The sequence below is a fragment of the Azolla caroliniana genome, unplaced genomic scaffold (genome assembly GCF_043228905.1).
Source record: "Azolla caroliniana isolate FFs.n. ecotype wild unplaced genomic scaffold, voAzoCaro1.0.p SCAF_18, whole genome shotgun sequence".
NCBI lineage: Eukaryota > Viridiplantae > Streptophyta > Polypodiopsida > Salviniales > Salviniaceae > Azolla > Azolla caroliniana.
In genome coordinates, this window is record NW_028230453.1 from 15,384,564 (window position 1) to 15,527,872 (window position 143,309).

At 42.4% G+C, this 143,309-nt stretch overlaps 7 protein-coding genes and 22 non-coding genes across 32 annotated transcripts; 2 read left to right on the top strand and 27 right to left on the bottom strand.

Moving 5' to 3' along the window:
• Positions 1-781: 781 nt before the first annotated feature.
• LOC147852482 (uncharacterized) lies at positions 782-2,883 on the bottom strand. The gene is made up of 2 exons (XM_087334091.1): positions 1,108-2,883; positions 782-987 (listed from the first exon to the last, which is right to left on the bottom strand). The coding sequence occupies exon 1, from the start codon at positions 2,733-2,735 to the stop codon at positions 1,257-1,259; it is 1,479 nt and encodes a 492-aa protein (XP_087190217.1). The 5' UTR covers positions 2,736-2,883; the 3' UTR covers positions 782-987; positions 1,108-1,256.
• A 2,433-nt stretch (positions 2,884-5,316) lies between these two features.
• Positions 5,317-7,773, bottom strand: LOC147852483 (phosphoinositide binding protein). Its single transcript, XM_087334411.1, has 2 exons — positions 7,460-7,773; positions 5,317-6,138 (listed from the first exon to the last, which is right to left on the bottom strand). The coding sequence occupies exons 1-2, from the start codon at positions 7,696-7,698 to the stop codon at positions 5,466-5,468; spliced, it is 912 nt and encodes a 303-aa protein (XP_087190537.1). The 5' UTR covers positions 7,699-7,773; the 3' UTR covers positions 5,317-5,465.
• A 23,435-nt stretch (positions 7,774-31,208) lies between these two features.
• On the bottom strand, positions 31,209-31,282 carry TRNAV-AAC (transfer RNA valine (anticodon AAC)). Its single transcript has one exon. It is a non-coding gene; the product is annotated as a tRNA-Val (tRNA).
• A 1,320-nt stretch (positions 31,283-32,602) lies between these two features.
• On the bottom strand, positions 32,603-32,676 carry TRNAV-UAC (transfer RNA valine (anticodon UAC)). The gene has a single exon. It is a non-coding gene; the product is annotated as a tRNA-Val (tRNA).
• A 282-nt stretch (positions 32,677-32,958) lies between these two features.
• TRNAV-AAC (transfer RNA valine (anticodon AAC)) lies at positions 32,959-33,032 on the bottom strand. The gene has a single exon. It is a non-coding gene; the product is annotated as a tRNA-Val (tRNA).
• A 6,010-nt stretch (positions 33,033-39,042) lies between these two features.
• TRNAV-AAC (transfer RNA valine (anticodon AAC)) lies at positions 39,043-39,116 on the bottom strand. The gene has a single exon. It is a non-coding gene; the product is annotated as a tRNA-Val (tRNA).
• Positions 39,117-39,360: 244 nt separating this feature from the next.
• TRNAV-UAC (transfer RNA valine (anticodon UAC)) lies at positions 39,361-39,434 on the bottom strand. The gene has a single exon. It is a non-coding gene; the product is annotated as a tRNA-Val (tRNA).
• Positions 39,435-39,716: 282 nt separating this feature from the next.
• TRNAV-AAC (transfer RNA valine (anticodon AAC)) lies at positions 39,717-39,790 on the bottom strand. The gene has a single exon. It is a non-coding gene; the product is annotated as a tRNA-Val (tRNA).
• Positions 39,791-40,390: 600 nt separating this feature from the next.
• Positions 40,391-40,464, bottom strand: TRNAV-AAC (transfer RNA valine (anticodon AAC)). Its single transcript has one exon. It is a non-coding gene; the product is annotated as a tRNA-Val (tRNA).
• Positions 40,465-40,708: 244 nt separating this feature from the next.
• Positions 40,709-40,782, bottom strand: TRNAV-UAC (transfer RNA valine (anticodon UAC)). The gene has a single exon. It is a non-coding gene; the product is annotated as a tRNA-Val (tRNA).
• A 282-nt stretch (positions 40,783-41,064) lies between these two features.
• On the bottom strand, positions 41,065-41,138 carry TRNAV-AAC (transfer RNA valine (anticodon AAC)). The gene has a single exon. It is a non-coding gene; the product is annotated as a tRNA-Val (tRNA).
• Positions 41,139-41,737: 599 nt separating this feature from the next.
• Positions 41,738-41,811, bottom strand: TRNAV-AAC (transfer RNA valine (anticodon AAC)). Its single transcript has one exon. It is a non-coding gene; the product is annotated as a tRNA-Val (tRNA).
• A 600-nt stretch (positions 41,812-42,411) lies between these two features.
• On the bottom strand, positions 42,412-42,485 carry TRNAV-AAC (transfer RNA valine (anticodon AAC)). The gene has a single exon. It is a non-coding gene; the product is annotated as a tRNA-Val (tRNA).
• Positions 42,486-42,728: 243 nt separating this feature from the next.
• Positions 42,729-42,802, bottom strand: TRNAV-UAC (transfer RNA valine (anticodon UAC)). Its single transcript has one exon. It is a non-coding gene; the product is annotated as a tRNA-Val (tRNA).
• Positions 42,803-43,735: 933 nt separating this feature from the next.
• Positions 43,736-43,809, bottom strand: TRNAV-AAC (transfer RNA valine (anticodon AAC)). Its single transcript has one exon. It is a non-coding gene; the product is annotated as a tRNA-Val (tRNA).
• A 600-nt stretch (positions 43,810-44,409) lies between these two features.
• TRNAV-AAC (transfer RNA valine (anticodon AAC)) lies at positions 44,410-44,483 on the bottom strand. The gene has a single exon. It is a non-coding gene; the product is annotated as a tRNA-Val (tRNA).
• Positions 44,484-45,146: 663 nt separating this feature from the next.
• On the bottom strand, positions 45,147-45,220 carry TRNAV-AAC (transfer RNA valine (anticodon AAC)). The gene has a single exon. It is a non-coding gene; the product is annotated as a tRNA-Val (tRNA).
• A 600-nt stretch (positions 45,221-45,820) lies between these two features.
• On the bottom strand, positions 45,821-45,894 carry TRNAV-AAC (transfer RNA valine (anticodon AAC)). The gene has a single exon. It is a non-coding gene; the product is annotated as a tRNA-Val (tRNA).
• Positions 45,895-46,493: 599 nt separating this feature from the next.
• Positions 46,494-46,567, bottom strand: TRNAV-AAC (transfer RNA valine (anticodon AAC)). The gene has a single exon. It is a non-coding gene; the product is annotated as a tRNA-Val (tRNA).
• A 244-nt stretch (positions 46,568-46,811) lies between these two features.
• On the bottom strand, positions 46,812-46,885 carry TRNAV-UAC (transfer RNA valine (anticodon UAC)). Its single transcript has one exon. It is a non-coding gene; the product is annotated as a tRNA-Val (tRNA).
• Positions 46,886-47,485: 600 nt separating this feature from the next.
• TRNAV-UAC (transfer RNA valine (anticodon UAC)) lies at positions 47,486-47,559 on the bottom strand. The gene has a single exon. It is a non-coding gene; the product is annotated as a tRNA-Val (tRNA).
• A 282-nt stretch (positions 47,560-47,841) lies between these two features.
• On the bottom strand, positions 47,842-47,915 carry TRNAV-AAC (transfer RNA valine (anticodon AAC)). Its single transcript has one exon. It is a non-coding gene; the product is annotated as a tRNA-Val (tRNA).
• A 4,084-nt stretch (positions 47,916-51,999) lies between these two features.
• Positions 52,000-52,073, bottom strand: TRNAV-UAC (transfer RNA valine (anticodon UAC)). Its single transcript has one exon. It is a non-coding gene; the product is annotated as a tRNA-Val (tRNA).
• A 282-nt stretch (positions 52,074-52,355) lies between these two features.
• On the bottom strand, positions 52,356-52,429 carry TRNAV-AAC (transfer RNA valine (anticodon AAC)). Its single transcript has one exon. It is a non-coding gene; the product is annotated as a tRNA-Val (tRNA).
• A 6,460-nt stretch (positions 52,430-58,889) lies between these two features.
• LOC147852506 (protein MOS2-like) lies at positions 58,890-61,192 on the bottom strand. The gene has a single exon (XM_087334029.1). The coding sequence runs from the start codon at positions 61,127-61,129 to the stop codon at positions 59,270-59,272; it is 1,860 nt and encodes a 619-aa protein (XP_087190155.1). The 5' UTR covers positions 61,130-61,192; the 3' UTR covers positions 58,890-59,269.
• A 2,668-nt stretch (positions 61,193-63,860) lies between these two features.
• LOC147852507 (pentatricopeptide repeat-containing protein DOT4, chloroplastic-like) lies at positions 63,861-67,926 on the bottom strand. 3 transcript variants are annotated; one of them, XM_087334080.1, is made up of 3 exons: positions 67,729-67,925; positions 67,126-67,256; positions 63,861-67,030 (listed from the first exon to the last, which is right to left on the bottom strand). In XM_087334080.1, the coding sequence occupies exon 3, from the start codon at positions 66,905-66,907 to the stop codon at positions 64,787-64,789; it is 2,121 nt and encodes a 706-aa protein (XP_087190206.1). In that variant the 5' UTR covers positions 66,908-67,030; positions 67,126-67,256; positions 67,729-67,925; the 3' UTR covers positions 63,861-64,786. The 3 variants fall into 3 exon arrangements, with proteins under 3 accessions (XP_087190206.1, XP_087190204.1, XP_087190205.1); XM_087334078.1 differs by having other exon boundaries at positions 63,861-67,256; positions 67,729-67,926; XM_087334079.1 differs by having other exon boundaries at positions 63,861-67,240.
• Positions 67,927-98,641: 30,715 nt separating this feature from the next.
• EXT-LIKE (hydroxyproline-rich glycoprotein family protein) lies at positions 98,642-102,556 on the top strand. Of its 2 annotated transcripts, none has more exons than XM_087334248.1 (6): positions 98,642-98,818; positions 99,775-99,875; positions 100,119-100,228; positions 100,314-100,389; positions 100,549-100,686; positions 101,340-102,556. In XM_087334248.1, exons 1-6 carry the CDS (start codon positions 98,731-98,733, stop codon positions 102,369-102,371), a joined length of 1,545 nt encoding a protein of 514 aa, XP_087190374.1. In that variant the 5' UTR covers positions 98,642-98,730; the 3' UTR covers positions 102,372-102,556. The 2 variants fall into 2 exon arrangements, with proteins under 2 accessions (XP_087190374.1, XP_087190376.1); XM_087334250.1 differs by having other exon boundaries at positions 101,343-102,556.
• A 3,149-nt stretch (positions 102,557-105,705) lies between these two features.
• LOC147852509 (Prefoldin chaperone subunit family protein) lies at positions 105,706-115,204 on the top strand. The gene is made up of 5 exons (XM_087334539.1): positions 105,706-105,878; positions 106,713-106,771; positions 107,421-107,474; positions 114,820-114,889; positions 114,983-115,204. The coding sequence occupies exons 2-5, from the start codon at positions 106,721-106,723 to the stop codon at positions 115,021-115,023; spliced, it is 216 nt and encodes a 71-aa protein (XP_087190665.1). The 5' UTR covers positions 105,706-105,878; positions 106,713-106,720; the 3' UTR covers positions 115,024-115,204.
• Positions 115,205-130,789: 15,585 nt separating this feature from the next.
• Positions 130,790-137,349, bottom strand: LOC147852510 (DEAD-box ATP-dependent RNA helicase 14-like). The gene is made up of 8 exons (XM_087334468.1): positions 137,213-137,349; positions 135,818-136,564; positions 133,533-133,757; positions 133,371-133,439; positions 132,828-133,097; positions 132,351-132,701; positions 131,997-132,274; positions 130,790-131,868 (listed from the first exon to the last, which is right to left on the bottom strand). Exons 2-8 carry the CDS (start codon positions 136,532-136,534, stop codon positions 130,971-130,973), a joined length of 2,808 nt encoding a protein of 935 aa, XP_087190594.1. The 5' UTR covers positions 136,535-136,564; positions 137,213-137,349; the 3' UTR covers positions 130,790-130,970.
• Between the last annotated feature and the right edge of the window lie 5,960 nt (positions 137,350-143,309).

Consider the following 143,309-nt stretch of genomic DNA (forward strand, 5'->3'; position numbering starts at 1 on the left):
GCCATTAACATGAAAGGCAATGATTCCTAGAGAAACAACAATTTACATTGATTGACATCAACAATGTTCATCAATTTCCACATTCAAGTTGTGGGGGGAGTAATTTGTAAACCCATATTTTTCAAACCAAATTGTTATTGTTCACAAAAGAATTGATGATCAACATAACATGAAATCCATAACCGAAGCACAAAGTTCTGTCATTTTAATACCTACGTTTATATGCCAAGTTTAAGAAATTGAAAAAGGTTTGCACATGAAGTTATAAGCGATTGTTCAAAATGTCTTGTTTCTTTCTCTTTACATTCTTTTTTTTTTTTCCAAAAATTCTCTTTACATTCTTCATGCATTCAAAGGAGCAAAACACTCGCACATGATAAGAAGGCAATCAATCATATCAAACTCATCCATGTCGTCTGTATGTCGGTCTTCTCTCTCTCTCTCTCTCTCTCTCTCTCTCTCTCTCTTTTAAAGCCATTATAAAACCTGAATATGCATTTGAGGAAATGATTCCCTCCTGCTCCAACATCCAAAATTCAACATGGGAATTCCTTTCAACTTCTTAACATAGGGTTCTTGAACATCAGAAAGTCAATTGCTCACTTTCACATGTATTTCCTGAAAATGTTATATTTTTGGTCTCATAAGTCATATTTGACCACCGAAGAAGATAATACAATCTATTTATCTATCTCTCGATTGCATGGATGTCAAGGAGCATCACTCGTGATAATTAAATCATAACCAAACCTCTATCATACACTCAAATGGTACAAATCATGGTCTAATTCCACAAATCAGCATCAAGATTCTTGTAGTTGTTCATGCCATATAATCCTAGCCATTCACATTATGGGCCAATGGATATCTTATATTAGGGTGCCTCCATATATTTCCATGCCATTGAAAACCACAATTAGTTTTTTGTGGTAAGAAAAATGGCAAGACTAAATTTCTTTCATTTCCAGAATTATAGACCCTACTAACCTGCACTCATAATAAATAAACTCAAGGCAAACAAACATATAATTACAAATGTATGTATTGTATTTGAATCTACCCTTGCTATATTTCCAAAGCTTTTTGAAATATGCTTGGTTCACATACATCAGCTAGCAATCTCAAGAACTAACCGATACTTTGATCGATTGAAGAAAGAGTTCCTACTTTCATGAGTCATGGTAATCTAGGTTTTTTCCCCAAGTGTTTCAGCATTATCTTACTCCAAATTCTGAAACCTGGATATCTATGAGGCCTCATCTTGCAACCTCAAGAAGCGGCCTAGGAGTGAAGGAGGAGATCACATTGAGCCTGAGTTGAGTAAAAGGAGACATTGGAGACCACCTCCATTCCATCGATCCGAGGTGATAAATCAACACTCTATTGGACCCGTGAACAAGGAGGAATAAGCAATCCCTAATCTTGGCACATGAAAACCGCTCGCCACCCAACGTCACAAATTCCCGATTCACTTCTTCTGGCAAAGATTGGGTCCACACCCACTTACATGAGCTCACATTCCACTTATATATCACGAAGCTAGTATCGAGGGAAAGGATCGTGCTCCAACAGGAGTCCGGATCTTTCCAGAAGAGCGAAATGATGGGGAAGATTGCATTCTCCGAGATTCCCACGAATGGCCTAATGGCAAGGTGATTGTTCTCTTTCTGATACCACACAAGCAAGTTGCTATTAAATAGTGGCGAAGGCTCGTGGCAGACTAATATGGCATCCGAAGGGGGTGGATCCGGGGGCGACAACTGATCCATGTCATTGTGCACCTCAAGCTCTTTCCACACTCTACTACCCGAAAAGTATACTTGGAGAGGTGAAAACAAGTGCATGTTCACCGCAAACACAACTCGGAAAGGCGAACAACCATGACCCACATGCTCTTTTTCTACTTCTCCTTCTTCTTCTAGGTTATCAAGATTATCCACAATGATAAAGGACCGGTAAGGTACAAACTCCTCTTCGAGAGATATGTTCTTGAGCTTCGGTAGCTTGAGGGACGATTTGTTGATTGGATTGTATACAAAGAATCGATACTCATGTGTGTTATGTTTAGTCATCGATTTGCAAGTTAGGACAAAGAGCCCTCCACCGGAGCAAAGGACCCGGCAAATTCCTAAGTGCTTCACAAAAAATGACTTCGGAAGATTGAACCAGCATGGTTCTCGAGGTAACAAAAAAGAACATGGCCATGGCCATTTTCTCTGTGCCAAAGAAGGAGGAGGCAATGGAGCCTTAGAAGAAGGAACAAATGATATAGACTTGTTCTTCTTCCAAAGACACACTTTCTTCTTTATGCTTTTGGTACTGAAACAACCAGTCCAAGTCGGATGGTGATGACGACGATGATGATCACCATCATTATCTGATGCACATGTATAGGTACTCAGGAGGAGGAGCTTAGGTATGGAATTAGGGTTAGGGTTTTTCTTATACCAAGCGAGCCAAAATGCACGCGAGACAAGATGTGTATTGAAACCTCGAGAGACGGCACGGAACCGAAGAACAGCGAAGAAAGGAAGATGACAGAAGATACCATCGATCAAAACATGAAGATCAAGATTTTTCCATATCTGAGGATCAAGCTCTAATGGCCATATCTCATCACCATCACCATCACCATCATCGCCATAATCATCTGAAGGGTGCCATAAGGCCACAAAACGTCTTTCTTCTTCCTCCTCTTCTTCTTCTTCTCTTTTTCTCTGCTTTTGAATCTCCATCTCCTTCTCTAACGATAGTAGGGCTTTCTATGAAGAGTAGGTTACTTCTACTTCATAATCATCTTCTTCTCCATCCAACCTGCAGGGGATCAGCACAAAAACAGGGAATCCATTACATAGCTTTGATGGGCGATTTTCACAAACTGTGTTCAATTGGGTCCTCATGGATTCATGGAATGAGAGACTCTTTCTTTAGTAGTAGTGAATGAGAGACTCTTTCTTTTAGTCTCTTCTGGCCTCCACACATAGAAAGTAAGAAATAACTCTACAAAGTCCCGAATCAAGAGCTTCCATATCTTGGTCCATATGGCTCACTTGACACGTTGATCTTTGTATCTATCTATCTATCTCACTTACTTGCCCCCATGTAGGTGTCTGCTAGGAATTGGCAACGGTTCGGCGGTTTCGACTTCGTTGGTTTGGCATTCTCCAAACAAAACTAGTTAATCCTTAACTGGTTTGTGGGTTTCCATGCTTCAACCGAACCGGTTCCTAAACTGGTTAAGGCTAACCGGTTAAGCCTAAACTAGTTTAGGATTTGGTTTAGCCAAGCCGATTAAGCCCAAACCAGTTTGGCCCAAATTGATTCAGATCGGTTTCAGCCATCCCAAACCGAGCTCAAATTGGTTGACGATCAACCCCAAACCGAACCAAACCTCCAAAACATTTAAAAGCTGTTTAACGATTCGGTTCAGGCTTGAGCTGAGCCATTGCCAAATCCTAGTGTTTGCTACCACTCTCGTCTCTCACTTACTTGTGGAAGTGCCTATGTAATACAATCCATGATTCTATCTTGCTTTCTACTTGTTCATCATCTAGACCTGGATTTGTGCAGCTCGATTACCCCTACCCATGTGTGTGTTACATAACGTGTTCGTCTCGTTCTTTGTCGCAACATCTACAATATTTGGTTCATGATTTTGTCTTATTTGCTTTGTCCACTATTAAGAATGTGAATGTTGCATGTCAAGAAGATTTGACATGGAGTATCATGTATGTAATGTGCCATAAAGTTTGTGGCAATGCACATGCTTCCTACGTCCAAGCAATTGATAGGAGATGTTTTAGACTCTTAGGCAATTGATAGCAAATGTTTTAGGGGCATGCAATAGGAGCCAAGCAAAGAAAGCTTTTGAGGGAGGAGAAGTTGGAAGCACCTTTAGTTTTCATCATATCCATAAGGGCAACGATATGTGATGAACTCATTTCCATAAGCCCTACCTATCTCACCTTATGAGCCATAATTATTGTGAAGCATGATCTTATTAAACATCATCCTTAGTGTTGTTAGTGTATAGAAGAGTTTCTATATATGGGGTGTAATACATATGCATATAGAAACTCTCTCTATATACATACCACTTACTACTACCTTACTTATGTTTGTTAACCGATGTTTACACTTAGTACTACCTTCATCGTGTTTGTTAACCCATTCTATTCCAAAATTACTTGCCTTGCCTCGTGCTTCTTTCTTTCTTGGGCCATCCATAAATATAGGCTCCATTGTTTTCTAAAGTTAGTGACATTTGGAAGTTAACATCTCTCTCTTCTTTCATAAGAGTGCTACCTTTACGTATTGCAAATAACGTTGGGCATTTCAATTATATCATGCGTGCATGTCATATGTAATGATGCAACCAACAAAGTAGCCATTGATTATTTTGGAATTTTCATTTTTACTATTGCAAATCACAGGTAGATCATGACAACTTTTTTGAATATTTTAGAAACTGAATCGTTAGAATCTAAGCACGTGTGATTGTCATATGATTGCCAAGCAATGCTTGCATATGGTACAATCTATATTACATTCTAGATTAGATATGTTTAATTGATGTATCATGTGGATTGCATTCTTCATGGATGTTGCCTTATTCTATTTTTATACTCCATTTGTCAATGGGTTGCAGTGCTCGAGTGTTTCAGGAGAGAAAATGAGATCCATTGATAATTTGATTTCATGCTTCTTCGTGAGAAAACTTGTGCAACATCTCCTCTCATCTACAAGAATTTGACATTTAGCTGAAAATAGATAATGTTGGGGAAGTCTCAATATCTCCTAGGAATGGTTCTTTGTTTTTCCTTCTCTTAATGCAATGCTCATTGTAAGTACAACAATTTGTTTGCAATATATAATGTCATCAATGCTCTAAAGGCAAGTCAAAAGGTTTAAGATACTCTTCTTACTAGTACTCAATCCTTTTCAGGCTAAAACATTTTCTAGTAGACAAATGGATTCATAATTCACTATGGTCCAGAACATAACCCAAATCATCAACTCATTACATTAAATTCATACTTGCAAATAATTTCTTCTTTAAAATGGTGAGGTTGTTTACATGAAAATAAAATTGGTATCTACACAAGGGGTATATTGATGACCACAATGTTTTCTCAAATTTCTAAAGCAGCATTACCATAAGTTTCCTCATAACACACTTCAAATTTATCCACGCATGACTGTATATACACTGTCATTGGAATAAAGTATTAATTTATTCATGTGGCACCAGTACCAAGAGCCTATCATTATTAAAAACACTCCTGATCACAATATAATAATTTTGACGTAACACCATTGAAAACCAAATAGGGGTTAGGATTGGGATTCAATTTTGAACATCTTAATGGGGTTGTGAGGCCAAAATACAGCACAAATACTCATAACACAAGACAACATTAAACCATCTGAGATTCACATCACTCGAAGAAACAAAAACTTATGTCTCATGCTTGAATTACAGGCCTAGTAAGACCCATTCCTGAACCACTACCCACATGCTTAAAAGCTGTAGCCTGCAAACCATCATCATGACCAGCAAATCCCGTTCCTCCCTTCTCAAGTTCTACCACATGCTTTCGTTTGCAAGCCTTACTACATACTGTACACACATTATCTTTCAATATAAAACTATCCACACACTTCTTACAGAACACATGCCCGCAGCTCTTGATAACTGCCAATGCAACTGTATTTGTAAGAGTGGTTGTACAACATGGGCAGATATACTTGGGCTGCAAATCACCTTCTTTCTGTCGGGGGAGATCTGTGAAATAGACAGGGAAAAGATCTTTCAATTTCAACTTCTCTTTGCCCTCCGGGCAAAGTGTGTCAACCGACGGTGCTTCTACTCTCTTTGGAGCTTCAGGTGTCGCCGATGGTAACCAAAAAGCCTTCATTGTTCGAAGAGCTTCTTCTTCGTATGAAGTCACTCTTACACTATTAGCTCCGTGGAAACTGTTGCTCTTGTCCAGAGTGCCCTTACCAGTGAAACGCGAAGGAGCTACTCCATTATTCTGATTTTCAAACGCCTCTAGCTCTTGTTCTCTTTGTGACACTTGCTTCTCTAGTTCCTCTTCCTTATCCTGCTGTTCTTGTGCCGCAAAACTGGCAAGTTTTCTGTAATACATAGCATAGCACATTAGTAATTTAAATTTAAATCTTCCTAAACCTGTACAACAGTGTTTTCAGAATCTATGTGCTTCATAAGAAAAACATAGATTATGAGTATTGATATTTGTCTACCTGCTTGGCATTCAGAATAAACAGTCAGCCAAAAACACAATAAGATTCACATGCGTCATATCATATACCAATTAAAAACTGTGTTTAAAAACCATACTAAAAAGAAAAAAATGAAAGTATATATGCATATATTGAATATTAATAACGAGGTTCTGTATTGAACTAAGTTCTGAAAAACGGAAATCAAAATAGATATCTGTATAAAAATTGAAGTTCTGAACCACAAGAACTGTAATTGTATTACATACATTCATAAAAAGGATAAGCTAAGAAGTTTGAAGGATGGATCTACCTCTTAATATTCAAGAGAAACAGAAGGTCTATGTTTAGACGAAAGCCACCCAGATTGTTAAAACTAAATGGAGAATTTAAAACAAGAATGTTCAGGAACAAAGCATCCCACTTCTTCCCCTCGATGATGTATACATATCTCAGGGATTTTTTTTGGAAAATATCCTCTTCAGTCTAAATATTATCACATTATACAATGGAGAACCTAATAAATCCTATGAATTTCCAAATCTCTTTACTCAGGGTAACTTAATCTCAGAGACAGATCCAAAGGATTCTGCAGCTCCACGATATATGCACTTAAGCCAGAAAAAAGCATCCAACCATAATCACCATAGTCATCATACTAACCAACACTTGATCATACTTTAACATCGAATGGCCACTCTGGTAGTGTGCATCGCTGTAATTTGGACAAATCACCCCATTTATACATAGCCACTATAGTTATAGTGATACAAATGGCAGTCAATTGTCTGAACACTCTGGCCATGCCCAATCGCCCATTCACAGCCATCCCAAACCATATTTCTAGACAAAATTCAACCCCAACACCATGTGATCCGAATTTATTTACAATCGACATAACACAAGTTAGCCTCTCCACTACTTGAACCCTATGAGTTTATACAGATTCTATCTCTATGTTTTCCACAGAAAGCAGATGTTTCTTGGCACCTAAGCTGTTTGCATCATATTTTCTCCAGGATTCAGATTATCCACATGACATTTGGAAAGTCTAGGAGCCAGTAGATCTAATAGGAAGAACAAGGCTACGGTTTCATTTCATTGTACTAAGAACATTACACACAAACACTTTCATTTTCTCGCAACGAACAGATCAAGGTAATCGAACAGTTTCCGCTTTCGAACCCTCAAGACACATGAAAGAAATCCAACATACCTTTTGATGTCCTTCTTCTGAGAGAGGAGACACTCGAAGATGCATTCCTTGCAGAAGAGGTGACCTTTCTGGCAAGAGAGGGGCTCGATGAAGGGTTGGAGGCAGATGCAACAGGCGTCGAAGGGCTTGATGGAGTCTTTCCCGAGCCTTTCTTTCTGAGTTCCATAGCCGAGCTTCCTCTTCTCATCGTAGGTGAAGAAGGCGAGATCATTGTTGTTCTTCGAGTGACGCTGAGGCATCTCTTTCTTTCCTTCTTTCTCTGCCTCTCTCTGTCTCTGTCTCTGTTTCTGTCTGTCTCTGTCTCTGTCTCTTCTCCTTCGTCTCTGTTTTAATTTTATATTAGACCTACTTTTTTGTGGTTTCACAAAACTGCAGGAATACCCCCTTCTCTCAGGTTTTCTAAAAATTCTGCTTCATCTACCCCTCTGGTCTCAAGGAAACCATCTCCAAGGAAAAAAAGATCATGGGTTCAACCCCTGCCTTTTGCTTAATGTTTGTTACCCTTGTCGCGGTATTCCACGTGTGTATGTGTCGGAAACGGGGTGGGACCACTGGGGTCTCGGACCAAGGAGCCGGTAAAGAGCAGAGGGATTACTCGGATTGGTTTCCGAATAACTTCGCCAAAGCGCGGTCCGGGCACGTATCTGATCCGGACTAGTCTCCGGATGCCGGATGATGAGTGCACGGCTCGGGCACGTGTTCTCGGTTCTAGAGCCACGCCGGATAGCAAATAGTGAGCTCACGTGCTCACACACTCGGGTACGCACACACAAGCAAGAGGGAACGGAGATAAGAACACGGGTAGAGACAAGGAAGACATAGAATCCGGAAACAACAAGGTAGTATATTAACCTATATTAAGAGAATTACAACTAGACTCTGACGGAAACAGAGCTTCGAGCTCCCCACACTCACACACCTAGACACCAGTGAGCCTTCGATCGGGAGCATGCGGGCTACCAACGCGAAACGGAGGCCTCACAACACGATAGAAAACAGAGAATAGGGAAACGGAAATTTGTGGAGCTCGGTCCGGCAGCAATTTGTTCTCCAAAATCATGGATACCCCCCTCAGTCTTCTTCCATCCTTTTATAGCTCAAGGAGAGAGAGAGGAGTCGTTACATCAGGCCGTTAAGACAACCGCTTTCATTCCCTGATTCTCTCCTCGATCTCCTCCAGTCAATCACCTTTATTCCTCTATCTGTGTGGCCATCAAGTACCTATTAAGTCACTCCTACCTAGTATTCATACTACAATATTTACACATGTTTGTACATAAGATAGTTTCGTGTGAATCCGTGCACACCCCCGTTCACGCGCATCCGGCTCCTTTTCCTTCCTATGGCCGGTATCATTCACGACATCCACCCCCACCAAACCGCACATCCTCCAGCATGTGCCAAGTAGTGAAGCGGTGGGAATTCTGGGTCAGTCTTCACTCGTCCTCCCCTGAACCGTTGCCGATCCGGTCCTCATCTGACTCCTCGCCCTTGTTGACGCTTTTGACCTTTACCTCCGGGTCCGGGTCCGCTTCATGTCGCTTCTTGAAGGCCTTGATCCATTTCCCCACTACCGGCACTACTAACCTTGTCCCGTCAAGCTCGGCTAGATGGTAGGTCGCGCTGTCGTTGGCACTCGTTACCATGTAAGGCCCGAACCACCGCCTCGCGATCTTTTGGGTTGACCGGTGCTGATTGTTGAGGTTGTTGTCGTAAACCAACACCCAGTTGCCTTCTTCGATCTTCTTCGGCCGGAGTCGGTGCTTCTGGTCAAATCGGCCCTTGTTCTTCTTCCTCACCTCTTCCACCCTTGTCATTGCTCGTTCCACGTACGCCAGCCTTCACTCTAGTTGTCATGCCGCCAACAGCTCCTCCTGGCTCATCTCATCCGTCCAGTCAATTACCATCCACGACACTCTCGTTTTCTCCACTGGCATAATCGGCTTTTGTCCGAACATGAGTTCGGATGGCATGTACCCACTGAACTGTGCATAGTCCGGTCAGCCCACAACGCGTATGGGAGAAGCCTTGGAAAATTTCCGACTTGTTTGTCGCATGCTCGTACTATCGCCTTGATGATCAGACCATGCCCTCTTTCGACCTTCCCATTGGCTTCTGGATTGTACACCGTTGTGACGGAAAGCTTGACCCTTAGTCGGTCGACCAACTCCTTGGCTTCTTGCGCGTCTAGCTCCCCTCAGTGACTATTACCTTCCCGACACATCTATACCGGCAAATAACATCCTCGATCTGGAACCAGCATACCACTGTAGTCATCTTGTTTGTAAATGCCCGACCCTCCACCTGATTTGTCAGGTCCTCTCTTACAAGCACCATGTACCGCATCTGCCCCACCCCCATCGACATCGTCACTAAATCGACCATCCACTTGAAGTGAATGTTCGGCGGATAAGTCGGGTGCAACTCGTTGTGGTACCGGATTGTCGAATGCATCTGGCAACTCTAACACATCAACATGAAGTGATGCACATCTCTGTACATTCCCGGCCACCGATACTTCTCCTTTACCTTCTCGAATGTGGCCCATGTCTCCGGGTGTTCGGACCAGGGATTCTCGTGGAACTCTGATATAAGCAAGGACTGGTTTTCCGCTCGCGTTACTACCCAGAGTGGTGTGCCTTTTCACTTCTTCGGATGCTGCCATATTTTACCGTTCCTCAGGAAAAACCAGTACGCCTCTTCCAGATCCAACTTGCTTCCTCCTTCATCCATGACACGTCTAGTGACATTGTGCTTAGGAACCTTTTGATCATAAGCCAGTCCACGTCGTCGTGGAAATCCGCGCCTGCGGGTCGATCGAACGGGACCACCAGGGTCTTTGACCAAGGAGGGTGGATCGGGTGACTTGTGCTTGTAAGGGATTGACCGTTGTTTAGGTTTACAATTGGGTCGTTCTTGTTGTTGAAGATGCCTGTGTGGGTTGACTGAGAGAGAGAGAGAGAGAGAGAGAGAGAGAGAGAGAGAGAGAGAGAAAATATTTACCGCACCACAAAGATGTCGTGAAGCACGTGACACATGTGCCAAACGTTGCGATGTGCGCGTTACACATGCGCAGACAAACACCGACCTCTATCCGCAAGTGGTGATAGAGGATCGAAAGGATCGTTCAAGACAATGGAATGACGGAAGGACTAGTGCATGCGAGAAGTATTAAAGATAGATTGATAGATAGATATGAACAGGACGAATTTCCAGTTTGAACTTTTGACTTCAAAGTTGAGATACAAGACACATTGCTAATGAGATAACTAAGATTTATTAATTACTATTGATTGCATACATTACTTGATTTCCTTTCCCTTCCTCTCCTTCTTATATAGATGCCCCCATGCATATGTGCATGTGAGGGTGTAGTACATGCATACAACATGAAATGCATGCAATGCATGATTGCCATTTGGCGCTCATGCATCACATGCAATGCATGATGACCATGTACCTCATCCAAGCTCTTATGTACTAGCATTTCGTGTGAAGAGTATAATGAAGAAAACAAGTTTTAAAGGAAATAAGCTAGTCTAATGGTATGTCAATTGCCTCCTATCTTAGAGGTGTAAGGTTCAAACCCTTACTTGCACCTCATTGTATGCGTTTAGGCTTATTTTATATATTTGTGTAATGAACACCTAAACACACATTACACGTGCACATTCATGTGTTAACATACATGTCTAACCATCACTCCTTTCATACGTGTGCATATTGCATCTTCTCGATTTTCCTTGTTCCATGCGATTTTCACACTGTTGCCGAAAATCTTCACAACATTCACCTCCACCAAACCGCACGTCCTCTGGTACGTGCGAAGAAGTGAGTGTGAGATTTCGGCTATGGTGATCGATCAATTTCTTCCATGTCCTCATCAACCTCGCTCACATTTGTGGGTCCCATCATAATATCTTCATTGTTGAGGTTATCTAGGTTAGGATCCTCATCTTGTCTTTTCTTGAATATCTTTACTCTTTTCCCCGCAATGGGTATGGCTAGCCTTGATCCGTCTAGCTCCGCGAGGTGGTCTCATACCGGTTCAAAGGTCCGGCTCCTGCAGCCTTCCTGGCCTGCTTGTCTTCAACTAAAACCTCGTAGTTCTGGCACGCGGCCTCTAAGAAGCCGATTTTCTCCTCAACCGGATCGTTCCATCCGGTGAACTCATGGATCCACATCTCCACACGGTCTGCCTCTTCCTTCTTCAGCTTCTTCCCGGAGAAGCCTTCAAGTACAACCGGCCAAAATCCGGTGTCGGTTCCAAAACTGACGCCCCTTCCTCAGCCTACCCGAATGCCGGCCGAAGCCGAGTAGTGGATGGCCTCAACATGTTGCACCGCAACTTCCTCCATTATCCACTTCATCCTTGTTGGGGACAAGGCCGTCAATGCGGAAGTGCAAGCAACATTTGTGATGAAGAAGAACCTGTGTATGCGCAAGCAAAGATCGACACAAAGGGAGAGAGGGAGAGAGAGAGAGGCACAAAATAAAAGTATATTCCAATAGCAATAGTTACAAATGACAACCAACCTTTTCTAAAGGTTACAAAGTCACTTTATATAGTGACTATCCTAGGGCAACTACCCTTTATGTTATTTACAGAAATAGCCCGAACTTGGGTTGTCCAAAGGGACAGTGTGAATACGGCCATTATACACTCATATTCGACACTCCCCCGTAATGGGCGTATACATGGGTTATCTAAAGAATTACAGGTATATGTACAAGGTTTATCGGACAGATCGGTTTTGTCAGAGGCGGCAAGTTCTGAAGACAGAGGACCGAACCGGTCGGGTCGGAAGAGCTAAAGCCGATCCTCAGAGAACCGATGTCGGTGGTCCGAAACCATTTTGTGTTGTGTGTCTGACTTTAATCAGACCGATTTTTCGTTACGCCCATCTGGTGCCGAAGGGACTAGAAACGATCCGCCGAAAGACACTTGGTCATTCCATCTGCGACATTATCAGTTGTATCTTCTCGAGACCGATTTTCCCTAGGATGACGCAGTCCCGAACGAAGTGATATCGAACGTCGATATGCTTAGAGGTGTTGTGGTGAACCGGATTTTTTGACAAGGCAACAACACTCTGACTGTCGTTGTAGACAACTGGAGTTGAGTCGGAGTTGACCTGTCGAAACGTGTGCGTCAACCGACCAAGCCATAAAGCTTCTTTTGCCGTGTCAGATGCAGCTACATATTCCGCTTCGGTCGTACTCCTGAAGTTTTGATTTCCACGAGATTGCTCCATTGCCGAATTTGAAACAGTATCCGGTTGTTGATTTTTGATTGTCCACACAGCCGGCGAAGTCCGAGTCGGTGTAACCGACTACGCCTGAGGTCGAGTTTGGGACGAAAAGAATGTCGTGGTCTTTTGTGCCAGCTAGATATCCGAACACATGCTTGACTGCGTTCTAGTGTGATCGACCGGGGTTGTGCATGAATCTGCTGACGACTCCAACGGCGTGAGAAATATCAGGCCGTGTCGCGACCATCGCGTACATGAGGGAGCCGAATGCCGGTGCATATGGTACCGACTTCATATCTTCCCCCTCCGGACCGGATGTCGGGCAGTCTCGCTGAGATAGCCAAAGGTTGATGGGGAGTGGGGTTGAAGCAGACTTGGCCGAGTGCATGTTGAAGCGTGGCAGGACACGTCCGATGTAGTCGGTTTGAGACAAGAAAAGTTGTCGTGTATCGTGATGCCGACTAATCTTCATACCGAGTATGTGTCTTACCGGACTGAGGTCCTTCATGGCAAACTTCAACCGCAGTTGCTGAACGAGTTCGGTGAGCTCTCCGGCATGCCGACCGGAGAGTAGCATGTCGTCCACGTAGATGATGAGTAAGAAGGGAGACCTGTCTTGAGCTGTTTTAGTGAAGAGACAATGGTCCTCATCGCTCTTGGAGAAGCCGACTGACTAGATGAAGTCGTCGAACTTCTTGTACCACTGTCGGGGTGCCTGTTTCAGGCCGTATAAACTCTTCCTGAGTCGGCAGACTAGATGTTCTTGGCCGGATGCCACAAAGCCTTTCGACTACTCCATATAGATTTCCTCCTGTAGGTCACCGTGGAGGAATGCCGTTTTTACATCTAGCTGAATCAGCTCCAAGTTGTCGGCGGCCACGACGCCGAGCATGAAACGAAGGGTCGTCATTTTCACCACTCATGAAAAGATTTTGTCGAAGTTGACGCCAAATTCTTGTCGAAATCCCTTCGCAACTAATCTGGCCTTGTACTTTGGGGTGGACGAGTCAGACGTCTCTTTTAGTCGATAGACCCACTTACACGGAAGAGCACGTCGATTCTTCGGTAATTCGACCAAGTCCTAGGTCTTGTTTGCCCGAATGGAGTGCATTTCCGACTCCATCGCTAGATGCCATGTGGCTGAATCGGCAAATGCCGATGCTTCTTCGTAAGACGTCGGTTCGCCGACGTCGGTAATGAAAAATCCGGGAGAGTACCTCTCTGGAGGTTGCGACAGTCTCTCGGATCTACGAGGTATGACTGGACTAGTCGCGCCGGGTGTGAATGTCGGATGGTCGGGAGCTGAGCCATTCGGTTGTGCTGAATCGGTGGATTTGGTGCAAGAGTTGTTGGTTACCCGTGAAACCGATCTCGTGTTGTGGGTTGGGCCGTCATGAAGGGTTGGCACTTCGCAAAATATTACCCTTCGGACTTCAATAGGCCTTTCGGCCATTTTATGCATAGCCTACTCGTTGAACACGACGTCCGAACTTCGGACGATTTGTCTGTGCTCGGGGTCCCAGAGTCGGTATCTGATCTCACTGTCGGGTCCATATCCAAGAAAAACACATTTCCTTGACCTTGGTTCGAGTTTCCGACGGTTGTCTTTCGGTATGAGAGCATACGCCTCGCAACCGAAGATCCTCAGCTTGTCATAATTTGGCTTATCCATATTTCCTGAGGTATTTGAAGTCCTAGAGGTCTACTTGGCGACATATTGATTATGTGTACTGCCGTAAGTAGAGCCTCCGTCTAGAAGCCATCCGACAGTCCGGAGTGTTGGTGCATGAATACTACGCTTTCTTGAATCATCCGATTCATGCGTTCAACAATTCCGTTCTGCTCCGGACTATAGGGTGCCGTATATTCACGTTGAATGTCACGTTCCCAGCAGAATTTGACAAATTCTTCAGACTTGAATTCTCCTCCATTGTCGGTTCAGAGACATTTCAGTTTCCGACCGGTCTCATTTTCGACCATTGCAAGCCATTCGGAGAAGATCGAGAACACCCGATCTTTGGTTCTGATAGGGTAAGCCCACACCTTCCGAGTCGAGTCGTCAATAAAATTGACGAAGTACGAAGCACCGCCGAGAGACTAATGTGGCATCGGGCCACAGACGTTCGAGTGGACCAAATCGAGTGGGCTCGATTCTCTTGGTGCTGATGTCGGGTGTGAGGCGGAAACCTATTTGCCGTACTGGCAATGCTCGCAGAATTGGTGATCCGAGAAGGAGAGCTTGGGGATGTAACCGGCTCTAGATAGGTGCGTTATGTCGGCCTTGTTGAGGTGTCCAACTCGTTCGTGCCATAACGATGACACGGGGATATCAACCAAAAATAAGTCACCCTCTTTGAGTGTGACATATAAAGGATACAAGGAATGTACCTTTGGTCCTCGAGCAAGCAAGAGGTTCCCTTTGTGGAGTGTCCACCCTCCTGATGAGAATCCGACACAGATGCCGGCTTCGTCAAGTTGTCTGACTGTGATCAAGGGTCTTGAGAGCTGAGGAACATGTCGGACGTTGTGTAGTACGAGTGTAGAGCCTCCCGGAAGATTGAGCTCTACGGTGCCAATTCCGATTATAGCAGTGTTGCGAGTTTCCGACTCGAACTGAGTCGAAGTGCCGGTCCGAGTATTGCCGAAACTGAATCGGTGAGGTGTCACATAATACGATGCGCCCGAGTCCAGGAGCCATGTGCTCGATTCCTCAGTCGTAAGCAAAACTTCGGATTCGACTGGGTTCTTTATGGACAGTATGTTCGGGTCGGTCGTCAAAATTTCGGCTGAAGAGCCGACGTAATTGACCTCCTCATGCCGGGTACTCTTATGATCCACTCTCTAAGCTTTGTCGGTTTTTGCTTTGAGTGCCCGGCAATCGGCTTTGATGTGTCCCAGTTTCTTGCAGTAGTTGTAGATTCGGTTGTCCCGGGACTTGCTCCAGCTTCGTTGATTGTTCAGCTATCGGGAAGAACTTCTTCCCCAGTTGTTCGATCGGTCGGTCGAACCTTGTACTATGTAAGCTTCATCTGCCGAGTCTTTGGCAAAAGACTTTCTCTGAGCTGCTTCAGTCAGGATTGCGCTCGTGACTTCGGAGTACTTAACGGCAGTTGTTGAAGCATTGCACACGGTTGTAATGAAAGTTTCCCATGAAGAGGGGAGACTACTCATGAGTATCATTGCTCTGAGTTCATCCTCAATTGCCGTCCCTTGAGACGAGATTTGGGAGCTTATGCTTTCGTACTCGTTGAGGTGTACCTGAACCGAATAAGATTCTTTCATCCGCACGTTGTAGAGGCGCCAGATCAGATACATCTTCGTTGCGGCAACCTTCTTTTCATAAGTTTCCGATAGTGTTTTCCAAAGTTCAGATGTTGTCGTGCATGATTGCACTGTGAAGTACACTGACTCCGAAAGTGCATCTGGATAGTGTCGCGGACGATTCTGTCCAGCTTTAGCCACTCGTTTGCCTTGTATGCTTCTGGCGGATTTTCATTCTCAATCAGGTCTATCTTACCCTTGACTATGAGATAGTCCTGCATTGGTTCCTTCCAGAAGTTGAAGTTCAAACCGTCGAACCTCCTTAGACTCATCTTCGATGAGCTGGATGTTGATGCCATCTGCTTCGGTTTCGGTTGGTAAGACTCGGTTCGGAGTTGACTACGAACCTTGGTGGGGTGCAGCCGGTCGGCTCACCCAATATTGTTCTAGTCGGTTTTGAACCCGAGTCGGTTTGGTTTCGGATACTTGTTGCTGAACTTGCTTGGAGTGACTCCGGTAACGTGAGGGACAGAACCGGCTGGTCTTCTCGAATGTTGCCGAGTCGGAGTGAGCCCGGTTAGCTTCCGATTGTATGCCGAATACCGATTACGCGAAACCGATTGTTTGGGCCGATTTTGCTTCGGATGACTGCAGCGATGAGAGGGACGGATCCAACTGATCCTCCCGAATGTCGATCAGTCGAGTGAAGCACGAAGTGGTTGTTGCCGGGAGACCAATCTATAGCGGGTGGTTACAACAAGCGGGTGAATAGCGTCCGATGACCTATTCGAATGTTGTTTAACCGAATGAAGCACGATTGGGTCGGTTGTTGCTCAAGGAGCTCCCCTCAAGCGGTTACAATCACAGGAACAGAGAACAACCGACTGGCTTACTCCAATTTGTGATTTAACACAGTGAGACGCGAGCTCTTGTCTTTTTCTTCTCCCTTCTCTGTTCTTCAATGAAAACGAAAACAGAGTGTTGTGTTGTGCGATGACGGTCGACAGTGGGTTGAAGAACCTCCAACGCTCTGATACCAAATGTTGGGGACAAGACTGTCAATGCGGAAGTGCAAGCAACATTCGTGATGAAGAAGAACCTGTGTATGCGCGAGCAAGATCGACACAGAGGGAGAGGGAGAGAGAGAGAGAGAGAGAGAGAGAGAGAGAGAGAGAGAGAGGCACAAAATAAAAGTATATTCCAATAGCAATAGTTACAAATGACAACCAACCTTTTCTAAAGGTTACAAAGTCACTTTATATAGTGATTATCCTAGGGCAACTGCCCTTTATGTTATTTACAGAAATAGCCCGAACTTGAGCTGTCCAAAGGGACAGTGTGAATACGACCATTATACACTCGTATTCGACAATCCCCCCTCGACCAATGTTCAACTTGAGGGGTTTCTGGGTCTCACAAGCGTGTACCCGGCCATTCCACAGGTACATGACATTGTTCTTGAGTGCGTCGATAAAGTCTGTGCACTCTCTCCGGACGTGGCCGACGGCGTCGCACCACATGCATCTCCGGTCGTTCAGTGGGCGCCGATCACATGATTGGTCGCCACCTCCACGCATGAGCAATCTGAAGGTCTCATACCATCTTTTAGCTCCTCTAGAGTTGCGCCCCGGATGGCCCCTTTATCACGTCAACCGGAATTGTGCGCGACAGGAGCCACCTTCATGTTTCTTCCGACCGAGTCAGAATCTCCTCCAGTTTCTTCCCGGTTGTCGGGCCTCCCATTGACAACCCCACATCGTTCCATTCCCGCCGCTTGTCGAAACAACTGCAAACTCTTTTGACCATGGCCTAGTCAGTTGTGAGCCCTTCATCTGTTTCCAAGAGGAGACCCACCTTCTCCCAATCAAGTGCGTTGACCGACTTGATTGTTTTTCGAACTCCTTGAGGAGCACCGAGGTATTCCTCCCTTTTACGAGGCTCTCGACCCATTCCATGAACTCCTGTTTCGACAACCGGAGTGAGTCATCAAAACCATACCTCTCGAGGAGTCGTCCCTCGAACTCCAACCAATTCCGGCAGTCGGCTTGGATCTCAAGCACCTCCGCATGAATGCTCTGTGTCCCTACTCGTGGGAATCTGGACAACCACCTATCCTTCGGGATGCATTAGCATTTCAGCCTTATAGGCCCCCAAGTAGCTCGTCGTGTCTTTTCTGTTAAATCGGCCTGTCGTGCCAACTATCGTTTCGATGGCCCTGTCGAGGCCACCCACGCTTTCCCGAGCATTCACCAAGCGATCGACAACTACCGCCATCGCTTCAGCAAGTTCGCTTCCTCTCATTTCGAGCTCCTTTGCTGCCCCTTTTCACATCGGGTTCACCAAATAATGCCACATTATTCCACGTGTATGTGTCGAAAATGGGGCGGGACCACCAGTGTGTCGAACCAAGGAGTCGGTAAAGAGAAGAGGGATTACCCAAATTGGTTTCTGGATAACTTTGTCGAAGCGCGATACGGGCACGTATCCAATCCGGAGTAGTCTCCAGATGCCGGATGATGAGCGCACCGCTCGGGTAAGCATTCTTGGTTCCGGAGCCACGCTGGATAGCGAACAATGAGCTCACGGGCTCACACACTCGGGTACGCACACACAAGCGAGAGGGAACGAAGATAAGAACACGGATAGAAACAGGGAAGACAGAGAATCTTGAAACAATACGATAGTCTATTAAACTATATTAAGAGAATTACAACCGGACTCAGCTACCCACACTAACACACCTAGACACCAGTGAGCCTCCGATCGGGAGCACGCGGGCTACCAACACGAAATGGAGGCCTCACAACGCACTGCCTGAATGTTACGAAACAGGTCCCTCCGGATGGGAAGTGAGAAGAACAATACTGATGAGCAAACTCGGCCGAGGCCGAAACCGGATGTGGAAGACCTGGTGAGAACCCGATGACGAAGACTCGGCGGCTATGGAAGACCCGGTGAGAACCCGATGACGAGTACCCGGCAAGAGCCGGATGGTGAAGGCCCGGTGAGAAGTGCTCACCGGATGATGCAGGCCCGGTGAGAAGTGCTTACCGGATGATGCAGGCCCGGTGAGGAGTGCTCACTAGATGAAGGGACATATTTGTAAATATGTTTCTGAGAGTCCATCGGGGCTATATTTGTAAATAGCCGAAAAGTCATATTAGTATAAATATGACTTAGGGAAAACTTAGTGTAGTTGTTGTTGTCATTCTTGTTGGCGCAAGATTATAGCGCAACAGTGTACAGAAAGAGAGAGAGAGAGAGAGAGAAAGAGACGAAGAGTTCGTATCCCTGTTGTAACTGCCACCTGTGGCGAAGACAGTGAACAAGAGGTCGTTGCCTCTGTGTTCATCTATTGTATATTGTTACATAGTGATAGTTAGCAGTCAGTGGACTGCCGTGGTTTTTCCCGTGGTTGGGTTTTCCACGTAAACATCCTGTGTACTCTTCTCTTCATTGTGTCGTGCATTCATTCCCCGTTTTTTTTGTGTTTTGATTCTAAGCTCGGTTGTGGCCAAGCGTTGTTCGTTGGGAGTGTGTAGTTCCTATCAAATTGGTATCAGAGCAAAACGACACAGAAAATGGACGAATCGTTGGGCGGCATGTTCAAGCTCACCGACTCCAACTATTCCGTGTGGAAGTCGAAGATGCGGGACATGCTCGTGGTTAAAGATCTTTGGTTGCCGGTTCAGTTCGGGGACAAGAGACCGGACAAAATCGATGCCACGATATGGGAGGTGATGCACATGAAGACAACGGCTTACATACGGTGCTTCATCGACATGAGCCTATACAACAACTTCAATGAAGAGAGCAAGGCTCATGAGCTCTGGGAGAAGATCGGCATTATGTTTCAAAACAAAAATGTTGTTAATCAGGTTTCGGTATTTCGGAAGCTAGTAAGACTCCGGTACTAAGATGGCTCCAGCATGGCGGAGCACATGAATGCCTTCCAGGGGCTGATCCACCATGCAACATCACTGGAAGTACCTCTCGCCGATGAGGTACTAGCACTACTCCTGCTCGGTTCCCTCCTAGATAGTTGGGAGACGTTGGTTGTCACTTTGGGCAACGCCGGTTCGGAAGGAAAACGGTTATCCCTAGCAAGAGTGAAGTCGAGCTTGCTAGATGAGGAGGCGCGTCAGAAAGATAAGGATACGAGCTCCGACTCCAAAGCGCTCATTACCGAATCGGAACGCGGAAGACAAAGGAACCGTAGTCCCCAGAACCGGGAGAAGTCGGGGACACGGTCAAAGTCAAGGGGAAGGCCTACCTGCTTCTATTGCGGCAAGCCGGGACACTTCCAGAAAAACTGTCGGCACTTCGGAAAAGACAAGGAAACTGACGGCACCGATTCGAAGCGGACACCGGACCGAAACAGTAAAGACCGGAGGGGGCCGGACTAGAAGGGAACGATGGCAATCGTGGCAAGTGAAGAAGAGTTGATGCTCATCACTGAGGAGAGTGAGCTAAACCTTGCTGGCGACGAGATGACCTGGGTGGTCAACTCCGGAGCGTCGTTCCACCTTACCCCGGACCGGAAATGCTTCTCATCCTACTCAACCGGTGATCACGACTGTGTCCGGATGGGGAATGAAGGTACATGCCGAATTGTCGGCATAGGAGACATGTGGTTGACAACACCAACCGGATGCAAGCTGCTGCTGAAGGATGTCCAACACGTTCCAGAGGTTCGTCTGAACCTGATATCGGCTGGTCAGCTAGATGATGAAGGCTACACGGGTAGCATCCGGAACGGTGTTATGAAGTTCAACAAAGGGAGCCTGATTATGGGTCGGGCCCGGAAGGTAAACACGTTGTACCTGATGAATGCCTGGTTATGCCCGGAAGAAGTGAACGTGGCATCCGACACTGCTGGTGAGCTGTGGCACAAGAGGTTGTGTCACATGAGCGAGAAGGGGATGAAGAGGCTTGCAGACGAAAACCTCATTCCAATGAAGAACATGCACTTGGAGAAGTGCATTGATTGTCTGGCCGGTAAACAAAACACGCAGGCCGATCACAGCGTGTTTGTGAAGAAGTTCGGAGGAGGCGACTTCCTGATACTCCTTCTATACGTGGACGACATGTTGATCGTCAGACGGAACCAAGCCAAAATTCGGATGCTGAAGAAGGCTCTCAACCGAACTTTCGCGATGAAAGACTTGGGTCCGGCAAGACAGATGTTGGGGATGCACATCATCCGGAACCGGCCAACGAAGCAACTGTGACTGTCACAGGAGAAGTACGTGACAAAGGTGCTTCAGCAGTTCAACATGTTAGAAGTGAAACCGGTTGGATCGACACTCCCGGCAAGCTGCAGATTATCTGGTAAGCAAAGTCCGAAGACGAAAGCTGAGAAGGCCGATATGATGAAGGTTCCATATGCCTCAGCCGTCGGGAGCTTAATGTACGCAATGGTGTGTACCCAACCGAATATAGGATACGTAGTCGGAGTGGTGAGTTAGTTTATGAGCAATCCCGACAAGGAGCACTGGAACGCGGTCAAATGGATACTCTGGTACTTGAAGGGCACTTCGAACATGTGTCTCCGATTCGGCTCCGGTAAACCTCAACTTGACAGTTTTACCGATTCGGACATATCGGTTGATGTGGATACCAGCCGGTCTACATCCAGGTATGTAATGACATATGCAGGGGGAGTTGTTTCGTGGCAGTCGAGGCTGCAGAAGACGGTTGCATTGTCAACCACAGAGGCGGAGTACATGGCGGCTGTGGAAGCCTGCAAGGAAATACTATGGATGAAGGACTTCATCGGAGAGCTCGGTATCCGGCAAGATGAATACTAGCTCTATTGCGACAGTCAAAGTTCCATCCACCTTGCTAAGAATGCGGCCTACCATTCCCGGATGAAGCATATCTAGCGAAGGTATCACAAAAAGAGTAGAGGACCAGGAGTTCGCGTTGACGAAGATCCACACGGCCGAGAACGGGTCAGATATGCTGACCAAAGTACTGATACCCGACAAGCTGGATGCATGTCGGAAGCGGATTGGACTAGCAAGACATCCCATGCCAGAGCGAAGGGGGAGTTTGTTAGGAAACAGGTCCCTCCGGATGGGAAGTGAGAAGAAACCGGATGTGGAAGACCCGGCTACGGAAGACCCAGTGAGAACCCGATGACGAAGACCCGGCTACGGAAGACCCGGTGAGAACCCGATGACGAGTACTCGGCAAGAGCCGGATGGTGAAGGCCCGGTGAGAAGTGCTCACTAGATGAAGGGACATATTTGTAAATATGTTTATGAGAGTCCATCGGGGCTATATTTGTAAATAGCCGAAAAGTCATATTAGTATAAATATGACTTAGGGCAAACTTAGTGTAGTTGTTGTTGTCATTCTTGTTGGCGCAAGATTAGAGCGCAACAGTGTACACACACACACACACACACACACACACACACACACACACACACAGAAAGAGACGAAGAGTTCGTATCCCTGTTGTAACTGCCACCTGTGGCGAAGATGGTGAACAAGAGGTCGTTGCCTCTGTGTTCATCTATTGTATATTGTTACATAGTGATAGTTAGCAGTCAGTGGACTGCCGTGGTTTTTCCCGTATTTGGGTTTTCCACTTAAACATCCTGTGTACTCTTCTCTTCATTGTGTCATGCATTCATTCCCCATTTTCTCTGTGTTTTGATTCTAAGCTCGGTTGTGGCCGAGCGTTGTTCGTTGGGAGCGTGTAGTTCCTATCACTGAAAACAGAGAATAGGGAAACAGAAATCTGCAGAGCTCGGTCCGGCAGCACTTCGTTCTCCAAAATCGTCTTCTCTCCCTCCTTTTATAGCTCAAGGAGAGAGAGAGAGAGAGAGAGGAGTTGCTACATCTGGCTGTTAAGACAACCGCATTCAATCCCTGATTCTCTCCTCGATCTCCTTCAGTCAATCACCTTTATTCCTCTATCCATGTGGCCATAAAGTACCTATTAAGTCACTTTTACCTAGTATTCATACTATGGTATTTACACATGTTTGTACATAAGATAGTTTCGTGTGAATCCGTGCATACCCTCGTTCACGCACATCCCGCTCCTTTTCCTTCCTATGGCCGGAATCCTTCAAACACCGTGTGTCGCATTTGAAGAAGCAACACGATGTCTATAGTTATAGTCTCATAGGCCACATTGGCGATCAAAAGGTGGTGTTGTCTTTATCACAAAGGACCACAAATAGAATATCAAAGACAATAGAAATGTTGCCCCAACCCGATGGAGAGAGTTTTTACTACACATACAATTATGACATGTTGATTTGGTCCCATGGGTCAAATTTAGCCTAATAGATGATAAAACATTTATTCTATTCTCCATCTCCCTCCCTTTTTGTAGTAGGGTTTAGGGCAAAGTGTAGTTGGATGTATCAAAGGTATTTGGTTGAGGCTAAGAATCATACTTTGATACATCCAAGTTTCCAACTACGCTTTCCACACATCTTCAACCAAACTCAATCCTTGCACAAATTTCTCTTACAAATAGCAATGGGTGCGGTTCAGTTTCGGTTCGGTTCAGTTTCTTGGCCTTGAAACCAAACCAAACCATTTATTTATATTAAAAACCAAACCAAACTATTTAAATTTTATGAAGCCATTTAAATCGAACCGTTTAGAGCCAAACCGTTTATGAAAAAATTAGAACCAAACCAAATCAATTTATCGTAAATTAAAACCAAACCAAATTTATAAACCGATAAACCTTCAAAACTTTTAAACCTTTAAACCACAGCACATAAGCCGAAACTACTAAACCGTTAAACCGTGAAATTCAAAACCAAAACAAACCGAAACCGATGAACCGATAAGCCGCTAAACCATGAAATTCAAAACCAAACCGAACCAAAACCAAACCGGATCATAATATTTGAAACCAAACCAAACAGTTTATTTATCTTTGAACCAGTAAACGTTTAAGCCATGGCTTAACGGTTCGGTTCGGTTTGAGCCGAAATCGTGCGCATTGCTACTTACAAACACGATGTGCACTCTCAAGAGGCACTACTCATGGCGACATTCATTAGTAATGTTCTTGGACATCGAGAGGCACTACTCATTTTCACTTGTAGCACACGAAAATGTTATATTTTTTGTCTCATAGGTAATATTTACCTTCTAATTCGATCATAACATCTCTCTCTCTCTCTCTCTCTCTCTCTCTCTCTCTCTCTCTCTTGGTTAAAACACACAATTATATTAATAAATGTGTGAAAAAAAACACTACTTACAATAGGTGTGACAATGGAGTATGGTCGCCCACTAACTACACTACATGGGTAGTGGAACATGTTGAATTGCCAATAGGCAAGACGAACACTCCACCAAGGAAAGAATTTTCACTTGCTCCAATAAAGAAAATTGCCACATTAGTACTCCCTTCAACTTTTGTAGATATGCTCTCACTCCATATCTACCATCGAATACAAAAGCGTTGCGCATATTCCAATTATGACGCAATCCCCAATATCTCAAAAATAGAAAAACAATCTCTATCTCTGACTTTGGGTCCACATGTGTAAATTGTACAAACACCCACTGTCTAGGTGTCAAATAACACCGTGATAAAACTTGCCAAATTTAAGAAATGTAACTCCAAATTTGAGAAGCAATCGGGCATTGTATAAATCGATGAGTACTATCTTCCATTTGAACAGTGCAAAAAAAGCAATTACCCGTTGCTGGTCCACGACGCTTTAGAGCTAATCCCAAAGGCAATCCTCCAATCAAAACTCTCCAAATGAAGACCTTTACTACAAGTGGCAATTTAGAATGCCAACTATGTTGTAGGGTCGAAGCATGCTACGGTGCACCAACTTTTGGCAAAAAATTTAGTACTAAATCGAGGAAGAAAATAAACATTAAAAATTGAAAATAAAACAATTATCATCTATTGAATGGTGTTCAATTTCAAATAACAAATTCATTACGTCACACTTGAATGTACAAAGATAATATACGTCACACTCGAAATGTCCCAAGGCCGTATTTAATACATTAATTGCAACTTCATTCTCTTAGGTAGAGTTGTACGAAAGCACACCTGGAGAAGGTTTGGAATGTGGTAGTTGGTCAGTCTCTCTCTCTCTCTCTCTCTCTCTTCTGTCTCGAAGTTGTCAGACAGACAGAGGCAGAAAGTTAGAAAGACGACACATATCTATTACCTATCTCTCTCTTTCTCTCTCTCAATCCACCTTTGAATCTCTGTTTCTTTCTTTCTTTCTGTTTCTCTCTCTCACTCCACCTTCGATTCTCTGTTTCCCCGTGTAGTTGTTGTTGTGTTCCCCTCTGTGCCAGGTTCGATCTCTGTCTCTGTATATGCAGAGATTTCTGTTTCCCCGGATTGATGTTCTTGTTGTTGATTTGCTTTCCTTGTGTATGCTCGTTTGTCTCCTCTGTTGATGCTCGTTTGTCTCCTCTGCAGCAGCCTCGTCAACAACCTCTTGCATATAGGTGATTTTGAAGGCTTGGTGTGCTCTGAAGGTGTGGTACCTCTACCTTCGACCTTGGCTCCATCTGCCTCCAACTGGTATGTTATCGTTTTCTCTTTGTTTCTTGTCCGTCTGTTTTTAATTTGTATGTGTATGGGCTTTTTTAGGTTTTGATTATTCATAGTCTATGTGTTGCATGCCCAACTGGTATGTTTTCATTTTCTCTGTGTTTCCTGTCTGTCTGTTTTTAATTTGTATGTGTTTGACATGGATGAGTTTTCTTCCGACTGTTTAGGGTGTTTGTGTGTTTGACATGGTTTGTACATGCAACTTAGATGGAGTTGGCTATGATGAGTTGCTATGTTTTCGTTTTGTTGGTATGTTTTCGTTTTGTCTGTGTTTCCTGTCTGTCTGTTTTTAATTTGTATGTGTTAGACATGGATGTGTTTTTCTTCCGACTATTTAGGTTTTTTGTGTGTTTGACATGGCTTGTAAATGCAATGTGATTACTTGCTATGTGTTGATGGTAATTTGATGAGTTTTATTCTAGTACATGCATATTCATTCAACGAGAATAGTGATGACTAGGACAATGACGAGAAGGACACTCATAAAGAAGACATTGATGAAAGAGAAAGTGAAGACACCAGTGAAGGAAGGAAAAAGGACACCTCTCAAAGAAAGCAAGAAGACACCCACAAGAGAAAGGGTGATGAAGTCATCAATACAGAGAAAGAAGATGTACCACTCCATCATTCGAGACACACCTCTCGGATGGAGTTATTTCCTTCGAGCATGACCTAAAGTTTATCCTGAGCTGAGAGAGTGGTTGATAAAAACCTGGGGGTCAGCACATCCCGATACAAGGCGAGGATTCCACATAAGTGGATTGAAGAGGGAATATGTCAACTTATTGAAGACGAGATATGAACATGTTTATGATACAAATCAAATCTGTAACAATGAGGTGGGTACTGTTTTTGCACGTGCATTTGCATGTGAAGTTCAGGGTGGCATCGACGTAGATTGGGAAGATTTTAATAGGCACCGGTCAGAACATTATAAAGGGTCCTCCAGTACCAACACTGGCTTGAAGTCATCGGGAACCTCTCATGTGGATATTTCGGCTACAACACCTGTCCACCAAGTTCAATCTGCAAAGGTACAGGCCACAATGACTGAAAAGAATGAACAGATGATGGCCAGTTGCATAGCATCTATGAGCTCAAGAATACAAGCACTACTTGTTGATTTGGAAGCAATTAAATCAGCTGAGATACAGGCAGAAAAGAAATTCTCTTCATTAAAGACTACATATGAATGGATTGCATCGACAATCCAAAATTCAGAAAGTGAGGTGTTGAAAGAGGAGTTGAAGAAAGAGCTAAACAATATGGGCACTCAATTAGGTTCACAAATGAGAGACCTTGATACTTGCAGGAATGCACATTCCAAAATAGATAATGCGTTGTCAGCTTTAAAGTTGCATTCCGAGAACCTTGCGTGCTTGATGCAGGATTTAAAACAAAAAGGTTTTGAAACTTTGTGTCCATCTGTAATTGAGCACCCAAGTGGTATGGAAAGTACCATTACTAGTATAGCTATATCACGGTATAGGCTTTAAAAGTTATTTATTTCTACTTCTGTGGTATAAATATCATATTAGCAAATATATTATAACTTGTGTTTGCAATCTGCCAGGTGTATATTTTGTGGCCTCGGATTCAAGCTGGAGGCTATGGATGTTGTGATTACACCGTGCTTGCACACATATCATGTGCTATGTGCTAAGTATCATTTTGAGAAAGAGAATACATGTATGGACTGTAAAACTACAATTGCGGCTGAGTGGTACTATGCTTGGGGTTTAAAAGTACACCCGCACGGTATGTGGCTCTACTATTCTATTGTTTGTATTATATGATGTCAATTTACATTTGGATTAGAACTAGTGTGCGCCACAATTCATACTTCAAATTTAGGAGAACAATGGATTAGTATTAGTGTATCTCTAACAACTAATATGTGGAACCCTAATTATGTGGATTAGTATTGGCAACACTCTTAATATATAATTGGTATGTGTAGTTAAAGGGATATTTTCCAAAATTAGTACTAAAAGGGAACCAGGTACAACATCGTCCAATCTATATTGCAACTTGCCTAGTACTAGTTTAGTAGACACTATACTTGTTGTACACTGTTGACTGTTAGTATTGTTTGTGTAACTTGGGAATTAGTACTAGTTATGTAATTTGGGAACAAGGTGTATAGTAAATTTTCTGAATATTAGTACAGTTTGTGTAATTTGGAAATGAGGTGTGTCAAACACATATCACATTTAGTACTAATACTGTTCAAGATTAATACTGTTGGTGTAATTAGTACAAGTTATGTAATTAGGTGTGTAGAACACATATATCACGTTTAGTATTACTTGTGTGCAAAATACCACGTTAGTACTAAAATCCAATCTACATTTGTTGGATTAGATGTTAGTCCAATCTATATTACAACGTGCATAGTACTAGTGTTAGTACACACTATACTTGTACATTGTTGACGATTAGTACTTAGCGAGTAGTACATTGTTCATGATTAGTACTAGTTTTGTAAATTGGGAACTAAGTGAGTAGTACATTGCTCGTGATTAGTACTAGTTTTGTAATTTGGGAACTAAGTGAGTAGTACATTGTTCGGGATTAGTACTCCTTGTGTAATTTGGGAACTAAGTGAGTAGTGCATTGTGCATGATTAGTGCTACTTGTGTAAATTGGGAACTAAGTGAGCAGTACATTGTTCATTATTAGTACTACTTCTGTTCCTTATTAGTACTAGTTCAGTAATTTAGGAACTAAGTGAATAGTATATTGTTTAGGATTAGTACATTGTTCATGATTAGTACTATTTGTGTAATTTGGCAACTAAGTGAGTGGTACATTGTTCATGATTAGTACTTGTGTAATTTGACTAAGTTAGTAGTACATTGTTCATGATTAGTACTACTTGTGTAAATTGGGAACTAAGTGAGTAGTACATTGTTCACGATTAGTACTAGTTGTGTAATATTTTATATCATGGTACTAACCTTGAAGGTTTTTTGGTTTCTTGCAATGAATGTTGTAGTGTCAAGCAACTCCACGCCAGGGAAGGTAATGGAACAACTGCCCCTTGTGCCTAAACCCTCGGTATCTGCTGAACATTCCAAGGTTCAAGGACCATCATTACCAATAACCTATGAGTTTTATGATGAAGATGAATGTATGAGAAGGGCCATTGGAGCAATGGAACATATGCTTCTACAAACAAATTCCCCAAGCTCCGGTCAACATCAAAACAATCCAGGTAACACAAAATTTGCCAACATATCTTAATTCTCATTTGAGAAAGTGTTGAATGCCTAATTTCTTTAGAAATAGAGCCAACTAAGAAGAGGAATGCTGCAAGAATGTTGTATGGAAAGGGCAAGAAAGGCAAAGTTGAATGCAATGGTGAGTCATATATGTTCTCACCTGTCCGGAGAGTTGTCAACCTAATGCATTGTCTAATACCATGTACTTGTGTTACTAGCTGATGACGAAATGATCTTTGGTGAGGGAGATACGAGTCCAAAACCTAATCGTGAAGACGAATTTATCACACTCCCAAGTACACGTCAAAAGCCGGTTTTTGAAAACAATGATTTAGATCATAACAACCCTATGATAGTGTTGCTTTTGGTGCATTCAATTGATCAACACAACCCTGTTGAGCACTTAGATGTTGTAGAGAAGATGACCGAGCCTACCACTTGCAATGGGGTATCTACGGTTGTACAGTATGACGATGTAACAATAGGTAAAAAAGTGGCTCTTAACCCTACGTTCATTGTTGTTGGTATGTTTGCAAACTTTTGAGTATGTGAGTTGATACTAATATTCTTTGGAATCCTATTATTTAGGTTTACAAGAGCAGTCTGATTCCCAATTGCAATCAAGTGAATCGGGAACTATATGGAGCACAAGTGCAGAGTCAAATTCTGGGATTAACCTTTGCACGGAGGCAGACTCTGGAAGCACATCTTCCACACATGAGGACTGTGAGAAAAATGAAGCATTCATATTTGAAGAGCATCTGGCATGTACAAACAATAATTTGTCTAAAGAAGCCCATGAGGAGTGTGGAAAGAATATGGCAAGTACTGAAGAGAAGACTGATTGTACTGAGAATGTATCTGTAGTGTCTAAAGAATCCCATGAGGATTGTGGAAAGAACATCGCTAGTACTAAAGAGGAGCCTAATTGTACTGAGAATGTGCTAGTAGTGCCTAAAGGATCCCATGAGGATTGTGGAAAGAACATTGTTACTAATGAAGGGGAGCCTACTAGCATCACCCATGAGGACCAGGCAATAAAGACCACCCAAGAAGGGGAGCAGGGTTCTCTTAAGAATGAGGTGATAGCCACCGTACAAGAGGAGTTGACCCAAGAAGGAGAGCACAGTGGTCTTAAGAATGAGGTGACTATGACCAGCCAAGAGTTCGCCAAGAGTATTACTGTAGCCCACATACATGAGCCTAATTGTATTGAGACTGAGCATACTAGCAACAACATGAGTACTAAAACAACCCACATTCAAGAGATGAGTGATAATTTTTCTATCGACAGTACCATTGTGGATGTGTGTACAAGCATTGCAGTTGCAGAAAACACAGTTGCTCTCTCAAGCTTGCCACTAGTACAAGGTGCCCGTGCATCCACGCTTGTCTCTGATGCCTCTGATGATGAAGTGCCACTTAGTCAGTTGATACCTAAAGGCTTTAAGATAAAGAAGAATGTAAAATTAGAAAAAACTGGCACCAACAACAAGCACATTACAAGATCAGCCAAATTGCCCTCTAGTGCCTGATTGTCTTTCGATTGTACTTGAATTTTAGTTGAACTGTTAGTGATGTGAGAAATTGAACTATTTGGTATACCAAAATACTGTCTCATTTATCTGAAATAGTTATACTAGTGTCTTTCGATTGTCTTTCGATTGTACTTGAACTTTAGCTGAACAGTTAGTGATGTCTGAAATTGAACTATTTCGTATACCAAAATCTAGTAGTTATACTAGTGTGAAATTCTATATTGCCAATTGTAGAGAATGAAAATGTATTCTATTGTTAACTCTTGTAGTGTAATCTGAATTTCTATATTGCTAATTCTGAAATGATCTTTGGTGAGGGAGGTACGAATTTATCACACTCCCAGGTACACTCCCAAGAGATCAGATTTGCCACCACCCATGATCAGATTTGTGTAATCTCCATTCTTCTTCAGCCTTAGATGATAACCATCCAAGACACTCAACAAAGCAATCATACAAAAGATTAGTAGTCACTTGTAACAATAATGTTTGACCCTTTAAACACCAATCAATCCACAATTGTTTTCTTGTTTGTAGAGGTAAGGGACCCTGCATCAATGGAATATTTCGTAGTTGTTGCCAAATAAACCCATAATTAGGCGGAATGCGTAATAATTGTCATGCTTCAACAAACTCCAAAATTCTTTGAGATAGACCCTCAACTATATCTCCCACCTCTTTGACCCCCAAACGAAACAAACAATTAAATTGAGAGTGTAATCTCTCCTTTCTTGGCCAACATAGTAACCGAGAAGACACAAGTAACTCTTTTTGCAAAGAATTACAATGCTCTCTACTAGATGATGGTTTCCATACACATAACAAGAGTGCTTCTTGCCATGTGGTAGCCAACTGTTGAACACATAAACAAATCAAAAACTAACTCTTTCCTTTACCATTCCATGGCCTCACCCGGGTTCGAACCGGAGACCTTCAGTGTGTTAGACTGATGTGATAACCATCTACACCATGAGACCCAGTAAAACTAACGACACTTTGAATCCTTAAGCAAACACGAAATATTTAAAATATGAGTAGAACACAATAGTTCGTGGTAGCGAAAACTTAAATATGTATAACTAGTATTGTAATCAAAAGCCACACTATCAAAGAATTGAATAACAATATTGAATAACCCTATTTATGCTTTTTCCAAATATATTGAAACAAGAACACTTAAATATGTATAACTAGTAATGTAATAAAAGGCCACACTATCAAAGAATTGAATAACCCTATTTATGCTTTTTCCAAATATATTGAAATAACACCGTCAATATGTAAGCCAATCCTATAGTGATCGTTAATTGCAGGGACCCAGAAAGACTTCCATAGCCCCACCAAGGCTTGAACCAAAGACCTTCAGTGCGTAAGATTGATGTGATGACCATCTACACCACGAGACCATGTGGGTATATGTTTTCTTGATCATCTTCATTTCACCATTAGTGGTCATGCTAAGTTGAATCCAAAACGTTGGCGCGCTACATTATCATAATATATATAACAATTAACACGATAGAAAAGGATTGAATAACCCTATTTATGCTTTTTCCAAATGTATTGAAATAAGACCGTCAATGTGCAAGCCAATCCTATAGTGACCGATAATTGCCGGGACCAAGATAGACTCCCATGGCCCCACCCGGGCTTGAACCGGAGACCTTCAGTGTGTAAAACTGATGTCATGACCATCTACACCACGAGACAATGTGGGTATATGTTTTCCTGATCATCTTCGTTTGACCATTAGTGGCCATGCTTAAGTTAAATCAAAACCTTTTGCGCACTAAACAATCAAATATATAAAACAATTAACACGATAGCAATTTACAAGATGAGGCCTTGGTTGCCGAAAATACATGAACCCTATCTAATCTCTCTCACCAATTATGAACTGAACGAAGACGTGTCCGGGAAAGGACCGTAAGAAATCTTATTGACAAGGTCACATAAACAAATAAAAAATTAACTTTTTCCTTCACCATTCCATGGCCTCACCCGGGGTCGAACCGGAGACCTTCAGTGTGTTAGACCGATATGATAACCATCTACATCATGAAACCTAGTAAAGCTAACAAAACTATGAAACCTTTAGCAAAGGTGGAATATTGAAAATATAAGTAGAACGGAATAGTTCATGGTAGCGAACACTAAAATATGTATAACTAGTAATGTAATCAAAGGATTGAGTAACCCTATTTATGCTTTTTCCAAATGTATTGAAATAAGACATCGTGAATGTGGAAGCCAATCCTATAGTGATCGTTAATTGCAGGGACCAAGATAGACTTCCATGGCCCCACCCGGGCTTGAACCGGAGACCTTCAGTGTGTAAGACTGATGTGATGACCATCTACACCACGAGACCATGTGGGTATATGTTTTCCTGATCATCTTCATTTGACCATTAGTGGTCATGCTTAAGTTGAATCAAAACCTTTTGCGCGCTAAACAATCAAATATATATAACAATTAACACGATAGCAATTTACAAGATGAGGCCTTGGTTGCCAAGAATACATGAACCCTATCTAATCTCTCTCACCAATTATGAACTAAACGAAGACGTTCCTAGGAAAGGACCGTCAGAAATCTTATTGACAAGGTCACATAAACAAATCAAAAATTAACTTTTTCCCTCACCATTCCATGGCCTCACCCGGGGTCGAACCGGAGACCTTCAGTGTGTTAAACTGATGTGATAACCATCTACACCATGAGACCTAGTAAGGTTAACAAAACTTTGAGTCCTTTAGCAAATGCGGAATATTTAAATTATGAGTAGAACAAAATTGTTCATGGTAGCGAAAACTTGAATATTCAAAACAAGTAATGTAATCAAAAGCCACATTATCTAAGAATTGAATAACCCTATTTATGCTTTTCCAAAGGTATTGAAACAAGACCACTTAAATATACATAACTACTAATGTAATCAAAAGCCACACTATCTAAGAATTGAATAACCCTATTTATGCTTTTTCCAAATGTATTGAAACAAGACCGTAAATGTGGAAGCCCATACTATAGTGACCGATAATTGCAAGGACCAAGATAGACTCCCATGGCCCCGCTCGGGCTTGAACCGGAGACCTTCAATGTGTAAGACTAATGTGTTGACCATCTACACCACGAGACCATGTGGGTATATGTTTTCCTGATCATCTTCTTTTGACCATTAGTGGTCATGATTAAGTTGAATCCAAACCTTTCGCGCGCTAAACAATCAAATATATATAACAATTAAAACGATAGCAAAGGATTGAATAACCCTATTTATGCTTTTTCCAAATGTATTGAAATACAACAGTCAATGTGGTAGCACATCCTATAGTGACAGATAATTACCAGGACCAACATACACTCCCATGGCCCCGCCCGGGCTTAAACCGGAGACCTTAAGTGTGTAAGACTGATGTGATGACCATCTACACCATGAGACCATGTCGGTATATGTTTTCCTGATCATCTTCATTTGACCATTTGTGTTCATGCTTAAGTTGAATCAAAACCTTTTACGCGCTAAACAATCAAATATATATAACAATTAAAACGATAACAATTTACAAGATGAGGCCTTGGCTACTAAGAATACATGAATCCTATCTAATCTCTCTCACCAATTATGAAATAAACGAAGACATGTCGGGGAAAGGACCATCATAAATATTATTCACCAGGTCACATAAACAAATCGAAAATTAACTTTTTCCCTCAGCAATCCATGGCCTCACCCGGGGTCGAACCGTTGACCTTTAGTGTGTTAGACTGATCTGATAACCATCTACACCATGAGACCTAGTGAGGTTACCAAAACTTTGAGTCCTTTAGCAAACGCGGAATCTTTAAAATATGAGTAGAACAAAATAATTCATGGTAGCGAAAACTTGACTATTCATAACGAGTAATGTAATCAAAAGCCACACTATCTAAGAATTGAATAACCCTATTTATGCTTTTTCCTAATATATTGAAACAAGACCGTCAATGTGTAAGCCAATCCTATAGTGACCGATAATTGCCAGGACCAAGATAGACTCCCATGGCCACGCCAGGGCTTGAACCGGAAACCTTCAGTGTGTAAAACTGATGTGATGACCATCTACACCACGAGACCATGTGGGTATATGTTTTGTTGATCATCTTCGTTTGACCATTACTGCTCATGCTTAAGTTGAATCAAAACCTTTTGCGCGCTAGACAATCAAATATATATAACAATTAACACGATAGCAATTTACAAGATGAGGCCTTGGTTGCCAAGAATACATGAACCCTATCTAATCTCTCTCACCAATTATGAACTAAACAAAACGTTGTCCGGGAAAGGACCGTCAGAAATATTATTGACAAGGTCACATAAACAAATCAAAAATTAACTTTTTCCCTCACCATTCCATGGCCTCACCCGGGGTAGAACCGAAGACCTTTAATGTGTTAGACTTATGTGATAACGATCTACACCATGAGACCTAGTGAGGTTAACAAACTTTGAGTCCTTTAGCAAACGCGGAATATTTCAAATATGAGTAGAACAAAATCTTTCATGGTAACGAAAACTTGAATGTTCATAACGAGTAATGTAATCAAAAGCCACACTATCTAAGAATTGAATAACCCTATTTATGCTTTTTCCAAATATATTGAAAAAAGACCGTCAATGTGTAAGCCAATTGTTCATGGTAACGAAAACTTGAATATTCATAACGAGTAATGTAATCAAAAGCCACACTATCTAAGAATTGAATAACCTTATTTATGCTTTTTCCAAATATATTGAAACAAGACCGTCAATGTGTAAGCCAATCCTATAGTGACCGATAATTGCCAGGACCAAGTTAGACTCCCATGGCCCCGCCCTGGCTTGAACCAGAGACCTTCAGTGTGTAAGACTGATGTGATGACCATCTACACCATGAGACCATGTGGGTATAGGTTTTGCTGATCATCTTCGTTTGACCATAAGTGGTCATGCTTTAGTTGAATCAAAACCTTTTGCGCGCTAAACAATCAAATATGTATAACAATTAACACGATAGCAATTTACAAGATCAGGCTTTGGTTGCCAAGAATACATGAACCCTATCTAATCTCTCTCACCAATTATGAACTAAACGAAGAAGTGTCCGGGAAAGGACAGTCAGAAATATTATTGACAAGGTCATATAAAAAAATTAAAAATTAAGTTTTTCCCTCACTATTCCATGGCCTCAACCGGGTCGAACCGGAGACCTTCAATGGGTTAGACTGATGTGATAACCATCTACACCATGAGACCTAGTGAGGTTAACAAAACTTTGAGTCCTTTAGCAAACGCGGAATATTTAAAATATGAGTAGAACAAAATTGTTCATGGTAGCGAAAACTTGAATATTCATAACGAGTAATGTAATCAAAAGTTACACTATCTAAGATTTGAATAACCCTATTTATGCTTTTTCCTAATATATTGAAACAAGACAGTCAATGTGGAAGCCAATCCTATAGTGACAGATCATTGCCAGGACCAAGATAGACTCCCATGGCCCCGCCCAGGCTTGAACCGGAGACCTTCAGTGTGTAAAAGTGATGTGATGACCATCTACAGCACGACACCATATGAGTATATGTTTTCCAGATCATCTTTCTTTGACCATTAGTGGTCATGCTTAATTTGAATCAAAACCTTTTGCGCGCTAAACAATCAAATATATATAACAATTAACACGATAGCAATTTACAAGATGAGGCCTTTGGTGCCAAAACTACATGAACCCTATCTAATCTCTCTCACCAATTATGAACTAAACGAAGGACGTGTCCGGAAAAGGACCGTTAGAAATCTTATTGACAAGGTCACATAAACAAATCAAAAATTAGCTTTTTCCCTCACCATTCCATGGCCTCACCCTGGGTCGAAACGGAGACCTTTAGTGTGTTAGACTGATGTGATAACCATCTTCATCATGAAACCTAATGAAGCTAACAAAACTTTGAAACCTTTACCAAAGCTGGAATATTGAAAATATAAGTAGAACGGAATAGTTCATGGTAGCGAACACTTAAATATGTATAACTAGTAATGTAATCAAAGGATTGAATAACTCTGTTTATGCTTTTTCCAAATGTATTGAAATAAGACATCATCAATGTGCAAGCCAATCCTATAGTGATTGTTAATTGCAGGGACCAAGATAGACTTCCATGTGTTGGGATTACGGTCCCTTTCGGATGGGATGGTCGGATATCGGAGATGAATGCCGACAAGCCCGGTTTCGGTTTCGGAACCGGATGATGAAGACCCCGGCTTCGGAGCCGGATGACGAATGTACCCGGAGCGAGATCCGGATGCGGGGACATATCTGTGAATATGTTTGCAAAGGGCCCTTGAGGCTATAGTTGTAAATAGCCCCAAAGTCATATGTGTATAAATATGACTTAGGGCAAACAGTTTTGATGTTGCTACTCATTTTTCTGTTTTTCCACTCAAGAGGAGTGAAGAGAGAGCAGCCGTGAGAGAGATAGAGCGTGAGAGAGGAGGAGGTCGACGCCTCTGTGTATTTCCGCCGCCTATGGCGAGGACAACGAGCTCAAGGTCGTCGCCTTGCAGCTCGCCATTGTATATTTCTCTGTGCATAGTTTTGGTTGGAGTCTTGTACTCCCGTGGTTTTTTCCCGTCTAGGGTTTTCCACGTTAATCCCTGTGTATTCGTGTTCTTTCTCTGTGGTTCCTATTTTCTGCTGCATTGATTCGTGCTTACTCGGTTGTGGCCGAGTGGTGAAGGTTAATCGGAGCGTCGATTCCTCTACACCATGGCCCCGCCTGAGCTTGAACCGAACACCTTTAGTTTGTAAGACTGATGTGATGACCATCTACACGACGAGACCTTGTGCATATATGTTTTCCTAATCATCTTGCTTTGACCATTAGTGGTCACGCTTAAATTGAATCAAAACCATTCGCAAGCTAAACAATCAATTATATATAAGAATTAACACGATAGCAAGTTACAAGATGACGCCTTGGTTGCCAACAATGCATGAACCCTATCTAATCTCTGTCACCAATTATGAACTGAACGAAGACGTGTTCGAGAAAAGGGCCGTCAAAAATCTTATTGACAAGGTCAAACAAACAAATCAAAAATTAACTCTTTCCGTTACCATTCCATGGCTTCATCCAAGGTCCAACCGGAGAGTGTGTTAGACTGATGTGATAACCATCTACACCATCAGACCTAGTGAGGTTAACAAAGCTTTGAATCCTTTAGCAAAGGCGAAATATTTAAAATATTAGTAGAATAGAATTGTTCATGGTTGCGAAAACTTAAATATTCATAACAAGGAATGTAATCAAAAGCCACACTCTCAAAGAATTGAATAAACATATTTATGCTTTTTCCAAATGTATTGAAACAAGACCACTTGAATATGCATAACTACTAATGTAATCAAAAGCCACACTATCTAAGAATTGAATAACCCTATTTATGCTTTTTCCAAATGTATTGAAACAAGACCGTCAATGTGGAAGCCAATCCTAAAGTGACCAATAACTGCCAGCACCAAGGTAAAATCCCATGGCCCCGCCCGGGCTTGAACCGAAGATCTTCAGTGTGTAAGACTGATGTGATAACTACCTACACCACGAGACCATGTGGATATATGTTTTGCTGATCAATCATCGTTTGACCATTAGTGACCATGCTTAAGTTGAATCAAAACCCTTTCCGCGGTAAACAATCAAATATATAAAACAATTAACACGATAGCAATTTACAAGATGAGGCCTTGGTTGCCGAGAATACATGAAACCTATCTAATCTCTCTCACCAATTATGAAATGAACGAAGACATGTCCGGGAAAGGACCGTCAAAAATCTTATTGACAAGGTCACATAAACAAATCAAAAATTAACTTTTTCCCTCACCATTCCATGGCCTCACCCGGTGTCGAACCGGAGAGCTTCAGTCTGTTAGACTGATGTGATAACCATCTACATCATGAAACCTAGTGAAGCTAACAAAACTTTGAAACCTTTAGCGAAGGTGGAATATTGAAAATATAAGTAGAACGGAATATGTATAACTAATAATGTAATCAAAGGATTGAATAACCCTATTTATGCTTTTTCCAAATGTATTGAAATAAGACATCGTGAATGTGGTAGCCAATCATATAGTGATCGTTAATTGCAGAGACCAACATAGACTCCCATGGCCCCGCCCGAAAGGTAGCAAAACTTGATTATTCAAAACGAGTAATGTAACCAAAAGCCACACTATCTAAGAATTGAATAACCTTATTTATGCTTTTTCCAAATATATTGAAACAAGACCGTCAATGTGTAAGCCAATCCTATAGTGACCGATAATTGCCAGGACCAAGATAGACTCCCATGGCCCCGCCCGGGCTTCAACCGGAGACCTTCAGTGTGTAAGACTGATGTGATGACCATCTACACCACGAGACCATGTGGGTATATGTTTTCCTGATCATCTTCTTTTAACCATTAGTGGTCATGCTTAAGTTGAATCAAAACCTTTTGCGCGCTAAACAATCATATATATATAACAATTAACACGATAGCAATTTACAAGATGAGGCCTTGGTTGCCAAGAATACATGAACCCTATCTAATCTCTCTCACCAATTATGAACTAAACGAAGAAGTGTACAGGAAAGGACAGTCAGAAATATTATTGACAAGGTCACATAAAAAAATCAAAAATTAAATTTTTCCCTCACCATTCCATGGCCTCACCCGGGGTCGAACCGGAGACCTTCAGTGTGTTAGACTGATGTGATAACCATCTACACCATGAGACCTAGTGAGGTTAACAAAACTTTGAGTCATTTAGCAAACGCGGAATATTTAAAAGATTAGTAGAACAAAATTGTTAATGGTAGCGAAAACTTTAATATTCAAAACAAGTAATGTAACCAAAAGCCACACTATCTAAGAATTGAATAACCTTATTTATGCTTTTCCCGATTATATTGAAACAAGACTGTCAATGTGTAAGCCAATCCTATAGTGACCGATAATTGCCAGGACCAAGATAGACTCCCATGGCCCCACCCGGGCTTGAACCGGAGACCTTCAGTGTGTAAGACTGATGTGATGACCATCTACACCACGAGACCATGTGGGTATATGTTTTGCTGATCATCTTCTTTTAACCATTAGTGGTCATGCTTAAGTTGAATCAAAACCTTTTGCGCGCTAAACAATCATATATATATAACAATTAACACAATAGCAATTTACAAGATGAGGCCTTGGTTGCCAAAAATACATGAACCCTATCTAATCTCTCTCACCAATTATGAACTAAACGAAGAAGTGTGCGGGAAAGGACAGTAAGAAATATTATTGACAAGATCACATAAACAAATCAGAAATTAAATTTTTCCCTCACCATTCCATGGCCTCACCCGGGGTCGAACCGGAGACCTTCAGTGTGTTAGACTGATGTGATAACCATCTACACCATGAGACCTAGTGAGGTTAACAAAACTTTGAGTCCTTTAGCAAACGCGGAATATTTAAAAGATTAGTAGAACAAAATTGTTAATGGTAGCGAAAACTTTAATATTCAAAACGAGTAATGTAACCAAAAGCCACACTATCTAAGAATTGAATAACCTTATTTATGCTTTTTCCAAATATATTGAAACAAGACCGTCAATGTGTAAGCCAATCCTATAGTGACCGATAATTGCCAAGACCAAGATAGACTCCCATGGCCCCGCCCGGGCTTGAACCGGATGCCTTCAGTGTGTGAGACTCATGTGATGACCATCTACACCACGAGACCATGTGGGTATATGTTTTCCTGATCATCTTCTTTTAACCATTAGTGGTCATGCTTAAGTTGAATCAAAACCTTTTGCGCGCTAAACAATCATATATATATAACAATTAACACGATAGCAATTTACAAGATGAGGCCTTGGTTGCCGAGAATACATGAACCCTATCTAATATCTCTCACCAATTATGAACTAAACGAAGAAGTGTGCAGGAAAGGACAGTAAGAAATATTATTGACAAGATCACATAAACAAATCAAAAATTAAATTTTTCCCTCACCATTCCGTGGCCTCACCCGGGGTCGAACCGGAGACCTTCAGTGTGTTAGACTGATGTGATAACCATCTACACCATGAGACCTAGTGAGGTTAACAAAACTTTGAGTCCTTTAGCAAACGTGGAATATTTAAAAGATTAGTAGAACAAAATTGTTAATGGTAGCGAAAACTTTAATATTCAAAACGAGTAATGTAACCAAAATCCACACTATCTAAGAATTGAATAACCTTATTTATGCTTTTTCCAAATATATTGAAACAAGACCGTCAATGTGTAAGCCAATCGTATAGTGTCCGATAATTGCCAGGACCAAGATAGACTCCCATGGCCCCGCCCGGGCTTGAACCGGAGACCTTCAGTGTGTAAGACTGATGTGATGACCATCTACACCACGAGACCATGTGGGTATATGTTTTCCTGATCATCTTCATTTGACCATTAGTGGTCATGCTTAAGTTGAATCAAAACCTTTTGCGCGCTAAACAATCAAATATATATAACAATTAACACGATAGCAATTTACAAGATGAGGCCTTCGTTGCGAAGAATACATGAACCCTATCTAATCTCTCTCACCAATTATGAACTAAACAAAACGTTGTCCGGGAAAAGACCGTCAGAAATATTATTGACAAGGTCACATAAACAAATCGAAAATTAACTTTTTCCCTCACCAGTCCATGGCCTCACTCGGGGTCGAACCGGAGACCTTCAGTATGTTAAACTGATGTGATAACCATCTACACCATGAGACCTAGTGAGGTTAACAAAACTTTGAGTCCTTTAGCAAACGCGGAATATTTAAAATTTGAGTAGAAGAAATTTGTTCAGGGTAGCGAAAACTTGAATATTCATAACGAGTAATGTAATCAAAAGCCACACTATCTAAGAATTGAATAACCCTATTTATGCTTTTCCCTAATATATTGAAACAAGACCGTCAATGTGTAAGCCAATCCTATAGTGACCGATGATTGCCAGGACCAAGATAGACATCCTTGGCCACGCCCGGCCTTGAACCGGAGACCTTCAGTGTGTAAGACTGATGTGATGACCATCTACACCACGAGACCATGTGGGTATATGTTTTCCTGATCATCTTCGTTTGACCATTACTAGTCATGCTTAAGTTGAATCAAACCTTTTGCGCGCTAAACAATCAAATATATATAACAATTAACACGATAGCAATTTACAAGATGAGGCCTTGGTTGTCAAGAATACATGAACCCTATCTAATCTCTCTCACCAATTATGAACTAAACGAAGAAGTGTGCAGGAAAGGACAGTCAGAAATATTATTGACAAGGTCACATAAACAAATCAAAAATTAAATTTTTCCCTCACCATTCCATGGCCTCACCCGGGGTCGAACCGGAGACCTTCAGTGTGTTAGACTGATGTGATAACCATCTACACCATGAGACCTAGTGAGGTTAACAAAACTTTGAGTCCTTTAGCAAACGCGGAATATTTAAAAGATTAGTAGAACAAAATTGTTAATGGTAGCGAAAACTTTAATATTCAAAACGAGTAATGTAACCAAAAGCCACACTATCTTAGAATTGAATAACCTTATTTATGCTTTTTCCAAATATATTGAAACAAGACCGTCAATGTGTAAGCCAATCCTATAGTGACCGATAATTGCCAGGACCAAGATAGACTCCCATGGCCACGCCCTGGCTTGAACCGGAGACCTTCAGTGTGTAAGACTGATGTGATGACCATCTACACCACGAGACCATGTGGGTATATGTTTTCCTGATCATCTTCTTTTAACCATTAGTGGTCATGCTTAAGTTGAATCAAAACGTTTTGCGCGCTAAACAATCATATATATATAACAATTAACACAATAGCAATTTACAAGATGAAGCCTTGGTTGCCAAGAATACATGAACCCTATCTAATCTCTCTCACCAATTATGAACTAAACGAAGAAGTGTGCAGCAAAGGACAGTAAGAAATATTATTGACAAGGTCACATAAACAAATCAAAAATTAAATTTTTCCCTCACCATTCCATGGCCTCACCCGGGGTCGAACCGGAGACCTTCAGTGTGTTAGACTGATGTGATAACCATCTACACCATGAGACCTAGTGAGGTTAACAAAACTTTGAGTCCGTTAGTAAACGCGGAATATTTAAAAGATTAGTAGAACAAAATTGTTAATGGTAGCGAAAACTTTAATATTCAAAACGAGTAATGTAACCAAAAGCCACACTATCTAAGAATTGAATAACCTTATTTATGCTTTTCCAAATATATTGAAACAAGACCGTCAATGTGTAAGCCAATCGTATAGTGTCCGATAATTGCCAGGACCAAGATAGACTCCCATGACCCCGCCCGGGCTTGAACCGGAGACCTTCAGTGTGTAAGACTGATGTGATGACCATCTACACCACCAGACCATGTGGGTATATGTTTTCCTGATCATCTTCGTTTGACCATTAGTGGTCATGCTTAAGTTGAATCAAAACCTTTTGCGCGCTAAACAATCAAATATATATAACAATTAACACGATAGCAATTTACAAGATGAGGCCTTCGTTGCCAAGAATACATGAACCCTATCTAATCTCTCTCACCAATTATGAACTAAACGAAGAAGTGTCCCGGAAAGGACCGTCAGAAATATTATTGACAAGGTCATATAAACAAATTAAAAATTAACTTTCTCCCGGGGTCGAACCGGAGACCTTCAGTGTGTTAGACTGATGTGATAACCATCTACACCATGAGACCTAGTGAGGTTAACAAAACTTTGAGTCCTTTAGCAAACGCGGAATATTTAAAATTTGAGTAGAAGAAATTTGTTCAGGGTAGCGAAAACTTGAATATTCATAACGAGTAATGTAATCAAAAGCCACACTATCTAAGAATTGAATAACCCTATTTATGCTTTTCCCTAATATATTGAAACAAGACCGTCAATGTGTAAGCCAATCCTATAGTGACCGATGATTGCCAAGACCAAGATAGACTTCCTTGGCCCGGCCCGGGCTTGAACCGGAGACCTTCAGTGTGTAAGACTGATGTGATGACCATCTACACCACGAGACCATGTGGGTATATGTTTTCCTGATCATCTTCGTTTGACCATTACTAGTCATGCTTAAGTTGAATCAAACCTTTTGCGCGCTAAACAATCAAATATATATAACAATTAACACGATAGCAATTTACAAGATGAGGCCTTGGTTGTCAAGAATACATGAACCCTATCTAATCTCTCTCACCAATTATGAACTAAACGAAGAAGTGTGCAGGAAAGGACAGTCAGAAATATTATTGACAAGGTCACATAAACAAATCAAAAATTAAATTTTTCCCTCACCATTCCATGGCCTCACCCGGGGTCGAACCGGAGACCTTCAGTGTGTTAGACTGATGTGATAACCATCTACACCATGAGACCTAGTGAGGTTAACAAAACTTTGAGTCCTTTAGCAAACGCGGAATATTTAAAAGATTAGTAGAACAAAATTGTTAATGGTAGCGAAAACTTTAATATTCAAAACGAGTAATGTAACCAAAAGCCACACTATCTTAGAATTGAATAACCTTATTTATGCTTTTTCCAAATATATTGAAACAAGACCGTCAATGTGTAAGCCAATCCTATAGTGACCGATAATTGCCAGGACCAAGATAGACTCCCATGGCCACGCCCTGGCTTGAACCGGAGACCTTCAGTGTGTAAGACTGATGTGATGACCATCTACACCACGAGACCATGTGGGTATATGTTTTCCTGATCATCTTCTTTTAACCATTAGTGGTCATGCTTAAGTTGAATCAAAACGTTTTGCGCGCTAAACAATCATATATATATAACAATTAACACAATAGCAATTTACAAGATGAGGCCTTGGTTGCCAAGAATACATGAACCCTATCTAATCTCTCTCACCAATTATGAACTAAACGAAGAAGTGTGCAGCAAAGGACAGTAAGAAATATTATTGACAAGGTCACATAAACAAATCAAAAATTAAATTTTTCCCTCACCATTCCATGGCCTCACCCGAGGTCGAACCGGAGACCTTCAGTGTGTTAGACTGATGTGATAACCATCTACACCATGAGACCTAGTGAGGTTAACAAAACTTTGAGTCCGTTAGTAAACACGGAATATTTAAAAGATTAGTAGAACAAAATTGTTAATGGTAGCGAAAACTTTAATATTCAAAACGAGTAATGTAACCAAAAGCCACACTATCTAAGAATTGAATAACCTTATTTATGCTTTTCCAAATATATTGAAACAAGACCGTCAATGTGTAAGCCAATCGTATAGTGTCCGATAATTGCCAGGACCAAGATAGACTCCCATGGCCCCGTCCGGGCTTGAACCGGAAACCTTCAGTGTGTAAGACTCATGTGATGACCATCTACACCACGAGACCATGTGGGTATATGTTTTCCTGATCATCTTCATTTGACCATTAGTGGTCATGCTTAAGTTGAATCAAAACCTTTTGCGCGCTAAACAATCAAATATATATAACAATTAACACGATAGCAATTTACAAGATGAGGCCTTCGTTGCGAAGAATACATGAACCCTATCTAATCTCTCTCACCAATTATGAACTAAACAAAACGTTGTCCGGGAAGAATACATGAACCCTATCTAATCTCTCTCACCAATTATGAACTAAACAAAACGTTGTCCGGGAAAAGACCGTCAGAAATATTATTGACAAAGTCACATAAACAAATCGAAAATTAACTTTTTCCCTCACCAGTCCATGGCCTCACTCGGGGTCGAACCGGAGACCTTCAGTATGTTAAACTGATGTGATAACCATCTACACCATGAGACCTAGTGAGGTTAACAAAACTTTGAGTCCTTTAGCAAATGCGGAATATTTAAAAGATTAGTAGAACAAAATTGTTAATGGTAGCGAAAACTTTAATATTCAAAACGAGTAATGTAACCAAAAGCCACACTATCTTAGAATTGAATAACCTTATTTATGCTTTTTCCAAATATATTGAAACAAGACCGTCAATGCGTAAGCCAATCCTATAGTGACCGATAATTGCCAGGACCAAGATAGACTCCCATGGCCACGCGCTGGCTTGAACCGGAGACCTTCAGTGTGTAAGACTGATGTGATGACCATCTACACCACGAGACCATGTGGGTATATGTTTTCCTGATCATCTTCTTTTAACCATTAGTGGTCATGCTTAAGTTGAATCAAAACGTTTTGCGCGCTAAACAATCATATATATATAACAATTAACACGATAGCAATTTACAAGATGAGGCGTTGGTTGCCAAGAATACATGAACCGTATCTAATCTCTCTCACCAATTATGAACTAAACGAAGAAGTGTGCAGCAAAAGACAGTAAGAAATATTATTGACAAGGTCACATAAACAAATCAAAAATTAAATTTTTCCCTCACCATTCCATGGCCTCACCCGGGGTCGAACCGGAGACCTTCAGTGTGTTAGACTGATGTGATAACCATCTACACCATGAGACCTAGTGAGGTTAACAAAACTTTGAGTCCGTTAGTAAACGCGGAATATTTAAAAGATTAGTAGAACAAAATTGTTAATGGTAGCGAAAACTTTAATATTCAAAACGAGTAATGTAACCAAAAGCCACACTATCTAAGAATTGAATAACCTTATTTATGCTTTTCCAAATATATTGAAACAAGACCGTCAATGTGTAAGCCAATCCTATAGTGACCGATAATTGCCAGGACCAAGATAGACTCCCATGGCCCCGCCCTGGCTTGAACCGGAGACCTTTAGTGTGTAAGACTGATGTGATGACCATCTACACCACGAGACCATGTGGGTATATGTTTTCCTGATCATCTTCTTTTAACCATTAGTGGTTATGCTTAAGTTGAATCAAAACGTTTTGCGCGCTAAACAATCATATATATATAACAATTAACACAATAGCAATTTACAAGATGAGGCCTTGGTTACCCAGAATACATGAACCCTATCTAATCTCTCTCACCAATTATGAACTAAACGAAGAAGTGTGCAGGAAAGGACAGTAAGAAATATTATTGACAAGATCACATAAACAAATCAAAAATTAAATTTTTCCCTCACCATTCCATGGCCTCACCCGGGGTCGAACCGGAGACCTTCAGTGTGTTAGACTGATGTGATAACCATCTACACCATGAGACCTAGTGAGGTTAACAAAACTTTGAGTCCTTTAGCAAACGCGGAATATTTAAAAGATTAGTAGAACAAAATTGTTAATGGTAGCGAAAACTTTAATATTCAAAACGAGTAATGTAACCAAAAGCCACACTATCTAAGAATTGAATAACCTTATTTATGCTTTTTCCAAATATATTGAAACAAGACCGTCAATGTGTAAGCCAATCGTATAGTGTCCGATAATTGCCAGGACCAAGATAGACTCCCATGGCCCCGCCCGGGCTTGAACCGGAGACCTTCAGTGTGTAAGACTGATGTGATGACCATCTACACCACCAGACCATGTGGGTATATGTTTTCCTGATCATCTTCATTTGACCATTAGTGGTCATGCTTAAGTTGAATCAAAACCTTTTGCGCGCTAAACAATCAAATATATATAACAATTAACACGATAGCAATTTACAAGATGAGGCCTTCGTTGCGAAGAATACATGAACCCTATCTAATCTCTCTCACCAATTATGAACTAAACAAAACGTTGTCCGGGAAAGGACCGTCAGAAATATTATTGACAAGGTCACATAAACAAATCGAAAATTAACTTTTTCCCTCACCAGTCCATGGCCTCACTCGGGGTCGAACCGGAGACCTTGAGTATGTTAAACTGATGTGATATCCATCTACACCATGAGACCTAGTGAGGTTAACAAAACTTTGAGTCCTTTAGCAAACGCGGAATATTTAAAATTTGAGTAGAAGAAATTTGTTCAGGGTAGCGAAAACTTGAATATTCATAACGAGTAATGTAATCAAAAGCCACACTATCTAAGAATTGAATAACCCTATTTATGCTTTTCCCTAATATATTGAAACAAGACCGTCAATGTGTAAGCCAATCCTATAGTGACCGATGATTGCCAGGACCAAGATAGACTTCCATGGCCCCGCCCGGGCTTGAACCGGAGACCTTCAGTGTGTAAGACTGATGTGATGACCATCTACACCACGAGACCATGTGGGTATATGTTTTCCTGATCATCGTCGTTTGACCATTACTAGTCATGCTTAAGTTGAATCCAAACCTTTTGCGCGCTAAACAATCAAATATATATAACAATTAACACGATAGCAATTTACAAGATGAGGCCTTGGTTGTCAAGAATACATGAACCCTATCTAATATCTCTCACCAATTATGAACTAAACGAAGAAGTGTGCAGGAAAGGACAGTCAGAAATATTATTGACAAGGTCACATAAACAAATCAAAAATGAAATTTTTCCCTCACCATTCCATGGCCTCACCCGGGGTCGAACCGGAGACCTTCAGTGTGTTAGACTGATGTGATAACCATCTACACCATGAGACCTAGTGAGGTTAACAAAACTTTGAGTCCTTTAGCAAACGCTGTCGTGCCTTTCGGCTCCGGATCGTTTGCGTGAGTCGGGTGGGAACCACCGGGGTTTTGGACTAGGAGAAAGAAGAATATGAGATGAGGCTAGTAATGAATAGATTATTAGAAAGAGATATAGAAATTTCGTGAATCCCACAAGTGTATTTTATTCGATTAATCAATATTTAGATAAGAATATGTATTTAGATTGAAAGAGATAGATTATCTTAAACTTCGTGAATCCCACGAGTATATTTTATTGATTGTTGGTGTTTTAGGAAATATATCCAATTTCCCAAATATTTTTCACACGCCTATTACATTGTGCTCCCCATCCTTATGTAGTGATGGGAGAGACTAAGCATAGCTACATGCTTTTTTTTTTCTAATATGTTCATGCACACTAAATGTGCATGTGATGCTTTTCTAATCCTTGCTTTTATTTGCTAAATATAGTGCTCATGCACGCTAGATGTGCATGAGTCACTTTTTAGTCGCTTGCGTTTTTCTATAAAATATTCACGCACTCTAAAAATGCACGATTTACCTTTTTAATAAAGGTAGGCGCAAATAAAGCAGTTATAGTTATTAAATCTATTTATAGAACACTAAAGATAAGGTAGCATAATGGTAAAGTTGAGGTTTGGCTACGTGGAGGTACAAGGTTCAAATCTTGCCCTATGCACGTGATAAATATTTTGATATATTATTTTATTTATTTATATGTAATTAAATCGGTTATATTATTTTTTACTTTTTCACGTAGTGTACGAAATACACTACGACACTCGCCCCCTCCGAACCCGCACATCCTCCGGTATGTGCCGAAGTTGCCGATGCTCGTTGTCTCCCCTTCATCCTCCGTTTGTCCCGCTATGTCAACTTTGTCTCTCCATTTTGAGTAGACCCATTCTTTCCACCCGAACCATTGTCGCCATCCGATCCACCATATTCTTTGTTCATTCTTTGCATTGCCATGAGTGGTTGTCATGGTCCCTTGTGGTACTCTTGAGCATCTCGGTGTGTTGTCTCTCTCCACTCCGCGCTTGTCTTCCGTAGGTTCTACCCACGCGTCGATGTCGACCTCCGAATACGCGCTCGCTGTTAGGTCCTTGTGCGGCTTTAATGCATGCTTTATTTCTCGATGTTGCGCATGCGTCGTATTAGGCCGTAGCGCATGCTTCGTATTCCATCGTAGTGCATGCGCCGTATTACCCCGTAGTGCATGCTTATTTTTGCACCGTAGCGTGTGCTTCTTTTTGCGCCGTAGCGTGTGCTTCTCTTTACGCCGTAGCACGTGCTTCTTTTGGTGCCGTAGTGCGTGCTCCGTATTACATGGTTCTCCCATCGTAGACCCGACCTTCGCGTTGTCATGCTTTTGTTTACATCGGAATTTCAGACGGATCATCTTCCATCCGAACCGGCTTCCGACTTTACCTTCCTTGTTGCCACCTCCCGTCTCTCCGGTCTCACGTTGGTTCTCGGACACAACCGCCGAAGTCTCTAGAATTAGTGGGTAGGAATCCTCGGTATTATCATCTTCCGTTGTTTCACCCATAGCCATGTTCTCCTTGGCTATCTCTCCTTCGTATGCATCGGCTTCGACCTTCGTTTCGTTGCCGCCACTTTCCTTATCTTCGGTGTTATGTCGACACCCGGGCTCGAGTACCGAAGTCTCCGAAACAATGGTGAAGGAATCCCTTCGTTCGTGCTCATTTACTTTGTCTTCCTCGTTGCCCTTCCGGTCCTCCACTTTTCCACCGACACATTCCGTCTCTCCGGTCTCACGTTGGTGCACGGGCACAACCGCCGAAGTCTCTGGAACCGGTGTGGGGATACCCTTTCGTCCTCGATCTTCCTCCTCCTCGTCCTTTGTTGGCCTCGACTTTGGTTCGGTTTTAAGCTCCCCTTCAATGTCGACTTGCGACTTTTCATGCATCTCCGAACCCTTCCGCATCAAGCTCTCCTTCGGTGGTAGTCGGTGGCCGCTTTTCACCCACTGTTGACCGTCGTTCGTGGACCATGTCCTCGTCCGCTTCGGTCTTAGATAGTCATATGTGTCTCGTATAGCTTCTTCAAAGGACTCCCACATCGGGCTTTGTTGTCGTATCTCGTGGATTCTCTCTTGAAGCTCATCCGTAGCCACCCGGTTGAAAGATAACACTTGCAATCTTTCTGAGATACCATATCGCAACATCTCCATTTTGTAGTCACGTAGATAGCGTGACACGTCCTTTCCATCGAATTGCCCGTTCTGTTGCACGAGCCGTTGTACTACTGTCGTGATCTCCGACATCTCGCGTTGTTCTTGTAGCATTCTCTCGAACATCATCATCATCATGTTCATCGCCTCTTGTTGATTCTCCATCTCCTTGCCACCCGCCTTCACGTCGGGTTCACCAACTGTGTCGTGCCTTTCGGCTCCGGATCGTTTGCGTGAGTCGGGTGGGAACCACCGGGGTTTTGGACTAGGAGAAAGAAGAATATGAGATGAGGCTAGTAATGAATAGATTATTAGAAAGAGAGATAGAAATTTCGTGAATCCCACAAGTGTATTTTATTCGATTAATCAATATTTAGATAAGAATATGTATTTAGATTGAAAGAGATAGATTATCTTAAACTTCGTGAATCCCACGAGTATATTTTATTGATTGTTGGTGTTTTAGGAAATATATCCAATTTCCCAAATATTTTTCACACGCCTATTACATTGTGCTCCCCATCCTTATGTAGTGATGGGAGAGACTAAGCATAGCTACATGCTTTTTTTTTTCTAATATGTTCATGCACACTAAATGTGCATGTGATGCTTTTCTAATCCTTGCTTTTATTTGCTAAATATAGTGCTCATGCACGCTAGATGTGCATGAGTCACTTTTTAGTCGCTTGCGTTTTTCTATAAAATATTCACGCACTCTAAAAATGCACGATTTACCTTTTTAATAAAGGTAGGCACAAATAAAGCAGTTATAGTTATTAAATCTATTTATAGAACACTAAAGATAAGGTAGCATAATGGTAAAGTTGAGGTTTGGCTACGTGGAGGTATAGGGTTCAAATCTTGCCCTATGCACGTGATAAATATCTTGATATATTATTTTATTTATTTATATGTAATTAAATCGGTTATATTATTTTTTACTTTTTCACGTAGTGTACGAAATACACTACGACAACGCGGAATATTTAAAAGATTAGTAGAACAAAATTGTTAATGGTAGCGAAAACTTTAATATTCAAAACGAGTAATGTAACCAAAAGCCACACTATCTAAGAATGGAATAACCTTATTTATGCTTTTCCAAATATATTGAAACAAGACCGTCAATGTGTAAGCTAATCGTATAGTGTCCGATAATTGCTAGGACCAAGATAGACTCCCATGGCCCCGCCCGGGCTTGAACCGGAGACCTTCAGTGTGTAAGACTCATGTGATGACCATCTACACCACGAGACCATGTGGGTATATGTTTTCCTGATCATCTTCATTTGACCATTAGTGGTCATGCTTAAGTTGAATCAAAACCTTTTGCGCGCTAAACAATCAAATATATATAACAATTAACACGATAGCAATTTACAAGATGAGGCCTTCGTTGCGAAGAATACATGAACCCTATCTAATCTCTCTCACCAATTATGAACTAAACAAAACGTTGTCCGGGAAAGGACCGTGAGAAATATTATTGACAAGGTCACATAAACAAATCGAAAATTAACTTTTTCCCTCACCAGTCCATGGCCTCACTCGGGGTCGAACCGGAGACCTTCAGTCTGTTAGACTGATGTGATAACCATCTACACCATGAGACCTAGTGAGGTTAACAAAACTTTGAGTCCTTTAGCAAACGCGGAATATTTAAAATTTGAGTAGAAGAAATTCGTTCAGGGTAGCGAAAACTTGAATATTCATAACGAGTAATGTAATCAAAAGCCACACTATTTAAGAATTGAATAACCCTATTTATGCTTTTCCCTAATATATTGAAACAAGACCGTCAATGTGTAAGCCAATCCTATAGTGACCGATGATTGCCAGGACCAAGATAGACTTCCATGGCCCCGCCCGGGCTTGAACCGGAGACCTTCAGTGTGTAAGACTGATGTGATGACCATCTACACCACGAGACCATGTGGGTATATGTTTTCCTGATCATCTTCGGTTGACCATTACTAGTCATGCTTAAGTTGAATCAAAACCTTTTGCGCGCTAAACAATCAAATATATATAACAATTAACACGATAGCAATTTACAAGATGAGGCCTTGGTTGTCAAGAATACATGAACCCTATCTAATCTCTCTCACCAATTATGAACTAAACGAAGAAGTGTGCAGGGAAGGACAGTCAGAAATATTATTGACAAGGTCACATAAACAAATCAAAAATTAAAATTTTCCCTCACCATTCCATGGCCTCACCCGGGGTCGAACCGGAGACCTTCAGTGTGTTAGACTGATGTGATAACCATCTACACCATGAGACCTAGTGAGGTTAACAATCCTTTCAGTCCTTTAGCAAACGCGGAATATTTAAAAGATGAGTAGAACAAAATTGTTAATGGTAGCGAAAACTTTAATATTCAAAAGAGTAATGTAACCAAAAGCCACACTATCTTAGAATTGAATAACCTTATTTATGCTTTTTCCAAATATATTGAAACAAGACCGTCAATGTGTAAGCCAATCCTATAGTGACCGATAATTGCCAAGACCAAGATAGACTCCCATGGCCCCGCCCTGGCTTGAACCGAAGACCTTCAGTGTGTAAGACTGATGTGATGACCATCTACACCACGAGACTATGTGGGTATATGTTTTCCTGATCATCTTCGTTTGACCATTAGTGTTCATGCTTAAGTTGAATCAAAACCTTTTACACGCTAAACAATCAAATATATATAACAATTAACACGATAGCAATTTACAAGATGAGGCCTTGGTTGTCAAGAATACATGAACCCTATCTAATCTCTCTCACCAATTATGAACTAAACGAAGAAGTGTGCAGGAAAGGACAGTCAGAAATATTATTGACAAGGTCACATAAACAAATCAAAAATTAAATTTTTCCCTCACCATTCCATGGCCTCACCCGGGGTCGAACCGGAGACCTTCAGTGTGTTAGACTGATGTGATAACCATCTACATCATGAGACCTAGTGAGGTTAACAAAACTTTGAGTCCTTTAGCAAACGCGGAATATTTAAAAGATTAGTAGAACAAAATTGTTAATGGTAGCGAAAACTTTAATATTCAAAACGAGTAATGTAACCAAAAGCCACACTATCTTAGAATTGAATAACCTTATTTATGCTTTTTCCAAATATATTGAAACAAGACCGTCAATGTGTAAGCCAATCCTATAGTGACCGATAATTGCCAGGACCAAGATAGACTCCCATGGCCCCGCCCTGGCTTGAACCGGAGACCTTCAGTGTGTAAGACTGATGTGATGACCATCTACACCATGAGACCATGTGGGTATATGTTTTGTTGATCATCTTCGTTTGACCATTAGTGGTCATGCTTAAGTTGAATCAAAACCTTTTGCGCGCTAAACAATCAAATATATATAACAATTAACACGATAGCAATTTACAAGATGAGGCCTTCGTTGCCAAGAATACATGAACCCTATCTAATCTCTCTCACCAATTATGAACTAAACGAAGAAGTGTCCCGGAAAGGACCGTCAGAAATATTATTGACAAGGTCATATAAACAAATTAAAAATTAACTTTCTCCCGGGGTCGAACCGGAGACCTTCAGTGTGTTAGACTGATGTGATAACCATCTACACCATGAGACCTAGTGAGGTTAACAAAACTTTGAGTCCTTTAGCAAACGCGGAATATTTAAAAGATTAGTAGAACAAAATTGTTAATGGTAGCGAAAACTTTAATATTTAAAAGAGTAATGTAACCAAAAGCCACACTATCTTAGAATTGAATAACCTTATTTATGCTTTTTCCAAATATATTGAAACAAGACCGTCAATGTGTAAGCCAATCCTATAGTGACCGATAATTGCCAAGACCAAGATAGACTCCCATGGCCCCGCCCTGGCTTGAACCGGAGACCTTCAGTGTGTAAGACTCATGTGATGACCATCTACACCACGAGACCATGTGGGTATATGTTTTCCTGATCATCTTCGTTTGACCATTAGTGTTCATGGTTAAGTTGAATCAAAACCTTTTACACGCTGAACAATCAAATATATATAACAATTAACACGATAGCAATTTACAAGATGAGGCCTTGGTTGTCAAGAATACATGAACCCTATCTAATCTCTCTCACCAATTATGAACTAAACGAAGAAGTGTGCAGGAAAGGACAGTCAGAAATATTATTGACAAGGTCACATAAACAAATCAAAAATTAAATTTTTCCCTCACCATTCCATGGCCTCACCCGGGGTCGAACCGGAGACCTTCAGTGTGTTAGACTGATGTGATAACCATCTACATCATGAGACCTAGTGAGGTTAACAAAACTTTGAGTCCTTTAGCAAACGCGGAATATTTAAAAGATTAGTAGAACAAAATTGTTAATGGTAGCGAAAACTTTAATATTCAAAACGAGTAATGTAACGAAAAGCCACACTATCTTAGAATTGAATAACCTTATTTATGCTTTTTCCAAATATATTGAAACAAGACCGTCAATGTGTAAGCCAATCCTATAGTGACCGATAATTGCCAGGACCAAGATAGACTCCCATGGCCCCGCCCTGGCTTGAACCGGAGACCTTCAGTGTGTAAGACTGATGTGATGACCATCTACACCATGAGACCATGTGGGTATATGTTTTGCTGATCATCTTCGTTTGACCATTAGTGGTCATGCTTAAGTTGAATCAAAACCTTTTGCGCGCTAAACAATCAAATATATATAACAATTAACACGATAGCAATTTACAAGATGAGGCCTTCGTTGCCAAGAATACATGAACCCTATCTAATCTCTCTCACCAATTATGAACTAAACGAAGAAGTGTCCCGGAAAGGACCGTCAGAAATATTATTGACAAGGTCATATAAACAAATTAAAAATCAACTTTCTCCCGGGGTCGAACCGGAGACCTTCAGTGTGTTAGACTGATGTGATAACCATCTACACCATGAGACCTAGTGAGGTTAACAAAACTTTGAGTCCTTTAGCAAATGCGGAATATATAAAATATGAGTAGAAGAGAATTGTTCATGGTAGCAAAAACTTAAATATTCAAAACGAGTAATGTAATCAAAAGCAACACTATCAAAGAATTGAATAACCCTATTTATGCTTTTTCCAAATGTATTGAAACAAGACCACTTAAATATGCATAACTACTCATGTAATCAAAAGCTACACTATCTAAGAATTGAATAACCCTATTTATGTTTTTTCCAAATGTATTGAAACAAGACTGTCAATGTGGAAGCCAATTCTAGTGCGACCGTTAATTGCATGGACCAAGATAGATTTCTATGGTCTGGGCTTGAACTAGTGACGTTCAGTGTGTAAGACTTATGTGATGATCATCTACACCTCGAGACCTTGTGGGTATATGTTTTCCTGATCATCATCGTTTGACCATTAGTGACCATGCTTAAGTTGAATCAAAACCTTTGTCATTCTGAACAATCAAATATATATAACAATTAACACGATAAGAAGTTACAAGATGAGGCCTTGGTTGCGAAAAATGCAAGAACCCTATTTAAGAGCCCGGAATCCTAAGGGAAATACATCCATTTAGTAATTGCCACCATGAAGCCTTCATTATTGTCCTCCCATATGTTAAACCCTTGTTCTCAATGAAATATTGAACAATAGATATCCATGGTTGTGAGTTTGAACACGTCTTGTAATAATGAAAATCTACGAGCCATCATATGCTTAGATAAGTTCAATACTCTAGCTCCCCCCAAGCGCTTAGGAGTTGCTAGATGATTCCATGCAACCCAAGTGATTCCCATCTTCTCTCTCTCTCTCTCTCTCTCTCTCTCTCTCTCTCTCTCTCTCTCTCTCTCTCTCAGATCAAAGTTAATCCCTATTATCGGCTCAACCCCATGACCTGTTGTAATTTGTCCTACATGCATCAATTTTCTTTCTCTCATTCCGTAATTTGAATTTTGAAGAAGGGTATCTCTTTAGAACTCACTAAGGTCGTTGCTTCATTCTCTAAAAGAAGCTTTAAAACTAGATTAGGTACAAAAAACACTATATGAACACACACTTTAAAGCACAACCATATGAACCAACACCATGAAAAGTGAAGGCTTTCCCTGAGAATTAACACACTGATTCATGACATATAAATAAAGTCAAGGAGCATTAATTTGCAGTACAGTTTTGTTAATGTTGTTTTTACTAAGGACATCTCCTTACAAGTGGCCTTTACAAACATCATACATGGGTCAGGTTTATTGTACGAAGGCTGTATACATTATTGTCAAACTCTGGAGATTATTCTGGCACATCCCTTGAAGTGGCATCTAACCTGCCATATGAAAAACTATCCACATATGTGTGATACATTGGTGCGTTCAAGAGTCCGTGGTCGAAGCTGTGTTAAATACCAAAGACTGATCAAGAGAAAAATCCATATATTGAACCTGCACATTCAGGTTACTTTCATCAATGCAGGAGTTGAGATATCACAAAGCTCATGCATGTTTTCAGATATAAAACTGTATTGGGAGATGGATACCATAGTTCCTCAACAGATATTGATTTCAACTACGCTAACATTGCAAAAAGACCATTTATTGGAAGAACACCGGTTTGAATGCCTTTAGGGATCTCAGTTAAATGAAGAGGGGAAACCTACATCAAGGATTCATGAATGGGACAACCCTCATTACCTATCATGGTCAACCCCTCCCTATCACACAGCCCACTAACCATGCACCCTCACTGATCAAAGCATGATTTCAGAACACTCTAGATAAGGATATGTTCTCAAATATGAACAGATGGCATAAGTTTGTTAACCATTCGAATGACCAGAAACCAGGACCAAGACTAATGGTAGAAGTCACCCCACAAAGGCATTGAAATGAGAGCTCTTGTATATTACATAATAAGACAATAACGACAGCATAATGCTAAGCATTTCAAACTGAAATGCTTATACTAGTCAATACCATGTTATATCCTGAAAAGCAGCATGCTTCTAAAAAGGAAATCAACAGATGTAAAAATATCATCTCCAGAAGAGAAAACATGAACTGGGCAATTAAACACGTATCTGTTGGAACTGAAAAGATGACAATGATTCAAGCAAAGAGAGGAAAATACAAAGTGTATGAAGAAACGACACATGCATAAACAATCATATCAAATACCATTTGATGAGCTAGATTTAACTAGAGGAAAGATACTTCAATATTTGGGATTAAGAAAATGCCTTCTAAAGTAACCCAGCAAAGCATAGTTAGAAATACTACCTGCATCCAGATACACATTTAATGAAGCTCACTTGATACACATTGCATATATACAATGGTAAAGAGAATAGATAATAGAGGGAAAGTCAAGAATGCCATGAAACAGGGTATCCCTGGACAAGGGAAAAAGGAACCACGTCAAAATCTATAATGTAAAAGAAATCTAAATGACTTCAAAGCTTTCAAAAATTTTAACATCATTGACTATTGTTAGTAGAAATGGTGAAGGATAGAGGAAAATAAAATCCAGAAATTGCTAGTGGAGCAAGAAAATTTAAGTCAAATGCTAAAAATTATAATGAAAAAGAGGAAGGAGCGAGAAGGCCTGGAGTGTGTAGAAGGAATGGTAAAATAATTACTGTAAAACTGCAAAAGAAGTTTATCAGGAAAGAGGGGGAGATTGGACTGCATAGAAGAAAGGTAGTATAAAAATGGTTGAAAAAAACATTAAAATAGCAAGGAAAGGGGAAACAGAAGTACTCAGAAATTGGTAGAGCAAGTAAATTCAGGCCAAATGCTAAATGGAAGGAAAGAGACGCAGGAGTGAGAAGGAAGCTGCAGTACATAGAACAGAGAGCGGAATGACCACTGTAGAACTAAAAGAAGTTAACATAGTTTTGGAAAAAAAATGGTTACAGATGAACAGATATATGAGGAGGTTGCAACACGTAGAACAAAGGAATAAGCCACCATAAAAATCGGAAAACAAATCCATACCAGAAGGAGCAAACAAAATACACCTACCAACCATAGAGCTTTCTAGTATGCCCTAGCTTTACTAGACCCTAAAGGGTATATTTGAATGAATTTACTGTTTTCTAAATGATTACTGGAAACATTAGACATGGACCTTCCTGGCATGCCCTAGCTTTACTAGACCCTCAGGAGTATATTTGAATGATTTACTGTTTTCTAAATAAGTGACAATGCTGTTCTCTTCTACTTGTTCTCAATAAATTGTTCTCTGATTGTTTTGTAACAATCATATTGTTGCTTTCAGCAGAGATTCTTAAATGTCACTTGTTTAATATTATTATTGAATTACCAGTCATGTATACTCCAGTTCTCCATGTTTAAGAATGTGTTGTGTCTTGCTAGGAGAGTACGCTGCCTAGAGGTAGATCAGAGTGTAGGAGTTAAGAAGGTGATATGATGATATGTAAAACTATGTGCTTTAGAGGACAATAGTGGCCATATGTTGTTCCAAGTAATACAGATTAACACAAACAGACAGAGAATGAACAGAGTCTGTGATCTTTCTCAAAGACAGTAATAGAGGATTAACCTTCACCACCTATAGCATGAATAGAAGATAGCTCCGCTTACATGCAATTTATAAGCATAGGTACATGCCCTACAATCACATGTACACTTGATGCCCATACATCGATCGCTATACAATCATCTTAGCGGCCATTTGAACTAACCGGATAACAAAATGAAGACAAACAGAGACAAAGAGGTAAACCCATGTTTAAATCAACTCAATAATTATAGAAGAATCTGAGCCAATCAAACATATAATATGTTACTGTGAAAATAAAGAATAACATATGCTTCTTTGATATACAGACTTTAAGTAGGACAAAGTAATGGCATTCCTTCACAGCAAAATTATACCACCTTACACGAGATAAAGCCTGTAATAAAGCTAAGCAAGCATGTACTATATCTCATCTCTCATTTAGATGAAATAATTTATCTGTTCTAAGCTGAATGCTTACATAGCGTTTAAAAACAAAGAAGAGGCACGTTATATATCACATTTTATCTGATGTTAAAATTTCCAAAGAGCACTAAAATACACAACAGAATTGGTTCTTTAATTCAGTATCAAGCTGCAACCAAAATTCCATTGAAAATTGATGTACCATTTGGAAATCTTCAATGCTCTATTTCGTCTATTGTGCCAACAAATTCGGCTAGATGATCCAGATCAAGAGTAAACAGTTCATAAGTCTCATCTATTTGCACAATCCCAACACCTTTATCAGATATTCGTTCTTGCAACCTCCCTATCTGACCACGGTGTTTTCCTCCCACAACCAATACACGTCCTCCTCCTTTAGGTAATGCTGTCTCCAGATGCTCTTCCTTTACATCTTGAAGTATCTTCCCACCATCATCCATTTTAACATCACAAATGGAAGGGCTGATAACATCGACTATACAACCTTTTTGTAGGTACCACTTCCCTCCATATTCAGTTTTGTGGATGACTTTCACACGAATATCTCGAGTAAGCCATGATTGTGTAGATTTTGCTACAGATTTAGACTCTTGCAATATATCCTCGTCCATCCTCCTCTGACTGTTTTTCAATTCATCATACTTCCTTTTTTCATAGTTTCGTTTCTCTTCTTTGCCATCTCTTTTGCTCTTGTATCTATCACCAGAGTATATATCATCCTCTTGATTCCTGTATTCACCTTTCCTTCCATCTATATCATCATCACCATGCTTTTTCCGGCTACCCTTCGACTGTTCATTCTCTTTACTAGAACTCTTTGAAGTTAATTCTTCTCTCTTTTTCTCTTCGTTTCCATATTTATCTCTTGTTCCCTCCTTTGCACCGATTCCAACCCTCTCATTATGCAATTTCTGGATGGCTTTTTCTTCTTCCAAAGATCCTACTTCCGCTAGCTCTTCCCTTCTCACAACTATTCTCTTTCCACCATCTATAAGTACAATAGTATAAGAATCACCCTTCACTTCCGCGATCTGACCTCGAAAACCACTATATTTTCCAGAAATAAGACACATAACCCTACCAATAGAAAACTTAGTTTTCTTGTGTTCTCCTGGTTTTCGATACTTTTGCACTTTCTCTGGTTTAGGAGCCGGAATGGCTCCAAGACCTTCTCTTCCTACTCTCCTAGCACGTTCTATAGGAGTGGCAACAGTTGTACAATTTCTTCCTATAGGTTTTCCTTTTTCCCATCCCATTCCTCTAAGCAAAGCTTCCCCGAAATCTTCAACAGATACATTCTCGTAAGCTTCCATGGAAGTTTCTTCAGGAAGAGAAGCTACTTCTTCTCTGAACTTTCTCAGTTCACGTTCTTGAAAAGAGACAAGAGAATCTTCATTATTTTCCACTAAAACTTCGTATCCATTTCTATTCCCATTCACAGTTCCATCTTCCTCTTTAGAAACGAATTGGGGTCCTTTCCTATGTTCATCCTCATTTCCATCTTTAGCAACAAGATTTGATCCTTTTCCATCTTCATTTCCATCTTTAGCAACAAGATTTGATCCTTTTCCATCTTCATCTCCTCCTTTAGCAACAAGATCGGATCCTTTCCTCATCACTAATCCATACTGTACGGAAGGTTTAGGCCCAACAGAGAGACTATCTGTTTCAAAACGCGCTTCGGTAGATGCTAGGAGGTCTGATTCAACCATTATATTCTTCATACGCTTCTCAGGACGCCACGAATTCTCGAGCAAAGGTATAACTTTCACAGGTCCGTCGCTAGGTTTTCTTCCTTTCCCATCAAACTCCGTCACATATTCTACTTCGTTTTCTTGAAGCTGAACTGCCCTAGGAAACAGTGGTGGACGAGCTGCAGAAGACGAAGAAGAAGATTTCAAAGAGAATTTCATGAGTACCTTGGTGTCTGAAGGAGGAGGAGGAGGAGGAGGAGGCATGGACGTCTCCGGCGAGCTTGATTTGGCTTTGGTGTGGATATTCTTCTCTGATGACGCAGTTTCTTCGTCTGCTCGCTGCTGGAGGTTTTCCGCCATAGCTTTTCTCTCTCTCTCTCTCTCTCTCTCTCTCTCTCTGGCTCTCTTGTCTCTGTTTTTTTCTCCTTAATTTTTTCTTCTGAGAACAGAAGGGGGCTTTTTTTTCAATTGCAATTTTGGTAAATATCAAAACATACCCCTACCACTCTTCGATTGTAGTTTTGTTCCCGGACATGGGCATGGTTTCGGCTCAAACCGAATAAACCGCAGTTTCTTACTATTGAAACTAAACCGTTTTAAAAAACATGAACCTGAACCAAACCGTTAAGCCACGATTTCGCGGTTCGGTTCTGTTTGGCTTCAATTTTTTCCTAAATGGTTTGGTTTAAATGGCTTGAGAGTTCATAAACGGTTTGGTTTAGTTTTTGTTTTAGATCAATGGTTTGGTTCAGTCCAGTTCGGTTTCAAGATAAAGAAACTAAACCGAACCGAAATCAAACCATGCCCATCCAACACTTTACTCATCGAGTCAGACATGCAATCGTGATGGCCAGTGGTTGAAAGCATGTGTCCTATTGCAACTCGTCCTAGCAATCGGAACATTGTGCTCCTCCCGTTACATCTTCCCCCCCCCCGTATGTTGTTGCCTGGTCGAATCGAACAAAACCATTATTACTATTGTGTGACTTGATTATCCATGGGGCCCATTGTTTTGATTATCACGTAACGTTATTCTATCATTGACTTGTTTAGATCGACTACGAACGAGCCAAAGATTGGGTTCATTATGCATGGAGCCCCTTGTGATAATTACACGACATTATTTGATCATTGATCTATTTAGATCAACTACATACGAGCTAGACATCGTGTTCATTATGCATGGGGCCCTTTTGCTGTGATTATCACACAACGTTATTCGATCATTGACCTATTTAGATCAACAATGAATGAGCAAGAACCAAACTTGAGTTCGCATCCCAAAGTGGGAAAGCCGTACAAAAGCCCCCTTAGTTTATAATCGTACACCCTAATGAATGAGGCAACCTAATTAGATTTCCCTTAGTTTATTATCGTGCACCCTAATGAATGAGGCAACTTAATTAGATTTTCAAGCAACCTAATCATACCTACTTATCTTATTAAACATATTGCAACCTCAAGCACACACTTTCTTTAATCAATTTTTTGTTTCCCTTTTATCTTTCCTTGATTCTCAACATTAATTGAATGTGTCACTTTCATTTCCCCCTTTTTACTAAGGTTTGGGTTTAAGAAAAGTATCTCCTACTTTTTTCATGGTATGATCAAGGATATTTTTTATGCTGATGTAAAAACACTAAGGCTATATTCAGTCTTACCCGAAATGTGAAGGATAGTTATGATATCTTCTCATTTTTATTAAAACGGGGAAGAAATCAATCAACAAGATTAAATTTCATTACCGTAACATTTAAACGTATGCTCCTACAACCAACACCATTTGAGCCCTACTGCGCATATAACAAATGGAGTGTAAAATAGAGGCATGATGCCAAGATATATCTTTTATCTGATAAAAGGGGGCAAGTTTGTTTATACATGGCATAGGCTCTTTTGAATTCAAGGTAATCTTGGTCAAAGGATGAAATCACATGGATTGACATTCGATCATATGGAAGGATATTGATATTCTCTTTTCCATTGTTGACTGGCAAGATGATGTCATGTGCCAAGGACATTATGAGTTCTTGGTTGTTCAAGCAAGGTATGTGAGGCTAATCTAGCAAGAAATTATTGTTGCAATGAAAGTTGGATGGAGAATTTCTCCTTTGGTAGTTGTACATTGGATAAATTTACAAGTCATTCAGCATATAATGCACATGCATTACCATTTTCGTTTACCAAGATTGTTAAAATGCACCATGTTAAATTCAAGTCTAGTTGTGTCCAATGACAACATGTTCCATTTTCAAGAATCCATGTGGCCTTTGTTTGTTCAATGTAAACTACCCCTAAAGCAAAGATACGATGTGATAGTTTTCCACTTGTATAATGCCTTTGAAAAGATTTTGCCATATGTGAAAGTTTAGTATACGTTTAATAGCCAAATAATGTACACTTTTTTTCTTGTGGTTGTAAAAACTTTAAAGCGATTGTCTTTCGAACATTGGCAAGTATAAGATTTTTATAGGATATTATACCTTCTAAGCTCTTCCTAGCCAAGGAAAAGCTTTGGTAGATGGTAGGTGACATGACACACACCTAAAGTTGGCACAGAAAACATTCATTGGGTTTGATCCTTAGCAAACCCGGTCCATGGATCTTGATTTCATCCGCTTCACACATCTACAACATCTTCGGAAAAGATATTTAGCTATAATCCTCCCTGTAGAAGTGTTCATAGATTGCAAACACCCGAGAAATTGGACTAACAAGTTGAGAGTTATGCGCAATGAAATTCTTGAGAGCACATTGATTCATATCAATCCCACACCTATAATATAAACACATACGTGTAGATTAAAATAAGTTGACGACATTGTGTACTTCATTAATCATTCTCCTTTCATACATTCTTGTAGCCATATTTTGCACCAAGATTAGTGCAAACTGCCTCTTGCACCCAGTGCAATATGGGATGCATGTAAGCCCCTTGAAAGTTGGCCCAACTTTGGCTTGGGCCATTGTCTTTGGTAGATGTAAGCCTTGTTTATTCATTGCTCAATGAAACTTGTTTAATGTACCCTAGCACTTCTATGTCCTATATGCTTCTATTATAATCTTGCACATGTCCATCATGACCCCACAATGCCGTTGAATTCTCATTTTCTATTGAGTCCATTTGGCCAACTGTTGCATATTGTGTCAGTGACTATCAACATCAACATCTGTTGTCAAGAGCTTAGACTCCTAAGCTCACAATGTTCCAGGAAACCACATGAATTGAGGCTCGGTGCCACAAAGGGATTGGCATGCATCTCTTCACAACATAATGCAAAGCAAAAACCATTAAGCATGGCATTATCTTGCAAGTTTCTAAATGGAATGTGCCACCCTTAATTATTTAGAATAATCTAGATAGGACCCATCCAGTTGAACTGCCATGTTACCAAGAAGGATTCCAAACTGAGGTTGAAATAGTGCATCCAGTATCTAACCTTGAGATGCTTGTCACATGTTCTATGTTCATTGATGAACCATCAATGTGCCACTTCATGCATTGCTCATCTCAGAATTGACACTATTTATCAATTTATTATTGAAATTCCATTACCTCATATGCACTAGACTTTCCATAAAATTGTACAACTCATGCATTCAGCAGTGCCACTTCTTTATAAGGGAGTTACTCGATAGACACAAGAATGTGATGACCATATTTAATCTCATTTGTGCCCTTGCCTGCAAAAACTTTGAACATTGTGCCTTCATATCACGTCATTGTCATTGCTTTTGGCAAATCTTTATCCTGTGAAAAATGATCCGTTTCCAAATGGAAATCTTGACCATATGTAGGAAATAGAGAATTCACAGGAGGGATGGCATCATTACAATGCTCCCATATCTTATGAAAACATTATCGTTGGTTAGAAAGACTTTTCTTTTATAGAGAAGGGTAAATGCATGCGTGAGCACAATAGATGAAGTTTTCACCATGGGTGATCACGATTTAAAGAATGTTGTTTCCTTCCCCTTTGCAGGATGCATGTCAGAAACGTTTTGGGCGGCTTCATCTTACTCATCAAAAGAAAGATCTACAACCAAATCCAGTTGTGGCAAGTATGCAGAACCCTTAATTAGGCGGCTCAATCTTTGGAACTTACAGAACAGGAAATCATTCATTGCATCTCCCACAACGAATTCATGTACCTTGTTATCCACTTCAATCCAAGTTGTCCCACGTTTCTTTTGAGCACCGACACGTTTCCTAAGAGCCTCTAACTTCTCAGCTTCTTCCCACATCCCAGCGTCAGCATATATGTTCGAAAGGAGGATATATGCTGATGCATCATCAGGATCCAATTTTTGAATTTCATTAAAACATCTTTTTCCAAGATCCACATCACAATGTGTTCTACAACTATTAAGCAACGAGGTCCAAATGATCGAATCTGTTGAAACTGGCATGGTGGTAAGTAGTGAGGTGGCCTCCTTGAGATGTCCCACACGACCAAGAAGGTCAATAATGCAATTGTAGTGTTCAATCGTCGGAGTGATACCATGCTCATTGACCATCATCTTGAAGTACCGGTGGCCTTCATTTAGAACCCCAGCATGTGTACAAGCAACAAGAAGACTAGTAAATATCCCATCATGTGGCTTTATACCTTGCTTTTGCATATTCTGAAGGCAATTACTAACTACCTTGAGGTTGCCACATCGTGCATATCCTGACATTATTGCAGCCCATGATACAATATCTTTAGCATGCAATCGATCAAATGCTCGTGCTGCTTCCATCAAGGTTCCAAGTTTAGCGTACATATCAACTAGTGTGTTACCTATTTCTAGATCATTCTCAAAATCACTTGTCATGATCTGATAATGAACCTGCCTCCCTTGTTTTATCGCCCCAGTGCTACCGCATGCTTTTAAAACACACAAAAATATCACTTTATCTGGCTCTACACATTCCTGCCACATCTCCTCATATAGGTCTAATGCAGATAGCCCATGTCCATGTTCAGCGCAACCCAAAATTATCGCCCCCCAAGAGATTACATCTCGATATTGCATTGCTCGAAATACCTTCTCGGCCTCCTCAACCCTTCCACACTTTGCATACATATCCACAAGCTTATTGGCAATGGCCAAATCTGATTCAAAATCCTGCTTGATTATCTGATCATGTACCATCATACCACGGTCAAGAGATTCTAAGTTTGAACATGCATTCAAAACAGGTAAGAAAACTATCAAATTAGGTTTTACTCCATCATGTTGCATCCTGTCAAATAGCTCAAGGGAAACAGGACCCAGAGCAGATCCACCATAGCCACTAATCATTGCACCCCAAGAAACAACATCCCGATTGGTTAGCTTCTCAAAAACTGCATGAGCATTTTCTAGATCTCCACATCTTGCATACATATCAACCAATGTATTTTCTAAAACCTTGTCAGGTAAAAATCCACTCTCCACAATTTGTTTATGTATCAACATGGCCTGCTTAATAGCTTTTACAATACCACAAGCCTTCATAATGCTTAAGAATGCTACTCTGTCTACTTCAACACCACCTTGGTACATTTTCCCAAGCAACTCCATTGCATAATGGCCATCCCCATGCTGGGCATAACCAGCAATTAGTGTAACCCATGACACAGAATTTCGATTCTTCATCGTTTCAAATACATTGTGTGCATCTAACAAGCAACCAGACTTAGCATAAATGTCCACGAGAGAGCTAGAGATAAACAAATCATATTCATGCCCATGGCGAATCACCTGTTCATGAATCTTCCTTGCTTGTCTTGCTGTATTAGTACTACAACATGCTTTCAATGTCGAGATGAAGATCACTCTATCTGGTATGATGCCTTCACATTGCATGTTTTCAAATAGTTGAAGAGCATGTAAACCTTTTCCTTGAGCTGTATATCCAGTTATCAATGCACACCAGGATACTACATCTTTGCAAGGCATTGCATCAAACACACAATGTGCTTCTGCAAGATTACCACATTTGGCGTAAACATCGGCAAGAGAATTAGCAACAACATTGTCAGATTGATAGCCACTTTTGATCAGGCTATCATGAACAATTCTGGTATACAATGCACAACTCAAATTTCGGCAAGCTTTCAAGGTGGATAAGAATGTGATCTTATCAGGTTGTATACCCTTCTGTAACATATTATGGAATAACTCAAAAGCTCTTTCATCTTCTCCGAGCTTTGTATGTGCAGAAATAACTGCGCTCCATGTGTAAACAGTTGGTTGCTTGACATTACGAAAAGCTTCATCAGCTTCGAGTAACTTATTACATGAGGCGAACATTCGAATGAGATGATCACCCCAATATGCATCACAATCGAGTCCATATCTTTGGAGATGTGATTGAATTTGCTTACCTGATATCACATCCTTCTTCTTGATGCTTTCTTGAAGGAGGGCAAAGACATCACTATCCTTGGTAGACTTCCTTTGTCGTGATACTGGTTCAAAACCTTCATCAGCAACAAGGTTCTGCAAGCAAAACGCACTACCAAAATAGAACATAGTTGAAGAAGAAAAAAAAAAGATAATATGATGTAAAAGGCACCACTAAAAATAGAACACAGTTCAAGAAAGATAATATGATAAGATGAAGCAGAGATTCTGTTCAAATTCCGTCCCTTAACATAACATCCCACATTTAACCTATCATTCGACACTAATTTAACCCATCGCTTATCATAAAATCCCACATTTAACCTATCATTTGACAATAATTTTTCACCCATCATTCAAAGTAACATCCTACATTTAACCTATCATTCGAAAATAACTTAACCCATCATTCAACACATCATTTGTCAAATAATTTTAATCTCTTTCATGCAAAACACAAAAACAAAAATGTTTATACACAGAATAAAGCAGATCCTAAAAGCTTTCAAGCATCCATTGTTAACCTACCTAAGCCAAAACCCAAAACACACTCAGAGAGAAACAGTAATTTTTCTAAGAGATACCTTCTGGCGGTTGCGGTTGCGTGGATTGGATGCGATTTGCAGAGTGGCAAACCATCCCTTGAACCTCTCATGCTCCAGTAGGAACAATAGAAAGGAAGCATTTGTTCATGAAATCATCATGAGCAAGAAGACTTGTCGTTTATTATATTTACTAAAATACCCCTAGATAGATATATGGATGGACAGATAGACTTGCGATTATACGCGTAGATAGACTCACAATTATACATGTAGATCGACTCTTGATTATACGCATTGATAGACTCTCGATTATTCGCGTAGATAGACTCCCGATTATACACATAGATAGACTCTCGATTATACGCATCGATAAACTTTGGATTATAAGCATTGGAATTGAGAAGAGAGAGAGAGAGAGAGAGAGAGAGTGTGTGTGTGTGTGTGTGTAGGGGAGGAAGAGTAGATCGGATTGACAATGCATGGAAAACATACTCGAATGTGGTCGAATGAAAGCACATCATAAACTTTACATCATACCCACCAACATAACTTCTATTAACCTAGCTCCTAGTTTTGACAATGTAGGTTGCGAAATATTGTTTTCTCAGAAGGCGTATTCATTGCCTATTGTAAAACAAGGGTCATAATCCATACTACTCTAAATGGGTTCTACAAACACAATCAATTGTAGCATATGATGGGAGTTAATGATTTTGTCAATTGGGACAATAAAGACTCTACATGACTTTCAAAGCAAAACACAACATAACATTTAATAAATATTCCAACAAGATAAGAAACAAACTTTCCAATAAAGATAAGTTGGCTCTTGTACTTGGAGCATAAGCATATAACAATGATGCAAAAAATACTTTGTATACCTCGCACACACGAACTATTTTTCTAAAACCCAAGACTACATAATTTTAGAGCATTGTCATGGGCACCTCTCCTAAGGGCCACATCTCGAGGCTTGCTTTTGGTGGTCATATTAGTATCTTACGCCAATCCATGCTTCAACTACAACTTATCTATCATCCTCATTTATAATGCATGCCAAGCACGATAAGCTAAAGGGAGCAAAATTGTGCCCCTCACCGTTGATTGACGAGTATAAGATTATCATCATCACTTAACATTGCACAATGCAAACTCCAATTTGAACAAGTTAGTTTGATTGTGCGCATAGGTTTGTTACTCATTGCATTTGGATGGAGATAAAAGGACCCCAATTTTCAGTAAGATTCATTTGATCAAATAAGTGTTATTGCTTTGCTCCTCATTTATTATGATGAAGAGGAAACATGTGCCTTCAAATCTAATCTAAATATATAAAATAGCATACACTTTGCGACATTGATGTTTGAAGTGCCCAATTTATTGTTGACAACACAACAACTCATGGGGATATGTGAATCTAATGATATTCCTCTTAATTTTGAGAACCAAATTGGTAAGCATTATCATTCTATAGCACCATGGAAAACACTAATTCTCAATTTGAAATGAAAATAATTTAGATTTCCAACCACGATGATTTGCTACATTCGTTGTGCATAATTGTTTAGTTCATACATGGTAAATGAGATAAAAGGTCAAGACACGTGTGCCCAAATTACATTACATGTAGATTTATATAAACTTGACTCACCTATATAACATTACTTAACTAATAAACCTAATTTTTTCTTGATTATGGCTCCTAGTAGTTTGAAAATATATGCTAATGGCAAGAATTGAAGGGCCCATATGCATATAGTATAACAAATAATGTGAAATGGTAACTCAATGTTAGATTGAAGCAATTAGATATGTTGTTCATTGAAATGCACACAATCAACATGACAAACTCGTCATTAATATAAACTCAAATGTGAGCAATGCTTAAATGTAAGTAGTTTATTTATTCATCGACATCAAACCAATGATGGCAGTGTTACAAAAAAATTGAACACAAAATACCTTGTAGTAATGATAATGATAAACCTGTCGTAAGGTGCTCAACATCAAACAAGTAGCTAATATAAAGAGCATTACTGAAGTAAAGAGATTGATTGCAATCTGTTTCTATGTATTGGGTTGGTCATTGGAGCAAGAAAAAAGTAACAAAAGTAGATGAAAGGAGAGAGAGGAGAATGGATAAGACATAATCAAGATGATGATGTGCTCCTCCCGAAGACTCAAAACCAGTGAAAGGGGAAGGGGATGGGGATGAGGATGAGGATGGTTGAGCCATGACACAGTTAGTATCCACCATCATCACAACCATTATGGATGACATCATCATCATCATGGACATTACCATGATATCTTTTACATTTGGGGTAGTGGACGATTTGTTAAGAAAAGCCATTGGTAACTTGTGATGGTGGTGGTGGTGATTAGTTTTGCTTTTGTTGAGGCAAAGCTTAGAGATGCACAATTCTGTGTACTGGCCTTCGAAAACTTTATTAGTTTTTGTGTAAAAAGGCATGGAAGGTGGTGTAATAGTTAGCTCTTTGGTTGTTGGGGTGTGTGTGTTTAAATAGAGAGAACTAGGAATGGGTCCCAACATTTGGGACTACACCAACTATAACTTCCCCTCCCTTTAAAAGTCTAGGTAGATGTCGTTTGTTTTAATCAAAATTGTTAGACGTTGAAATTCCCAGGTAGAATGGCAATATTTTAACTTCCATGTTTCTCCATGAAGGTTGAATAATTTATTCATTATTTGAGCAAATATATTGACAACCAATATCATGTTATTCTAGATTGGTTGTTGCTACATCCATTATAAAAGTTTACATTTGGACCACACCAACAACTTTCTCTTATTTCTAAAGGATGCCACTTCTTTTTTCAATCTAAGTTTGTGCTCGTAATACTTGGCCTTCTCCCTTTCTTTCCTTCCACACTTAGATTATTAAACTATATAGCTCTCAAGAATACCATCTGTCATTTTGAATCTTGGACTATATTGGTTTCGTGAATGACACATGCCATTTTTCTTTATGTAACTACATATATTCATGTTATTTTGGAGGATGCCCTTATTTCGATTTTGGTTCTCCCTTATCCCTCACCCTTCATCCATATGTGCGGCATGGACATGTGGCTCCACTCACACACACACACACCACCTATTCACACTATTTTAGATGATCGTGTTGTTTGATTTACATCTTCCTTACTCCCATTCCTTCATCTCTTGGAAACTTGGAATGGATTGCATCGTTTAGTGAATGGCACATGCGATTCCTCTTTAGGGAATGAGATAATATTTAACATGACAGTTTCTCAATTAATCTCTACTACAAGTGTGAATATGTGAGATTGACAAGCAAGCATGCGATATTTGGGTAGGGGAAGGGAAAACACACATTGCACAGTATTTCCGATGATGTCCTTGTTTTACTAAATTAGAGTATTTGTTTCCTTGTCTTCCTTGATCACTTGGAAACTTGGAATGGGTGGGATGCATAGTTTAGTGAATGACCATTCAATGATTCACACTATTTCAAATGATACCTTTTTTTGCTTGAGAGCCTTTGCTTCCCTCTTTTCCCTCATCTCGTGGGAACTTGGAATGGGTTGCATGGTTTAGTGAATGACCATTCAATGATTCACACTATTTTAGATGATGCCCTTGTTTTAATTTAGGATCTTGCATACCCCCACTTCTTTCATTGCTTAGAAACTATTAGATTAATAGCCATTAGATTATTCGCACTATTTCAAATGATGCACGATTTAGTGAATGGGCATTAGATGATTCACACTATTTCGGATGATGCTCTTGTAGGGGAGGGGATAAGTTTTTCATTACTACTCTAGCATCTCTCCCAATGTACGAATTTATAGTAGTTTATAGAAATTAGTGGCAATACTCGAACGTAAACAACTAGATTAACAAGACATCGGGCTACCTCATTAAAAAGTTTTTATATCACAACACATTGTACCAAAGTGTGATGATTTGACTTCATCATTTGTTTACAATTTTTTTTTGCATAAGTTGATGAATCTCTTGATTGTACCCCAAATTCCCGTGTTCTTTGCTCAAGTAACTGTTAGTACTAAAAGTATCCCTCCAATACATGTCTTAGCACTCCTAGATTCTGGAGCTGTGAGCCAAGTTGTATTGAAGCAATAGTGTGCATGGAGGACAAAGGGATAAAACTCTAGCATGTATTAATGAGTATTATTTCTTGTTTTGAGAAGAATATGGTTTTGTAGTTTGGTGCAACAAATGTAATATATGTGAAACACGAGCTTGCATACCTGTCTCAAGTTGGGATATACTAGCTTTGGGAAAACGCCTCATTCAAATAGGAATCTATCGATGCATTGTGAAGCAAATGTGATGCATCACATTTTTCAAAAAAATATTTGTATCTTCCATTCATATGGAACTAATTTTTTTTTATCCATGTCTTTTGAATCATTTTACTTGCTTCCCATGTGACTATAGGAAGTCAATGTGAGGGGTTTCTTAAATCTTGTGCATGTACTCAATCATATTTCCATGGCCATGATATCAATGGATGTTATATGTGGTTTCGAGAAGTAGTAACATGTATATCATGTGTGGCTTGAATTGAAAAAATTCATTAGCAAGCCCTTTTGGACATTTTCAAACTTTTACCACGTATACTAATGAATGCCATATCCCCATACCTCAACTTAAGAGAGAGAGTGATTATGTTAGATTAGATTTTGACTTATGAGATCAAACAAACATAACATCTTTGATCAAATCCTTCGTAAGTAGGGGCTTAATACATTGTAATAAAAGATCTCTATGTGAAAATTATGCGCACACATATATTCCTCATTATTGGAGAGTTATGTAAGACTCTTAAATTATCATGCATGTCTAACAAGTCATCATGTTTTTTGTGAATCACCTTATATATTAAACATGTGAGCATTGATATTCATCCTCCCATAGATTTTTATTGCATACCTTACATATATTCACACTTTTGCGATGATTCAATGTTGTTGTCACGTAAATGCACATATATGTGCTACTCAAGTGGAACCAAGCCTCAAGGGGAACCTGAATTGAGGAGGACATTATCTCGTGTGTGAAGATCCCGATTCAAGTCGGGTGGAGACAAATTTCCTTGGACTTGGGGATCCCCAACGTCGTGGATCCATTGGCCTTGTGAGCTCCTTGGTCTCCTAGGCTCACCTCAATCATGGGCTCACGGGTTGACGCCATGATTCAACCTCTCTCTCACACACAACAATAATGTTTGAATTGCCAAACATGGGATTAGGGTTGATTAAACTCGATACAACAAGATTAAGGATGTAAGATTAGGGTTGTAAGAAATAAAATAAAAGGATAATTTAGGGTTGTAAGAAATCCTTTTATACATATTAGGGTTTACAAAATGGTTACTGAATGATTACAAACATGATTACAATGGTTTACAATGATGAATACAATGGAATGAGGGATGAAGAACTCTAAGTTTTAGTGGCCCGAGCTCACGAACAACAATGATTAGTCTTTAGTTATTGTAGGTTTCCACACTCTCTTTTTGTTTGCATCTTTTCTCCATCTCATGTCCCTCTTCTGCCACCTCTCCAAGAGAGACAAAACCTTAGAATTTTTAACACCAAACCCTAATAGAAGTAGAATGATGCCAAAAAGTGATCCAACTTCCACTTCCGCAATCCACAACTCACCCAAAACCCCTAAAAACTCTAGAATGAACAAAATAGAAAAGAACTAAGAAGAAGAAAATATGAAGAAATCCTAAAACTTCGAAAATGAAGACCCAAAACACATGCATTAATTGATACTTAAACCCTACACCTCTTTATACACAATTTATGGCCTTAACAACTAGATTGGTTACTTTTCATTGTTATATTTAATTTGTAATAAATTTACATATATACATTATGTGGATGCCCCTTTTTCCCTTTTTATTTATTTCCCTCTTTGGACATGCCACATCATGACAACACTAGCTCAACACCTAACTTGCGTGAGCAAGTTTGAAAAAATGTTAAGGGCTCTTCTAGGGCCAACGCTCATGGGGCAGTGAGAAGTATCTAGATACATTCTAGCATTGTTTCCTTGTCTTGGGGCCAACATTGATGGTTAAGATTCACAATGTAATACTCATACTCCAATGAGTTTTTATTGCATTCCTTACATACCTTCATAATTGGGTGATGATATGACATCTAACTTGCATGAGCATGTTTGATGAAGAGTAAAGGCTCTTTAACTGAGAGCCATGGTGTCGTGAAGAAAACCGGCCCTAAGAGGAATCAAGGAATTAAAGGCGTGAACCCGCCCTTGCACAAGTATGCGCGAATTAATACACTATGCATAACTAGGAATAGGACGGCAGATGTAAATATACTAGATATGACATATTTATTAGCTAGGAAATCAATGCGTATCTTTGTCCGAAGGGACAAAGAATAAAGTTGACGTGTTTTGATGTAACGGCCTCCTCGGCGACCTATAAAAGGGAGGGGAGAAGAAGAAGAAGGGATCGTGTTTTGGCGAGGACAAGGTGCTGTCGGACTGGGTTTCGAGCTCTCTCCTCCTCTATTGTTGCTCTCCACTCTGTTTGAGGTCGGTTGCCTCTGTTGCGTGTAAGCTCGCGTGCTTCCAACAGAGGCTCCATCGTGCGTTCTCTGTGTTGCGTGTGTGTGCGTGGGTTCTCTGTGCTGGGTCTGTTTCCGGCTTGCCGGTTGTAATCTTGCAAACATTGTAACCTTGCTAGTTATTGAATTCAAACTTTTGTTTTCTCTCTCTTGTGTTGTCGTGAGTTCCCTCTACCTTGTCCGGTGAGCGTGTATCAGGTTCGGAGACTATACGTGCTCAAGTCTTATTCGGCTAGTAACACTGTCGGCAACGAGCAGGCCTAGTCGGCGATACGCTCGTGTGTATCTCTCTCCCATTTGATCTCTTAAACCCCTCGGTCCAAGACCCCTGCGGTCCCGCCTTAATTTCTCCACGACATCAATTTGGTAAACCCGACGTGAAGCAAGGCGGCAGAGGAATGAAGATGAGGGGATCAGAGCTCGCCGAAGCCATGACGGCAGCGGTTGATCGGATAGTAAGCGCTCGCGAGGGCACATGCGCCCTCGACAGGGCCATTGAAGCGAGTGTCGGCGCGATAGGCCGGTTCAATGGTAAGAATGCCAGGAGTTATTTGGAGGCCTACCGGGCTGAAATGGTGATGAGGGACATTCCGGAAGATAGGCGGTTGGTCGGTTTCCCTCGGGTGGCGACACTAGGCATTCATGCAAAGGTGCTCGAGGTACAAGCTGGATGTCGGACCTGGGGAGAGTTTGAAGGTCAAATCCTCGAGAAATACGGGCTCGATGACTCGCTTCGGCTATCAAAGCGAGAGTTCATGGAGTGGGTGGAGACCCCCGGAAAGGCGAGGAACATGTCTGCGCTCCTCCAGGAATTTGAAAAACGGTTCGCTCGGTTGTCGGCACTGGACCGGACTGTGCTCGACACGAGTCGGGTCCTATTGTTCGTCAAAGCGGTGGACGCGTTGGACCGGGAGAAAGTGGGTCTCCTATTGGAGACAGACGAAGGGCTCACAATAGACTGGGCCGTGGTAAAACAAGTCTGTAGTCGTTTCGACAAACGACGTGAATGGAGCGGCGAGGGATCGCAAGCAGCAAGGCCGGTCCCGACAAGGGAGTTCGAGGGGCCGGCATCGATAAGGAAAGTCGAGACTCGGACTTGGCAAGAGTCGGGTACGGGCTTGTCCGACACGGTCAAGGGTCTCTCCGGGGGATCAGCTCTAGAAGAGCTGACACAAATGGTGCGAGATCTCTAGATCTTGCAGGCCTGGAGAGACAACGGCGAATAGCCTTGTGACCGGTGGCCGCCAGTAGGGCAACGATGCATGTGGTGTGACGCAGTTGGTCACATATGGAAGGAGTGCACGGATTTTGCAGAAGCACTCAGGACTAACGCAGTGTACCTCTGGAATGGGCGGGTACATGCGAGCGAGACTCGGAAAGCCCTGGAGTTGAATACCGGGCGCGGCGGAATGAAGCGGTTGATGGAGGAAGCCGCGACGCAAAACGCAGAGGTTTTCCACTACTCTTCGTCGGCGGGTATCCGGGTTGGGGGTGATGAGGGCCGGAAGGCGAAAGACTCAAGATTCTGGCCGCTAGTGCTAGAAGGCCTCTCCGGGGTTTGGCTGAGGAAAGAGGAAGCAAACCGTGCAGAGCAACGGATTCGGGAGGTCACCGGATGGGACGATTCGGTTGAATAAAAGACCGGCTTCATGGAATCCGCATGGCAGAACTACGAGGTTCTAGTAGAAGACAAGTGCACGGGGAAGGTTGGAGGGGCCGGTCCCTCACAACGGTACGAGACCTGGTTCGGACTGAAGCCGAACGATGCCGCCAACACCGGCACGCCGAATAGAAAGAAGCAGGCGGGTTTCCGGCTAAGCACCAAGATTGAGCGAACGACAGACCTACGAAAGGTCTTGGAGGAACGGATCCTCGACAGCAAGGTGGAGTTGTCGTTACGGGAGGTACTCGGGATTGCCAAGAAGGAGTTCCACGACTCCATTGTAGACTTGGTAAAACGTAAGCGGCTCTCGACGGAGCCGGAACCGGAGAAACCTGTGGAGGTGCGGACGACATGCATAGAAGACACTGCCCTAGAGGACGAGTTGGCGGACAACCACTATTCGAAGTTGCATTGGGCCAGAGCCACTACGGAGGCCCCTGTTCGGATCGGGGACGTCCTAGAGCCGGTGGTGGCATTGATAGAACATGGATCCGAAATCAACCTGATGTCCATGGATTTCTATAAGAAAGGGAAATGGTCGATCAACACCAAGCACGGGTGGAAGATACGCGCGACGACGTGCACTACTGAGGAGCTGCATGGTGCGTGCCTGAATGTATGCGTGAAGATCGGCGACGTCGAGATAGATCAACACTTCTTTGTGTAGGAGACATCCTCGCACCCGGTGGTACTCGGCGAACCGTACATCACCACGACACGCAAGGAAATGAAGGTGCTTGACAACGGTTCAGCATACGCGCGCGTGAAGAGCCAGGACGAGCAATGCTCCGTTCAATTTCTGATGGTGAGGCCGAATCATGAGCGCAACCGCGAGACCCTCGGCGGTGATAGCCGAGGGGATTTTTAGAGAGGGCTATCAAGGCGTGGGGCCGCGGTAGTCTGGACACCTCTGAGAAACCCCACACATGTACCATAGATAGGAAGTTTTGGTTCTCCGATAACGGAGGTTGTTCTATAGCCAGCATCAACGACCATGAAAAGAAGCGGGCGGAGGAAAGATTCAGGGTGTGCGGTGTCCTCGGCCCTGGCGAAGAGATTGGCGGCGCCATGGAGGCGGTCTCATTCGATGACACCTTGGGGAAATTACGCGGTGTGGTCGAAGAAGGCCTTAGTGAAAACTAGATGATTCCGGTTAACTCAGTGGAGATGCACGAAGTCATTGCTGACTTTGGAAAAAGGGTTGAGTCAGACTGAACGACTCACGTGGATACGAGGTACAAGACTGTGGACCAGAAGGTGAGGCCAGTCGCGACTCCCTTGCCGGAGGACAACAATGAGCGGATGAAAGGGGTCACGTCTGACCCAAGTTTGCGGAATCCGGCCGGCATAGGACACCGGTTCACCGACATAACGCTACGGGAGCTCAAGGTTGGTGGGGGTGGCTTTCTACTGCCGGTGGACGAGGACCGGTTTCGAAGGATGCACGGAAGGCACAGGAAGGCCTTCGCATTCTCACCGGAGGAGATCGGGTGTGTAGACCTGATGATCGTAGAACCGATGGTGATATTCACGGTGCCTCATGTGCCGTGGAATCTCAAACCGATTCCGGTACCCAGAGCTCATGTCCTGAAGTTGATGGAGCTGCTAGAAAGTGGAGATGGGCATCCTTGAGCCATCGAGTGCCCCGTATTCGAATCGGTGGTTCACCATGCCAAAAAAGAACGACACGCTGCACTTCATACAGGACCTGCAACCGGTCAACAAGGTGACCATTCGAAACGCCGGAATCGGACCGACAATCGATGAGTTCGCGGAGGCCTTTGTTGGAAGGTCAATCTATTCAGTTGGTGATCTATATTTGGGGTATGACCAATTCCAACTAGCCGTAAAGAGCAGGGATATCATGACGATGCGGACTCCTCTTGGCCTAGTGCGGATGTGTACCCTGCCACAGGGAGGAACCAACTCGGTGGCGCACATGGTGAATGCAATGAACAAGGTACTGAGGGATTGCATCCCGGACATCACCATGCCATGCTTGGATGACATCCCGATCAAAGGATGTCCGGTAGGGAATACAGAAGAATCGCTCGGGCCAGACAGATGCCGAAAATTCGTCGCGGACCACATAAACGACTGCGAGAAGGTGCTACAGAGACTTGAGAGCGCGCGACTCACCTTCTCCGGAGAGAAGTTAGCTTTCAGGCAGTCGGAGATCCTGGTAGTTAGGCACTTGTGCGGGTCTTACGATGGGAAACCATCTCCGACGAAGGTAGAGGCCATCTCTGCGATGTAGGATGATTGCGGGTCGATTACGGAGGTCCGGGGGTTCTGGGGGGTGTGTGCGTTCTATCACGTTTGGATTCCACACTACGCACACATCGCGGATCCACTCTACGGGCTGCTGAGAAAGGGCATAAATTCGAATGGGACTAGGAGCATACAGAGTCGATCCGGAGACTGAAGGAGGTGCTTACTGCGGCACCGACTCTCTGGAAAGCGGTTTACGGCAAGGAGGTCCCAATCTACATAATCGTTGTCGTGAAGAAAACCGTCCACAAGCGGAATCGGTGCACCGGAGCGTAGGAACTGGCTCTTCATGCACGTGCGCCTTACGTTGTACATAGGAGATCCTAGGCAGGTAGATTTGGTAGGTAAGAAGTAAAGGGGAAATGGCTCCTTCCTGGCTAAAAAAAAAGGAGGGAGACGAGGAGGAGGAGGGGGATCGCGGAGAGTCGAGGACGAAGTGCTGTCGGTTCGTGGGTGAAGGCTCTCTCTCTCTCTCTGGTTCGCAAACGCCATAGCTTCCTTTTGTGCAGGTTTCGGGAGGCTTGCGCTGCTCTGAGGAATGCCCGAGTGCTTCCGGCAGCACCTCCAACCTACTCCTTCCTTTCTGTGCGTTTACGAACAGGTATCGGCATTTGTTCGTCGGCCTGTTCGGTTGTAACCGACTCCGTGTTGTGTTGTTTGTCTTTGTTAATACATACATACGTTCGTGTCTCTCTGTGTCGTTGTCCCACTCGCGTCTTTGTGTCGAAGGGCCGTGTCCCTGTGAATCTACTCTCGCACATAGTGGGTCTCTTCTCCTTTCTCTCTTGCTCTTCGGTATAGGACCCCCTGAGGTCCCGCCTCATTCCACGCATCCGCGAGGAATACCTCGACATCTTGGTGAACCCGATGTGAAGGAGGCGGCAGAAGAGCAGAAGATGAAAGGGTCGGATCTTGCAGAGGCCATGGCTTCGGCCGTGGATCGGATATTGAGTGCACGCGAGGGCATCGGCGCCCTCGACAGAGCCATTGAGGCGGTCGTCGGTACGATTGGCCGGTTCAGCAGAAAGGATGCCACGAAGTATTTGGCGACCTACGGGGCAGAAATGCTGATGCGGGACATTCCGGAAGAGAGGCGTCTTGCCGGGTTTCCTCGAGTGGCGATGCCGAGCATCCATGCGGAGGTGCTCGAGGTGTGGGCGGAGAGCCATACCTAGGAGGAGTTCAAAGGCCGACTCCTAGAAAAATACGGGCTGGACGACGCGCTCCGGCTTTCGAAACGGGACTTCATGGAATGGGTGGAGTTCCCCGGCAAGGGAAGGAACGCGACGGCACTCCTCCGGGAGTTTGAAGAATGCTTTGCACGCCTTTCGGCGCTTGACCGAACCATTCTGGATACGAGCCGGGTCCTACTGTTCGTCAAGTCGGTGGATGAGCGGGACCGGGACCATGTCGGCTCCTTGTTGGAAACCGAGGACGGGCTGACAACCGACTGGGCTGCGGTTAAGAGAGTCTGTGGCTGTTTCGATAAACGGCAAGAATGGGCTGACAACGGGGCGGCCGGTGCGGGCTCTGTCACAACAAGGAGGCTTGAACCGGCACCGCAAGTGCGAAGGGAAGAAACCCGGGAACGGCTCGAAACCGGTCCGGCTTCGACCGGCATGGTCAATGGCTCGTCCGGAGGAGCAGCGTTGGAGGAGTTGACGCGGGCGATAAAGGATCTCCAGATCGCCTAGACTCGAAGGGAAGGCGGCGAACCGGATCGTGACCGACGACCGGCAACAGGGAACAGGTGCATGTGGTGCGACGAGGTCGGCCACATCCGGAAGGACTGCGGCGATTTCGCAGAAGCGTTGAGGAACCGGGTGGTGTACCTGTGGGAAGGCCGGGTGCACGCCGACGACACCAGGAGGGCCTTGAACCGAAACGACGGGCGAGGAGGAATGAAGAGACTGATGGAAGAGGCAGCGGCCCGACACGTGGAGGCTGTTGCAGACAAGGCCGTCAATGCGGAAGATCAAGTAGCATTCGATTCGAGTTTGAGTACCTGCGTATGACAGTTTCCAAGATCGTGCACAGAGAGAGAGAGAGAGAGAGAGAGAGAGGAGGAGGCACAAAAGACTCTTTCTATTCAATAGAAACAATAATACAACCAACCTTACAAAAAGGTTACAAGGTCACTATATATAGTGACCGACTTAGGGCAACTACCATTTATGCTAATTACACAAATGGCCCAAACTTGATCTATACAAAGGGATAGTGTGAATACGTCCATTATACACTTGTATTCGACACTCCCCCGTAATGGGCGTATACATGGGTTATCTAAGATTACAGGTATAAACCTAGGTTCTCGGACATATTAGTTTTGTTCGAGTCGGCAGGGTCCGAAGGCAGAAGACCGGACTGGTCGGGTCGGAAGAGTTGAAGCCGATCATTAAGGAACTGATGTCGATTGTCTGAAACCATCCTGCGCTGTGTCCGGCTCTAACCGGACTGGTTTGTCGTTACGCCCATCTGATGCCGAAGGGACCGAAAGCGGTCTGCCGAAAGACACTTGGTCATTCCATCTGCGACATTGTCGGTTGTGGATATTTTCTCTAGACCGATTTTCCCTGAAATGACGCAGTCCCGAACGAAGTGATATCGAACGTCGATATGTTTGGAGGCGTTGTGGTGAACCGGATTTCTCGACAAGGCAACAGCACCTTGACTGTCGCTATAGACAACTGGGGCCGAGTCATGGTCGACTTGTCGAAACGTGTGTGCCAGCCGGCCGAGCCACAAAGCTTCTTTTGCAGCGTCGGACGCAGCTACATATTCTGCTTCGGTCGTTGAGGTCGCTGTGCACTCCTGAAGTTTCGACTTCCACGAAATTGCTCCATTGCCGAATTTGAAGCAGTATCCAGTTGTTGATTTCCGATTGTCTATACAGCCGGTGAAGTCCGAGTCGGTGTAACCGACTACGCCTGAGGTTGAGTTCGGACCGAAAAGAATGCCGTGGTCTTTTGTGCCAGCCAGATATTTGAACACATGCTTGACTGCGTTCCAATGCGATCGGCCAGGATTGTGCATAAATCTGCTAACGACTCCTACGGCATGAGAAATATCAGGCCGTGTCGCGACCATCAGGTACATAAGGGAGCCGACTGCCGGTGCATACGATACCGACTTCATATCTTCCCCCTCCGGACCGGATGTCGGGCAGTCTCGCTGAGAGAGCCGAAGATTCATGGGGAGCGGGGTTGAAGCAGATTTGGCTGATTGCATGTTGAAGCGTTCCAAGACACGTCCGATATAGTCGGTCTGAGACAAAAAAAGATGTCGTTTATCGCGATGCCGACTAATCTTCATGCCAAGTATGTGTCGTGCCGGACCGAGGTCCTTCATGGCAAACTTCAACCGCAATTGCCGAATGAGATCGGCAAGTTCGCCCGCGTGGCGTCCAGAAATTAGCATGTCGTCCACGTAAATGATGAGGAAGATGGGTGATCCATCGTGAGCTGTGTTGGTAAAAAGACAATGGTCCTCATCGCTTTTTGAGAAGCCGATCGATTGGATGAAGTCGTCGAACTTCTTGTACCATTGTCGCGGTGCCTGTTTGAGGCCGTATAGACTCTTCCTGAGTCGGCAGACTAGATGTTCTTGGCCAGTTGCCACGAAGCCTTTTGGCTGCTCCATATAAATTTCCTCTTCAAGATCACCATGGAGGAAGGCTGTTTTGACATCTAGCTGAATCAGCTCCAAGTTGTCGGCTGCCACTACGCCGAGTAGAAAACGAAGGGTTGTCATTTTCACCACTGGTGAAAAAATCTCGTCGAAGTCGACGCCATATTCTTGTCGGAAGCCCTTCGCAACTAATCTGGCCTTGTACTTTGGGGTGGTCGAATTAGACGTCTCTTTTAGTCGATAAACCCACTTGCAAGGAAGAGCACGTCGATTCTTAGGTAGTTCGACCAGATCCCAAGTCTTGTTTGCCCGAATGGAGTGCATTTCCGACTCCATCGCCAGATGCCAGGTGGCTGAATCGACAAATGTCGATGCTTCTTCGTAAGACGTCGGTTCGCCGGCGTCGGTGAAGAAAATTCCAGGAGAATACCTCTCCGGAGGTTGCGACAGTCTCTCGGATCGTCGAGGTATGATTGGACTGGTCGCATCGGGTATCGAGGTCGGATGGTCCAAAAGCGAATTATTCTGTTGTGCCGAGTCAGAGTTGTCCGAGTCGGTGGTGTAAGGTTCAGCTACCCGTGAAGCTGACCGTGTGTTAAGAGCGGGGCCTTCTTGAAGGGTCGGCACATCGGAAAATGTTACCCTTTGGACTTCGATCGGTTTTTCGATTGATGGATTCATAGCCGACTCGTTGAACACAACGTCCGAACTTCGAACGATTTGTCTGCGTTCGGGGTCCCAGAGTCGGTATCCCATTTCGCCATCTGATCCATATCCAAGGAAAATGCATTTCCTGGACCGAGGTGCAAGTTTTCGGCGATCATCTTTCGGAATAAGGGCGTATGCCTCGCATCCGAAGATCCTCAGCTTGTCGTAATTCGGCTTACTGCCGATCCATAGTTCCTGAGGAATTTGAAGTCCTAGAGGTCTGCTTGGCGACATATTGATTATGTGTACTGCCGTGAGTAGAGCCTCTGCCCAGAAGCCATCCGACAGTCCGGAGTGTTGGAGCATGGAAACTATCCGTTCTTGGATTGTCCGATTCATGCGTTCTGCAATCCCGTTTTGCTCCGGACTGTGTGGTGCCGTAAATTCACGTCGGATGCCGCGTTGTCGGCAGAATTTGACGAATTCTTCTGATTTGAACTCTCCCCCATTGTCGGTCCGAAAGCATTTCAGTTTTCGGTCAGTTTGATTTTCTACCATAGCGAGCCAATCGGAGAAGATCGAGAAGACACGATCTTTGGTGCGAATTGGATAAGCCCACACCTTTCGAGTCGAATCGTCAATAAAACTGATGAAGTAAGAGGCACCGCCGAGAGACTGATGCGGCATTAGGCCACAGACGTCCGAGTGGACTAAATCGAGAGGTCTCGTTTCTCTTGGTGCTGATGTCGGGTGTGATGCGGCTGCTTGTTTGCCATACTGGCAGTGTTCGCAGAATTGATGGTCCGAGAAGGAGAGTTTAGGGATGTATCCGGCTCTAGATAGGTGCGTAATGCCGGCCTTGCTGAGGTGTCCTAATCTTCTGTGCCATAGTGATGACACAGGAATATCCACCAAAAACAGGTTACCCTCTCTGAGCGTAACATGTAACGGATACAGTGAGTGTATCTTGGGTCCTCTAGCAAGCAGGAGGTTCCCCCTGTGGAGTGTCCACCCTCCCGAAGAAAAACCGGCACGAATGCCGTCTTCATCTAGTTGTCCGACTGAGATCAATGGCCTTGAGAGCTCGGGTACATGTCGGACATTGTGAAGTACAAGTGTAGAGCCACCTGCAAGGTTGAGCTCTACTGTGCCGATTCCAATGATGTCACAGTGTCGCGAGTTGCCGACTCGAACTGAGTCGGAGTGACGGATCGTATATTGCTGAAATTGGGATCGATGAGGAGTCACGTGAAATGACGCGCCCGAATCTAAGAGCCATGTGCTCGATTCTTCAGTCGTGAGCAGAACTTCTGATCCGACTGGATTTTCGATTGATAGTATATTCGGGTCGTTTGGTAGCACATCAGCTGAGAAGCTGACGTAATTGATCTCCTCATGCCGGCCACTCTTCTTGTCTGATTTCTGAGACTTGTCGTTCTTGTTCTTGAGTGCGCGGCAGTCGGCTTTGATGTGTCCAGGTTTCTTGCAATAGTTGCAGATTCGATTATCCCGTGACTGGCTCCGTCTTCGCTGATTGTTCGGCTGCCGTGAGGAATCTCTTCCTCGTATGATCGATCGGTTTGTCGAACCTTGTACTACATAAGCGTCGTCTGTTGAGTCTTTGGCGAAAGACTTTCTCCGAGCTGCTTCGGTCAGGATTGCGCTCGTGACTTCGGAGTATTTAACAGCCGTGGTTGACACGTTGCACACGGTTGTGACGAAAGTTTCCCATGATGAGGGAAGGCTGCTCATGAGTATCATTGCTCTGAGTTCATCCTCGATTGCCGTCCCCTGAGATGAGATTTGGGAGCTTATCCTTTCGTACTCATTGAGATGTGCTTGAACTGAATCTGATTCTTTCATCCGCAAGTTGTAGAGGCGCCGGATCAGAAACATCTTTGTTGCAGCGACCTTCTTTTCGTAAGTGTCCGACAGTGTTTTCCACAGTTCGAATGCTGTCGTACACGATTGCACCGTAAAGTATACCGATTCCGATAGGTGCATCCGAATCGTGGCGCGGACGATTCTGTCCAGCTTCTGCCACTCAATTGGTTTGTATCCTTCTGGAGGTTCTTCATTTTCGATGGGATCGATTTGCCCCTTGACTATGAGATAGTCCTGCATTTGCTCCTTCCAGAAGTTGAAGTTCGATCCATCGAACTTTCGTAGACTCATTTCTGACGAGCCGGATGTTGATGCCATCAAATTTGGTTTCGGTTGACGAAGCTCGGTTCGGAGTTGACTACGAACCTTGTTGGAGTGCAGCCGGTTGGCTCACCCGATATCGTTCTAGTCGGATTTGGACCCGAGTCGGTTCGGCTTCGGATATATGTATTGTTGAACTTGCTCGAATTGACTCCGGTAACTTGAGGGACAGAACCGACTGGTCTTCCCGAATGTTGCCGAGTCGGAGTGAGCCCGGTTCGCTTCCGAATATATATGCCAAATACCGATTATTGAAACCGATTGTCTGGACCGATTCTGCTTCGGGTGACTGCAGCGACGAGAGAGACGGATCCAACTGATCCTCCCGAATGTCGATCAGCCGGATGAAGCACGAATTTGGGTTGTTGTCTTGAGACCGATCTGCACCGAGTGGTTACAATGAGCGGCGAGCAGCGTTTGATGACCTCTTCGGATGCCGTTTAACCGAGTGGAGCACGATCGTGTCAATGTTGCACAAGGGGATTTCACCTCGAGCGGTTACGATCACAAGGAACAGAGTACAACCGGCTGGCTTACTCCAAGCGAAGATGATCTAACGCGATGAGATGCAAGCCTCGTTTTTCTTCTTCTTCTCTCTTCTTCGAATGACGCAAGAAACCGAATGCTGTGCAGGCTGAGACGACGGCCGACAGCGGGTTGAAGGACCGAATACTGTGCAGGCTCTGATACCAAATGTTGCAGACAAGGCCGTCAATGCGGAAGATCAAGTAGCATTCGATTCGAGTTTGAGTACCTGCGTATGACAGTTTCCAAGATCGTGCACAGAGAGAGAGAGAGAGAGAGAGAGAGAGAGAGAGAGAGAGAGAGAGAGAGAGAGGAGGAGGCACAAAAGACTCTTTCTATTCAATAGAAACAATAATACAACCAACCTTACAAAAAGGTTACAAGGTCACTATATATAGTGACCGACTTAGGGCAACTACCATTTATGCTAATTACACAAATGGCCCAAACTTGATCTATACAAAGGGATAGTGTGAATACGTCCATTATACACTTGTATTCGACAGAGGCCATCCACTACTCGGCGTCGGCCGGCATTCGGGTCGGGGGCAGCGAGGCCCGAAAGGAGGGCAAAGACGGATTCTGGTCGGCAATGCTGGAAGGTCTTGCCGGCGCACGGCTAAGGAAAGATGAAACGGACCACGCTGAGAGACGGGTCCGGGAAATAACCGGGTGGAGCGATCCGGTCGAGGAGAAGACGGGCTTTGTAGAAGCCGCCTGCCGGAACTACGAGGCTCTGGTTGAAGACAAACGGGTGGGGAAAGTCGGAGCGGCCGGGCGCTCACAACGGTACGAGACCCGATTCGGGCAACGACGGAACGATGCCGGTGGGTCCAGCTCGCAAGATAACCCCAGGAAGGGCGGATACTGATTGGGGACGGAAATAGAAAGGATTACGGACCTACGAAAGGTCCTAGAAGAACGGATCCTCAACAGCAAAGTGGAGCTGTCATTGCGGGAGGTGCTAGGGATCGCCAAGAAGGAGTTCCACGACTCCATTGTGGACCTGGTGAAACGGAAGAGGCTGTCAACGGAGACGAAACCGGAAAGACCGGTGGAGGTGCGGACGACGCACATCGACGACATGGCGTTGGAAGATGAGTGGGCGGAGAGCCACTATTCAAAGCCGCACTGGGCCCGAGCAACCACGGAGACCCCGATAAAGATCAGAGATGTTCAGGAACCGGTGGTGGCATTGGTGGACCATGGTTCGGAAATAAACCTGATGTCCATGGACTTCTATAAGAAGGGGAAGAGGCCGATCAACACCAAGCACGGGTGGAAGATACGGGCGGCGACGCGCGCCACCGAGGAACTGCATGGGGCCTGCCCGAACGTGCGAGTCAAGATCGGCGACGTCGAGATTGACCAGCACTTCTTCGTACAGGAGACGTCCTCGCACCCAGTCATATTAGGGGAACCATACATCACGGCGGCGCGAATGGAGACCAAGGTGCTGGACAACGGTTCAGCCTACGCGAGGGTCAAAAGCCAGGACGGGCGCCATTCGGTCCAATTTCTGACGGTGCGGCCGAACCACGAGCGAAACCGCGAATCCCTCGGTGGCGAGAACCGGGAGGATTTTTAGAGAGGGCTGCCAAGGCATGGGGCCGAGACAGCCCGGACACTCGGGAAAGACCCCACAGCTATACGATAGAACCGAAACCGAAGAAACCCTGTACGATAGGTAGGAGATTTTGCTTCTCCAACGACGGAGGGTGTATGATAGTCGGCATCGTCGGCCGAGAAAGGACAAGGGCGGAAGTGCGACTTCGAGCGTGCGGAGTTCTCGGCCTGGACGAGGAAATCAGCGGAGCCGTGGAGGCGGTCTCCTTCGACGACACCTTGGGAATGCTGAGGAAGGTAGCCGGAGAAGACCTTAGCGAAGACCGGACGATATCGGTATGTTCCGAAGAGATGTACGAAGTCATCGCGGACTTCAGTCGGGGGCTCGGGTCGGATCGGACAACCCGAGTTAGCACGAAGTACAAGACTGTGGACCGGAAGGTAAGGCCAGTCGCGGCACCCTGGCCGGAGGGCAGCGAGTCCCGAATCAGAGGGGTTGCGTCGGACCCCAGTTTACGAGATCCGGCCTGCATAGGACACACCTTCACCGACGGGACGCTCCGGGAGGTCAAGATCGGTGGGGGCGGGTTCCTACTGCCGGCGGAGGAAGACCAGTTTCGGAGAATGCTCGGAAGGCACGGGAAAGCCTTTGCATTTTCGCCGGAAGAGATCGGGTGCGTAGACCCGACAAACGTGGAGCCGATGGTGATATTCACGGTACCACATGTGCCGTGGAATCTCAAGCCGATTCCGGTACCAAGAGCTCACATCCCGGAGTTGATGGAGCTATTGAGGCAGAAAGTCGATATGGGTATTCTCGAACCGATGGTTTACCATACCAAAGAAAAACGGAACATTGCGCTTCATTCAAGACCTGCAGCCGGTCAACAGAGTGACCATTCGGAACGCGGGAATCGGACCGACCATAAACGATTTCGCGGAGGCCTTCGCCGGAAGGTCGATTTACTCGGTCGGAGATCTGTACTCGGGGTACGACCAGTTCCAGCTAGCCGTGGAGAGCAGAGACATTACGACGATGCGAACTCCCCTCGGCCTAGTGCGAATGTGTACCCTGCCGCAAGGAGGGACCAACTCGGTGGCCCACATGGTGAATGCAATGAACAAGGTACTGAGGGATTGCATCCCGGACATCACCATGCCGTTTCTAGACGACATCCCTATCAAAGGGTGCTCGGTGGAAGAGAAGGACGAGACAGTCGGGTCGGACGAGTGCCGGTGATTCGTGGCAACACACATCGGCGACTGCGAGAAGGTGCTACAAAGGCTAGAGGATGCGAGGCTCACCTTCTCCGGGGAGAAATCGGCCTTCGGGCAATCAGAAATCCTGGTGGTCGGGCACCTATGTGGACCATGTGGCCGGAAGCCGTCTCCGGCAAAGGTAGAAGCCATCTCCACGATGAAGACCGACTGTAGCTCGGTTACGGAAGTTCGGAGGTTCCTAGGGGCATGCGCATTCTACCACATATGGATCCCGCATTACGCCCACGTTGCGGAGCCGCTATACGGGTTGCTGAAGAAAGGGCGAAAATTCGAGTGGCGAGACGAGCACACGGAGTCGGTCCGGAAGCTGAAGGAAGCTCTTGCGGCAGCACCGACGCTCCGGAGGGCTGTCTACGGGAAGGGTACCCCGGTATACATAACAGTGGATATGAGTCCGACCGGGATCGGATGGGTCGTCAACCAAGAGGACAAGGACGGCATTCGGTTCCCGATCCGATTCGGCGCGAAGGTCCTCAGTGAACGACAGCGAGGGTACGCCCAGGTTAAACACTGTTATACGTTTTAGGGCTAGGGTTAAGGACGATGATAATCATGATAAAGATAGACATGGTGGTTATGATGATGATGGAGAGTATGGGATTGATGGCGAGAGAGATCATGTGCATTGAGAAGCATTGCGGGGTGGGGGGTGGTGCCTAGAATGGCTCCACCCCCCTCCCAAGGGGGTTCAACGTTAAGGGGAGGGAAGAGAGAGAGAGAGAGATGAAAAGAGATATAGATAGAGAGAAATGATTCATTTTTCATTCATTCCCCATAAGGGGGTTAAATAGTACAAGAGGGCGTAGATACAAAGGGGTGTAAGCCCCCTAGAGCATTCATATTGGACACTCACTCACACCTCCTCGTATCCATCCACATGCACACACGTGTGCATGTGTTCACATATGTATTGACTTACAATTACATTTATGCCCCCTACACACACACACAACAATCATCATGATAACATTTGACCCTCGCTCATCACATTGACTCTCCGTACATCTCGTACGGGGTAACACAATATGGCACGCCCGTGGGAAAGTGCCTTGCATGTCGATCCCACATGCCTTGATGATGATATTTCTTCGACCAAAACTTCCATCGGTTCTTTCAACGATCGACTCCCTCGATCGGAATGCTTGACTCGAACATCTTTGTCGGTCAGCAAATCGTCCGCGACACAAACATTCTCGTTCTGTCGGCTTACGAACTTTGTCATGGGTCCAAAATCATGTCGTATGTATGTGTGTTCTTCCTTTGTTTTGAGTGTGTGTGAGTAGTCTTGGGGATTTTCAAAATTCTAGTGGTGCCCTCTTGTTTTTAAAATTTTATATTGTGCCCTTATGTTTATGAAATCTTTATGAATACCCTTTATGTTTTTAAAATATTGACAATGCCCTCAGGTTTTTGGAAATTTGTCGGATGCCCTCATTGTTTAGAAATTTCTTGGATGCTCTTTTATCATTCTCTTTTTCCCTCATTTTTCTGTTTTTGTCTTTTTCTGTTTCTTGCCTCTTCTTCCTCGACCGGTTCCTGTTTCGTTGCCTTTTCTTCTATCTTTTTCTCATTCTTGCTTCTATCATTGTTCACCTATTTTTCTTTCTTTCCACTCTATCTCTTGTTTTCCATATGCTTGCTTCTTGCTTCTTCTTTATCTTCTTTTGTCTTCTTCCTTTGATGTTTTGGTCGGCCAGTCTGTGCGTACATCTTCTTCATGGAATCCTCTCTATTCTCCCTTCTCTTTCTCCTTGTACTTCTTCTGTGTCGTTTCCCGCCATGTCTTCCTCCTTCTTTGGTTCTTTTTCTTCCTTTCGTTTTCTTTTGTTCTGTCTCATTTTCTGCTTTGTACTTCATCTTTCTCTTCTTTCTATCTTCCTCTTTTGTTTTGCATCTCCCTTCTTCCTATGGTTGTTTTTGCTTCCTCTCCTTCTGATGTTTTGTGTGTTTCCATTTTTGTCTCTGACTTTGGTTCTAGACCCGTCTCCGTCCGTCGTCCTTCGTCTCTTCATTGTCCGTCGGCGTCTCTATCTCTGTCACTGGCTGCTGATCCGTCGACGTCGGCGTCCGTGTCACCTCCTCCCAGTCATCCTTCTTTATTTGTCTTTGTATGGCTAGTCCGTCCACTCTAGCCACTCCAGCCACTCTCCGGTTGTTGTTTGGCCGTCATTCCAGTCGCTACGGTCACTCTTTGGCTACTCTCCGGCCATTTCGACTGTTCCTTGGCTATTGTTCGTCTATCGTCATCTCTGTCCCGTCGCTTGTCTGTCTCTAACCAGCCGCTTTCGTTCATCGGTGGTGACTTTCCCTTAGCACTCCCATCCGGCCGTCTCTTTCTCTGTTCAGCCCTCTAGCGGCTCCGTTCCCGTATCTGTTGCTTCCCTCTGTCGCTCTGTGTTTATCCGCCGCCACTGTCTATTGTCTTTCGGTTCGTACTGACCGGTTGTCCGGCAGTCAGTTCGTCTGTTGTCCGACTTCTGGTCCATTCCAGATGTCGTTCTGACCGTGCGTCCAGTCCGTTGTCCTGGCCGTGTGTCTGTTTCTTCGGCCGCATCTGCGCATTTTAGCCGCCCCGACCGCAACCGGCTGCTTTCCGGTCGCCGCCCCTATTCTGCCGTCATCATCGTTGTTCCGGCCGCTCTTTGGCTGCTTGTTTGATCCAGCCATTGTGTTCATTTGTTTGGCCCGTTCAGTTGTCTCTTCTAGTCTGTTCCGGCCATTCGTCCTGCCGACTCTTTGTGTCTGTTTGTGTCGGTGTCATTGTTCTGGCCATTGAGCCATCTTAGTTTGAACCGTTCTAGCTAACTTTGTTAGATGTGTCTCTGTATCCAACTGTCTCTGTCATTTCTTCGTCGTCCGGCGTTGTCCAGTCCGGAGGTCTCTGTTTTGGCGCCGTTCGGCCACTACGACCGCTCTTAGGTCGCTCTCCGGCCTCGTCCAGCCCTCCGGCCGCTCCGGTTGCTCCAGCTATTGTCCGACTGTTTCCGGTCCTTCCGACTGCTCTTTCCGCAGTCTGGCCCATCGGGCCATGTCTGTCCGGTCCATCTCCAGACATCTTTGTGGCCGGCCTTGTCGGCGCTCCTCGGTCAGTCTGCAGTTGGCCGTCTGTCCCCTGGCCACTCTGTTCAGTCGTCATACGGTTGTCGGCCGTTGATATCTGATGGTTGTCTCTTGCATCACACGTTCTTGCACACACACGTTGCTAGTTCTCGTACCTCATTCTGCGACTTTTCTAGGACATTGTGATCACCATTTACTGCGCATCATCGATTCGATTTATTGTACATTCTTCCACTCCGTCCATTCATTGACTTCTTTGCAGACATCCTCATCACATATCATGCTTCAACTCCGTCTCGCACTTTGCCACCGTCATTTGTCGCTAACCGCAACCGCACACTCGCGTATCTATGTCGTCGTTACTCACACATGTCCACCATTTCTTGCACTTAGTCACTATGTCTTGCATCGCCGCATATCATTCTTCGACTCCGTCTCGAAAGGGGGGTCGCCTTAGTGGTCACCAAAATGTGTTATACGTTTTAGGGCTAGGGTTAAGGACGATGATAATCATGATAAAGATAGACATGGTGGTTATGATGATGATGGAGAGTATGGGATTGATGGCGAGAGAGATCATGTGCATTGAGAAGCATTGTGGGGTGGGGGGTGGTGCCTAGAATGGCTCCACCCCCCTCCCAAGGGGGTTCAACGTTAAGGGGAGGGAAGAGAGAGAGAGAGAGATGAAAAGAGATATAGATAGAGAGAAATGATTCATTTTTCATTCATTCCCCATAAGGGGGTTAAATAGTACAAGAGGGCGTAGATACAAAGGGGTGTAAGCCCCCTAGAGCATTCATATTGGACACTCACTCACACCTCCTCGTATCCATCCACATGCACACACGTGTGCATGTGTTCACATATGTATTGACTTACAATTACATTTATGCCCCCTACACACACACAACAATCATCATGATAACATTTGACCCTCGCTCATCACATTGACTCTCCGTACATCTCGTACGGGGTAACAAACACGAACTCTGGGGTATTGTTTCGGCAGTAAAGGCCGACAAAGACTACTTGATCGGGACAGAAGTGGTTATCGAGACGGATTGCCTGCCGATTCTCGGCATGGTTTCCGGATGCGCGACACCGGACCTGGCGATGCTCCGGTGGATAGCGTACATCAAGTCCCTGGACCCGGAAATACGGCACATTTCCGGAAAGGACAACGCCATGGCCGACATGCTTTCGAGGGCGAGGTTTGATGACGAGGGCGGCATGGTTTCAGAGGACGAAGAAGTCGGCGTGGACTTCTTCGAGGCGGCGTACGTAACGACCGATGGGACGAGCACTCCGGCACTTAACGACTTCGACGAGAGCAAGTACGACGGCGAGTGGCTCCAGATCGGTGGATTTTTTAGGACAATGACGCCGGATGCGTCATGGACGAAGGACGAGGCCAACCGGATCCGGAAGAAAGCTTACCGATTCTTTCTCCGGGACGGATACTTATGGAAGCACCCGAAGAAGAGGAACGGCGTCCCGCTCCGGGTGGTGGTGATGAAGGAAGAACAGGAGGAGCTGCTGACGGCCTACCACGACAGCCCTTGGGCTGGACACCGTGGAACGTGGGCCACGTTCGAGAAGATAAAGGGGAAGTACTGGTGGCCGGGACTGTACCGGGACGTGCATCAGTTCGTGACGACTTGCGAGAGCTGTCAGATGCACTCCGTAGTCCGACATCGGGACGAGCTTCACCCTACGTACCCTCCAACCATCCACTTCAAATGGATGGTAGACCTGGTGACGATGCCGATGGGAGTAGGACAGATGCGGTATCTGGTCCTAGCTTGGGAAGATCTGACGAACCGGGTAGAAGGTCGGGCCCTTCAGAACAAAACGACCGCGGCCGTATGTCGGTTCCTGATTGAGGATGTCATATGCCGGTACGGGTGCGTCGGGAAGATCGTGGCTGATCGCGGGGAGTTGGACGCCGAAGAGGCCGAGGAGCTGTTCGGCTGGCTAGGAGTCAAGCTCTCGCTTACCACTGCATACAATCCGGAGGCGAATGGGAAGGTGGAGCGCGGACACGGACCGATCATCAAGGCGTTAGTTCGGGCATGCGGAGGACAAGTCGGGAACTGGCCGCAGCTATTGCCTTACGCGTTGTGGGCGAACCGAACTACGCACAGTTCGGTAACCGGATTCATGCCGACAGAACTCATGTTTGGGCAGAAGCCGGTCATGCCGATGGAACGTACGATCTCCTCGTGGGCAACCGTGGACTGGAGAGACGAGATGAGCCGGGAGGAACTGCTGGTGGCGCGTATACGACAGCTCGAGCGAAGACCGGAGGACGTGGAGCAGGCTGTGGAAAAGCTTCGGGAAGCAAGGATGAGGAACAAAGCCCGGTTCGACCGAACGCACCGGCTCCGACCGAAGAAGATCGAGGAAGGCGACTGGGTGCTAGTCTATGACAACAGCCTCGACAACCAGCACCGAGCGACACGGAAGTTCGCAAGAAGGTGGTTCGGGCCTTACGTGGTACAAAGCGCCAACGACAACGGGACGTACCATCTGGCGGAACTCGACGGCACGAGAATGGCGATACCGGTAGCTGGGAAGCGGGTCAAAACGTTCAAGAAGCGTCACGACGACGAGCCGGATCCGGATAACCTAGACCGGGACGATGAATGATCCGAAACCGAAGAAGAACCGACGGGCGGAGAATAAAGGCTGGACCGGTTTTCTCCATCTCAACTCAATTTGGCGCATGCCGGTGGATGCACGGTTAGGTGGGGGCGGATGTCGTGAAGAAAACCGTCCACAAGCGGAATCGGTGCACCGGAGCGTAGGAACCGGCTCTTCATGCACGTGTGCCTTACGTTGTACATAGGAGATCCTAGGCAGGTAGATTTGGTAGGTAAGAAGTAAAGGGGAAACGGCTCTTTCCTGGCTAAAAAAAAAGGAGGGAGATGAGGAGGAGGAGGGGGATCGCGGAGAGTCGAGGGGCTCTCTCTCTCTCTGGTTCGCAAACGCCATAATTTCCTTCTATGCAGGTTTCGGGAGGCTCGCGCTGCTCTGAGGAATGCCCGAGTGCTTCCGGCAGCACCTCCAACCTACTCCTTCCTTTCTGTGCGTTTACGAACAGGTATCGGCATCTGTTCGCCGGCCTGTTCGGTTGTAACCGACTCCGTGTTGTGTTGTTTGTCTTTGTTAATACATACATACGTTTGTGTCTCTCTGTGTCGCTGTCCCACTCGCGTCTTTATGTCGAAGGGCCGTGTCCCTGTGAATCTACTCTCGCACGTAGTGGGTCTCTTCTCCTTTCTCTCTTGCTCTTCGGTACAGGACCCCCGAGGTCCCGCCTCATTCCACGCATCCGCGAGGAATACCTCGACACCGTATACGAGCCCGACCGGGATAGGATGGGTGATCAATCAGGAGAACGAGAGCAGCACGCGGTTCCCGATCCGGTTCAGAGCGAAGGTTCTCAGTGAGCGACAACGAGGATACACCCAAGTTCAGCGCGAACTTTGGGGTATCGTTTCGGCGGTCAAGACCGATAAAGACTACTTGATTGGAACAAAAGTAATCATCGAGACAGACTGCCTACCAATCCTCGGTACGGTTTCCGGATGCGCGACTCTGAACCTGGCAATGCTTAGGTGGATCACATACATTAAGTCCCTGGACCCGTAGATACGACACATCTCCGGAAAGGACAACACCATGGCCGATATGCTTTCTAGAGCGTGTTTCGACGACGAGAACGACATGGTTTCGGAGGACGAAGAAGTCGGCGTAGACTTCTTTTAGTAGGCTCCCGTAGCCACAAGGGCAGGGAGCACTCCGACGCTTAACGAGTTCAACGAGAGCGAGTATGACGGGGAGTGGCTCCAGGTTGGAAGGTTCTTGATGACAATGGTGCCAGACACGACATGGACTAAAGAGGAGGCTAACCGAATCCGGAAGAAAGCGTACCGATTCTCCCTACGGGACACAAGTATATGGAAGCTCCCAAAGAAGCGAGGTGGCATTCCACTTCGTGTAGTGGCGAAAAGGACGAGCAGGACAAGTTATTAACGGCGTACCACGAGAGTCCTTGGGCCGGACACCGCAGGACATGGGCCACGTTCGAGAAACTGAAAGAGAAATACTGGTGGTCGGGGCTGTACAGGGATGTGTACTAGTTCGTGATGACGTGCGAAAGCTGTCAGCTGCACTCCACAGTCCGACATCGAGATGAGCTACACCCGACCTACCCACCAACCGTCCATTTCAAGTGGATGGTAGACTTAGTGACGATGCCGATGGGGGTGGGGCAGATGCGGTACATGGTGCTTGCGCAGGAGGATTTGACGAACCAGGTGGAGGGCCACACACTGCAGAACAAGACGACTGCGGCGGCGTGCTGGTTTTTTATCGAAGAGGTAGTATGTCGGTATGGGTGCGTAGGGAAGATCATGGCGGACCGAGGAGAGCTGAACGCGCAAGAAGCTGAGGAGTTGTTCGACCGGCTAGGGGTCAAGCTCTCTCTCACCACGACATACAATCCGGAGGCCAACGGGAAGGTAGAACGCGGGCATGGGACGATCGTGAAGGCGCTGGTACGCGCGTGCGACGGACAGGTCAGGAATTGGCTGCGACTCCTTCCTTACGCGTTGTGGGCGGACCGGACTACGCACAAATCGGTAACAGGGTTCATGCCAATGGAGCTGATGTACACGTAGAAGCCTATCATGCCGGTGGACCGGACGATTTCCTCCTGGGCGGTGATAGATTAGAGAGACGAGATGAGTTGGGAGGAGCTGTTGGTGGCGCGGATTCGACAGCTCGAGCGAAGACCGGAGGACGTGAAGCATGCAAAGGCGAAGCTACATGCGGCGAGGGAGAGGAACAAAGGCCGGTTCGACCGGACGCACCGGCTACGGCCAAATAAGATCGAGGAAGGTGACTGGGTGTTGGTGTACGACAACAACCTCGACAACTAGCACAATGCAACGCGCAAATTCACGAGGAGATGGTTCGGGCCCTACGCCGTAACGAGCGCTAATGATAACGGGACGTATCATCTTGCGGAGCTCGACGGGACGCGATTAACAGTGCCGATAGCTGGGAAGCAGATCAAGGCGTTCAAGAAGCGGCATGAGGACGAGCCGGACCCGGGAAGCGTGATGGACGACGACGACCGGTTCGGAGCAGACGAGGATTCGGGAAGTGACAGATGATTACAAGTCGGTCTTCTCCAACGATTGTTAGTGTCCGGCGCATACCGGTGGATGCACAGTTTGGTGGGGGTGGATGTCGTGAAAAAAACCGGCCCTAAGAGGAATCAAGGAATTAAAGGCGTGAACCTGCCCTTGCACAAGTGTGCGCGAATTAATACACTATGCATAACTAGGAATAGGACGGCAGATGTAAATATACTAGGTATGACATATTTATTAGCTAGGAAATCGATGCGTATCTCTGTTCGAAGGGACAAAGAATAAAGTTGACGTGTTTTGATGTAACGGCCTCCTCGGCGACCTATAAAAGGGAGGGGAGAAGAAGAAGAAGGGATCGCGTTTTGGCGAGGACAAGGTGTTGTCGGACTGGGTTTCAAGCTCTCTCCTCCTCTATCGTTTCTCTCCACTCTGTTTGAGGTCGGTTGCCTCTGTTGTGTGTAAGCTCACGTGCTTCCAACAGAGGCTCCATCGTGCGTTCTCTGTGTTGCGTGTGTGTGCATGGGTTCTCTGTGATGGGTCTGTTGTCGGCTTGCCAGTTGTAATCTTGCAAAAATTGTAACCTTGCTAGTTATTGAATTCAAACTTCTGTTTTCTCTCTCTTGTGTTGTCGTGAGTTCCCTCTACCTTGTCCGATGAGCGTGTATCAGGTTCGAAGACTATATGTGTTGAGGTCTTATTCAGCTAGTAACACTGTCGGCAACGAGCAGGCCTAGCCGGCGATACACTCACGTATCTCTCTCTCCCTTTTGATCTCTTAAACCCCTCGGTCCAAGACTCCCGCGGTCCCGCCTTAGTTTCTCCCGCGTGAGCGGAACTACACGACAATGGCTCATAGGTAAGGGCTCTTCAAGCGAGAGCCAAGGGTCGTGGGGGTCTTCTCCGTCTGCTCCTCATGCAACGCTTCTTCTTCTTCAAGCGAGAGCCAAAGCTCTTTTGAGTTCAAGATCATCAATGACAAGATGCAACAAAGTCATGTCACTGGTCCTCTAAACCAACTCAAGGATATCTCTACGAGGCTATACCCTTAGATCTTACATCTCTATCTTCTTTATCTATCTATCTTTTAAGTCACTCAATGTAACAAAGTTACGATAAAATATCAAAGTATCTTCTCAATTCCTGAACTAGTGTAATTTGTGATTTTGGTATCTATTTCCAATTATTTCTTGTAAATATTTTGTCTAAATTAATCACGATCAAATGAAGAACACGTTAGACTAATCGACTCATAATTTTGAGCCTAGTTGTGATGGCCACCATGTCATGGTAAGGTTTGAACCCATATGTGTACATGCTAATAACTTAACTAATTCCTTATTAATATATTGTAACATAATTGCATAAAGGGTCGAACCTTAGAACATTCTAGAACTTTCCGAAACATTCTAGAAAAACCCTAAAATGCTCCACGACTCACTATATAATGAAACCCCATAAGTCTTGTCGAACCATTTTAGTTAAACACTAGCCTCAAGTCCTCTGAGTAAGCCCTCTCTTGTGGGGGGGGGGGAATTTTTAATTTTATGATTTTCTTAATGCCCCTCCTTTGACTGAAGCCGTTGAGTCAAATGCTACCTTTGACTCAAGCCTTTGAGTGAAGACTCTAGCCATCGAGTAAAGGCTAGCGTAACTCTATTCTTCAATTGAAGGCTACTTCGAATCGAGCTTTCGAGTCTTCTATGCGTGATGCTCGTGGCTGCCATACCTCATCACCACTCGTCGATCGCCACCTTTCACACTATTGTTGATCGATCAATGTCGTCATCCCTGTGCCCACCTAATATACTTAGCCGCGATGATTGTTGCGATTGTTGTTGTCACTGTCCACTACCCCGCGAGTGCTATTGGCTACCATCATCCATCGTCGTCATCAACAGGTGATGTTAGTTTATGTCAACACCAACCATGTCATTTTGCTGGCATCACACTTACTCTTTCACTCCCTCTCTCTCCAGAGTCCACAACCGTACCCTTCCTTTATGCTTATTACACTTAAACTTTTAAAAAACTTAAAAAGTTCCCTATCCACAAGAAAAGGGAACGAAAAACTAAGCTTCCCCAAATACCCCTCCCTTTAGGCTTCTACCCACCAATACGCATTTTATTGTGAAGTGGATGAAAGCATAATATGAACCATACGTGCATTCGCATTCGCGAATGTTGCAATCCTTCGAGGAGGGGCATTTATGTAATATTTGGAAACCTTGGGATTGAAGGGCCCTATTTTTGTAAATAATGCAAAATTATTTCTTCTCTTCTCGTCGCTGCCAATTTTTCTGCCATTTTTGCCTTCAGATTTGATTTCCTTCCTTCTGTTCTTTTCTTTCTTCATCAGAGATCTTTTCTTCTTCATCTTCTCCTCCTCCTTCTTCTTTGACAGCATCAGCAGCTATGGCGGAACCTGCGAAGAAGTACCTCCTTCCTTACCTGCAACGTGCAGATGAATTGCAGAAGCATGAACCCCTCGTGGCGTATTACTGTGAGAATTCGAACCCTCTTTCCCCTTTTTCTTCTCCTTCTTCTTTTCTTTTTACATTCTCGTACCGTTTTTTTCCATCATAATGAACTGAAAGAAATAAATAGATGAATTCTAGAAGTTTTTTTCCCGGATTTAATAGGCAATCGCAAATCAATATATGATTAGATTGGGGATTTCATAACGTTTGATCATCATCAAATTAAATCTAGAGGTGTTCTATGTGTTTCTATTTTCCTGTATGGATAGAGAAGAATCAAATTATATATATATAAAACTTCCTGTCTTAGTTATCTTGAAATGTTCATTTTAATGACTAAGGTTTTTAAATAACCATAGTTTTATTTCTAAACAAATTAAACCCTGAAAAGTTAGTTTTTAAATACCTGTAGTACCTACTTATAGATTTGGTGCAGATAGTAATGACTCATTGAAAACTATGAGTTTTCAATAAATATAGATTTTTTTTGGATGTAGACATGAATGAAGCTAGGATGCTAAATAATTTTGGGAAACAACTCAGAAATACCCAAGTTTATCTTTATTTCGCGATATGCTCAAAGTTTTCCTTATTACCCCAAATTGCCCCTGGTAAATTCTAGAAAGAGAGTAAAATGGAATGGATTAACTATATAATTGCTCAAATAGTGCATATAAATTTGGAAAAGGGGACGACTTGAGCATATAAATGTGGTTGGCCAACAACATCTAGGGAAATAATAGAATCTAGGGGGCAATTGAGGATGTCAAAGAACAAGTAGATGTACTTTAGGAGTGTCTTTCCTCATGTTCTCTATAGGATGTATCTAGCATTCAACTAGGCATAAGGACTTTTATTATCTTCTATTCACTTGGGTGTATTTTGGGAGGTTTTTTGGTCATTTTCTCTATATGATTTATCTACCATTCAACTAGGTATAAGGGCCCTCATGATCTTCTATTGTTGTCTCTTCTTGTAGGCCGCCTCTATGCTATGGAAAGAGGGTTGAAAATACCAGGAAAGGAAAGGACAAAAACGACAAATCAAATATTGGTTTCCTTAATGAATCAATTGGAGAAGGTATGTTTTCTTCTCTTAAAAGGATTTTTTTCATATTTGTATATCTTGATGCAATAAGTTAAAATTTCTAGATTAATTGGTTTGTATAACATGATATTGGCAACGATCAAAGCTGAAGACGCAGGAAATTTTGACTCGTCTCAATTCCTATGTTCACATCATATTCTTTGCTATGTTTTTGTGTAACATCTTTGTACATTTATATATTCTTCATAACACTCTTGTTTTGAATTACTTTTACAGGATAAAAAGGTTATTCAATCGAGTCCAGAAGACAGTCTACATGTAGAAGGATTTGCTCTCAGTGTTTTTGCAAAGGCTGATAAGCAAGATAGATCAGGGCAAGCTGACCTGTAAGTCATGTTAGCAATTCAATAATGCAATATCTACCCTTTTGCATTAGATATTCTTTTTTATCATCTTGTTTGCATTTTACAGAAATACTGCAAAAACGTTTTATGCTGCGAGCTTGTTCATTGAAATTTTGCAGCAGTTTGGCCCTTTGGATCCAGATGTGAGTGATAGCCATACCTATATTTCAAATTCAATATACGTGAAAAACAATTATCTTATTCATAGTGTCCTTCAGTCTATATTCCGTGCTATTGATAGTGCATACGGTAAGGGTTACATGCACATAGTATGTTGAAAGTTTTGTCTACTTGGTTTGTAGATCGAACAAAAGCAAAAATATGCAGTGTGGAAAGCCGCAGATATACGGAAAGCTATCAATGAAGGTAGGAAGCCTGTACCGGGACCTCCTGGTGGTGATGACGACGATTTGCTGGATTCGTCGAAAGGGGCAAGTTTTGTAAGTAAAATACTTGTATTTAATTACTATTTACAAATAATTTGTCATGTTAATTGAGGGAGAAATGCAGGCGTTAGATTTAAACCCATGCGTTATCCGCTTGTAGAGCACTTACATATGCTATTTGAGAATTTTATGGTTCATTCATCACCTTGCCTCACTCTTTCAGGGGTTGATTAAGGGCATTTGGGAAATAAAGAGAAACACTGGTATTTCAGAGGTTTCCCAATATTTCAACAAACTATGTATGCTTTAAATAAATCAGTTGAAGTTTTACGACAGTAGTTAATGTATGCATAGATAATAACTCAGTCTGTATCGGATGCTCCTGTTGCAGCTTGTTCTTGTGGTAGTCAACCCCATGGATAAAGTATTAAAGAGTTAATAAATTAGATAAGACCTTCATTGAATGATGACATATTATAATGTTGTTGGGATAGGAAGTATTTGACAGGAGTGATACAATGGTGGTTATTAAGGCATGCACATTTAGATTAAAAATTATAGGAATATCTAGACCAGAGTTCACTTAGGCTTTTTTTGGGGGTTCTGCTATGTGGAAATTTGGTTCTTTCTTTTTTTCATCACAGTTTTTATATCATGTAATCTCATGAATTTAAATGATTGTGCGTTTCGGTGTCTGTTTTGTACAGAAGAGGCTGGATAGCACGGGTACAAGAGCACCTGAATTAAAGCCAGATTTACCACAACTGCCAACAACTAAAGGATTCCTTGATGATAGAGCTACAAGACCACCAGATGATGGTTCACTTTCGCAGCAGCCTCCACATGCAAGATTCTCAACGCCGAGTCCAAATCAAGTTCTGCAACCTGATCATGTTGAGCATTCAGGTAATAACCAACATGGAATTCCTCAACCACCTCATGATTCAAGTCATCATGGCTATACAACGACTTATCCTATCTCACACTACTCTCCTGTCAACACAACAACATTATCTGGAACTCAGTATGGATCTACGCCACCGTCAGATGCTTATAGTGGACCTTCTCACAGTGAAAACTACAACCATGACTATTTGCAAACTTCGATTGGAGGATTTGCCCATCCAAATGTGCCTACGACATATGTTGATACACCTACATCTTTATCTGGAAGTCAGTATGGATCAGTGCCACACTCAGATGCATATGGTGGACAGCCTCACAATGAAAAGTATATTAATGACTATGCACAAAATGCTATGGGAGGATCTGTCCACCCAAATATGTATTCTGTTCAAACAGGATTTGTCCACCCAAATATACCTCCTACACAAACAGGATTTGCCCACCCTAATATGGCTACCACACAAACAAGTTTTGCCCGCCCAAATATGCCTACTACTCATGTTGGGAGCAATGGAGGATTGGAAGAAGCTAGTACTTATTATCAATCTCAAGAGGGCACAAGTCCAAGCATAGCTACATACCCTTCTTCATTGACACCAGTAAATACAATATATGGTTCTTTCAGTGAACATACAAATGGATTAGAGAGGATCGCTAGTGCTCCTTTACCGACATCTAAAACAGAGCATTATCAGCCCCCTCCTGACAAGATTGCAGAAGCACAAAAGGCTGCAAAGTTTGCTGTTAGTGCCCTTTCCTTTGATGATATCCCAACTGCCATTTCGTATTTGCAACGTTCCATTGAGTTGTTGACGAGACCTTCTCTTGCATGATTTTGATGTTTGTGAGAAGAAACATAGTGTGATGGTTAGTGTAATACATTCATATGTGATATTGTCCATGTGTTTTAACAGATGTCTTCAAACTTGTAAAGCATCTAAAAGATATTCTCATTTCCTCCCTTTTCATTGTCTTTTGTGAAGAATAATATGAGCTGCCCCACCTTTGTGTTGTAACTTATTTGTTTTAACATTTTTCAACTGTTTGGAGCTTTGAATAAGATTGCGAAAATGAGCACCAATGAACATGGTGTTGAACATTCTGAACATACGATGCAAGATTTCGTTGATTGAATATGAATAGCACTTTTTGCTTGTACACATGAAAGCCCAAGAATCCATCAATCTAAAATTTAACTACCGCTAAACTACATTTTTTTTTTCCCAATATACTTACCGCTAAACGGTGATATTATCTAAAATCATTTTGGTAAGATTTGACAAATCCATATGGATGAGACCTTTTGTCCAAGTCATTTCATAAGTCACCATTTTCTTAATTGATCTTGAGGATATTAAATATGGTAGTCTCAAAGATGATAACGTTTAAATTAAGGCAATGGGAATTGGTGGCTTGAGTATATTAGATTCAGAACACATCAATGAGAGATATCTAAAGTTAGCATGCCCTCATATTACATTAGCCTTTATCTTTATTAATGTAATATATATGTATAGCAAAACCATTTTGTTCCTAAGCTCATTGGTATTAATCATTAAATCCACATTGTTCCTTTCAAGTTCATTGCTTTAAGTTTTGGAGATATTTCAAAGTGTTGAATTTTATTTGAGGTGTTTTGAATGGCTTTTTATACAAGTTCTTCACATTCCAGATTTTTTAGGAGTTGGCCTATCGCTCACAATCTCTATCAATTCATGGTGCAAAAAAGATGGAAATGTACCAAATATCAAATAGCATGTAAAGCATCATAAATAAAAATCTACCTAAATGAGATGCAAATGTACCCAATTAATTACCATGTAGCTTTGTCGTACAAAACCGACCATGATTGTTCAATAGTTGTTTATATTATTTCCATCTCCTCTTTATGGAGAGAGAGAGAGAGAGAGAGATGGATACCAATTTGAAACTTCTATGTGCACAAATACCCCTTTTTTGGTCTAATAAAAATGAATTAATAGGTTATTGCTAACTTTTATGTGTACTTCCATAAAGCTCCACATAAACCAACCTTATCTGTTTCCTATAAATTGCATTCAGAGTTGCCAATGCATCATACAAGATGTTATCATTACATGGACAGAAAGGTGTACCAGGGTATTTTCCGCACACAAACGCCCTCCAGTTGAATCGATTAAGCTAATTTGGCACACACTCATAACTACACTAAGAGCTCAATATGAGCGGATTAATGGTACTAATGATGTTGCAGACCTAATGAGGCTGAATTTTCGAAAAAGATGGTGTACGACACCGATGGCCGTAGCAAATGGAATGGATATACTATGGAAGTATGATGTACCCAGATGGTTGTTTCCCCCTCCCATTAGTTGAACGAGGGGCGTGAAAGACATGGCAAGTGGGATAGTGAAGGTAGGTGATGTATCTGAAAGGATGGCTTGAGTCATATGTAAAAGTGTAAGATAAATAAGTGAGATCTCGTATGTAGGCTAGGATAATCTTGGCACGGCCTACCTGAGAAAGGGACCGTGTTCATGTATATTTTAACTAATGGAGTATATTCTCTTTTAGAAAAAAAAAGAAAAAAAGAAGATGTTATCATTACATGTGAATAGCAGCATTAACATGCATTACGAAGTCAAAAAATTTGTTCTTATAGTTGTTATCTGACAATGGGGATGTTCTTATAGTTGTTCGTACAAATAGATACCCATTTAATAGAGAAATTTTATATTTAAACATTTGAAGAGGCCAAACTTATCTATGAGGGCTAAAAAGGAAAAAGTCTCAATGCAATGTAACACAACGAGGGAGGTGTTACACATAGACATATAGGTGCTTGAGGGAAGATTTTTGTACAAGTACTCACTAGTAGGTTACAACGCATGGCATATATACAAAGAAAGTTTAGATACATGGGCACAATGTGCTTTGCTATTTCAATTGCCAAAAGGGGCAAACCAAATCTAGTAACGTTGAATTGACATGAATATGAGAATTGTTTTTTAATCCAATACCATTTTACGAAATGAATTAATGATTGTACTATGATATGCTAAGAGGAAGCCCTTATTATACTACACCAAAGGACTGACAACAAATATGCCAACTAGATGAACAAAAGCTCAACTTTGATGGAGCCACATATGTTATATGATTGAGAAGGTATAGATAGAGAATAGAGGTTTAGGTGGGTTGGGCATAACAATCGGCAATGGTTCGGTTCGGTTCGGTTTGAGAGGGTCCAAACCAAACCGTTTAAATTTTTTGAAACTTGAACCAAACCAAACCGAACTGCGAAAACTTTAAACCGAACCGTTAAACATTTTTCAAACCGTTAAACCTTTAAACCGTAAAAACCGCGGTTTTGTGGTTCGGTTTCGGTTTTCAACATAGGTCAATTTTTTATTTTTATTTTTTTAAAAAATTTATAATATTTCATTATTTAGAATTTTTAAAATTTTTAAGATGTTCCTAAAATGTGAGAATAAGAGTAAAAATGAAAAGATTGTTTAAAAACAAGTTTTAGAAATTTTTAGAAATTTTTTAAATTTAAAATTTTTTTTTTTAAAAATGAAAACCGTTAAACCATGGTTTTTGACTGCTGAAACCAAACCAAAACCGAACCGAATCGTTTAAAAAAACCTAAACCTGAACCGAACTGTTGAAACCATTAAGCTGTTAAACCGCGGTTTTGCGGTTCGGTTCAGTTCAGTTGCCGAACCGTTGCCGATTGTTAGTTGGGCATTCACATGTTTCAAGGATTTTGGCGACTTATTTTATGGAACCAATGTTTTTTGTGTTGCATCAACAAGAGAGGGGATATATATACATTCATTTGTTATTGGGCAAACCCGAAGAAATCAACTCCTTATGTCACGCGACCAATTGTTACGTGGGACATCATCAGGCAACCAGACAATGTGAACCAAGCCTAAGGTGATGTTCACGACAAACTGGGAAACAAGCGTTTTTTTACATGTGTTGGGAGCCATCACCAATGGCATGGAGTCCAAACATTGCCTTTATTTTTTATGTGAAGAAATGATTTGGTGCCGACACTTGGTTCCGAACATAAGCATGGGCGAAGCCACAAAGAGTGAAGTACTTTTAACGTAGTTTCCATGACCCATGAGTTTGTGCCCAGGGATCAATCAAAAACTCGGAAGGTCCCGACGATCGCCCCGCCTGGGGCCGAGAGTGTGAACCTACCAAAGAGAGAGAGAGAGAGAGAGAGAGAGAGAGAGAGAGAGAGAGAGATTATGTTGATGTATCGGGGCATTCACTCTTTTCTTTGTAAGACAGTGTTGATCTCTCTCACTTCCTCTTCTATTGAAAGCAGAGAACAAGGACCACAGGTATGCTCTCTCTCTCTCTCTCTCTCTCTCTCTATATATATATATATATATATATATATATATATATTCGTGTGTTTGTGTTTATGTCTAAATGTATGTGTATATGTATACGTATATCCATACATGGCTATATGTGTGTGTTTATGTCTAAATGTATGTGTATATGTATATCCATATATGGCTATATGTATGTATGTATGTACGTACGTACGTGTGTGTGTATGTATGTATGTATGTATGTATGTATGTATGTATGTATGCATGTGAAAAAGAATCTTGGGGACACCTAATAAAGAAACTTTCTGTATGTGTAGTGTATGGTCAAGTTGTTGGACCCAACATGATGATTGGAAGTGATCCTTGTAGGATCTTGAAGAAAAACTCATCAAGCACTTGAACTTTGCATAGAGTTTCCATGCCTTGAATCAAAGAATAGGATAAGAGTTTATGTCAACAGTTAATGTCATAGATAACATTTAGCCTATTGTCAAGGTGTATGTCAAGATGTACAGAAGATGGATCGAAATGTTGCAATGTTCCCTGTATGGATGAAAAATGACACTTTCAACATTTAGAAATGATCCTTGTATATATCAAAATGCTGCATTTATCGTAGTGAATTGTGTAATGATAGTGGATTTTGATTTTCATCTGTTCAATACTGATGAAGAAGTGTGAAAGTGCAAATAAAGTCCATTGTTTTCTGCTGCCTCAGTGTGAATTTGTCTACAAGTTCCCTTTGGTTCACCATACTTGTGAAGTGTTTCATTGCAAAATATATTATCTTTGTCACCTAAACCATGAACATATCCTTCTATTCTATTTTTGTTACAGCACTAGTTATGACTCTACAAAATGTTGCCAAAGATTCTCAACCAGACCTCGCACAACAGGTTTGTCCATTTTTTCCATCATGTATGTATGTGTTACCATTTGTCTCATGTTGCATTCTTGTCGAATATCTTTATGGCATCAATGAGAATTTGGGTAAGCAATTAAGATATTGTGTAGATCTAAGAAAGAGGGAACATTAATTCCAACATGCCACTACATCATCATCATAAACTCTAAACTGTTTGGGGTTAACTGTGACATAGAAATTGAAACGAAAAACAATATAGGTCTCAAGAAGGAAGTTTAATATATAGGGAAAATGTTTGGAGAGACCAGAATATCCAGGTATAATTTTGGTCTCTTGAAAGACAATAATATAGATTTTTGTCTTCCTAACTTCTTTGTAAAAGGTCCTCTTTGCTTCTAAGCTTTCTACTTCACAATATATTTCAAAAAGCTGACGCAATATATTTATAGACAGGAACTCAGTAAAATTTTAAACCACCCTTTTATGGTATTGATTCTATGCGAGAAAAATCCCTCACTTATGACCTTGTTGTGTGCGTTATACACCCAATCCGTCAGGCGTCATAGCCATTTTCTTTAGCCATGTCATGAACTAGTTAAAGAAAGAACAATGAATTATCATGATTATATATCATGCATGACTCACAATAGAATGATAATTGTAATCTGATCTTGTAATAGGTACACAAATTTGAAGTAGCTTGTGCTGAACTGAAAGGGTTGCATCCATCAAGAGTAAGTGTTCTTTCTGAAGCAATATTTACAAGATCTCTTCTACTATTCTACAGTCACTGTGTATGCATACACACAGAGAGGACAGGAGCTATTAACTAATTATACATTGAGGGGAAAAAATAGAAATCTATTTATTGCAATGATGATCTACCATACATTATTTGCTTTGGTCTTGTGCAAAGAAAACCTAATTTATTGATAGAAATAAAGTATCCTACTTTACCTTTTTTTTATGTTTTTACGTAGAGAACTCTTTTTTATTGAGAAGAAAGAAGTTTCTTACTTCTCAATTGATGTCTTGGTATAAAAAAACCCAATCCCTCGGTACAAGTGTATGTTAACAATAGATCAAATCAAAAGATATACGCGAAGCTGTAAGTCAAATGCAGCCACTGAAATATGAAGGGAAAACTTGAAAGTAGGATGGAGACCAGAGGGCAAAAGGGGGTTGTCCCTATTCAGAGAAAGAGACACAAGGTTAGGGTAAAATCCTTGACTCTGCAGAGCTCCAATGTCAAGGGGGTATGAATCCTATAGAGAAGCAGCGCACTCGTTTATATCAAAATAAATGACTTGACAAGTGACAAGGCTACCATCCTTATTACAGAGTAGGTCGGCAGTAGGCCACCACTTTTCTTATAGAATAAAAGGCACCTATGCTTTTACTCCAACAACCTCCCTCTTAAAGAATCTAGGTGACTCCCATTAGCTGAAGGGAGTGCCAATGAAGTAACTTGGATAGACAGATCAAGCGATTGTCAATCACCTCATGAATGAAGTGATACCAGACATTGATTTCTTTTTCTGCATGAAAAGTTAAATTCTTTGCCTGTCACTTTGACTATCACTGTGTAAGACTGGAACTTGTTGCAGAAGTTCTAGATTGTTACATAAGTGGGCCAATCAAGTGGTTTCTGTGGGAGCCTCTGTACCTGAGATGTACTCAGCTTCCATAGTAGAAATTGCAACTATCCACTGAAGTTGGGTGCTCCATGAAATAGCACCTCATGAAAGTCTTAATATGTATCCACCAGAAGACTTCTGAGTATCCACATTGCTGTCTATGTCAGAATCACAGTTTCCTTGGAGATTTAGATCCAATTTGCCAGAGCATAGGAACTTTGCCTTTATGCTGTGAAGATATCTGAGTATGGACTTGACTGCTGGCCAATGCCTCCATCCAAATTGAGACATCGTACTGCATATGCAATGTCTAGATGTGTTGCTGCCATAGTGCACATTAATTATTTGTAAGTTGAAGCTTATGGAAAAGTTCACATCTCGTCTGATGCTGCATCAATAGTAATACAGTCTTCCCTAGAAGCTTTTCTCGAGGCTGATGTGATATTGAAAGTGGCGTAGCATCAGCCATGTGAAAATCTTTCAAACGCCTTAATATACTTCTCTTGACATTATACATAGAAACAATAACTTCTTTGCCTGATCATGCCTAGAATATGACCCGCATGTCCAAATTCTGCCATAGTGAATGCATGTTTGAGTTTGTCTTTTAGCTTTTGCAGAGTCTTGTCATGTTCCCCTGTAATTTACATTTCATCAACACACAAAACTAATATGAGAGGCTTCCATCTTCATCCTTTGTGCAGAAATAGTGATCTCACTGACTTCAAATGAAACCTTGCAGAGCATGGAGTTAAATTTCTTGTACCATTCAAACACATGCACACCCACACCCACACCCACACCCACACCCACACGCACCCACACGCGCCGGCATACGTACGCACACGCATCCGCACACGTGTGCGCACTCCTACCTTGTATATATTTTTAAAGTTGTGGGCCTTTGTTTTGCAGAACTGCTTCTGCATTCTTTAATCCATACATACGTACATACATACATGTGTGTGTGCACTCCTACCTCATATATATTTTTAAGTTATGGACCTTTGTTTTGCAGAACTGCTTCTGCATTCTTTAATCCCTCCTGTGTTAAACCCCATACTTGTTTTTAGTTTCTATAAGATATTTCAGAAAACAGTTATTCTATCTTCTCCTTCTTTTCAATTGGTATCAGGGCGAGCATTGCATCCTTTCAGGATCTTCATTGCTTTGTCTTCCACCTTGAATAAGTCGGAGTTTTTTGTTTTTCGTGTCTGTTCTGCATTCCTTCTTTCACCATGGCAAATACATCAGCCAATGCTGGGGTAAAATTCAGGAAATTTGATGGCACTGGGTTCAACTTATGGAAGGTTAGAATGGAAAGCACACTTTATTTACAAGGATGTGCAGAAGCATTGGACAAAAACAAATCACCTGGTATGGATGATGCAACTTGGAAAATGCTCAATCGTAAGGCAGTTGCCCACATTTACATGCCAGTATCAGATGAAATTTTAGGAAACATCAAGGGGCTGACCATTAGTCATGAGGTATGGAGAAAAGTGAAGATTATGTACGAGATAACCACTGTGTTGAATCATGTTCACTTGATGAGAAGGCTCATCACCACACGACTTGAACATGCCAAGTTTGCAACTGAACACATCTCCACATTCAATGATCTACAAACCAATTCTATTGCCAGAAGAAGATGGACGACACAATAGGGAAAATTTAGACCTTGAAGATGAAGATCAAATACAATTACCTACAAATGAAGAAAATACTACTGAACTATAGCAAGGAGATATTCCATTAAATTTGGAAGAGATAATGTAGACAACTGGGTTAGGAGATCAACATGGTTGAGGCGTCAAACCCAAATGTATGATCCATCTCTTCATCAAATTCTTTTAACAGATGAAGGGGAGCCTCTCACTCTTAAAGAGGCTAGGACATGTGAGCATTCTAACATGTGGGAGCTTGCTATGGAAGAGGAGATCAAAGCACTCCATGAGAATAATATGTGGGATCTTGTGGAGCTATCCAAAGGTAAAAAGGCTATACCCAACAAGTGGGTCTACAAGGTAAAGACTCTAGAAGGTAATCCCAAGTATAAGGTTCGTTTAGTAGCCAAAGAGTACAAACAAATATAAGGAATTGATGTTCAAAAGGTTTTTGCTCCAGTAGTCGAAATAACTATACTTCACTTTTAGTTATTTCAGCCTTTTTGGATTCAGAGTTATATCTAATGGATGTAAAGACGACTTTCCTTCATGGAAGCCTAGATGAAGAGCTTTATATCTCGTAGCTTGAGGGTTACTAATTCCAGGAAAAGAGCATTTAGTTTGTAAACTTCAACGCAACCTCTATGGCTTAAACAAGCCCCATGTCTTTAGCATAAGAACTTTGATTCTTTCATGCTCTCAAATTGCTTCACTCGAAGTAAGGCTGATCCTTTTCTCAATATGAAAAAGAAAACTTGTGGCAGTGTTGTTATCTTGGTTTTGTATGTTGATGATATGCTCATTGCAGGAAAGCATGAAACAGCTTTGCAGGAATTAAAATGCATATTCAAATGTGCATTTTCTATGAAAGATCACAGAAATGCTGAGCACATTCTTGGGATAAGTTCAGACGGGACAGGCAAAAGAAGTTACTATTTGTATCCCAAGAGAAAGTACATTGAGAAGGTATTGGAAATATTTCAGATTGATGCAAAGCCATCTTCAGTGCCTCTTCAACCACAAGTAAAGCATTGAAAAGCACACTATCCCAAAGACAAAGACGGAACAGAAAAAATGCAGGCTATCCCATATGCTTCAACTTGTGAATCATTAATGATGAAATGGTATCAACACGGCCTGATATTGCATATGCAGTAGTAGTAAGCAGATTTATGAGTCAACCTGGATGAAACCTTTAGGCTGCAATCAAGTCTATATACGGTGACGAGGGTGAAATGGGGTATAGATTGTGGGATCCCGAGAAAAGAAAAATAGTATACAGCAATGATTTTATCTTCTGGGAAAATTGCATGCATAAACAACCCGAAAAGACCGAGGAAGTATGTAGGGTTTTATTCCGAGAAGAAATACCTTTTAGACAGAAAAATGTGCCCGCTGCAGCAAACACGTGCGGTAAACTTACCAGCAACTGCAGAAAATGAGGCTGGAAATGATCAGCCAGCTTTTGCCCATAATGACGAACCACCAAATGTGCAGGGACGGCTAGAACAGCAAGCTGCTAATGCTGATTTGCAGGCTCAACAGCTACCAAACAATGAGCATTGGGTTAGGAGATTGTCTAGAGTTACTAGACAACCTGACAGATTTGTTCCTGATGCAAACAATGTGGCTGATTATGTCATGGTGACTGATTGTGGTGAACCATCTTGCGTCAAGGAAGGAATGGACAGACAGGACAACAAGAAATGGTATAAAGCCATGTTGTCAGAGATGGAATCTCTTGAGAAAAATGACACTTTTGATTTGGTGCAGTTGCCTAAAGGGCAGAAAACACTTCCATGCAAATGGGTTTATAAAATGAAGGTCATTTCTGATTCCTCGCCAAAGTACAAAGCAAGATTGGTTGCAAAAGGATACAATCACAAATATGGAGTTGATTTTGATGAGATCTTCTCGCATGTAGTTGAGATGACTACATTAAGAACCATTTTGGGCTTAGTTGCAGCGAAGATATGGAGCTCATACAGATGGATGTGAAGACCTCCTTTTTACATGGTGATCTGCATGAAGACATATACATGCAGCAGCCTGAAGGTTTTGTCAAAGAGAAGATGGTTTGTAAGCTCAAAAGGAGTTTGTATGTGTTGAAACAAGCACCAAGAGAATGGTATCATAAATTTGATACATTTATGCAGTCTCAAGGTTTTCGTAGAAGTCAAGTGGACCACTGCTTGTACACCAAGAAGGCAGGAGATGGCAGCCTGATTATCTGGGTTCTGTATGTTGATTGCTGGCAAGGATATTCATACGAGCCTTGGATTCATTGAAGCAAAGCCTTCATGGCAGCTTTGATATGAAGGATCTTTGTGATGCAAATCACATCCTTGGCATGCGAATACTCCGAATCTGGTTGAAAAGGGTACTCTTTCTATGTCAGCAAGAGTATATCTCTAAGGTTTTGCAGTGTTTCAATATGGAGGGGGGAAAACAATTGGGGTTCCATTGTCTCCATATTTGAAACTCAGTGCAGAAGACTGCCCTACTTTTGACGGTGAGAAGGCTGAAATGGCTAATGTTATGCCTCAGCCGTTGGCAGTTTGATATATCCGATGGTTGCTACACACCCTGATATTGCTTTTGCAGTGGGAGTGGTTAGTAGGTACATGGCAAATCCCGGCAAAAAGCATTGGGAAGCGGTGAGAGGTATTATGAGATACGTCAGAGGCACAAAGGACTTTTGCATTTGCGTTGGAAAGCAGAAGGCATCTGTCGTTGGTTTTACGGATGCGGACTATGCTGGTCACGCAGACTGCAGAAAGTCTACTTCTGGGCATGTGTCTACTTTCACAGGAGGAGCGGTCTCTTGGATCTCCAGGCTACAAAAGTGTGTTGCATTGTCTACTACAGAGGCAGAGTATGTTGCTGCCATTGACGCATGCAAGGATGCTTTATGGCTGTCATATCTAGTGAGAGATATTGGCATTACAGAGTTACGTATTCTTCATTGTGACAGTCAGACTGTTATCATGCTATCCTGGAATCCCGTCTTTCATGCAAAGACGAAGCACATACAGGTGAAGTATCACTTCATCAGAGATGTACTTGACATCAAGAACATTGAGCTTGTCAAAGTACATACAAATGCAAATCCTGCAGATCTTCTCATAAAGGGTCTTCCAGCTGAGCGATTTGCCCATTGCCGACAGATGATGGGAGCTGGATAGATGTATGTAGTTCAGCTTTGTACATACTTGGACTTAGCTGACTTTCTTCTTCTTCTTTTTTCTCCTCATGGGACATTGCCTTTAGGTGGGAGGTTGTTGGGAATAAATGGCCATCGTGCTTTTTATTAGTGCACGAGTGTGAGCGCACTTGTAGCACATTTTGACTTGTATATACATATATATATATATATATCTAAAAACCAAAAAAGTGGTACACTCTTTGTATCCAAGACAACGTGTATCTCTCTCTCCCTCCCTTTGTCTCTCACTCCGACTCTCTCTCTCTCTAGTTGACCTAAAACCCTAATCCTCGTGCTGCCCTTCAGAATCTACTTGGAAAAGTCCCTTCCTACCTTCCTAGCTGCAGAATCCCTTGGAGAGGTAGGGCACCTTATATTATCAAAACATATATGTGAGTTGACTGCTGACTAGGCTGTCACCATGATTGCAGAGTAGGTCAACAGTATCCTGCCACCTCTTCCGCAAAATAATTGGCATTGAATAAGAGGCACAAGGGCTTTTACCCCAAGAAAAATATGTTTTAAAAAGTAATGTAGAGTATTCCTAATTTATTGTCAAAGATTAAGTTATTGGATTTGTGAAAGACAAACTAGGATGTTATCATTAATCAAGAATAGATGCTGGTGGCTCGAAGATTATCGAATGCAAACTTGGATTGCAAGGCTGAAACTTAAGGTTTGACATACAGGCACCATTAGGAATAACTCTGTGGCTTAATTTGATTCGGCATAAGTAAATTTACCAAGGTCCAGAAGTTTGAGAGCATGTAGTTAAATTAAAGGTCATAGAGATCCGTCGCGGTCGAACTAGAGGGTAAGATAAATTCACGAGCATGTAGCTAAATTGAAGTTCATAGACACCTATCTTTATACGGGGGGTTTTGAACCTCTAAATTGAGTCATATATTATTAGGAATCAGAGATACTTGGTACTGCTATCTACAGAAGGTCTGTAAATTTAGAGTTTGTCACCATGACGGGTGAACCCACCCATGAAGGTGGGTTCATTGACTACTTCAAAGGAATCAACCGTGAAGCCTCGTGGTCAACATCACACCACACAAGGCAGCGCCTCCATAACAATAGAATCTTCTGGCTTGATCGTTCTTGATGCTCTGTAGTGCATGGACTCCTTCACATTATAAACAACCAATTGTATTGGCAGATCTGGAGCATCAATCATATGCCACCACGCACTCGCAACTAGGAATTTTATCGTGCAGGATATTGATGTTATTTTAGTTATTAACCCATGTGGGATCTCATGCGACAACTTCCTCTTATCTTCATATGAATAGTGGTAGTAGTACTAGCATCTCACTCAATTCATACTACATCTGCTGGGTTATCCTCCATTCCATTTCTGTTCCATTTATTGTGATTTTCTTCTTCTCTTAATGTTTTCCCTTTGTAATCAATCTATATGTATGTATGTATGTATGTATGTATGTATGTATGTATATCAATCCTATTCCAGGTATTGTGATTTTCTTTTCCTCTTTTTCTTTTCCTGTTTGTTATCAATCAATCAATCAATCAATCTATATATACCATTTCCTCTCTCTTGCAGAGTGTGTATATCAAAAGAGGTGCCTTGTTTTTCCGAAGTGACATAAAGACGGCAACTAATCTGCAAACAAGTGAATATTGCTCATCTTTTGTTTTCTTTTGATTGATTGCATTAATCTTATCATTAACTTTCAGTATTGATACTGTCGTGTCAAAATTTTCAGATATGCTTGAGAAGGCCAGAGCGAGTTTGAAAATGTCTTGAACATTTATGGTTTATGAAACCATGTATTTTAATAACTTGATTAAATGGTTATCCCATTAATACCCAAGACAGAGAGGTATTTTTCTTGATGTAAATATTTTTGAGATGTGTGGTCTGCTAAGACAATGTAGGAGTGGGGCGATGAAATAGTGCCTTTTATTAAGCAATACCATATTATCTCTTACATGTGTTCTTACTGGCTTTTCTTGAACTTGAGTTTCTTAACGTTCAATCACATTCAATTAGGGGACACATTATGTTTTCCTTGATTGTTTGGTTCATTAAGAGCCTTGACATGAGAATATGGTGCGCCAATACCAAACCTGTATTTAGAACAAGGTGTCGCTGTTGAGCTACTAGATACATATATATAGTATAATGCATGGATAACACACTTATCTTAAGAAATGTCATTTGAATTATAGTCATGTTAATATATAGCCTAGTCGATGATACAACCGAAGTAGGAAGGACTTGGCTGATGGAATGAAGATTAGTAGCTCTTCATTGATGTGGAGGTTGAGAAGATTTGTGGACTAGAACAAGCCTAGGATGAGTTGCTAAACAAATCTAAGAAGAGTTAGGTGATGAAGTTGGAATTGTTACTACTAACTCAATTAGCATGAAGAAGATTTGGTTGAGTTGGAGCATCATGGATTAGAAAACAAACCACCAAGAATTGGAACACAAACCTAAGAAGTGTTCTGTGATCAAGTCAAAAGAGCCACTAGTCACTCAATGATGGAGATTTCAGTACCTAAAATGATTTTCATCGAATATGCCACAGAGAAATTATAGCATCTGGGAGAAGTCATTGCAAGGAGTTGCCGATATCTACTATCAAAAAAAGTGAAGAATTAGATTGGATTTACACAAACCAAGTATTGAGGAGTATTCGTGAAGTGGTTGAGGAATCATAAAATGAAGAGTTCAAATGGCAAACAAATAGCAAAAGGTTTGTTGTCTATGTGATATGACAATATTTATTCGTAAATATGTTGGGCTTATTTCAAGGTTGTTTCCATACCCTAAGAACAAAATGCATCAATTGTCTACCATGATTGGTCAAATAGTAACACCAAATAGAGTTATGTTACTTTAGGTTATGTAGCCGTATGATATGAAAATATATTTCTATTAGGTTTTTTGTTGGAGTTTGGTGATAAAAGTGTGTTTGTTTTAATGTGGGTCATATTGCAAACAAAGGTAAAACAATAAGGAAATTACGTTAATGTCCCCCGTTTCTTTTAACATTAACGCGAAAAAATCCCCTAAAGATAAAAGTATTTGGGCAAAATATGTCATGAATTGTAAGCCGAAAAGTCTCAGCCAACCAAGGTCACTAAATCATTTCTCTCTTATAATAGGATACATCTAACAAACATTTGAGAGATAATGTTCGGTCTCTTCTCCACATAAATGGGGCTCATTTATGTATGACTATGATGCTTACTCATCATGAAGCAAAATGTGGATATTTATTTTCATTAATGGCATATTCCCCTTATCTCATCGACATTCTAGCCCAAATTTTACGAACAATCTTGTGGAGGACAAAACGTTGTTGAATGAATATTCCAATAGTTCAATGTGAAATTGACGTACACACCTAGCAAAAGTGTGAGCCCACAATGTTTAGAAGATATAATGTTGAAAAACATGATATTTGGGAGTACACACAATGAAAAGAGTTATATATAAGTCTTTAAGTATGCTAAGAGACAAAGAACATTACCAAAGAGGCATTGCTGACATTTAAAAGGCAACAAGAAAATAACATTGTGATGGATTGCATGAGTTGATCATTACTATAAGGTTGTTTTTCTTACTGTTTGTTACTAGTTTTTTATAAACATTGGCAAGGGCATATTCTACCAAAGAATTTAATCTTATGAAGAAAGTGGAAATATTGAGTAAGGCGTTCTCTCAACCCCCCTTAAAAGAGAGAAAAGGAGGATAAGTTGACCATGTAATTGCCGACATTTACAATGCAACAAAAAAATAGCACTCTGGTGGATTCAAAGAGTCAATCAATATTATGAGCTTGTTTTTCTTACTGTTTGTGTCCTAGATTTCTATAAACAATTAATCGGGAATATTTACTATAGCCTATTATACAAAGGAATTTAATCTTACAAAGAAACTTGAAATATCGAATAAGGCTCTTTGTCAACCCCCCTTGAAAGAGAGAAAAGGGGGATAAGTTGACTATGTAATTGCTCATATAACACATATAGTTGAGAAAAAGGGATAACATTGATGATAAATGGCTCAAATGGAATATACAAGTATTGTTGGCCAAGGGGATTTGTTGAAATAAGGAGAAACTCTGAGCGTATTTCGGATTCATTTTCCCCTTCAATTTACCAGTTTCCTTTTACCCTTTGTACATCCATGCTCTCACATTTGGCCTTTTCTATGTCCACAATTTACCACCTTGAGGGGTTTGATGGCCGTCTGTATAAACTAAACAGTTCTTTGGAGCTCAAATAAAATAGAAGACAAGAACTATAACATTATATATGTTATATTCTTTAATACCTAGAATCAAGTTCCCTTTTCATCCTAGAGCGTTATGATATGATTTTTCAACTGATTAATAGATCTAACAATCATGGTCTAATGTCTATCATACTTATTATATACACAATGTTTATTGCATAGGTGCATTATGGATGGGTAACATTTTGGATAAAAGGTAAGGTCGGGAATATTCCCATAATAATAATTGACCATAATAACCAAATATCCTCGAATGGGCACAAATCGTTTTCTAACTAGATAAAGAGTACGATGGAACCTTAATATTGAAAAGCAATCAATTATGAAAAGGTGTTTAATCGAGTACATGCTATCAATCGACTTGTTAGTACGTGAATCATGATGGAGTATACAATCATGTTATTAATTTAGGATGTTCTCATTTATGAGACCAAGGGTGTGCACGTGCATGCATATGCGTGTCACGGATAGAAAATGAGCATTATGAGAATGGTTTCCAAAAACTATTTCGCTAAAGGCCTCAGTGGAATGGGTGACACTAAGAGACATAAAAATGAAGACAAAAGATATGGAATAATAATGGGAACGGTGAGATATAACAAGACTAACCCGGTTAGATGTTTTATGCAATTAGCATTCATGGTCATTAGATGTTTGGGATTATAATTAGGACCAGGTTTATATGAATCGACTGTTCATTTGCACATGTTTGATAAAAACCAAGGGTTTGATACCCTTAACATAATAGAAACCCACTTTAAGAGAAAAGGAAACTAATCATGGATTTATTATGCTCCTTGTTTTTTCTACTTTATTTTATTGATTGATCCTTGATGTTATACTTTCTTTTCCTAGCATTTGGTCACATAACAACAATGCTATTGTTTTCATTATTTGTGTCAATGTCGAGAAAATGGCAACGTGAGTCAATCTTGACAAGCCATTTCATCATCGCAAACATTTTTATATGTGATGGGTAGAAGGTTATTGATTCATCAATTCAACATTGTGCACAAACTCGCATAGCAATATGAAATCAAAACCTTTCAACCCAATTTTTTTGAGTAAACATTTGGTGTGTGATCAATGGTTTATCAGTGTGCATGATATCAAACTAAAGAATTATAATGAAAACCTTTCATTTCGGTTGCATAGGAAATTGGCAATGTCAATGTTGATAGTCATATTTTTAGTTTGACAGTTGTATTAATGTTGTGTGTGATTTCAAACTAAAGTTTTGGAGAAAGTTTGGGGTTAACACAACATAAGATCAACACTTCATGGCTTGTACAACTTTCCCACTACAGCATCATATTTACTCGTCTAAATTTTAATATTTCGATATCCTAATAGGTTTGACCAATCATTACTTAGGCAACTTTTTATATTGCAGGTTCTAGCATGTAATATCTTGGAAGCATGGCGCGATAGATTCGAGTAAGGAATTATTCCGCTCCAAAGGCTCGAGGCATGCTAGAACAGTGATGCGCAGCCTCAACCGAGAGGATGGAATGACCACTGAGGATGGCGATGAAATGAGGAATATTGCCACAAGTTACTATAACCGCCTACTTACCGAAGATATTATGGCTACAAGGGAAGACATAAGAGAAGATATTATCCTCCAAAGCATACCCGAGAAAGTCACGCCGGAAATGAATACATGGCTCGTGCGTCCCCTATCAATCATCGAGATATGGGAGGCCCTCTCTGATTTGGATGCCGATAGTTGCCCCAGAATCGACGGCCTCACCCCACACTTTTTCACATGCCTTTGGGACACTATTAAAGAAGACCTCCTCCAGGCATATGAGGAGATCATCACCTCTAGAAGCATGCCAGAGGAATTTGGACAGGAGATGATACATCTCATTCCTAAAAGTGGTGGGAGTGCCAACGGCATTAGCAAGTGGCGGCCCATAACTCTTCTCAATACAGTCTATAAGTTGCTCGCAAAAATCGTGGTACGCCGGTTAACATCACTTCTCCCTCAACTCATTCATCCGTCCCAGATAGGGTTCGTTAGAAATCGGAGCATCCTAGACAACCTCTTCTCATTCTGGGAAGCAGTAGCCCTTGCCAAGCGTACCAACAACAAGGTAGCGGTGGTGCTACTCGATTTTGAGAAAGCATATGACAGGGTATGCTGGAACTTTCTAGAAAGTGTGATGGGGAAACTCGGCTTTCAAGAGACATGGATCAAAGGCATTGCAAGACTTTATAGGAGTGGCAACAATTGCGTTTCACTAGCGGGTGAAAGGGGCCCCTTTTTTCGAATATCCTGATTAGTACGACAGGGATGCCCACTAGCTCCATGCTTATTTCTATTATACGCCGAAGCACTCTCTTGCTTTCTCAACTCGCGGCATCTCAACCTACGTGGTCTTCCCGTACCTCATTCTCACCAAAGCATCTTGGATATAGAATTTGCAAATGACACAACGATTTACCTACAAGGGGACTTGGAAAACCTCCAAAAGCTAGAAAGTGGGCTAGCCGTATTTTGCAAGAGATCCAATGCCATGATCAATTGGCACAAATCCTACACAATATGGCTTTCTCATGAAACACATCTGGCGTGGAACCCACATCCCGCTTTCAAATAGATCAATCAAGGAGCGAGCATCAAATATTTGGGTTTCCAAATCGTTTTCAACATACCGCTGGAGATTATGATTGCACCCGTTATCCATTCCATTCGACAAAAGTTGATACATTGGAGCTCAAAAAATTGTCGCTAGCGAGTCGCATCACAATGGCAAACTAGGTACTACTCGCAACAGCATGGTACAATCTATCATGTTGGACAATCTCCAAGGAAAGTATACATCAGATTCAACGACTGGTCCGCAACTACATTTGGTCTGGTAAGGAAGACCATGTAGGTCGCGCAAAGGTGGCATGGCCTATACTCACAGCGCCCAGGTCGAGAGGGGGATTGGGTCTTATCGATCCCCTTTCACAATCAAAAGCCTTACTTGCCAAATTTGTGGTGTGAGGACTCCAACCAGGAAATGACTGTTGGAAATGCTATTGTGGTTACGTTTCCCTTACTTTAGACCACGAAAAGGGGTCAATTGGGCCCCCCAAACGGGGTGGATTCTAAACACGGATCTCAAACCTAGTTTCTCCTGCCAATTGGAGGATAGATTCAGTGCATCCGTGTGGAAGGCATGGTGTGACATTAGACGAGACGTCAAGTGTGATCAACCAAGATCCGAACCTGCTTGGTTCAATTAACATATCCTATGGAACCCATGTATCAAGGATGAATCTAATCAACTATTGGGATCACGTAAGGGGTTGTCATGGGGATACATTGCAGAAGGTCCAGGAAAAAGTATAGAATGTTGGCGACGGTTTATGTCATTGACATTACAAGATCAAGCCAACATACTCCATGGAATCAGGGGTGGATGGTCTATGAGATCGGAAATCGTTAACACTTTATTGATTAGGGAAACTCCTACTCAAAGGACGACAATGGAGAAATGGATAGGCCACAAGGAGGAGGGATCTCTGATCTCGAGAGGTAGGGGACCACCAAACAAGCTCGAAGACTCTGAATTGCGAGACACTAAGACACCAACACAGAATAACGCAATTCGAGTACTCACGTATATTGGTCATAAATGGATTGTAGATCCTGATCCGATCAAAGTACAACCCGATTGCCACATATGTACTCATGAAAACACATGGCTACGTAAGGTCAGTTGGGACCCTTTGCAATGGACATGGCGTGATCCTTATGCGGGGCAAGGAAGCAAACCCATCCCTTTCTTCCAGTTCACAACTAGATTGGGTTGCCACATTCTAGTTGCTCAAACTACCCAAGAGCCAGCTGATGTGAAGGTCTGGCACACATTTCAAGTTCTTCCCACAAGAATCACCAAGTTTTGGTAGAAAATCTGGAAACAACAACACGCGAGGCGAATTACCACGTTCCAATGGCTATTAATACATAAGTCCCTACCAGTGGGTGCATGGCAACGTGGGAACCTTAGCTCTCCTAATTGTGTAGAGTGCCCACATGCAGTAGAATCAATACGACACGCTTTGTGGAACTGCCCAACGTCCCATCAAATATGGCGGGGGGTTGGCCGCTTGTTGCAATTATGCCAGGTGCAAGGCTCAATCAAGTGGGGAAATATATGTTGGCTATCATGGCAGACTGCAGTTGGCAGATACGAGCATCAGGAGGAGGGGATGACTTTGGTGATAAAAGCATAAGAGGTTTTTTTCTCCTCCAACGGCAATGTCCACTCAACTCCTCTTAATGACAAATCTCAAGTTGTGTTGGAATAGGTTAACCCAATAACTCTTTGGATTCTTTGGAAACAACGGTGTAGACAAGTCTTCTCCAACCAAACTGCGCATCCAACAAGGTTACTGCAAGAGATATGGAGTGAAATTGTAGCCACTCTAAAGAGCCAATATTATGGCCTCAAGGGTGGCTCCAATGGAGTTGAAAGACAACGAATAACCTTCATCTAACAATGGTCATCTTCTCCCTTTCTTGAGTCAGTGGGCATCCACATAAGATGGAACTATCACGTCCCTACAGGGATTTGTACATAATCGTCTCATTTGTAAAATTTTATAACTAATGGGAGTATTTTTTTGGGAAAAAAATTTGAAAAAAGAAGAAGCATGTAATATCTTCTTTGATTTCATAAAACCATGAGATATTGCGACTAAGAACAATATACCTACCATCAATGATTTGGTCTAGAAAGTAGGCACATCTAAGTGAGGCACTCCCCTAGAGATGGTGTCTAAAGTAGATTGCCAAGCATAATGTGTGACCTCAATGAATATACATAATAGAGAGATAGACAACCACAATGATTGGCGATGACACTCCATTGTTTCGCAAGTCAATTAGCAATAAATGAACAATTGTTGATATTCCTAGGGAATTAATGAGGTTGCATAATTTAATTATAGAGGAAGCCTTCAACATTTGGAAAGTGTTAAGGATTATGTTTGAAGTTCTACATTTATAATATCTAAGGTCTTTTGATGTTATCATCACAATTGAAATGTTATGGTGGTAAAGTTGACGGTAAAGTTGACAGGAAGCATGTACAAAGATGCATCATGGTATTGATAAAAGAACTTCTAATGTTTTCCAATCAACACGGTACATTGGATTTTTGTTTTTGTGCTTGCAATTAAATCATGAGTGTTGTGATTAAAACAATCATAATGCACTTTCAAAGGTATGCCAAGGAGCTAAAAACATTATTGATCCAAAAACATCATAGTTTAAAGGAGAGGTTTACATTTGTCACAATTATAAATGGTGGGCATTTAAAGCCAATTCCTATAAATTAGTTTCTAGGTACGTGGAAAACGAAAATCATGCAAGAATCATAGAGTTTTTGTTTCTAAGAGACGAACCAAATTCACTTAGAAATAATAAACGATTGCATCAATGTGGGATATTAAAACAAAATCCCTTTGAGCAAGAACTCGATGTCTTGTATGTTATAATGCTCATCTAGGAGTTATTAGCCTCCTTTTTTTAAATGAGTAGTTAGTGATCAACTCAACTATGGGGGTTCAAGTTGTTCTACTAGTGAGGAAGGTGAAAGTTAAATGCATTAATGAATTTTGATCATTTTTGTTTTTTAAAGTTTAAACTGAAAAGCTAGTACAAGCTTGGGTTGGGTGTCTTTGATTTTTGGTAGTCAATGGTCACATGGTGTTCCTAGAGCACTATTGGTGGTGTGTTAGCAAATAATGGTTATGATATTGACTTTCTGCTATTCATGCTTCAATCTTTTATTTCTTGTTTTAAGTTTTGTGCCTTGAATATTTTTTAGAGTTCTACATTGATAAATATCTTCTTTTTAAACAACAAAAGGCGGAATTGTCTAACAATTGGAAATACATGGATGGGTTGACTACATACAAATAGTATCCATCAATTTTGCTATTCATACACGGTGGCGAACATTACTACACATATTCTTGCGTTAATGCATTTCATAATTTTAAAGATATACCAAAACTCGCTTAACAAATGTGTAACGTGCAATGTATAGATTAATAATGATGTAACAAGCATTTTTAAGAATATAAAGACAACTTGGAGATCGTGAAATATTTCAATTATATCGAATATTGTTCGACAAAGTCACGACAAAAATTGCAAAAAAAATGTATAGGCCTTGATGACACTTGCTTGACTTAAAATTGAACCGTAAATTAACTTCCTCCATGTGTTATGAAAATTTTTGCCTTCAAATATATATATCTTGCTTCGAAACACGTGTGTCTATGTGTATGCATACATACATGCATATATGTATGTATGTATGTATGTATGTATGTATGTATGTATGTATGTATGTATGTATGCATACAATTTCCTTAGTTACTATTAGAAAGACAATGAAGTACGAGATGTGACAATGAAGTTGTGTGTGTTGGTTTGACTCACAAGTTTATTTTTTCCTTGAAGATTTTCTTAGTAGTATTTAAAAAACGGCCGAAGGCTACAATGGTAAATGATACTTAAACACATTAGTTGTCGAATCATGCATGTTTGCACCCATATACTACATATACATCACCATTTAATTAAACTTGGTAATGAAATATACAATTTTGCATTTGCAAATTGCAAAGTTAAAGGAATCAACAATGCAAAAGAATGAAGAGAGAAAGTTGCCAACATATGGGCTATGTTGTACATTTGAACTCATTAGTTCAGTCATATGTGCCTCCCTTTGAGAATGACCTTGTTGTACATGCCTTGCTTGGCACTATCCTTGTATTGTTGAACTCAACACTCAAGGGGCAATAATTCTATACATTTTTAGCCTCGATGAGGTCTCCAAGATATCAAGCTCATGTGATCAACCACTTTTACCTGAATGTCAAATAATGTTTATAGGAAACAAAAAAAAAAACTGCAATACTTGTTCACCTTGAAACATAGACGTTTCAATCATTTTGAAAATTAACCTTTTGTAATGAACAACCTACATCTAGCAATATAGACCCAAAAAATATATATTTGGTTTGAGCTAACCAATGTTTTCCAAGTATTAAGTCATTTCATAGGCTTGGGTATGTTCATGTTTTGAACTATGAACTTGACAGTGTATAGCACTAAAAATAAAACTTTCTAAAATCATACAACAAATGTAACGACATGCGAGGTGGGAGATGAAGCCGGTCAAAGATAACTTCGAAGCGATGTAAATATATGCTCATACGCCCTCATTATTGGTCCCTTTTTTTAATCGCCAAGTATGGCCCCATCAAATAAGTGTTTGTCTTCTTGTGGGGCCAATCATTTTCATATGATATAAATAAACAGATGTTAATAACCTCGAATTATGGACCAATAATTGTATACAAACTTTGTAGGGGAGATTTGTGTTCAACTTCCTATTTGGTGAGAACTCGAAACTCCGACGTAATGGGCATGCCAATAAAAAGGGAGCTCTATAAAGTTTCAATAACGACAAGAAAGTTAACCTTGAAAGTTTGTTTATCTACGCACGTGCTAGAGAGAGACTTGAGAAATCATTTTAATACATCTCAATGTCACAGCCATGAGTATGAGATAATAGGGACCAAAAGTGCTCACATAGGAAGATATTTGTCGCCTAGTGGAACGAGTCGAGGCTCGAAGCGTATCGATATTATTATCATATAAATTCGGCGAAGATTGTTGCACTTTGAGATATATTTTATTCAAGGAAATACAACACGTGATGGTAGACTTCAATCTACGTTTGCTTATGCTACCATAGAGGTACTCATAGAATATAATGTATACACAACCCTTTCATAAATTCTTATTAATCACTTCTGACTTGAGAAATGCTTATGTGTCGATTTTTGGCATGCCAACTATTTATTGGTCCGAACCCCAATATCTCAATTACGACCTAATTTTCTAGCTTGAACTTTCGTCTTAATTTAATTTTTTAGAGAAGCGTTTATTGGGTTGAATTGTATGAGCAAATGCATGCTAGTCATTAGACTAGAAATCTTATATTATATGAACAAGAGATAACATGTATGTCCAACACGCCCGGGGCTCAACCTTTAATGGAGTGGTAGAGCATCTTAACCAAAAAATTTCTCTACCCTTAAGCATCTCAAAACTCGAGAAAATCTATCTTAGTTAGACTAAATGTACGCTTTGGATTACCAATGGAAATGTTGTAGCGAGCGGAGATTTAGCCTTCCACATGAATTCAGTATAATAGTTGGTTGTACAGGCACACAAAGGATCCAAATAGTTTAGACGTACATATAGGCCACTACATGTGTGTAGGGTGCCCCCCCATGCATGGATGTCGTTTATAGCATGCTCTATATTGGATGCCCAATACATGTCATCACTCATGTTCCCACTTGGGTACAAGTCTATGATGAAGGTGTCTCGGCAACATATGCGCATGGTAGCCTTTGTATCGGTTCGTTCCCCAGATAACTAGGTAACATTGCATCTACTAACATAACCAAGTATCGGCAAAAAGCGATGGTTTAGGAATTTGCTGCCAAACACGGTTAAGTGTGGGGTTCTCCATTGACAATCAAGGAGCCGAAAATGTTTACTCCAGAGCTTGATCTAGGGTCCTAAAATCAAACGAGCTACATCCATGATTCCATCCATCTGGGCTCTCTCTGTCTGTCTCTGTCTCTGTCTGATTGTCTGACTCTGATATATGTACATATATATAGAGGGTTACGGACGAGGCCGAGACTTGGGAAAGCGGTAAAGTTTTCGGATTGCCGGGAATGAGCAAATAATATGGCAATAATGATGGATGGTCATGATACCCATGATGATATCCATGATCATGCCCATGCCCATGCCCATGCCCATGCCCATGATGATGATGATGAGATGATGATGATGATGATGATGATGACTCATAATATGAATGAATTATATGACCTTCTTCTCTCTTCTCTCTCTCTCTCTCTCTCTCTCTCTCTGTGCTTCCCCTGCACCTCTCCTCTCCTCTGTTTCTTCTTCTTCTTCTTCTTCTTCTTCTTCTGTTTCTTCTTCTGTTTCATCTGTCTTCTTTCCCTTTCTCCCTTCCTTTTCTGCCCCTTTTGCTCTCTGTTTCTCTCACCCCATCCATCATTCATTACACCGGTTGCGGCCATTCACGCGCAGAAACGTACACACCATATCCTAGCCATCATGATGATCAGGTATACCCACCCAGATAAAGAGAGAGAGAGAGAGACAAAGCCATATATGTACATATATAGATAGAGAGGTAGATAGATAGATAGATAGATAGATAGATAGATAGATAGATGTGTTCTGACTATGATTGAGAGAAAGAAGAGAGAATCAAAAAGGTTATATATTGTCAAGAGAGCTCTCAGAAAATCGATATGGAAACGGTCCTGTGATCTCTCAACGCCAGATCGGTCAGAAACGCTCGTGGGCGTTTAGATTTGTTCCTCCCGAAACGCTCGTTTTGAAGGGGGGGGGGGGGGGGTTATCATGAAATTTGTTTAGAAACGCTAGGGTCGTCAGGCCTCTGAAATAGGCCCAGAATTGTTAGTGGCGGGCACCCAAAACCAGGCTGAGGAAACGCCCGGCGTGAGCGATCAGAAGTCGGAGAGGAAACGCTTGAGGCCTGTCAGAAACTGGGAGAAACGGTACGAAAATATCTGAAGGAAACGATGATGATGATGATTGCATTAGAGAGAAGAATTTTAGAGGGGTAGGAGATGAGAAACAAGATTGAAATTTGTTTACTGAGGGAAATAATTACTGTTGTGCATTCTCTCGCAGATGAAATTTTGTTAAATTTTTATTTACCTATCATTGAATCTTGGAGATTTTTCTGTGAGTTTCTGGTTCAATTTTCTCTGTTAGGTCTGTTGTTCAAGTCCGTTTGTGTGTTATTGTGTACATGTATGTGTATGTGGCTGCCTATGAGGGGTTTGGTAACCTAGCTTTAAATGGCCTGCAATTAATTCTAATCACTGCTAATACCTTTTGTTCAGGAATTGCAAAGGTGCAATTAAATTCAGAAAGAAGACTGAGATTGCAAAATAATCTATCCATTTATCGATACATGTAATCACCCCAAACCATTGCTTTAATGGTAGATAGGCCTGTCAGTGCTGCTAATTAATATAATGTGATGATCTTTAGCCAGTCAGGTTATGAAATGGTTTCTAATGCACAAATACATGTCATTTTTTGCAGGATATTTGGTGATCGTTGTTAAATACAGTCAATTGACATCCGTTTTGTGTTAAAATCAATTTTTTTCTCATTTAAACCATTCTGCCATTCTCCTAATTGGTGGGGATTCTTTCTAAAACGTTCCACAGTGTGCATTGGGCTATGGCAAGCATGTATGCTACTTCTAGTGCTTTGGACAGTAGCAATAGAATGAACTCCAGTGGTTCACATTTAGAGATGCCCCACTACATTAATATACCCGCCGAGGTTTTCCACGACTTGTCATCAAATGATTTAAGTAATATAACAAGTCATGATCATAGAACAGTATCAAACCATAATGAGATGGTTATACCATCACCACCATCAGAACAGATTTTCCAAGACGCATTGGATGAAGATCAAGGAATCGCCATAACTTCAAGTGGTTCGATGATGATGATGGAGGTGAAAGTAGAGGAGGTGCAATGTGAGTATTGTAAAATAGAAGAGGAATGCACAGAGACATACATAGCTCACATAAGGGCAACATATTGTGGGAAATGGATATGTGGGTTATGCGCCGAGGCTGTGAAAGAAGAGCATCGGAAAAAAGCAAGAGAAAAGCCAGGTGAAGCTAATATGAAAGAGATATTGGAGTACCAGATGGAGGTGTTCAAGGAGTTAAATCGGAAACCCGATCAAGTTAGTTATTTGGGTAGCCCTGTTGCACACATAACTGCAAGTTTTATATCGGCATTGAAAAGAAATGAGACTCCTCGTTCAGCCCCAGGTAGCCCTATCCGACACATACCGATCAATCGTACAAGGAGTTGTATCAGCTCTTTTCCTAGTTCGGATTTAACCCCTCCCTGAAGAGGAGTGGATGTATTTTATTTGCTTATTATACTCCTGATTGATTTTTGTTCATATATTGTAGATTAGCCTCATCCCTCAATAACCAACACTCTTATTTCTCCCATTTTTGTTCATATATTGTAGATTGACTTCATCCCTCAATAACCAAACCTCTTATTTCTCCCCTTCTTCAAAAATGAAGTTTTCAACTATGGGATAAGAGGATATAGACTCTGTTTTACATGTATATAACCCCCCAATCTATTAAATCTACGCTCCATTCCATGTATACATATATGGTAACATCAATACTGGATAATGGAATTCTCTCTTCAAAATGTGTATCTACATATAATGGGTAACCCTGTTGCTCACATAACCACAAGTTCTATATCGGCATTAAAAGAAATAAGACTCACAAGTAACCCTAACCGACACATACCGATCAATCGTACAAAGAGTTTTATAATCTCTTTTTCTAGATTGGATTTTACCCCTCCCTGAAGAGGGGTGGATGCATTTTATTTGCTTATTATACTCCTGATTGTTTTTTGTTCATATATTGTATAGATTGGCCTCATCCCTCAATAATCAAAAGTCTTATTTCTCACCATTCTTCAAAAATGAAGTTTTCGATTATGGATAAGATGACTCTGTTTTACACATATATAAACCCTGAATCTACTAGATCTATGCACCATTCTGTGTATACATATATGGTAACTTCAAAATAATGGATAATCAAATTCTTCTCTTGGGATAAAATATTGGTGGGACTGAACCTTCAAAAAACAATTTAGCTCACAGCTTGAATCATATTCTAAACGGATTGATAAGAGGGAACATCTTTGAGAAATGAGATTTCAATAGTTTTAATGAGATTGTTGATCGCGGTAATAAAATATCTTTTGGAAAGTTTGCTCTCCAAGCTCTCGAACCGGCATGTATTACAGCAAAGACAAATAGAAGTGGGAAGAAGGCCAATAACGAGGTATGCTCACCGTGACGGTAAACTATGGATATGAGTTTTTCCTGACAAACCAATAAGCAAAAGATTTAACACTTACAGGTCAGAGACAGTTGTAATCTTTGAGAAATGAGATTTCAATAGTTTTAATGAGATTGTTGATCGCGGTAATAAAATATCTTTTGGAAAGTTTGCTCTCCAAGCTCTCGAACCAGCATGTATTACAGCAAAGACAAATAGAAGTGGGAAGAAGGCCAATAACGAGGTATGCTCACCGTGACGGTAAACTATGGATACGAGTTTTTCCCGACAAACCAATAAGCAAAAGATTTAACACTTACAGGTCAGAAACAGTTGTAATCTTTGAGAAATGAGATTTCAATAGTTTTAATGAGATTGTTGATCGCGGTAATAAAATATATTTCGGAAAGTTTGCTCTCCAAGCTCTCGAACCAGCATGTATTACAGCAAAGACAAATAGAAGTAGGAAGAAGGCCAATAACGAGGTATGCTCACCGTGACGGTAAACTATGGATACGAGTTTTTCCCGACAAACCAATAAGCAAAAGATTTAACACTTACAGGTCAGAAACAGTTGTAATCTTTGAGAAATGAGATTTCAATAGTTTTAATGAGATTGTTGATCGCGGTAATAAAATATATTTCGGAAAGTTTGCTCTCCAAGCTCTCGAACCAGCATGTATTACAGCAAAGACAAATAGAAGTAGGAAGAAGGCCAATAACGAGGTATGCTCACCGTGACGGTAAACTATGGATACGAGTTTTTCCCGACAAACCAATAAGCAAAAGATTTAACACTTACAGGTCAGAGACAGTTGTATAAGGAGGCAAGGTTTTTTAGGATACGGGGAATCAATATAGGACTAGCTTCTAAAATCTAGTTTAAAACAAATTTCATCCAACCTAAAACAGCGCACATGCATATGCAAAATATGGGCAATATTATTGAAAGGAAAATGACAAACATGGTATAGTCATATTTGCTTTGCAAAATCCAGAATATGTATTTTCTTAGACACCAATGTACAGTGTTTGGATACAACTCTTCGCTGCCAGATGTAGACATTGAAGTTTGTCCTGACTACAATCATAAACTCAAAACAAAGGTAAATAAAACCAAGCGCATATTCCAAAATATAAATCCAGTAAAGGATAATGCAAAAAATTTAATAGAAGTATCTATTACTGTCAGGAACTTGTTCAGATTACAACCAATAAAATATTTAGGGACCATGACTAGTCTGTAAGAATGACATAATAAAATTGGCATTATCACCATGTTCTTTTTCTTATAATCTTTTGTTCAGACAGCCTGATTTGCTTACTTCAGATCCATCAGATGTGCCCAGACTTGATTCAGCAAACAATAAAGGAGAAAATATGTAAGAGAAACACTTTGGTTTCTTCAAAAAAGTTTTGAAATTTGTCTGCTCAAGCCTTCGCAACATCACCTTGCTTCAGGTCATTCTCCATATCCGGTATTGTAACTGGTATAGATTTATCTTCAAAATCAGTGCTAGGGTTCATATCAGGTAGGTAGCGATCCTCAGGAATAGATGAGAATTTGCTATCTTTGGCATCAGAAGCTTTCCTATGTTTATTTGGAGAACGGTTACTGGCAGGAGATCTTGACCTCGACAATTTACTCTTACGTGAGCCTCTCTCCCTGTAGGGAGATCTTCGATTGTAATCATCACTACACCTGTCATAACTGTCACTACGGCTGCGGCTACGGCTCCGACTCCAACTACGGCTTCCACTCCCCCTGCTCTGACTGCGACTTCGACTATAACTACGACTATAACTACGGCCTCGATCTTTGGAGCCAAATCTTTTTGATGTGTCACGGCCACGACTTCTTTCATCTGCGTATCTATCTCGGGAAACATTCTTATCAGAGAACCTATCTTTATTATCATACCGTTCGACAGGCCGTTCACGCCGCTCATAATGGCTAGGAGGACCCCATGCACCTCTACCACCATAACCACCACTATCACCACGTCCATCACCTCCACGTCCACCACTGCCACTCCCACGACCACCACCAAAGCTACCATATCCACCATCTCTACCACCACCTCCACCTGCATTTTCCCAACGACCCCCCCGACTCTTTGGATAGAATGGCTTTGATGCTAAATCCCTTAGCTCCATAGGCACCTTTTGATTGGCACCCTCCAAAACACCTATGAGTTCTTTAGCATATTTTGAATCCTGATCTCCAAAGAAGGTAATAGCTATCCCTGTTGCTCCTGCCCTTCCTGTGCGACCTATACGATGCACATAATCCTCCACTCCTGTTGGAAAATCGAAGTTGATGACCACCCTGACAATCATAAACATGATACATTATCATAAGCACAGCGGCCAGTAAGAAAATCAAGAAATATGTTAACATTAATTATAAGCATTTGGGCCTAAAATATGATAAAAACAAATGGTACAGAATGGCACCTTATATCCTTTACATCCAGACCACGGGCAGCTACATCTGTAGCAACTAAGATTGGAGTTCTCCCAGCTTTGAATTGGGCAAGGACATGATCCCTTTCTGGCTGTGACTTGTCACCATGTATAGCTGCAGCTCCAAAACCACGTGCTAAAGTCCGGGCAAGTTGATCACACATTTTCTTGGTGGAGCAAAATATAATGATTTTTGCACCTGCTTCTTGACTACGAAGAATTTGTTCCAACCGCCTTTGCTTCTCAAACGGAGGAACTACTTCAACTAGCTGAAAATATACAAAACATTTTCAGAATTTTTGAAAGACTACAAATAGTCCAGAGCATGAGTAAAAGTTAATAAACCTGTGTAATGGACTTGTTTGCTTCCAATTGGTCAGTATTCCCAATATTTACTTGTATCGGGTTACACAAAAGCTCAGCAGAAATTTTCCGTACTTCCTTGGGCCAAGTGGCAGTAAACATTAGAGTTTGCCTACGAGGGGGGATCTCCTTCACAATCTTCCGAATTTGTGGTTCAAAACCCATATCAAGCATCCGATCAGCTTCATCCAGAACAAGGTATGAAATCTGCCGCAAGCTGACCTTCTTCATTTCCAAAAAGTCATTGAGCCTCCCAGGGGTAGCAATTACAATATCAGCACCACGATCTAAATCACGAAGCTGCGGTCCTTTGGGAGCACCCCCATACACACACTAATTTAAAAAAGGCAAATAGTCAGACAGAATTATATCCATCAGTACTTCATATAAAAACAATTACATAGGCATTTTTGCTTCAAGGTCAGAGCATATAGCTGTTTTCCTTGAAAAATTACTTACGGTGCACGATATTCTTGAAGATCGACCAAATTTGATGGCTTCATCTTGTATCTGGGTTGCAAGTTCACGGGTTGGGGCCAAGACAAGGACAATAGGTCCAAATTGTGAGTTAGCTCTTTGCCGAGAAAGATGCAAAAATGCAGGCAAAAGGTACCCCAGAGTCTTTCCTGATCCTGTTTTAGCAACAGCAACGATGTCCCGGCCCTGTAGGGCAAGGGGCCATGATTGAGCTTGGATAGGTGTTGGATGTGCAAATCCTGCAGAAAGAAGCTGTAGAAAATGGAAATTTGATTAGGCAAACATATCATCTAGAGATATTCATAATGAAACAAGAAATGTGTCTTCTGAAGTGAATATATTTTAGCAGAGCACTGACTAGGCCCTAAGAATAATTTTCCTCTTTGCAATGGAATTCACACGAATGCCATAAATCACCACCCATGTAGTGGGGCTGAAGAAATAGTGTGGTCCTATTATATCCAAACACTATATAAGAACTGACCACTGGAAACCCCAATTACAACATTATTTGTAAGCACATACCTCTCTTGCAAGTTCAGGAGGAAAATTAGCTGCATTAAATGTGATGAATGGAGCTGGCACATTTTCTCCCTACCAAATTTTATTTCATAGAATTTATCAGCAACACGCAAATAAAACTGAATAACAAGTGACAAGAAATTAGTAGAATATGAGATAACATACAACAACAGTGATTTCATGTTGTCTTCTATAGACATCTACATCCAAATTCGGAGCATGTTCAGGCAACCCTTGCATTCTCTGCCTCTTGATTGGATCAGATTCATTGTTATTAAATTCAATAGCTGGTCTTTTGTAAGAAACGGAATGAGCAGGTGCACTACTCCCCAGATCTGAAGAATTCATTTGCCGACCAGGTTGAGAGAGCACAGGTATTCCACCACTCACCTACAAATATGGAACCAACATTAATTAGAACACCCTTAATTAACTTGGACATCGGTTAAGTTCATCTGACATATTATTGTTGCCTGAGCAAAAATGAACAAAAAACCATGCATTTAGAGGACCTAGGTACCTCTAGGAGTTAAAATGGCTGAATCTGCACTGCAACATTGCACTGCAGCAGCCCGTGGAAGTACAAGTAGAAAACCATTCCTGCCTTGCAACTCCTATGGGTAGGAAACACGATGTAAACGTTTTCATATGAAGGCCATGAACCTCCTCCGATAAAGGAACAAACATAAGCCATGATCTGCTTTCCACCCCGAATTATAGTAAATGAAGGTGAAAGCAACTCTTAATCAATACAATGAAGCAACAGCAAACACTCTGATGAGAGATCATTGTTGCAAAATTGAAGAGATAACATGCGCCATACATATATATGTGATCTACCCCTTGATCACATAAAAAGTAAAAGCAGAGCATCCCCTTATAACGTAATTCCTAAATAGCACATGAGTTATAATAAAGTATGCAGATGGTCTTATTAAAAACTAAATAAGAACGGTCTAATTTTAGAGCCCTTTTCTAGAAGAATTTTGGTCACACATTCACCTTTAAATTTCAGCTTGATATTCTCATGTAAAGAGAAAAAAAGTGAAGTAGTTATATCTTGGGTATCACATGATCTTGATTAAGAAGGTCAAATTAAATTATCCAGTTTCAAAACAAATCAGTTAGTTTAATCGCATATGTATAAAATGAACAAAGTAACTATTTCTTGCTCTACTGGAAGTAGAATTGACACGTACAAGCTTTTAATTGTCGGTTATGTTATTTCTATACGTACAAATTAGTTAGAACTTGTGGTGTTGGTATGGTACAGTCTTGCATCACTAAACAAAATGATCATGTCTAGGGTAATTACAGTAAAAATCCTTCTAAAAGGAATCATTGACATGACACATCTGAGAGATCAAATGATAAATGTGAAGGGTCAAAAAATAAGCAGATAATGTCTTCCTACTTAAAGCTCATGTACCAGTTCCTAGTTGCATTCGTGTGTTCCTGAATTAACAGAATATATGCAGCCACTCCAATCTGTAGAGCTTCAACATACAAAAATACACCAATGGAACCACCACTAGCTAAAAGTGCCACACTGGAGACATCTTATTTATACAGCAAAATGTAATTACACATATAGAGTAACTGATAAATAAAATCATATTTATGAAGCTAAATTTCTCCTAAACAATGCACTTGGCAGACTGTTTGGCCAAAAAACAAACGCCCCAATCATATTTATGCATTTAAAATTACTAGATAAGGATATAATGAGACAGAGCCCAAACTTAGAAACATACCCAAAACATAATGACTTTTGGGTTCTACATCATCATAGGTGTGTTTAAATGACACAAGTCTTGCTAATGCTGCCAAGAATCTCATTCAAGGAAATATCGTTGACCATTGAATAATTTTTAAAAATATCGTTGGTAAGACAAATCCTAACACTATTTTATACAGAACACATTCACAGTTAGACCCAATACACCACAGAAACTAATGCTAATTAACTGGATTGACCCAATTGTTGATCTAGGAACCTTCCAGCATTGGCTCCTCCATTTTAAGGACTATTGTCCCTCTGCCATTTCAAAATGGCCAAGCAAAATGTCATACTGCTTATTAGCCAAATTTCTAGGGCAACAGTAAAATATTTTACAAACAATATAGCAAAATGAGAACAAGAACAACACCTCTTGATGATATGTGCCCTATAAAACAGATTCATCAGAATCCAATTCCGATGATTGAAACCCATGATCAAATTCCTAGTTGCATCATGACTGGATTTAATGCACTATGAAACCATTTCTCTATAACCAAGATCAGCTAATTTAAGGCACTCTGGAATTGTTCAGATTGCCATCTAGATCTTAATAAATTTATCACCCACAATTTGATAAGCTCACCACACAAACACATGCCAAATTTGAAATAAAAGAAGCAAATCACAAGGTTCCAGAAGTCACAAATTGATTGAAATACACACTCACCTGCTGCCTCTGAGGAAGAACGGCTAGCTTGGGTTGAATCGGCAAATTTACAGAAACACCATTAGGCAGGTTACCTCCAACATTAGCTCCTGGATAACCTCTACCAGCCTCTCGGATCCCACCATGAGGAGGCATACCATTACCTCCAAATGAGTTTTCGTTCATATTACCACCATGAGGAGGCATCCCCTTATCTCCATAGGCATTTATATTGCCACCACGAATTGGTCCACTTCCACCATTTGCATGTATAGGGTTTGGATTAGGATAAGTATTAGATGGTGCCCGCCCAGTATGCAAGGGTCCTCCGTTCATAATATGCCCACCTTGATTCATCATCTGCCCACCTCCTTGAGGGGTAGCAATAGAATTATTTACCATATGCCCACCACCACCACCTGGAGGAGCATTGCCATGGGAATTCATCACATGAGCACCCCCAAAATGGGGCATGTTCCCATGGACATTTCCAGTGGAACCAGATCGAGGCTCAGTTTGCGATACTTGAGCATTTCCATTGGGACCCGAAAAGGGGGCTTGGGGGGGGACTTGTGCTGACTGAGATTGATTTGTAGGCATTGGCTTCTCATATTGTGTTGTGTTCGTTTCGGTGTTCCAATAGTATATGTAGCCTGTAGTTCCATCCACTAATGCCCTCCAAGGAGGTGGAAGTGTAGGATCAGCTGGGGCATATTGAGGCACTGCTTCTGTTTCCATAACCTTCTTCCCTCTCTCTGATATGAATCTCTGTACAAGAATATAAGAGGTAACAGATTTTGACCATATTAATAACAGAAAAAAGACATAGATTTTGACCAGATTCACAGAGAACAGAGAACTTTCTATCCGCATCCCTTTCTACGCATCACACATTCCATCAATGTCCACAAACATCACGAACCCTGTAAATCTCTCTATATGAGTTTCTGTAGTGCTCAATAAACTTCGGGTAGATAACCTATTTTTCATAGAATCAATAGAAAACCAGAATCTACATGCTCTTGCTATGAATCACCCCCGTAAACCTGTCTATAATGTCATCTACAGAGCAATGAGTGCAAGTCCCAAAATAAACAGGAAACGCCGCATCTACATGATCTTGATCGTGAATCTACGGATGTCCACGATTCTCTAGAGCGATAATCTCTAAATCAGATGGTCTCTCTCTTCTCCGAAATTCTAGACAGAAAGAGGTTACAGCAAAATCGTAAGCGGGGGAGGAGGGGGAAGGGCGAAGTGCCTCCTGATTTCTCAATTTCGAACTGAAAACAGACTAGATTTCAACAGGAATAGAAGAAGACAAAAGAAAAAAGAAAAAAGAAAAGAAGAGCAAGCACGAGAACAGAGCGCAGCAGTCATGAAAAAGACAGAGAGGGAAGGAGGAGGTTTACTTACCTTGGACAGGAACGAATTGGGGAGGATCTGAAGGGAACGAGAAGAGACGGATCTAGCTCTCACAGACTCAGAATCAGAGTCAGACACAGAGAAGCAGAAAGGTGTGGGTAGGGAAGAAAGAACGGAAGAAAGAAGATAATATGGGAAACCCTAACCCTAGACCTAACCCTGGTTACGTGCTCTGGTTAACTGCTGCTATTTATTTAGATAAGAGAACTTATATGTATGTATCCCCCACATTTAGAGCAATCTCCAGATTTAGTGTAAATGAAAGATTGGCTTTCCTCGCTGGTTTCATGACCTGGAAGGGAGTTCGCAACGGTTCGGCACGAGCTGGAACTGAGCCGTTAATAACCATTTTTAAACACTTTTGACGGTTTGGACCGGATAGGTTTGAGCTCGGTTCAGTTCCGCTTGACCTTGCCACACTGATTATGCCTTCTTAACATGTTCAGTCCAGTTAAGGCTAAGGCATAGTCAGTGCAAATTTGAAAACCCGTAGACGGGTTTAAGAATTAACCGTCGGTAAAGTGGGAATTGAATTGTTTTAGTTCCCTATACCTGATATCACCTTCAAATTCAAAGATTTTTACACTCATGCTTGTTCGCGACCTACTACTTCATATGTATAATGTCACCCCCATGTGATTAGCACCCAAGTGACCTACTGATTTAGGTGACCCCCAATGTGAATGGCACTCGGGCGATTCTACCCTCACCCCTCTTCATATTTGAGGAATGTTGCATCTTTTTATGTAGTGTGCAATAGCTGGTGAGCAAGGTTCGAGTTCACACAACCCAAGTCTTCGTGCCACGAGCGAGAGAAGAGCCGGTTGTTCATTATGTTGGGGGAGGATAGACGGAACTAGTTAGTTATGGCATCTATCAAAGACATATGCCATTTACTTGATTATGAAATTTCATTGTTAAATGCTCTCCAATTAGGGAGTTTTTTTACCATTGGCTTGATTGGTCAAATTAAGATCTTACTTTGCCAACATTAATGCTTTATTTAGAAAGTGGGCATGCCAAAGTTGAGGACTATTAGAACATTAATTCAAAACATTTATTTCCAACAAGAACCTTGATTATGTGCATAATCCTAATTTTCAAGCGATTGGGACCCCAACTGTTGTTGATGTTGTGACCAAGCCTAAGCCTGTATATGTATTTCTGAAATAAGAACTCGATGTATATTTTAAATTTTTGATACATATAGGCATACATTTAGTACTTTCCTTCTTTTACTGCATATTATGGAATACACATTTGAGCTTTCCTTTTTTCCTTGGTAGCCTTTGCATACTACATTGAAAACCCCTGGTTAGTATTAGAGACATGTACTAAAGTAAGCATTAGATAAGGATAGGTCTAGGTAGATAGAAAGAAAGGAGAGAGAGAAAGAAGGGTGTTGATCCACCCGACCACCCCCGAGTGAAGGGATCGAGACGGACTCGAGCCTCGATCGGCGTCCCATACCACCGACGTCGCGTTGTTATGCGCGTACGTGTAGAAAGGGGCGGGACCACGGGGGTCTTGGACCGAGGAGCGAGAGAGAGACAGAGAGACAGAGAGAGACAGAGAGAGAGAAAGATTCACCGACTCGTAGAAGCGAGAAAGAGAGAGACACAACACAACACTTAATTATAATTACAGAGATTACAAACTCCGACGATTACAACCGACAAAGCGGCGACAGACCCGACACAGGGACCCTACTCACGCACACCGACGACAGTCACCCGACTCGAGGAAACGAAAAGGGGGGGGGGGGCGACTCTGTTGGAAGCACACGGGCTGTCCACGAAGCAGAGGCAGCGACCTTCCGACACACGTAGAGAGCGACGATTCGAGAGCAGCAAAGAGACAGCTCGAGCCTCCGTTCTGCAGCAACCTTCTTTTCTCCTCCTCGTGTGTGATATCTTTCTTCTCTTGTCAAGTCCCTTTTTATTCCCTGTCCTCCCCTCCGTCTGATAGAGATACGCACAATCCCCTGATAAATGCGTGCCGCCTCGTATTTCACCCACCGATCCGTTTATGAATCGGGTACAAAAGATCAAGTTACGTGTCCATCCGTGTAAGAGCCGGTTCACGCGCCTTTCTCTCTGAATCCGCCTATGGCCGGTTTTCTTCACGACATCCACCCCCACCAAACCGCGCATCCACCGGCATGCGCCAGAGACAAGTAGATACCGAAGAAAACTGGCCTCACTCGTTGCTCTCCGGTTCTCCGCCGGACCCGAACTAATCGTCGTTGTCGCTCCCGCTTGCAGGCTCCGGCTCGTCTTCGAACCGCTTTTTGAACGCTTTGATCCGCTTCCCGGCCATCGGCACCGCTAACCGTGTCCCGTCGAGTTCCGCGAGGTGGTACGTGTCATTGCTGTTCACGCTCGTCACCGTGTAGGGCCCGAACCATCTCCTAGCAAACTTTCGCACCGCCTTGTGCTGATTGTCGAGGCTGCTGTCATATACCAAGACCCAGTCGCCTTCCTCGATCTTCTTTGGTCGCAACCGGTGCGTCCAGTTGAACCGGGTCTTGTTCCGCTCCCTTGCCGCTCGCAGCTTTTCCTTCGCCTGTATCACGTCCTCCAGCCTCTGCTCGAGTTGTCGGATCCGCGCCGCCAGCAACTCCTCCCGACTCATTTCATCCTTCCAATCTACTGCCGCCCATGAAGAAACCGTTCGTTCCACCGGCATGATCGGCTTCTGTCTGTACATCAGCTCTGTCGGCATAAACCCAGTTACCGAACTGTGTGTAGTCCGATCTGCCCATAACGCGTAAGGAAGGAGCCGCGGCCAATTCCCGACCTGCCCTCCGCATGCACGCACCAACACTTTTATGATAGGCCTGTGCCCACGTTCCACCTTTCCGTTCGCCTCCGGATTGTATGCCGTAGTGAGGGAGAGTTTGACGCCTAGCCGGTCGAACAACTCCTCAGCTTCCCGCGCATCCAACTCTCCCCGGTCCGCCACGATCCTCCCGACGCACCCGTACCGACACACTACTTCTTCGATCAGGAACCGGCATACCGCCACGGTTGTCTTGCTTTGCAGTGCATGACCTTCCACCTGGTTCGTTAAGTCTTCCCGTGCAAGCACCAGGTATCGCATCTGTCCTACCCCCATCGGCATCGTCACCAAGTCCACCATCCACTTGAAATGGACCGTAGGCGGGTAGGTCGGGTGTAGCTCGTCCCAGTGTCGGACTACGGAGTGCACCTGACAGCTTTCGCAAGTCGTTACGAACCGATGCACGTCCTGGTATAGCCCCGACCACCAGTACTTCTCCTTCAGCTTCTCGAACGTGGCCCACGTTCCGCGGTGTCCGGCCCATGGGCTCTCGTGGAATGCCGCCAGTAGTTTCCCCTGTTCTTCTTTCTTTACCACTACTCGGAGTGGGATGCCGCTTCTCTTCTTTGGGTGTTTCCATATGCACCCGTCCCACAGGAAGAATCGGTACGCCTTCCTCCGTATCCGGCTCGCCTCCTCTCTCGCCCATGCTGCGTCCGGCGTCATCGTCCGTAGGAACCTCCCGATTTGGAGCCACTCCCCGTCATACCTGCTTTCGTCAAATTTGTTGAGCGCCAGAGTGCTCCCTTTCCTTCTTGTCGTCACGTTAGCTGACCCGAAGAAGTCCTCGCCGACTTCTTCGTCCTCCGAAACCATGCCGTCTTCGTCGTTGAACCTTGCCCTTGAAAGCATGTCGGCCATGGCGTTGTCCTTTCCGGAGATGTGCCGTATCTCCGGGTTCAGGGATTTAATGTACGCTATCCACTGGAGCATTGCTAGGTCTGACGTTGCGCATCCGGAAACCATGCTGAGTATTGGCAGGCAGTCCGTCTCAATAATCACCTCCGTCCCGATCAGATAATCCTTGTCGGCCTTGACTGCCGAAACGACACCCCAAAGTTCGCGCTTAACTTGGGCGTACCCTCGTTGCCGCTCGCTCAATACTTTCGCCCCGAACCGGATCGGGAATCGTACGCCGCCCTTGTCCTCCTGACTGATTACCCACCCGATCCCGGTTGGGCTGGTGTCCACTGTTACGCAGATGGGAACATCCTTGCCGTAAACCACTTTACGGAGAGCCAGCGCTGCCGTAAGCGCCTCCTTTAGTCTCCGAACCAACTCCGTGTGCTCCGTCCTCCACTCAAAGCTACGCCCCTTTTTCAATAGTCCGTAGAGGGGTTCCGCGACATGTGCGTAGTACGGGATCCAGATGTGATAGAACGCGCATGCCCCCAAGAATCGGCGGACCTCTGTGACCGACCCGCAAACGTTCCTCATCGCGGAGATGGCCTCTACCTTTGCCGGAGACGGTTTCCTACTATAAGGCCCGCACAGGTGTCCGACCACCAAGATCTCCGACTGTCTGAAGGCCGACTTTTCCCCGGAGAAGGTGAACCTCGCGCGCTCTAGTCTCTGCAGCACCTTCTCACAGTCATCGATGTGAGTCGCCACGAAATTTCGACATCCGTCCGGCCCGACTGCCTTGTCCCTTTCCTCCACCGGGCATCCCCTGATCAGGATGTCGTCTAAGAACGACATGGTGATGTCCGGGATACAGTCCCTGAGCACCTTGTTCATTGCGTTCACCATGTGAGCCACTGAGTTCGTCCCTCCTTGTGGTAGGGTACACATCCGCACTAGGCCGAGAGGAGTCCGCATCGTCGTAATGTCTCGGCTCTACACAGCTAGTTGGAACTGATCATACCCTGAGTACAGATCACCGACAGAGTAAATCGACCTTCCGGCGAAGGCCTCCGCGAACTCGTCTATGGTCGGTCTGATTCCTGCGTTACGGATGGTTACCTTGTTGACCGGTTGCAGGTCCTGAATGAAGCGCATCATGCCGTTCTTCTTCGGCACCGTGAACCACCGATTCGAATACGGGGCACTCGACGGTTCGAGGATGCCCATCTCCACCTTTTGCTTCAGGAGCTCCATCAACTTCGGGATGTGAGCTCTCGGCACCGGAATCGGCTTGAGATTCCACGGTACATGTGGTACCGTGAAGATCACCATCGGCTCGACAACTGTCGGGTCTACGCACCCGATCTCCTCCGGTGAGAATGCGAAAGCCTTCCCGTGCCCCCGAGCATTCTCCGAAACCGGTCCTCCTCTGCCAACAATAGAAAGCCACCCCCACCGACCTTGAGCTCCCGTAGCGTTATGTCGGTGAACTAGTGCCCTATGCCAGCCGGATTCCGTAAACTTGGGTCCGACGCGACCCCTTTTATCCGCTCCTCACTGCCCTCCGGCAAGGGTGCCGCGACTGGCCTCACCTTCCGGTCCACAGTCTTGTATTTCGTATCCACGCGGGCCGTCTGATCCGATCCGATCCTTTCCCCGAAGTTCGCGATGACTTCGTACATTCCCATCGATTCTACTGGAACGGTCCGGTCTTTTCTAAGGTCTTCATCGATCACCTTTCGTAGTTCGCCCAAGGTGTCGTCAAAAGAGACCGCCTCCACGACGCCGTTGATGTCTTCGTCGGGGAAGAGGACTCTGCATTCTTTGAGCCGCTCCTCCACTCGCTTCCTCTCCCGGCCGCTGATGCCGGTTATAGTACAACCTCCGTTGTCGGAGAACCAAAACTTCCTACCCATGGTACAAGTCTTCTTCCATGTTGTACATTTGTGGGGTCGTTCCCGGGAGTCCGGACTATCGCGGCCCCACGCCTTGATAGCCCTCTCTAAAAATCCCCTCGGGTTTCGCTGCCAAGGGCCTCGCGGTTACGCTCGTGGTTTGGTCTCACCGTTAGGAACTGGACCGAGTGGCGCCCGTCCTAGCTCTTGACTCTTGCATAGGCTGAACCGTTGTCCAGCACCTTGGTCTCCATCCGTGCTGCCATGATATATGGCTCTCCTAGTATAACCGGATGCGAGGACGTCTCCTGCACGAAGAAGTGCTGGTCGATCTCGACATCGCCGATTTTCACCCGTACGTTCGGACAGGCCCCATGTAGTTCTTCCGTGGCACGCGTCGCTGCCCGTATCTTCCAGCCATGCTTGATGTTGATCGGCCATTTACCCTTCTTGTCGAAATCCATGGACATCAGGTTGATTTCGGACCCATGGTCTACCAACGCCACCAC

Bases quoted from the DNA above. Each gene is read 5' to 3' on its own strand.
- LOC147852510 (XM_087334468.1), bottom strand. From the start codon at position 136,534: ATGGAAACAGAAGCAGTGCCTCAATATGCCCCAGCTGATCCTACACTT. The intron at 132,702-132,827 runs GTAAGTAATTTT...TTTTTAAATTAG, and splicing joins CTTCAAGAATATCGTGCACC to TGTGTGTATGGGGGTGCTCC. The intron at 132,275-132,350 runs GTTTATTAACTT...GTATATTTTCAG, and splicing joins CAAACAAGTCCATTACACAG to CTAGTTGAAGTAGTTCCTCC.
- LOC147852483 (XM_087334411.1), bottom strand. From the start codon at position 7,698: ATGCCTCAGCGTCACTCGAAGAACAACAATGATCTCGCCTTCTTCACC. The intron at 6,139-7,459 runs GTATGTTGGATT...TATGTATTACAG, and splicing joins CAGAAGAAGGACATCAAAAG to AAAACTTGCCAGTTTTGCGG.
- LOC147852506 (XM_087334029.1), bottom strand. From the start codon at position 61,129: ATGGCGGAAAACCTCCAGCAGCGAGCAGACGAAGAAACTGCGTCATCA.
- LOC147852482 (XM_087334091.1), bottom strand. From the start codon at position 2,735: ATGGAGATTCAAAAGCAGAGAAAAAGAGAAGAAGAAGAAGAGGAGGAA.
- LOC147852509 (XM_087334539.1), top strand. From the start codon at position 106,721: ATGACTCTACAAAATGTTGCCAAAGATTCTCAACCAGACCTCGCACAA. The intron at 106,772-107,420 runs GTTTGTCCATTT...ATCTTGTAATAG, and splicing joins AACCAGACCTCGCACAACAG to GTACACAAATTTGAAGTAGC. The intron at 114,890-114,982 runs GTGAATATTGCT...CAAAATTTTCAG, and splicing joins GGCAACTAATCTGCAAACAA to ATATGCTTGAGAAGGCCAGA.
- EXT-LIKE (XM_087334248.1), top strand. From the start codon at position 98,731: ATGGCGGAACCTGCGAAGAAGTACCTCCTTCCTTACCTGCAACGTGCA. The intron at 99,876-100,118 runs GTATGTTTTCTT...TTACTTTTACAG, and splicing joins TAATGAATCAATTGGAGAAG to GATAAAAAGGTTATTCAATC. The intron at 100,390-100,548 runs GTGAGTGATAGC...CTTGGTTTGTAG, and splicing joins TTGGCCCTTTGGATCCAGAT to ATCGAACAAAAGCAAAAATA.
- LOC147852507 (XM_087334078.1), bottom strand. From the start codon at position 67,829: ATGCTTCCTTTCTATTGTTCCTACTGGAGCATGAGAGGTTCAAGGGAT. The intron at 67,257-67,728 runs GTATCTCTTAGA...CTATTTTGGTAG, and splicing joins GCAACCGCAACCGCCAGAAG to TGCGTTTTGCTTGCAGAACC.